This window comes from Pongo abelii, chromosome 5 (assembly GCF_028885655.2).
Source record: "Pongo abelii isolate AG06213 chromosome 5, NHGRI_mPonAbe1-v2.0_pri, whole genome shotgun sequence".
Classification (NCBI taxonomy): Eukaryota; Metazoa; Chordata; class Mammalia; order Primates; family Hominidae; genus Pongo; species Pongo abelii.
In genome coordinates, this window is record NC_071990.2 from 142,452,184 (window position 1) to 142,596,362 (window position 144,179).

The following is a 144,179-nucleotide window of genomic DNA, read 5'->3' on the forward strand; positions in this document are numbered from 1 at the left end:
CCACTTACTTTCATTGATTATATTGATACAGTTGTAATATATACATGAAATAGGTGAACTTTGGCTTTGCCAATGGGATAATTCTACTAATTTCAGACAAGATTTTAATACCATTATTTTACATTAATATTTTACTTTCAAGATTATATCTGCTGAGAGTGATTATACTATAAGTGAAAGAATAATCATTATTAACAGCACTTTTGAGGTTTGGACTTCATCTTGTGACATCTTCCCTCCTTGTAATTATAGTTTTCTTGTCTAAAATTCTGACTAAAAGTAGTAACCACTAAGATAAAGCAGAATTAACTTCTTCTTGAGCTTCAGATAAATGATTCACTGTAATTTCCAGATTTTAAGAATTGAAGAAGTATCCTGCAGTTCTTGATGACACCTAAGGACACAATCTTGCCTTATTTATTAATCCCAATACCTGACTACTCATAAGACTTTCCTGGATCTAATATATATATATTAATTATGGTAATAACTATATCAGTTCTTTTTATAGGAGTTCAAGAGCCTTGCACATGAAGCTCTTTTCATTCTAGGAGGTTGCTCACTCTCTGTTTTCTTGTGAGATGTAAGATCTGTATTATAAATTTTAGTGGTTGATGAGAATTCAGTATATGTAGTGTCACAATAAAATGGCATAAAAATAAAAGTTAAAGAAACTTGGTTTCTTCTATCATTATTTTTCTATGTTACCTTTAACAAAATTCTCTAGACTTTTTTGAGCTTTGAGATATCTTGCCTTCTTGTCATTGTGGCTAGTGAATGGTCTTCTAGGTTTCTACCTGAGCTTTCTATGCATCAGTCTGGTTACTATGCAGATGTGGTGCTATTTCGGTCATGACACATACAAAATTACTTGAAGAAACTAGAAGACCTAGCTGGAAAAAAAAACAGTAATTATTAACTTATGGGTTTCCAGACTTTATGCCACTCATTGCCTATTTCTTCCAGCAATATTTTCCACATTTAGAAGAGAGAAATATAATCTTTCATTAACACAAGTTCATAGGTGTAACACTCTCCCTGACACAAAAGAAAGATCAATAAGAGAAAAGCAAGCAGAAGGATATAAATATGTGTGCTTCCCATCACACTGGAGAAAAGTAACTGTCTCTAAAAGTAACTCTCTCAAACCAGTGGTTTAGGAGCTTTGTTTAAATATTTTAAAAAACAGCAGTACATTTTATAGCAGAGAAAAGAGAAAGATGAGAACAGCTTCAAGCTCCCAAAGACAGGAAAATTATGAGAGGGTACTAAAGTTTGCTTCATTATTACTCTGGCTTGGTTGGCACCATTTCTGAGCTGATAAAATCCCTACACCCTCTTCAGTAAAAGTAAAATTTGCATCCTGCCTTTAAAGCAGAAAGGGGATAGGATAGAGAGAGGTTGTGTTTTCTTTCTTTCTTTCTTTATTGCTTCTTAATCGCCTTTGGCTAAAAAGATTTACATTAAAGAGACACAATTGGGTAAAATATTTTGGTTTCCTTCATTTCTAAACATATTTTCTCTTATCAAGTCTAAACAATTATAATCCTCATTAAAAATAATTTCAATCCTAAAATCCACATTTCATTATATATCTACAGATTAAAAAAAAAGTTTTATGTTTTACCATTTAGAATAGGAAAAAAATGGATAACTTTGACACAGGATTTTTCTCAGTCACTTTACAAGTTGGGGACCTCTGGCCAGTGATGTCCCTGCCCAGGCCTCACTCAGCCACGCTACCTGCCTAAGAGATAGCCCACCTACTCAGCTCACTTTGCCTGTGCCTGGCTTGCACACTGGCTCAGCCCGTGGCTTGCCAGGTGTACCCCAGCCTGCCCATGTTATGGATCATGCCCATATTTGGCAGTTCCCAAGTTCTTGTCCCACATCCAAGAAGAATGAGGATACATTGCCAATTGAAGGGTTAGGAGGACAGAGAAGAATTTTATTAAGTAACAAAACACATCTCAGCAGAGAAGGGACATGATGGTGATCAACCACCCAGAGTCAGGTGGTTTATCTCCCAGTGTGGCTGAGTCCAGGGCTTTTATGGGCTCAGAAGGAGTGTGTGCTGACTGGTTTGTGAGTATGCAAAAAAGGTTAAAACAAAGGCACCACTCAAAGGTGGGCATGACAGTGTAAAAAACCAATTAGGGAAGCGTAGGTATATGTAAAATAGGTGAGGGGTGAGAATTAACCAGAGGAAAGCAAGCTAAATGGGAAGAAGGTTTCTCAATCAGGTCCATGGATTTGACTTATAGCTTGGCTTTTAGGCTTTAAACTGTCCTTGGCTTGGAGGTGGAGTTTCACTGGGGAGTTTCACCCTTATCTACCTAGGCATTTGACTGCCTCCTGCCCCTATCAACTATGCTAATTCACTTCACCAAATTTGACATTAAATAATACAATTTATTTCTCCATCCATAATGTCCTACTAATTTTGTCATTTTTAAAACGTACTTTTAACATACATGACTTCTTATATATGTGAACAGATATTAACACAGGTATATTATAAATCATTCAGATAGAGACCTCAGCCAAACCTATAGATTAAACTCCTCTAAAGTGAATTTAAAAGCCATTGCATGTAGTAAATATGGTTAAATGTCACTAAGTTAAAATTAAGAATAACTCTATCAAATTATGTTTTGAGAAAGTGAAAAGAGAAATTACAGTCATGAAGAAGATTTTTTCCCTTGTAAAGCAAATAAAAAATTAATGTGAAGAATGCATGAATATAAAATGTTGGTGCAAAAATAAAAGGAAAATAATACTACGTAAAAAAGAGAAAACAATATTGAGTTAACAAAAAGTCAATGGTTCTCATTAGTAACCAAAGGTATTTAAATTATGTGATTTACACAAATAAAAAGTCTGACAATACTAAGTACTGGGAAGAATTAAGAACTTTCTTTTTTTTAAGCAAATAAAAAATTAATGTGAAGAATGCATGAATATAAAATGTTGGTGCAAAAATAAAAGGAAAATAATACTACGTAAAAAAGAGAAAATAATATTGGGTTAACAAAAAGTCAATGGTTCTCATTAGTAACCAAAGGTATTTAAATTATGTGATTTACACAAATAAAAAGTCTGACAATACTAAGTACTGGGAAGAATTAAGAACTTTCTTTTTTTTTTCATTGAGTAAACATTTATTGATTGTCTACTACATCTCTAGGAACAAATGAATGAATGAATGTGTGAGTAAATGAGCAACCTGGCAACCTAAGGCCATCTGCTTGGGAGTATTCTTTTTGTTAAATTTATTCTGTAGTTGATTGCCTTACCTGTTTTGGATAGGCTAGGCACTACATATCTAATTGCTATTGCTGTGAATTCTAATTTTTGTTGTTGTTCAAGGCTTTGCCAGTTTCCTGGTTTTTTTTTTTTATTACACTTTAAGTTTTAGAGTACACGTGAACGATGTGCAGGTTAGTTACATATGTATACATGTGCCATGCTGGTGTGCTGCACCCATTAACTCGTCATTTAGCATTAGGTATATCTCCTAATGCTATCCCTCCACCCTCCCCCCATCCCACAAAAGTCCCCAGAGTGTGATGTTCCTCTTCCGTGTCCATGTGTTCTCATTGTTCAATTCCCACCTATGAATGAGAACAAGCGGTGTTTGGTTTTTTGTCTGTGCGATAATTTACTGAAAATGATGATTTCCAATTTCATCCATGTCCCTACAAAGGACATGAACTCATCATTTTTTATGGCTGCATAGTATTCCATGGTGTATATGTGCTACATTTTCTTAATCTAGTCTATCATTGTTGGACATTTGGGTTGGTTCCAAGTCTTTGCTATTGTGAGTAGTGCCGCAGTAAACATACGTGTGCATGTGTCTTTATAGCAGCATTATTTATAGTCCTTTGGGTATATACCCAGTAATGGGATGGCTGGGTCAAATGGTATTTCTAGTTCCAGATCCCTGAGGAATCGCCACACTGACTTCCACAATGGTTGAACTAGTTTACAGTCCCACCAACAGTGTAAAAGTGTTCCTATTTCTCCACATCCTCTCCAGCACCTGTTGTTTCCTGACTTTTTAATGATTGCCATTCTAACTGGTGTGAGATGGTATCTCATTGTGGTTTTGATTTGCATTTCTCTGATAGCCAGTGATGGTGAGCATTTTTTTCATGCGTCTTTTGGCTGCATAAATGTCTTCTTTTGAGAAGTGTCTGTTCATGTCCTTTGCCCACTTTTTGATGGGGTTGTTTGTTTTTTTCTTGTAAATTTGTTGGAGTTCGTTGTAGATTCTGGATATTAGCCCTTTGTCAGATGAGTAGGTTGCGAAAATTTTCTCCCATTTTGTAGGTTGCCTGTTCACTCTGATGGTTTCTTTTGCTGTGCAGAAGCTCTTTAGTTTAATTAGGTCCCATTTGTCAATTTTGGCTTTTGTTGCCATGGCTTTTGGTGGTTTAGACATGAAGTCCTTGCCCATGCCTATGTCCTGAATGGTAATGCCTAGGTTTTCTTCTAGGGTTTTTATGGTTTTTGGTCTAACGTTTAAGTCTTTAATCCACCTCGAATTAATTTTTGTATAAGGTGTAAGGGAGGGATCCAGTTTCAGCTTTCTCCATATGGCTAGCCAGTTTTCCCAGCACCATTTATTAAATAGGGAATCCTTTCCCCATTTCTTGTTTTTGTCAGGTTTGTCAAAGATCAGATAGTTGTAGGTATGCGGCATTATTTCTGAGGGCTCTGTTCTGTTCCCTCGATCTATATCTCTGTTTTGTTACCAGTACCATGCTGTTTTGGTTACTGTAGCCTTGTAGTATAGTTTGAAGTCAGGTAGCATGATGCCTCCAGCTTTGTTCTTTTGGCTTAGGATTGACTTGGCGATGTGGGCTCCTTTTTGGTTCCATATGAACTTTAAAGTAGTTTTTTCCAATTCTGTGAAGAAAGTCATTGGTAGCTTGATGGGGATGGCATTGAATCTATAAATTACCTTGGGCAGTATGGCCATTTTCATGATATTGATTCTTCCTACCCATGAGCATGGAATGTTCTTCCATTTGTTTGTATCCTCTTTTATTTCCTTGAGCAGTGGTTTGTAGTTCTCCTTGAAGAGGTCCTTCACATCCCTTGTAAGTTGGATTCCTAGGTCCTTCACATCCCTTGTAAGTTGGATTCCTAGGTATTTTATTCTTTTGGAAGCAATTGTGAATGGGAGTTCACTCATGAGTTGGCTCTCTGTTTGTCTGTTATTGGTGAATAAGAATGCTTGTGATTTTTGTACATTGATTTTGTATCCTGAGACTTTGCTGAAGTTGCTTATCAGCTTAAGGAGATTTTGGGCTGAGACAATGGGGTTTTCTATATATACAGTCATGTCATCTGCAAACAGGGACAACTTGACTTCCTCTTTTCCTAATTGAATACCCTTGATTTCCTTCTCCTGCCTAATTGCCCTGGCCAGAACTTCCAACACTATGATGAATAGGAGTGGTGAGAGAGGGCCCCCCGTCTTGTGCCAGTTTTCAAAGGGAATGCTTCCAGTTTTTTCCCATTCAGTATGATATTGGCTGTGGGTTTGTCATAGATAGCTCTTATTATTTTGAGATACGTCTCATCAATACCTAATTTATTGAGAGTTTTTAGCATGAAGGGTTGTTGAATTTTGTCAAAGGCCTTTTCTGCATCTATTGAAATAATCATGTGGTTTTTGTCTTTGGTTCTGTTTATATGCTGGATTACATTTATTGATTTGGGTATATTGACCCAGCCTTGCATCCCAGGGATGAAGCCCACTTGATCATAGTGGATAAGCTTTTTGATGTGCTGCTGGATTCGGTTTGCCAGTATTTTATTGAGGATTTTTGCATCAATGTTCATCAAGGATATTGGTCTAAAATTCTCTTTTTTGGTTGTGTCTCTGCCCGGCTTTGGTATCAGGATGATGCTGGCTTCATAAAATGAGTTAGGGAGGATTCCCTCTTTTTCTATTGATTGGAATAGTTTCAGAAGGAATGGTACCAGTTCCTTCTTATACCTCTGGTAGGATTCGCCTGTGAATCCATCTGGTCCTGGACTCTTTTTGGTTGGTAAGCTATTGATTATTGCCACATTTTCAGAGCCTGTTATTGGTCTATTCAGAGATTCAACTTCTTCCTGGTTTAGTCTTGGGAGGGTTTATGTGTCGAGGAATTTATCCATTTCTTCTAGATTTTCTAGTTTATTTGTGTAGAGGTGTTTGTAGTATTCTCTGATGGTAGTTTGCATTTCTGTGGCATCGGTGGTGATATCCCTTTTATCATTTTTTATTGCGTCTTTTGATTCTTCTCTCTTTTCTTCTGTATTAGTCTTGCTAGCGGTCTATCAATTTTGTTGATCCTTTCAAAAAACCAGCTCCTGGATTCATTAATTTTTTGAAGCGTTTTTTTGTGTCTCTATTTCCTTCAGTTCTGCTCTGATTTTAGTTATTTCTTGCCTTCTGCTAGCTTTTGAATGTGTTTGCTCTTGCTTCTCTAGTTCTTTTAATTGTGATGTTAGGGTGTCAATTTTAGATGTTTCCTGCTTTCTCTTGTGGGCATTTAGTGCTATAAATTTCCCTCTACACACTGCTTTGAATGTGTCCCAGAGATTCTGGTGTGTTGTGTCTTTGCTCTCGTTGGTTTCAAAGAACATCTTTATTTCTGCCTTCATTTCGTTATGTACCCAGTAGTCATTCAGGAGCAGGTTGTTCAGTTTCCATGTAGTTGAGTGGTTTTGAGTGAGTTTCTTAATCCTGAGTTCTAGTTTGATTGCACTGTGGTCTGAGAGACAGTTTGTTATAATTTCTGTTCTTTTACATTTGCTGAGGAGAGCTTTACTTCCAACTGTGTGTTCAATTTTGGAATAGGAGTGGTGTGGTGCTGAAAAAAATGTATATTCTGTTGATTTGGGGTGGAGAGTTCTGTAGATGTCTATTCGGTCTGCTTGGTGCAGAGCTGAGTTCAATTCCTGGGTATCCTTGCTAACTTTCTGTCTTGTTGATCTGTCTAATGTTGACAGTGGGGTGTTTAAGTCTCCCACTATTATTGTGTGGGAGTCTAAGTCTCTTTGTAGGTCACTCAGGACTTGCTTTATGAATCTGGGTGCTCTTGTGTTGGGTGCATATATATTTAGGATAGTTAGCTCTTCTTATTGAATTGATCCCTTTACCATTATGTAATGGCCTTCTTTGTCTCTTTTGATCTTTGTTGGTTTAAAGTCTGTTTTATCAGAGACTAGGATTGCAACCCCTGCCTTTTTTTGTTTTCCATTTGCTTGGTAGATCTTCCTCCATCCTTTTATTTTGAGCCTATGTGTGTCTCTGCACGTGAGATGGGTTTCCTGAATACAGCACACTGATGGGTCTTGAGTCTTTATCCAATTTGCCCGTCTGTGTCTTTTAATTGGAGCATTTCGTCCATTTACATTTAAAGTTAATATTGTTATGTGTGAATTTGATCCTGTCATTATGATGTTAGCTGGTTATTTTGCTCGTTAGTTGATGCAGTTTCTTCCTAGCCTCAATGGTCTTTACAATTTGGCATGATTTTGCTGTGGCTGGTACTGGTTGTTCCTTTCCATGTTTAGTGCTTCCTTCAGGAGCTCTTGTAGGGCAGGCCAGGTGGTGACAAAATCTCTCAGCATTCACTTGTCTGTAAAGGATTTTATTTCTCCTTCACTTATGAAGCTTAGTTTGGCTGGATATGAAATTCTGGGTTGAAAATTCTTTTCTTTAAGAATGTTGAATATCAGCCCCCACTCTCTTCTGGCTTGTGGAGTTTCTGCCGAGAGATCCGCTGTTAGTCTGATGGGCTTCCCTTTGTGGGTAACCAGACCTTTCTCTCTGGCTGCCCTTAACATTTTTTCCTTCATTTCAACTTTGGTGAATCTGACAATTATGTGTCTTGGAGTTGCTCTTCTCGAGGACTATCTTTGTGGGGTTCTCTGTATTTCCTGAATTTGAATGTTGGCCTGCCTCGCTAGGTTGGGGAAGTTCTCCTGGATAATATCCTGCAGAGTGTTTTCCAACTTGGTTCTATTCTCCCCATCACTTTCAGGTACACCAATCAGACGTAGATTTGGTCTTTTCACATAGTCCCATATTTCTTGGAGGCTTTGTTCATTTCTTTTTATTCTTTTTTCTTTAAACTTCCCTTCTCGCTTCATTTCATTCATTTCATCTTCCATCACTGATACCCTTTCCTCCAGTTGATCACATTGGCTCCTGAGGCTTCTGCATTCTTCACGTAGTTCTCAAGCCTTGGCTTTCAGCTCCATCAGCTCCTTTAAGCACTTCTCTGTATTGGGTATTCTAGTTATACATTTGTCTAAATTTTTTTCAAAGTTCTTAACTTCTTTGCCTTTGGTTTGAATTTCCTCCTGTAGCTCGGAGTAGTTTGATCATCTGAAGCCTTCCTCTCTCAACTTGTCAAAGTCATTCTCTGTCCAGCTTTGTTCTGTTGCTGCTGAGGAACTGCGTTCCTTTGGAAGAGGAGAGGTCCTCTGCTTTTTAGAGTTTCCAGTTTTTCTGCTCTGTTTTTTCCCCATCGTTGTGGTTTTATCTACTTTTGGTCTTTGATGATGATGATGTACGGATGGGTTTTTGGTGTAGATGTCCTTTCTGTTTGTTAGTTTTCCTTCTAACAGACAGGACCCTCAGCTGCAGGTCTGTTGGAGTTTGCTAGAGGTCCACTCCAGACTCTGTTTGCCTGGGTGACAGCAGTGGTGGCTGCAGAACAGCAGATTTTCATGAACCACGAATGCTGCCGTCTGATCGTTCCTCTGGAAGTTTTGTCTCAGAGGAGCACCCGGCCATGTGAGTCAGTCTGCCCCTAGTGGGGGGTGCCTCCCAGTTAGGCTGCTCAGGGGTCAGGGGTCAGGGACCCACTTGAGGAGGCAGTTTGCCCATTCTCAGAACTCCAGCTGTGTGTTGGGAGAACCACTGCTCTCTTCAAAGCTGTCATACAGGGACGTTGAAGTCTGCAGAGGTTACTGCTGTTTTTTTGTTTGTCTGTGCCATGCCCCCAGAGGTGGAGCCTACAGACGCAGGCAAGCCTCCTTGAGCTGTAGTGGCCTCCACCAAGTTCGAGCTTCCTGGCTGCTTTGTCTACCTAAGCAAGCCTGGGCAATGGCGGGCGCCCCTCCCCCAGCCTCGCTGCCACCTTGCAGTTTGATCTCAACTGCTGTGCTAGCAATCAGTGAGACTCTGGGGGGGTAGGACCCTCTGAGCCAGGTGCAGGATATAATCTCCTGGTGCGCCGTTTTTTAAGCCTGTCGGAAAAGTGCAGTATTAGGGTGTGAGTGACCTGATTTTCCAGGTGCCATCTGTCACCCCTTTCTTTGACTAGAAAAGGGAACTCCCTGACCCCTTGCACTTCCCAAGTGAGGCAATGCCTCGCCCTGCTTTGGTTCGTGCACGGTGCGCTGTACCCACTGTCTTGCACCCACTGTCTGGCACTCACTAGTGAGATGAACTCGGTACCTCAGATGGAAATGCAGAAATCACCCATCTTCTGCGTCGCTCACACTGGGTGCTGTAGACCGGAGCTCTTCCTATTCGACCATCTTGGGTGACCCCCCAAATTAACAACTTTCTATAAACTACTGCATACCACTATGAATTAGTTAACCCATACTGGAAAATAGATATCATTGTTTATTAATGTTAAATGAATGTATACCATCCTATGACTTGTCAGTCTCATATTGTGTTATTTCTTTAGAGAAATCAGAAGAATGTTCATGGCAAAAAGTGAAAATAAAAACCAAAACAGGCTGGGCATGGTGGCTGACACCTGTAATCCCAGCACTTTCGGAGGCCGAAGTGGGCAGATCATGAGGTCAGGAGATCGAGACCATCCTGGCTAACACGGTGAAACCCTGTCTGTACTAAAAATACAAAAAATTAGCCAGGCATGGTGGCAGGCACCTGTAGTCCCAGCTATTCAGGAGGCTGAGGCAGGAGAATGGCGTGAACCTGGGAGGCGGAACTTGTAGTGAGCTGAGATTGCGCCACTACACTCCAGCCTGGGCGACAGAGTGAGACTCAGTCTCAAAAAACAAAAACAAACAAAAAACGAACAAACAAGAGCCAAAAAACAAAAGGGGGAATGGAAAGTGACTCAAATGTATATCAATTATAAAATGTATAAATGAATTGTGTTGGATAAATGAATTGTGTGATAACACAAAACTGAAACGCAATGGAAATAAAATAAATAAATCATAGGTACAGATATCAACATATATGAATAAAGAAACAATTTTGAACAATTTTTTTTCCAAAAGAATCCCTATAGTATAGGGCCATTTATATAAATGTTAAAGCAGTCAACACTAAGTAATATATTATTAGCAATAGACACCTAGGAGATAAAACCATCAGAAAAAGCAATGGATAGAATAAGATAAAATTCAGAATATTGATATCTCTAGTGAGAAGGAAAGGAATGTAATTGAAGGTGAGCACAGAGGGTTGGTAATGTTCTAGTTCTCAAGTGGTGACCAAGTGAGTCTTCATTTCATTACAATTCTCTGAAATGTATATAGAGTAAATGTTCTTTGATGTATGAGCTTTCAAATAAAATGTTTAAGAATAAAACACATGAAAAATAATAATATAACAGATATAGGATAAAAGCTACAGCAATTTAAATTCCAGAAAATCATCTCTCATACATAAAACAAACTGGATTTCAGTCACATCATTCATTATGGATGTATCAAAATATTTCAAAGAATATATTCCAAATAAGTGAAACATTTATCAAAGGGTTTTAAAAAATAACTGATAAAACTTTACAATTACAACAATTTTCTAAATTTTTCACATTGTTTTCTATCACAATAACTTTTAAGTCATTCTAAGGTAGACATTGGTCTTACAGTGAAAACACACACACACTATATAATATTTATCAGAAATAAGAGAAAGTTTTAAAATCTCAGGATAAAATATTCTTTTTATATACATTTTTAGTATTTGGACACTGACAAAACATATAAAGAAGTCACAAAGTAGGAGAAATGGCATTTTTGTTTTAATATGATCCTATAAAAATAATGTCGAGATACAGCTTATGTAAACAAAAATGTTAATTGTACTCAACTGTTGTTGTTTAATGGCAGAGCATTTTAAATCCAAGTTCGCAGTTGGTAATTGTTTTTATGCAATGTCAACTGACTTAAATTAACATCAGAATTACATAGTATATACCCAAAAATTAGATAAGAATTGACTATCTTTTTGAGGTGAAATGTTTTGCATGAAAATCACAACAGTAAAATCTGTGGAAATGTTACATTTCAATGGTTTTTTTTTTAAAGTTTAAGCTTTTATTTTTAATTATTAGAGAATTGTTCAGAAGGGAATAAAGTTATTACAATTAATTCTTTAAAGAGCATATTTTGCTTAGCAGTTGACAAAAATATGTAGATGTAGAACGTTAACTTGCAGGCAATTGGAAAAATATTGATTTTAATAATATGTCATTTCTAATGATAAGAAAATCACATTAAATTACCACATTGTATTATACAAGATTAGCAGGCATAGTATGTAAAAAAATGACTACATGACAATTTTCAATATAATAAGTAATCTATTTCTGACCTTATTTCTCATCAGAGATTGAGAATTCTCTAGGGAAAACTCATCAGATCGGTTAGTTGCATGAGTGCTCTGGACATTAATGAGCATTTATGGTCCATTGAAAGTATAATTGGTTGGGCGCTGTGGCTCATGCCTGTAATCCCAACACTTTGGAAGGCCAAGGCAGGCAGATCACGAGGTCAAGACATGGAGACCATCCTGGCCAACATGGTGAAACCCCTTCTGTACTAAAAATACAAAAATTAGCTGGGCATGGAGGCACGCACCTGCAGTCCCAGCTACTTGGGAGGCTGAGGCAGGAGAATTGCTTGAACCCGGGAGGCAGAGGGTACAGTAAGCCGAGATCGCGCCTCTGTACTCCAGCCTGGTGACAGAGCAAGACTCCGTCTCAAAAAAAAAAAGAAAAAAGAAAAAGTAAAGAAAGTATAACTGTTATTAGATAAAAAAAATAAGGAAAGGGGAACAAGGTTTTTCTACATTATAAAAGTAAATAAGAGCTGGATGTGGTAGCTAACACCTGTATCCAGCACTTTAGTAGGCCAAGACAGGAGGATCTCTTGAGCCCAGGAATTCAGGCCAGCCTGGGCAACATATAGAGCCCCTTATAATCCCAACTGTTAATATTTAGGAGGCTGAGTTAAGGGGATCAGTTGAACCCAGGAGTTTGAGGCTTCAGTGAGTTATGACTGTGCCACTGCACTCCGGCCTGGGTGACAGAGAGAGACTCTGTCTCAAAAAAAAAAAAGTAAATAATATTTAACATCAAATTTATTCATCTTTTCCTCTACTTCAAGAATACATTCAGCCTTCATCTTAACTATTGATATTTTTCAATCACAAACAGAAATCCAAGTACATTAATATTATTATAGTGGTAATACATTTATGTATATAACATTTTGTCTCCAAGGAAATTAAACTTATTTTTTAACCTACACTCTTGCTTTAAAAAAGAAAACACAAAAAGTACAAAACAATAACTTTTAAGGAGGAATGTAAAAATTCCTGCATACGGCATCTTTGTCTGAAGTGAAGACGCAGTTTCAATTTACAAAATAATCCATGTATGTTACCATGTCCCTGAATATACCTCCTCCATTACTGCTAGATCCCAACATTTCTGGATTTGTTAATGGTGATACATTGGTGCTTCAGGCTCTCATTGTATTTTTTCAGATGAAAATTCAATATTAATTATTTTTCTTGCCAACACAGTGCTGATTTTTTCTTGAAACTCCTAAATGGAGATAAAGGTAAATGAATGTTGAATAAAATTGAGAAGGAGGCACAAAGAATCTTTTTCTTCTTCTGAATCCAGTCAGGTTTCTTACTTCACGGAGAGTGAACATGCATCTGCAGGATATACTTCACTAAGTGACACAAAAAATATTAACTGCTATTTCTAGCCTACATATAGTGAGGGGATGTAATTTCAAGGGCATTTTCCATAGAAATGATAATAGAGTTTTCAGATGAGTAAAATATGTGGGTGGCAATATCATGGCTGGAGTTTCGGTAATTGGGAAATCACAGAGAATTATTGAAAATCTATCTCTGGATAAAAAGAAAATACAGACAGCTGAATCTGAAAGAGAGAAAGAGAGGATTTATCTCAATTATGCGAATGGAATACAAGGAAAATCTTTGTACTTTAAAAAATCTCAATATAATGCTACATGCAAAGCATTTATTTTGGTACAAATAAATATAAATTTTTATAAATTATTTGAATAGATTTTTCAATAGTAAACATTGAAACAAATGCATGTAAGCAATGTATGGATATCTCTTTAGCATGCATGTCTGTGGCAAGCAGCTACTATGGCCCTTTCCCAAATGTTATGATTTCCTAAAATATGTAGTGCTGATGAGAAAGCCTCCAGGGAGTGCTGAGCAGATACTTCAGATTTGGGTCATAGTTTTTTTTCCCCTGAACTTCCAGGACTAGAATAACAGATTCCAACACATCATCCAACTCATTGATCAGCAATTAAAATATAGATTGAATCAGTTCTGTTGGTCTATAGCTAACTACCCTGACAACTAAACAGTGGGAGTTGAAGAAATGCAGCATTGTTATTAATGTTATTATTGTTTTCACTGCAATATATCATAGTTACATCTGCTTAAAATAGCAGGGGAAAATATTAGCCATCTTTAATAGGATTGACAATGCTGCAAATAGGAAATTAGTTAACTAGGTTTCAAGGAGAAATATTAACAATCACTTGTAACTGTTGTAAACAAAGATACTTGGGAAATCTAAAGTAGTGAAACATCATTTCCATGCAAAAGAAACAAAAAGACGAGCCTACTTGTCCTTTAGAGTGCAGGAAATAAGCTATATCAATACCATTCTTTTTTTCTCAACAGATTCACTCTGTCTGCCAGGCTGGAGGGCAATGGCACAATCACGGCTACCACAGCCTAGACCTCCCAGGCTCTACTGCCCTTCTCACTCAGCTGGGACTACAGACATGTATCACTGTGCCTGGCTGATTAAAAAAAATCTATCGGCCGGGCGCCGTGGCTCACGCCTGTAATCCCAGCACTTTGGGAGGTCGAGGCGAGCGGATCACAAGGTCAGGAGATCAAGACCATCCTGGTCTAACTTGGTGAAACCCCGTCTCTACTAAAAATACAAAAAATTAGCCAGGCGTGGTGGCGGGCACCTGTGGTCCCAGCTACTTGGGAGGCTGAGGCAGGAGAATGGTGTGAACCCGGGAGGCAGACCTTGCAGTGAGTGGAGATCGTGCCACTGCACTCCAGTCTGGGCGACAGAGCCAGACTCCGTCTCAAAAAAAAAAAAAAAAAAAAAAAAGGAAAAAAAAATCTATCGTGGAGATGGGGCCTCCCTATGTTTCCTAGGCAGGTTTGGAACTCCTGAAGAGCAGAAAAATATAGATAATTTTCTATGTCCATTCTTCTTCATTTATTCTAAGCCTGAGCTTTTACATACTTTGAAATCTAAGAGTCAATTTTCTTTAATGTACTTTGGAAAGAGGGAGTTATCATATGTGTGCTCTTCAGTCATCCATATTGTCACAGGATCCGTAGGCTGTCACTTTTCCAGCTGGAAACCTCTGTGGCCGATGGCACATTTACCTGAGTTTTGCTCGGGCCTGCTGGGCTTGTTCTGCCAACTTGGCCTGGCATTGTGGTGAGGAGCACCACCAGCCTGAATCCCATGCCTGCCAAAGGTGAGCCAGGCACAGAGCAGTGAGGGGTGTGTGAGTGACCACGAGGCCCAACCCCAGTGCTCAGCCTGGTGTGCGAGCTGCAGCGGGGCAGACAGTTCCAGGCGCCAGCACAGGAGCTGGCTCCATGCGAGGCTGTGGCTGGGCCAGGCATACCACAAGTGGCTTCCACTGCAGGCACCAAGGACCATGGTGGCACCCAGAAGCTTGGAGATGACAGTAACCACAGAGTCCCAAAGAGGGTGTCACAGCCCTGGCTCGAGGATCCCCTAGGTCTGGGATCCCTGAAGGGCCGCAGCTCTTCTCTCCTTCTCATCACCCATAACAACTGAGTAGAAGAAGGACATGTTTCAGCCCTGTTTGTGTTACAGCTCTTTCAGTCCTGTCATTTGGCAGGTCCCAAGTTCTCATCCCATATCCAAGAAGAATGAGGTATGCGGACAACTGGAGGGCGAGCAAGGTGGAGAGGAGCCTCACTGAGTGACAGAACAGCTCTCAGGAGACCCAAAGTGGGTAGCTCCTTTCCTCAGGCAGGTCATCCTGACAAGTGTTCAGCCCTCAGTGGAGAGGATACTCACAGTAACTAACTTCCTACCACAGGCAGGTCATTCTGACGTCTGTCCAGTTCTCAGTGGAGAGGAGGCCTGCAATGGGTAGCTCCTTTCCGTAGGCAGGTCATTCCAAGGAGTGGCCAGCTCTCAGTGGAGAGGAGACCCACAGTGGGTAACTCCTTTCTCCAGGCAGATCATCCCTACATCTGTGTTAGTCTGGCTAGGTCTGGGGTTTTTATGGGCTCAGAGGGGAGGAACTCCATGCTCATTGGTCTGTGGGTGGCCATGAGTGGGACCAGAAAAAGCATCATAAGTTCTCACTCCTGCTGTGGACTCCACTGGAAACTGATAGCCCAAGCCCCAGGCTTCAGGCCATCCCTGGCTTGAAGGTGAGGCTTCACCAGACACCTGCCCCTTCCTGCCCGGGAGTCTGTCTGCCTCATGCCCATCAGCAGGTAGTCCATGGTGCCCAGGCTATTCATTTTGAAGGACTCCTGCAGGCCCATGCTGAGCTGCCATCAGCCACCACTCAGCCTCCCTCTTGTGCTCAGTGCCCAAAGTCTGGAGGGGGGAGAAGTGACAGGGGGCTGGCTTGTCAGTACTGCACTGAGTGCTCACATACCCAGCCAGGTGATGACAAGCATGGGTTTAACCTCAACTTTGCTCCAAAATCAGAGCAGGCACTGGGAGCAGGGAGAGGCCAAGCAGCAGGAGCAAGCACTTCTGAGGCTGAAGGGGCGGGGGGGCCTCCTGGGTCCCCAAGAGTGTGGGTTGCCCTGGTCCATAGCCATGGCTGAGTGGGTGCAGCTGTGCCTGGGACTGTGTGGCTCCTGCCCTGCCAACTTGAAATGGGGTGGGGCTCCTGCCTGTTCCCAGGTCCCCTGGACTCCCTGGAGCCCTGGCCACCCCTTCCCTGCTGCAGCCGGTGTCATTGCAGCAGTTGCAGTGGGCCACTGCTGCCATCAATATCACAATTACTCTTCATATTATCTCTCAGCTTTGTTCAAGGGAGGGATATATCATTACTTTTGCATTCTTTTGGACAACAGACCTTCTTGTGTGAGAGGCTATCTCTGTGTTATTTAGTCTACAATAATAGTATGGCCTAATCAAAAGTGTGCTTTGCTGCTCTAAGTCCTGGTTCCTTCCAATATTTTCTGTAAGGAGTGAGAAGATAAATTTAAGTATTATTGTTGGTTGGCTGAGAAGTGACATTTGCATCTACCACAACAGCGACAATAACAATAACAACAACTATCCACATACAAGCAGACACAAATATGCACACACATTCACTTAGACACACAGACCCTCTGAGAACATTGACAAAACAAAACAAAACCCAAAACTAATGAAATCTAAATCTATTGGATGGAAGAGAAATTTGGTCTAATTTAATCAAAATCTCAAAGTCAGCACAGTTGCCTTGGCCAGGGAGGGGAGAGCATTACATCATCATGCACAGCAGAGCTATTCATGGATGACCTCTTATGTTTCATATTCAGTTCTTGGTCTTATTGTGGACCCACTGGAAAGCCACACATACCTGGAAGATTACTCCATAACTTGGAGCAATAGAAAAATTAAAAGTCAAGCTTATCTTTATTTTTAGGCCATACAATTTACATATATTAATTGTATAATGCAGTGCTGTAAAAGCAAGGAAAAATGTTCTTTCCATCACAGAGGAGAGAAAAATGAACTCTTCCTAAGAGACATGTTTCAAAAATTCCATCTAGGCCTTGAAAAAGGGTTAGAAATTGAGAAGAATATATCATAGGGAAAATGATGAATCAATGCCAAGAGATATGATACAGATGGCACCTTTCAGAAGTATCAAGGCATCTGGAGTAGATGGAATGAAAGTTTAGAGGCAGGGAGTGGTAACAGCACCAATGAGAGATGATGTTGCAGACACAGATTGTGACCTCCTACAAAAATACGTTTTCTCTTTTAATTCTTATAATTGGTATGGTTGAAAAATAAACATTAGCCATAGCTTTAAAATAATTGAGTCAGAGAGTTTGGTATGTTTTTGCAAATGACTCGATGTGAACATAACTACAGTTTTCTTGCTCTTTAAAAATTACTGATCATTAACAATAGGCTCCCATTTTTTACTTATTATTCCTTCATTTGTTCACTTTCTTTAAATTCTCATTTCGAAGAAATGGGGAAACAATTTACTGAGCTGAAGTTAAATTCCATAACAGATGACCTCAAAGGAATTAGTCTTATTACACAAAATTGCTTTGGGTAAAATGGTGCAAAGGTCTCATTCATTTCGATGAGCTGCTGCTTATTAAAAATAAAATGCATTTATAATATAAACAATCTCCTTTTTAACAAGGGATGCTGTTATATTTAAAATTTCAAGAAATTATAACACTTATTTGGAAGTTACATTCACTATTCTTAAACAATCCTAGGTTCTATTTTACTTTAAATTCAAATGTTATTGTGAATATTATTTATGAAATTCTATTTTACATATAGTGAAGAGGCTTGATAAATTAACTGAAAATTACACCACAGATTTTTAGAAACAAATTGTCCTAAGCAGTGTCAAACCAAGGGTGGAGGGGCAGGACCAACAGAACAGTTTTACTCTGCTCGTGGGAAATAAGGGAGTGTGTTTTAGGAACAAAATTTAAAACAGCAATAAAACTGACTAAAATTGGTCTGCATTATATTAACCTCATGCACTGACAATTCCAAATATTGTCAGTGACTAAACATTACTCCCTGAAAATCTTTTGTTGCTCTGTTAATATATTTGCTATGATTACTGCATACACACAAACACACACACACATAATATTAAGTATTTTATATATATATATATATATATAAAGTTCAAGAAGAAGAGAAGAGGAGAAATGGAAGGTAGAGAATACTCAAAGAAATAATGATGGAGAATTTATAAAAATTGAAGAAACCTATTAATCTTCAAATTGTAAAGACCCATAACATACTAAATAGAGAAGATTGTGCAAGGGTTGACACATATAGACAGCATAGTGAAATGTAAGAACATCAAAGACAAAGAGAAATTTCTAAATTTCTAGAGAGATCAAAACAGAATAACTTCAATGGGAAATGTGATTTAAAAATCAGAATTCTCAGTTGCAACAATAACTGCAAGAAAGCATAGATTTACCAATTTTATATTGCATGGAGTAAATTATAAATTTTGTATCCAGAAAGAATAACATTTAAGTGTAAAATAGAAATATTTTTAGTTGTGATACCACACATGGAAAATTTCATGAAAAGGTTTGAATGTTTGACTCTGTTACATAGAGCGTTAAACAGTGAGATTTCTCATACAATTATGCAAAAAACAATACATAAACATATCCATAATGATATTTTCCTAACATTTATTATTTATTATGTGCAAAGGACAGGCAGAACACTTTCATATATATTACATATTTAAACCTCACCACAACCCTATGAGATCAGCATTATTATCATCCCCAATCCACAGACACCCAATTTGGAAATGAAATTCTAGTTTACATCAATATAGATTAGAATGAAAGAGGATGAAGAAAAATAAACTGTTATTTGAAATTTTGTGAAGGTACACACTGGCCTGGTCATAAAATAAGCTATTGTTCAGTTTTAGAAAACAATAAGAATATTAAGGATAAGTAGAGATCACAACTTTTTTTTAAAAAAGTACAGAATAACTTTTAAATCAACAGGAGAAAATTTGATCTGCCACTGGAAATTAGCAAAGGATAAACTCAAGAAAAAAGTGAAAGACAATAGTTTTAAGTTAGGAGAACTATGTCTTAATATCAAGCTGATTGCAGTTATTTTAAATGGGTTAGCCTCATTAGTCGAAAGACAGATATGTGCAAATTGGCAGCCCCTCCCTGAAAAAATTCAGCAATATATTTTCTATATGGCATACTTAAAAATAATGAGGCAGGAATATTGAAAATAAAATAATGGAAAAAGTTATACCATGTATGTATTAACTGGCAAGTACTAGAATAGCAAAATAACATGAGATAAAATCAATTTAAAGTAAAAACTATCAATACAAATTGAATTTGCATACTGCAAATGTAACAGTAGATCAATTCTTATAACAATGACATTATAAGAAAAGCTTAATACAGCCTTGAAATAGACAAAGACAAGAAGTAAAAAAGGAAGAAATAGATAAATCAACAATTGAAGTTATAAATTTTTATGTCGTTGAAAATTGATAAATTAAATTTAGAGAAAACAAAATGAGATATGAATAAAGTAATTAACAATCTTGATATATACAACTTTATACATCATAGAATCTACATTATTTTTAAGCATATGTGTAATATTTGCCCCCTAAAACACATCATATTCTAGCTTCCAAGAGAATCGTCAGTAAGTTCCAAAGAATCAATTTCATGTTTTCTAACCACATATGGGAACTCAGAAATTAATAATCAAACTACTACTAAAAACTCTATCGAAAAACTACAAAACATAACACTGAATACATGAGAAATAGGTAAAAGAGGGGTTAAACCATGGAAGAGAGCGATGAGAGTCAGACTCCGCTTTTGGACAATGGCAAGTTATAAGGAGAATACCAGTCCCTCGTAAATGGGCTTCTGTTTGGGGCAAAATCTCTGTCTTGGGTGAAGGAAACACAAGAAATGATCAAAAATCATGTTACAGAATCTAGGCATAGGATAAACCTTGCACACTGGTTCCCACATAAGAAAGCGGGTTCCGGGAATCACAGCCACATGGTAATCTCAGTATTCCAGACCCTTCTGTTCTCGAGAGGCTCTGAATCCTGGGTCTCATTAGCTGCAAAATCACTTGTGGAGACTTGCTAGAGAACAGGAGTCAACAGGTATCAAATTTCAAAGAGTGAAAATGTGTCCTCTGAATTGATCTGGGAATCAGAGTATTCCTCATAGTGCAAAACCCTCAGTAGACTCACATGTGACAAGTGAGGAAAAGCAAAGGCCAAGGCTACATCAGTGATGCAATATCTATCCTGCAGTCACAAAAGGTAGATTTACACAAGGAAGAAGAAAGAATCAGTGCGCACTGAGGCATATTCACTCTTCTTTATAAGCAATAGCAAAGAGAAAAAAAGGAGAACACTAAATTCAACGAACATTTTTATCTATTATTAATTTGCCCTACAATTTTGCTGTGCTTTCAAGTTTCATGGCAATCAATGAAATAACTCCTTCTTGATTTAGTGCAAGCCAAAGGTGCAGCAGTCCTGCAGCATATGTGCGGAGAGGCTCTTGTTCTTAGATCTCCACTGGTGTCAGGCAAAAGTACCTTTTTCACTTTTCAATTGGTGGCTCCAGCATTAAAGGATAAAGGAAATAAGAATTTTCAGTAAGAGTATCTACGTCGTAAGGCACCATGCAAAATAAAGTGTAGTATTCACTAAATAGTTATTAAAGAAATAAGACCTTTTTTCCTAGAGAGGTAATGAGTAAAGAAGTAATAACTGTGCCAATTATTACAGCCACATAACAACTTAACCCCAAAATTAGCAGTTTAAGACAACAATTTTATTTTGCTCAGAATTTTCTGGGTCAGGGATTTTGAAACAGTTCAGCTAAGTATTCTTGAATTCTTTCATGGAGTTTCAGCCTGATGTTGATTATGATCAAATTATCTAAAGGGTGATTTGGTTTTGTATCCAATCGGGCCTATTCTCAGGGTTGGCAGTTGATGCTGGTTATTGGCTAGGTGTGTTGGCTGATATTTCTACATGTGGCTTCTTCAGGGTGGTAGTACCAGAACAGTAAGAATTGTTACATGGTGGTGGCCTCACCAAAAATAGGTGTCCCAGAGAACCAGGAGAATGCTGCATCACTCTTTATAACCTACTTTCAGAAGTCACATAGTGTCACTTCCATCATCATTTATGGGTCAAAGCAGTCACAGGTCCACCAGATTCAAGGAGGAAAACAAACAAACAAAAAAACCCACTTCTTAATGGTAGGAGATGTGTAGATATTTGATTTTTAGACATGTTTTAAAACTTTCAACATGACTAATACCTTATTTGGCAATAAAGATTATTCTAAATGCAATGTCTACAGACTTAATTCTTAAAATGAAATATAGAGGTGTTAAATGAGTGAATATTCCACTATTAATATGAAAATGTCTAATAGCCAAAGACCACATTTGCTTTTAATTATACTTTTTGCCACACTATAAAATAGGTATGAAATCAAGAGAAATTTTTATTTGATTCAGGGAACACCAGAAAAAATGTGTATACTAAAGTTTCATGTTTTCCTACCTAAAATATGAAGTTTAAACATTTATAGAAAATTAATCATGTAATTACCTGCTATGTAGACTCAGCTTTAAATGATTGTTAATTTTTGCTTAAAAGGTCAACGTACCCCAATAGGAAAATAAATCTAATTAGTCAGTGTGTAAAAATCAATTATCCGTATGAAAATATCTTCAATTATAGTAGTAATTATGGAAAGTTTTTATATCCAAGGCAATGATAAACAATGGAAGAAATACTACATATTAAATAAAAATTCAATATGTGTTACTTTTTAAATGTGACATTTAGAATGTTATTAGTTAAATAATAGAGGTTGACGTAAAATGTCTGCTATCCCAAAGGAAATGCCGAGGGATACCTCCCTGCTACCCGATGCATTGCAAAAGAGGACAGCATGCTCTTTAGTGCTGTTATTTCCTCTATTCTGAAAAAAAAAAAGGAAAACACCTTGGATTGATTCTAGGTGACAATTTCTATTAGTCATTGTTTACAAACTATAAAAGAAAAAAATTACTTACAGATTCATGTAATTTCATTGTATTTGCCATACAAGTTCATCTGTTTATTAAATGCTCTATGAACACACAGAGCTTTCTTTTCATTCATAATTGATTAAATTTGTTATGTAGAGACAGATTATTTCTGAAATTATTACTGGCGTTTCATAAAGCTCTATATGAGCTTTCACATTTCTTTAAAAAAAAATCTATACTTCTTTATGCCAGTTCAGTCTTTAGAGGAAAACAGTAAGGGTTCAAGAGTTATTATTTCTCTCTTGTTTGTCTAAAGACTCCAGGACTTTTTTGAAAATGAATGGAGTCATAAACCATATCTTTGTCCTCACTTTTTAGCATTTCTCCCTCAATATCTAATATGCCTTGAAGTGAAGATGCTACTTCTGTAAACAGAATATGGAATTCTTTTGTGAGTAGTGTTTTTGTTCTGTGTAGTACTAGTGATAGAAACACTTGGTTTGAAGCCAAAAGATACTATTTTAGGCTTAGTATAATTTTCCAGCTGTTGTTGAGGAAAGCATGTTATACTTCCCCACCCATTACACTGACATACTCATCTATACATTTATATTTTGCTGCTTTTTCAAATCAGTGATGCAGCTGCCACAATATGCCTCCTCCTTCCAGCAGGTGGTAGATTATTCTCTGTATAAAATGACATCATTCCCTATCTTGCAGAAAACATGCCCTCTGAGCTGAGGAAAGGGCAGAACCACTGTGAAAAACAAAATTTAGAGGAATTTATCACATTGTATTTAGTGAAACCATATTATATATTTTAGAGAATTAACAACTAAAGGCAATACAATCAAATTATTAATGGCATTTGAGGAAGAAACAGTAAAATATAAACAAAGATTTCAATAATTTAAGTAGGAGTAACACTTTGCCTTCTTTAGAATCAACACTAAGGGAAACATAATTAGTTTGTGTGGTCCTACTGCTATTCTACTTCTTCCCCGACAGAAAGACAAACACTTATGTTATACTTAAGATAATTTCTGAGCTTATGAGGCTATATTTAGCTGACGATTTGGTTATATGCTTTACTAAGCAATACCATAACAAACATTTTCATTACAGCTACAATGGCTCAAAACATTTTTGCTCCCAAACAGAAACCTATTTAATAGTCAATAAAAAGGGCTTTTGGCCGACATTCAATTTTAAAATGAAAAAGGCGTATTTCATATTTGTTTTCTAATGAAGATAGAGTAGGAAATGATGTATAAAAAACACAGAACCAATTGGGCTATCCAGTAGTTTACTTTAGAGATGAGAGTCTATAAAAGAGCAGGTGATACCATAATATTTACCATTTTTAATAGATATTTTAAATTATCTGACATAGATATTCAGCATATTTTTCATTATCTTTGAAGGAAATAAAAATATTTTACACCAAAATATATTTTTTTGAAATATTTTAAAATGGCTCCCTCTTAGTCATCCTGACAGAAGTAGCTTTGGAAAGGTGTCTTAAGCGGGAAAATTGTGTATCTATAAAGATTCTCCATTAATCCATCCATACCCCCTCCCCTTTCTATCTCTTTCCTCAGACCCAGGAGAGATTGAGAGTATCACACTTTTTAAAGTCTGAAAAGAAACATTTACCATCTAGTCTCTCTGAGGGAGGTTTCATCCAAGTAACAAAGCCACCTTTGCTAGCCAAGCTTCTCTCTTTCTCTCTCAACCTGTCTTGCCACTAAACCCGATTTACCTTTTTCTGGCCATACTCTGAGTCTGCATTTTTTACTGTGGCCTCAGGATGATACATAAGTTCCTGTAATTCATTGGGAAGTTGGGTTTTCATTCTGACGGCTCCTGTGTATTCTTGTTAAATAAATTTGTATGCCTTTTTTTCCTATTAATCAATCTGCCTTGTGTCAGTGATTTTCAGAAAACCTTTAAGGGGCCAAGAGCCCATGACCCCCACATATTGTACATATTTTATGCACAAATATACATAAACAAAACCATGTTGATGTACACGAAACAGTATTTTCCTTTCTACGTATGTTCATTACTTAGTTATTGTAAACCAGAAAGTATCTAGGATAGGTCTCTGTCAATTTAGAAGTTTATTTTGCCAAGGTTTAGGATATGCCTGGAAGAAAAGAACACAGAATCACAGAAACAGTCTGTGGTCTGTGCTTTTCTCCAAAGAAGAACTTCAGGGTTTGAATATTTAAAGATGAAAAGTGGACTGGAGGGAAAGAGGTGAAACTATCTTTGCAAAAATTATAAGAGAAAATTATGACAGGAAAAGAGACCTGACCTACCTGACTCCCTGTTGATTCTAACTTCCAGGCTGTCCTGGTTCATTCCTGAGAGTAGGCCAAACTAACTGTGGGAGGAACTAATTTTGCCATTGAAAGTATTGGCAAAAACTACAATTACCTTTGCACCAACCTAATAGTTTACAGTTTAACTTTGAAACAAAGACAATAACAACCCGTTCCCAAAATGAACCCCCTTCCTGCTTGGGGACTAGACTGCCTTTGCAGAAGTAATAAATTAGCCACAAGTTGAGAAATTATGGTTTAGAAGTCATGCAACTGGAGGCTACAAGATTCTGAATGTCCCCAAATTGTTCCTGGGGATAAACTCATTATTGTAAAACTTGAGATCAGAGCTTGAGATGTTTTGTAGACACTGTACTTGATGAATCAGCTGGCACCACCCAGATGGATAAACTGGGTCAGCTGGTGTTGTGCCCCCTTCTCCACCCGGGGAACTGACTCAGTGCAAGACATCTTTGACATCCTGGAAGTTCATCTTAGACCCAACCTATCAGCACTCACCACTTTCCAACCCCCTCCCCACCAAATTATCCTTAAAAATCTGCATCCCTGAGTTTTTGGGGCAACTGATTTGAGTAATATTAAAATTCTAGTCTGCTGTACAGCCAGCTCTGCATGAATTAAACTCTTTCTCTATTGCAATCCCCCTGTCTTGATAAATCTACTCTGTCTAGGCAGCCGGCAAGGAAAACCAGTCGGGAGGTTACAGAGGGAGGATATGGTAATCCACATATTTCAAGGGAAAAGGAGCAGGTAGGGGAATAGTCAGTTATGTATTCATCTCACACATTTTAGATAAGATAAGGTGAACATAGAGTAGCTACCTTTGGAGATGTTTAACCTTTTATTTGTACCTATCTGCCTAGAAACAAAAGAAAAGGCAGTTTCTTGCATGACTCAGCTTTCAGCTTAATTATTTTCTTTTGGCATAAGGAATCGGGGCCCCGAGTTTTTATTTTTCACTCACATTTCCTTTAAATGTCATAAAAGAATACAGTAAGGAATCAATAGTTCTAATCTCTACTTTGTTAATGTTTATCAGTTCACCTTTTTTGTAAGGGAAAAATATGTTGTATCATTTATGTGGGTTATAGAAGAAGCTGGACTTTAAACACATTGAGTAATTATAGCTTGTATATATTACTTCATAGACAATAAAGTATACCTGGGTTATGAAGAAACTTAAAGTTTTGAGGTGAAAGAGATAAGTTCAATTCATCCTACAAATTAAATGTCTGTGTCAATAAGTAGCTTGGGAAAGGATTGGCAAGCCCTCTAAAGCAAAGAAACAAATTCTTCATTGTGAAGGACTACCTATTACCAGAGTGGATAGTGTGGTTTGTGCTAGAAAGCTATTGACTTATTTATTATATCCTTCCTGGAAGACAATACAAGGTGTCATGAGGAAAGTGTTTCCAATATTGAATACTTTTCTGTCCTAACAAGATGAGCCCAAGAAGGTGGAGATAATAGATGGCAGTTATGTACTGTAGGGAGAAACCTTTTTTAATGACTTAGCACAAAGTAGTCCCCAGTGAATCTCTTAAATGAACACAGAACGAAGAAGCTATGTACCACATTTTTAGAAAATAAAAAAGTAACACCTCTCTCTGCTAAGCCAATAATTAGCATGTGAAGTCAATGTTTATATTGCTTTCAAACTTCCAGAAATGCTGTGGAAAGATTAAGCTCAGAATTAGATAACATTAGGTAGCAAATTGATAACAGATACTGTATGTTTTTAGAAGTGATGCTTACGTTGTGTGCAGAAATGTTTAAAAATGTTTTTACATTATAAATTTTATTCTAGTAGCTAATGTAACATAGTCATACAAAAATAAGAATTATAAGAACCTTCCATGATTCTACCAACCAGATATAACCCTTATTATCACAGTAGCATATATCCTTCCAGTCTTTTTTCTGAACATATGTTGCTGGAATCTCAAATTATTGGGATCCATAACATTTTATATTTTTCCCCAATAATGCAATAAGTAGATAATTTAAACAAACCCAACTCTCATCCCTACTTATACACAACTCACATACTTCTTTGTTGCTGAATAGCACTTCCAACATTAGCATTTTGGACTGATTTTATACTTTTCAGGTACCTTTAGTTACTAGACTGTTATAACTGAGAAATAATTATTTGAATTCAATATTGATCCAAAGCTTTGGTATTTGTCTTTCAACATAGGCAGATCAATGACTCCAGTCCCTTAGTGTAGAGAAAGGTCAGTCTTGTACTGAAAAGCTTCTTAATTTTTCCTTTTCTATTTGTTCCTCAGGGTTTGTCACCATGGAGTGATAAAGGTGTCAGGTCCCAATTGTCAGTTCATTGTTGGCTATGTGGATTTAGAATACATGGTACTTAGCAATTTTTGAACCTAGCTGTGTGCTTCAGGCACAATTCTGAAACAATAGGACAAGTTTTGCAAAGCTATACATACACAAACACAGCCTTAATTTTTTATAAAAATGGGACTTACTATACAAATTCTTTGTAACTATTTTTAACATGTATTATATCATAACATTGTTCTATATTGAGCACCATTAATAAAACTTTCATCTTTTCTACATTACAATGATAACACATACTTCTCTTAACAACTGAAATGACATACAAATATTCCTTGATTTACAATGAGGTTATATCTAGATAAACCGGTTGTATGTTGAAAATATTGTTAAGTCAAAAATGCATTTAATGCACCTAACCTTTAAAACATCATAGGGCAGCCTAGCCTACCTTAAATGTGCCCAGAACACTTACATTAGCCTACAGGTGGGCAAAGTCATCTAACACAAAATCCCTTTTACAATATCTCTTGTAATTTATTGAATACTGTACTGGAAGTTGTAAACAGAATGGTCGTTTCAGTTGTTTACCCTTGTGATTGCACAGCTGACTGGGAGCTGTAGCTCACTGCTGCTGCCCGGCATCCTGGGACTGTATCCTGCAGATAGTGAGAGAAGAGAGCAGCATTCAAAGTATGATTTCTACTAAATATGTACTGCTTTCACATCATCATAAAGTTAAACAATTGTATGTCGAACCATAGTAAGTCAGGGACCATCTGTATTGCAAAATGCATAAAAGCCATGCTAGTTATCGTTCTCTACTTCTCTTTCTCGTCTCATTGAGATAACCAATGCTAATAGCCTAAAATGCTCACTTTCAATCCTTTTTTGTTGTTCATGAATATATATATACAAGCATATATATTTACATATATTATGTCCACTATTTTCTTTGTTATTAAAGTAGAATCATATGATATACACACACTTTTGCAACTTTCTTTTCCCCTGAAAAAGTGACTCCCCATCAGTTGGAAGAGAAAGATTTAACAGCTTTCCAAAACAATTGTCTATAAATACAGATACATGTAGACAAATACAATTTTATTTAAATTAGGTTTTTTTTCATGGATGCACCCGTTTCCTTCCCTCTCTTCTCTCAGGCAGCCTGTGCCAAACAAAACAAAACAAAACCCTCAGGTATATAAATCTTTTCTTTTTTCACATAATCTTCCATACGTTTTTTCCCTCTTTCACTCACACACCTGCATAAGTGTATAAAATACAGCAATTGATAACTCGAAACACTCTTTTCTGCATATTACCTTTAAAAAAATCAACAGTAAGTCTTCGAATGGTGATTGAAAAGACTCAGTTCAAATATACAGCTTCTCCTCAGATCCTTGGGGCCATACCAAGATGGAACACATTTATGGGGCCAATATAAATCTTTCTCCAAGGTGTCCATTAACCCTCGGATCTCTGAAGAGTAAACAATCAGCAGACTCAATTCAGACTCTGCTCCAAGGCTTTCCAGATTGTCCCCTAAAGCCTCCAGGTTACCAAGATCTTGTATTTCTCAAACAGTGTTTCTCAAACATTTGCTTCAAATCCCTTTATATTCTTGTTATTCAGGACCAAAATACTTTTATTTTTGTGGGCAATATCTCTGAATATTGATCACATTAGATATGAAAACTAAGAAACTTTGAAAATATTTGTTCACATTTAAAACAAAAATAATAAATGTATTACATGTAAACATACTACATTTTGAAAAATATTAAGTAAATTAATGCATAATAAGACTATATGCTATACACAGGTGTTGAATGTGGCTATGGAAAGTTTTATAAAAATGACAGATGAATAACAACTCCTTTTCTGTTCATACACCTACATTAACTTTTTTTTTAAATGTAAAGGTGTATTCTGTATTACAATTATACCTGGATAGAAAACATCAGCCTTGACTATTATGGAAAGAAAATAGAGATGACTAAGACTCCAAATATTTGATGAACTACCTGTTGTCATCAAAACGTTCTGAGAGAAATATAAAGTTGTCCCATCACAAGCACATACATGCTATGCATTACAACAGGACCTGTGTTGCAAACTCTTTGTGGCCTCTCCTCAGACATACGTTCATAAATTAGATGGTTCTGGCTCCTTTACATGTGTTTCACTTAGAAAACTTGCCACTTCTTTTTGAAGAGTACCTAACAACTATGAACCTATCTACTCCCTCACTGGAAGCTTCTTCCCATAGTAAAAAAGGTGATTTGTTTCCTTAGCTTTGACTCATGTTAACTCTGTGACCATCTACCTTTGAGTGAAGGCTGGAGAGAATGAGTAAGTGAGTGAGTGAGTGAGTGTTTGTGTGTGTGTTTTATAGGGAGATTGCTGGCAAGGAGCTCCTCCTAGAGGTTAGGGAATGCATCTCCCAGTATGTGAAGTTACAATTGTTTTAAGAAGCTAAATACAATGTCAAGTGTGCATATGCTCTGTTAGTATAGATGTCTATATAGGAAACCAAATTTTTTTTCTATGTGTGTAAAAATTTTGTCTTCAGAAGTTGTGTCTTCAAACATTTGGGGTCTGTAAGAAAGTCACAGTAAATAAAAGTCATCTTGATCAACTGTGCCACTTTATAAGTAAGAAAAATAATAACAATCATTTGAAATCTATTGGCTATCAGAATTTTTGAAATCTTGGACATATATCCCCCAAGCACAATGTTCCACCTTTGCATTTTCAGTGGCGAAAAATTTTAAATTGAAGTTTCTTAACTAGAACTTATGACAGAGATATTTAATAAATAAATTAAGATTTAAAGAATTCTTACAAAGACAGTATAGAGAGTTCCAGTATATCTCATGCTCAGTTTCTCCTATTAACAACTGAAATTAAAATAGTACATTTGTCATAGTTATTGAACCAATATTGATACAATGTTATTAACTAAAGTTCATTTTAGATTACTTTTTTAGATTCCCTTGGTTTTCCTGGTTTTTTTTTCATATAAATTATTTATTAACAGACAAGGCCCACATGCCAATTTCTTCTTGGACACACCCACAGCAGGGCCACCGCAGCCAGTGGTCTTGGCGTGCTTGCCTCAGACATGAAGGCCCCAGAAGTGGCACAGCCCTCTATGGGACTGAATCTTCTTCAGTCACTCCAGATCTTCACGGACCTTGTTTTCCAGACCATTGGCCAGGACCTGGCTATATTTTCCATCCTTTACATCTGTCTGTTTAAGGACCAGTCTGGGATCTTGTACTGGTGTAGATTTTGTATAATGGTGATCACAGGTTCCACCTCATCCTCAGTGAGTTCTCCTGCCCTCTTGGTGATGTCAATGTCTGCTTTCCTCAACACCATGTGAGCATATCTTCAACCCACACCCTTAATGGCAGTGATGACAAAGGCTATTTTCCACCGCCCATTGATGTTAGTGTTGAGTACTCGCAAAATATGCTGGAACTTCTCAAGGATCACTACGGATATGGCAGAAACACAAGTGGAGGTGTGGAGGCCACCTGTGGAATAGCTAAATTTTCCTTAACGTCCTGTTTCTGTCCTAAAATCCCATCTAGCATACCACATTACAATTAGTTGTCCTGTGTCCTATGTCTTGTTTGTGATAGTTTCTCAGATGTTCCTTGTTTTTGATGACTAACAGTTTTCAGGGTTACTGCTCAGATATTTGGATATTTGGTAGAATATCCCTTAGCAGAGATTTGTCTGAACGCTCTCTTGTGGTTAGAATACACTAGATGTTCTGGGCAGTACTATAGAGTTTTATTTGGCCTCAGCATAGTAATCACGTCAGAGTTCCTGGCTCATGGCCAAGTTTCCCAAGCGATGGTCTTCAAGTAGAATATGTTTAGCAAAAGGTGATCAGGAAGTTCAGAGTTTCTAAGTGCTCAAGGGTGCTTTAGAACATGTACATTTTCAGGAAGTTTCTGGACCCACATAAATATTGTATTTGTTCCTAGTTCCTAGGAGGCTATTTAATAATATGTATATGGAAGGACAATCACCAAGAAAGTTAACCCAATACCCTACAAAGATAAAGTGGCTTTACTGATAGGATGCACATTCAACCCAATTTGACAGGGACATTTTCAAATTCTAGCTGTTGTCCCATTGTCATTTTTAATAGCCTCTGCTCTTAACTTAAAAATGTTGTAGGTTATATACTACGTTTCATCATGGATTCATTTCCTACTGCTGCTGTAACAAATTGTCACAAACACAATGACAGAACACAGTTTTTTTTTATTGTACAGTTTGGAGATCAGAAGGTAAAAGTCAGGTTTAACAGGCTGAAATCCTGATATATGCAGGACATCAGGAGACTCTGTGGAGAACCCATTCGCTTGCATTTTCTCCCTTCTATTGGCTGTGGCACTCATGCAAGGTAAGATATTTACAGGTTTGAGGTATTAGGGTGTGGAAATCTTTGGAGTATCATTATTCTGATTACCATACACTGTAGTAACAAAGAGCAAGTAAAAAGTTAAAAAAAATCAGTTTTGAGCCATGAAGCATGTGGGTTTTGGGTATGAGACTTAACTCTGAGAATGCATTTAAATGTAACTCATTACCCCTCCATGAATTTTTATCATTCATTTGCTGTTCAGATATAAAAAGATAAATTCTAATAATGTACGATAACTTTTGGTGATAAAATGCTGTGAGAAGGCAAATAGCATAAATTTATGACTGTGTTTGTTTATTAGCTACACCCCCCTCTCCTAACATTGCAATATGGACCAAGCAAAAGCAGGTGAGTTTATGTGGCAAAATCATAAAATTTCCAAACAGAGTTTCTTGAGAGTTTCAAGGTCTCAATATTACGTTATTGGTTTTCTGCCTTACTCATTCTGTGACATCCTAATAAATTAGACAACTTCATAGAGTCATTGCTTAAAGACAGCTTGGTGAATTTGTTTGGAGTGACTAAACAGAGAAAGAGTTGCCTGTAGATGTGGCAGTGCAGACAGTGGTAGTGGACAAACAAGTAATACAGTAAAATGGAATCCTTCTAAACATTTGACTTTTAAAACTAGTAGTTGATTTCTAACACATTGCCAAGGACATTTCTAATAAGTGTAACTCAATTATTTCCATGCACATTTTAGATAAAAATAATTCAGTATCCTTCATGGTTAGATATTTATTCATCCATAGCTGAAGGCTGCTTTAATCTGTGATAGCATAAAAATAGCCACAAATATTTTGACGCTTCTTCTAATGAGAGATGAGGTCTGTGAGTCCTCCCTTGAGTTGGGGCTAGGCTCTGACTGTTTTAAATAATGTAGTATAGTGAAAATGATGCTATAGCGGTTTTGACTGCAGATTTTAAGAGGATGAGCAGCTTCATTCCTTTTGGTGCATTGACCAACCATGTCAAGGTCTGACTGACCTGAGTCCTCCATGCTGCGAGGAAGCCCTAGCTAATATTAAGGTCATATAGAACAAGGGGAAGAGAGAGGGAGAGAGACAGAGAGAGGGAGGGGGGTGGGGAGGAGGGAGGGAGAGAGAGAGAGAGAGAGAGACAGAGAGAGATACCTTGCTAGCTCTCAGCTCTTTCTGTTTACTCCAGACATGCAAGTCATTGCAGTATCCCGGTTGGGATGTTTTTGTGGATCAGAGATGAACTATCTTTGCTGAGCCCAACTCAAATTTCTGAGCCAAAAATTGAAAAAATAAGAAAACGATTGCTGTTCCATACAAAACTTAGATTTCAGTGTGTTATATTTTACAGCAGTCATTAATAACTGCATACTCAAAGTGTACACCTTCATTCTTAAACAACTTGGGGGAAATCTCCCTATTAACTGTTTTCTATCCACCCTTCAAATTTTGGAGTTCCTTCAGTTGGCTCATACATGGTTTGTAATGCCTGGCTGATCTCTTTCAATGGATACTTTGCTTAGAGTATCTGCTTAATTATTCATTCCAGGTTAAACCCAGACTTAAAATTTGTGTTATGTTTTACACTTTCTGTATATGCCAAAGGCTGACTCTTGTACATGTAAACTGACCTCTTGATCCCAGAAGTCTAACTGTGAGTTAAGTAGAGACAACCACTGATGCATTTGGGATAGAAAATTTTGATTTTTATTATGGCAACCTGACCTAAGGGGCCATTAAAAAAAAAATCTTAGAACTTTTATCATTTATTTAACGCTTGCTTTACAGAGTACATAGCATATTTAAATTTGAAAAAAAAGTTTTCATATTTCTATTGTTTTCAGAGTATTAAAATACACAAAAAATTACCATGTGCCAACTACTTTTCTAACCACTTGAGTTATAATAGTGAGCAAAAAAGGGCAAAGATCCTGCTCTCATCAAATTTTACTTTTAGTGGTGAGAAAGAGAAAATGTACATATAAACAAACAACAAATATGTAAGTGATATGTCTGGCCATTTGGTCCTTTATGGTAGCCACTGGACACATATAGCTATTTAAATTTAAATAAAATTTAGTTGTAAATTCAATTTAAAAACTTCAGTTCCTCAGGCACACTAGCCAACTTTCAAGAGCCCAGAAGTCTACTATATTGCACAGTATGGATTACAGAAACTTTCCATCATCACAGAAAGTTCTTTTGGTTGGACTAGAAAAGTAATGCAGGATAAGGATAAGTGCTCCCAATAATTTCAAATTCAAGAGGAACAAAAATATTTCTGAGTGTCTTTTTAGAGCATTATATAGATCTCTTTATGTGCCTCATAAATATCATAGTTCTCAAGAGATGATTAATTTTTCTTAGTTGAAAGAAGAAGGTGAATTTGTTGTTCTTCAGTAGTCATTAAGGGCACAGTTTAGAATTTCTTCATTTTTCTTTTTTAAATCCCTTTACAAGAAGGGAGAGGTAGTATATTAATGATAGTCTTTGCTACTTCTGCTGTGGTTTGAATTACAGAAAATGTTTACAGATGCTATGAAAGAGCTCTGGATGATTAATGAATATTAATCATATTTAGATTAATGAATATTTATTGTAAGAAAGAATGTTACAGTAACAAATCAAATAATACTGAAGACTAAACTTTTGCCATATTAGGATTCAAATTTGACTTTCAAGGAAAACATAATTCATACAATATTTATTTCAGGAGATAGAATTTTAATTTAGTTAAATATTATTGAACAAAATATATCAAACTTCTGCCTCTGGCTAATTGGATTTTGATTGCTTTTTAGTTATCATCTTCTGTCTTTGGTTCATCAAAAAGGTCTATATCTGCACTCAAATTTTAGTGAAATAATTGTTACACATACATATTTCTAAGTTATGATCATGTTATATTACCATTTAAATATATTTTAGGTGAAATGTTAATGAAGTGGAAAGGCTTACCACTGTGTCAGAGAATAAAAAAATTTAACATGTAATACTACGTTAGAGATTAGAGAGAACAAAAATATATTGATGAGAAAAATTTAACACTATTAGTGATAGAAAGCTATACCAAACTTTGAATAAAAAGGAACTTCTTCAATCATCAGATAAAAGTAGCTACAAAAATCTCCCAGTAAATAACTTATTTGATGTTAAATCAGAAACAATACATTATTGTTCAGGTTTTTTTTTTTTTTTTTGAGACGGAGTCTCGCTCTGTCGCCCAGGCTGGAGTGCAGTGGCCCGATCTCGGCTCACTGAAAGCTCTGCCTCCCAGGTTCATGCCATTCTCCTGCCTCAGCCTCCCAAGTAGCTGGGACTACAGGCGCTCACCACCACGCCTGGCTAATTTTTTGTATTTTTAGTAGAGATGGGGTTTCACTGTGTTAGCCAGGATGGTCTCTTATCTCCTGACCTTGTGATCCGCCCACCTTGGCCTCCCAAAGTGCTGGGATTACAGGTGTGAGTCACCATGCCCAGCCCTAATGTTCAGTTTTATAACATTTATTCTACGTATTATGAGAGGTCTTAGCATTTTTATTTTCACAAAGAAAAGAGAGAGGCGCAGGCAGGGCATAATGGCTCATGCCTATAATCCTAGCAGTTTGGGAGGGTGAGGTGGGAGGATCACGTGAGGCCAAGAGTTCAAGACCAGCCTGGGCACATAGTGGGACCCCATCTGTACAAAAAGAAGAAGGGAATAAAGAACAAGAAAAAAGAGGTGTAAGGGTTAGAAAGGAAGCAAAACAGCTATTATTATTCACAAATAATATGCAATGTGATTATTAAGTTCAATACAAATAGTCACCAGGATTTCTGTTCAACAACAAGAACATCTATTTTTGGAAGTTTCATTTATGATGGAAATAATATTATGGGATAGTTATGAGTAAAAGTAAGAAAGAAAGAAAAAAAGAAAAAATGATACATGTAAGTTTTATGAAAAATATTTAAAAATGTTGAAAGATATTTAGAAAGTTCCAAATATGTGAAAGAAAATGCTATGCTCATAGACAGTCATCTCCCATAAAGGTATATATTGTCCTAAACTACTTTACAGAGTCAACGGAATTCCAATAAAAAAAGCAAAAAACTTGTACAAACAAGGACACACATTACAAAATGGAGGAGAGAAGCTACAAGAATAGTTAAGGCATACTTAAAAAGAATAAGATTGGCTGGGGAGGGGAGCATTTTCTATGTGGGAAGATATATTACAAAATCTTAATAGTTAAGAGTATCTGTTTTGCCTCAGCAATAAACAAACACAGCAATGAAAAGGATGGAGAGAGGAGAAACAGACCTAACCATACAGAGATTAAAAACTAAAACTTTTAGATTCAGGGGGACATGTGTGGTTTTGTCATATAGGTAAACTTGTGTTACAGGGGTTTGTTGTACCGATTATTTCATCAAGTAGGTACTAAGTGTAGCACCTAACAGTTCTTTTTTTTCTGATGCTCTCTCTCCTCCCACCCTCCAACCTCTGATCGGCCCCAGTGTGTGTTGTTCCCCTCTATGTGTCCATATTTTCTCATCACTTATCTCCCACTTAGAGGTGAGAACATGTGGTTTTCTGTTCCTGAATTAGTTTGTTAAGGAAAATGAAGTCCAGCTCCATCCACGTTTCTGTAAAGGACATGATCTTATTCTTTGTAATGGCTGCATAGTATTCCATGGTGTATACGTACCACATTTGCATTATTCAAGCTGCCGTTGATGGACATTTAGGTAGATTCCATGTCTTTGTTATTGAGAATAGTGCTGCAATAAACATGCCTGTGCATGTGTCTTCAAGGTAGAATGATTTCTATTCCTTTGGGTATATACCCAGTAATGGGATTGCTGGGTTAAATGGTATTTCTGGTTTTAGCTCTTTGAGGAATTGTCACACTGCTTTCCACAATGGTTGAACTAATTTACACTCCCACCAACAGTGTATAAGTGTTTCCTTTTCTCCCCAACATCGCCAGGATCTGTTATTTTTTGACTTCTTATTTATAGTTATCCTGACTGGTGTGAGATTGTATGTCATTGTGATTTTGATTTGCATTTCTCTAATTATCAGTGATATTGAGCTTTTTGATTGCATATATATCTTCTTTAGGAAAATGTCTGTTCATGTCCTTTGATCACTTTTTCAGGGGATTGTTTGTTTAATTTTTTTTCTTATAAATGTGTTTAAGTTCTTCATAATTGCTGGATATTAGATCTTTGTCAGATGCATAGTTTGCAAATATTTTCTCCCATTCTGTAGGTTGTCTATTCACCCTCATACAGAATTCTGATAGATTACTGATGTGATAATGTTTATTAGTCAGAATATTTGGAACACCTCAACAAATAAGCTCTGAATATTAGTTATCCACATGAAAAAAATGAAATATTATACCTATGCCTAAAATCAAACCCAGAAGAATTTTAGAACAAAATTCTTATTCTCTAAGATAGGAATTAATTTCTTAAACAAAGCACAAAAATCATGTCTTCAAAGGAGAAGTTTAATGAATTTTTCAAGTATAACAAAAATAAGACATAATCATCAAAATAACTATAAAGTAAAAGACAAGCTACACCCTAGCAGAAGATGTTTGCAACATATAGCACAGGAAAAGAATTATTATTCAAACTACATAAATAATTCCTTCATGCCAATAAGAAAAAACATATAGAAACCACATAGAAAAAACAATTGGCAAATATGTAAATGGAAAGAGGAAACATGGACATATTTTTATCTTATTTCTTCATAGGAAAATATAAATTAAACCTATAATGAGATGTCATTGTAAAGGACTGGGTTGGCAAAAATTAAAATAAACTAATAATACAAATATTGTCATGGATACAAAATAGCAGGAACTTTAATAAATTGCTGGTAGTTTTTAAAATTATTATAAATACTCTGTAAAACCATTTGACAATATATAATAAAGTGGAATACATGCATATAGTAAGACAAAATAATTTTATTTTTAACTGCGTACTTAAGACAATCTGAATATCCACAGTATAATAGACAAACGTGTTGATATATATACAGTGGTATATTATATATGAAAATAAATGAACTTCGGTTACATATATCACCATAGATAACACTTCAAAAAAAGAATGGGTGAAAAAACATGTCTAGAGAAGTATTCATGCTGTGATTTCATATATATAATTTAAAAAAGGTTATTCATATATTTTTTAGAGATAATATAGATGGACAGGTAATATGTATGTTTTCTTGCTATTTTTAATCTTTGTAAAAATATGTAGTATGTAAAGAAAATATGTATGTTATTTTTACTAGAATTGAGGTGAATTTCATATTTGTTAATTGCTTGCCCAATACCCGGTACAAGACTTCTTGATAATCATAATTATAAAGCTAGATATTATTGTTTTAAATAGCTATTGCCTTAGCATCTAAGACATACCAAAATGGTGAATTTTCTTTGGTTTGAAATATAGGACAAAGAGAAATTCCAGAGAGATAGGCTATTATTTGGGAGCATCTTTTTACTGAAGAAGTTGGCTGTTTTGGGGGCAAAATACTGAGTGCTTTCAACAGCTTCCTAGGGCTAGGGATCCACTGGTGATGGAGATTTTGGAAATCATCCTCTGCCTTGGGTTGAGGCTCCCAAAAGGTGCCCTCACATAAGGTAAGAAAGAATAAAACCAAGAATAACCCTGCAAGCACTACCATCTGGGTTGCACCCTCTGGATGCCACAGTAGCACTAGCATGGAAGTGTCTCAAACCACTATAACCCAGGAACCAAATAGAGACACACAACATTCTCTCTGGTAGAAGAAAACATAATTCTATATCTGACATTACTGCAACAAATAACTTTGTAAATACAAAGACAAGGTGCAGTAGGGGATAAATGAGAACTAGTTTGAAAAATAAAAAGACTGCAAAAGCATATCTACAGGGATACCTGAGAACAAATACGCTTACTATTTTTAAACACACAAAAGCCCAATGTAAAAATTTTATAATGAAAAAGGAGACAATATATTTGGAAAAACATGTTAGAACTGAAAAATAATTTAGAACACAATGAACATATTTAAGAGTAGATTAAACAAAATTAAATAAGTAATTGGTACCTGGAAGGACAGACAGAAAGAATTATCTAAAATGAAATATTAAATGAAAAAATAGATGAAAATACAGAAGAAAGTATATAATATCTTTAAGATACAGGGAGAAAGACTGGCATACAATTTAATACAAATCACAGTAGGAGTGAAAGGAGAGAGGAAACCAAAGACACTATATTAGGAATAGTAGCTAAGATTTTTCTAAAACCAATAGGACATCAGATTCAAGGAAGCTGTCAAATCCAAAATAGGACAAAAATTATTGTACACTACTACACTGCATAGCAGACACACAGAAAAAATCTTAATGTAGCTATAGTGAAAGAAAAACATATTTTGTAAAGAGCAGTTAGTCCAATAGTTAACTTCTTGACAGCAACAATGGAAGCCAAAGACCGGGAAATAATGTTTTCAACTGGGGCAGAAAATAATCACAAAACATAATGAGATATCACTACCTATCCATTACATAACTAAATTTTAAAAGACAGAAGGAATCAAATATCAGTGAGGATATAAAGCAACTAGAACTCTCATACACAGTTCATGGGAATGTAAAATGGTACTTAGAAAACAGTTTAACAGTTTCTTGTAAAGTTAAACTTATATATAATTTCTTGTACATAAAACTTACTTGGATTTCTCAGTGTTTCTGAAAAGAAACCTAGCCTCCTGAGACATAGAAACAGAAACTTACATGGTAGAAAGTTAAGATCGTTTGCTTTGGCTTCCCCTAGAAACATTTTTTACATACTGTAAGGATTAGATTTATTTGTTCCCCTTATGACAGAGATAATTTGTCTGATTCAAAAAGATAAAGACATATTTTCCTTAAAGTCAAATGTTTACATCCAGGGATAGGCCCCTAGCTTAACTGTTAGCACACCACAGAGACTGGTAAGTAATCTTCCTAGATATTTGTATTTCAAGAAGGAATTTGGCTTCAGACATTGAACACATTTCTAGTTCTTAAAAGTTAAGATGTTTTGGTCTATCTGGCCCTAAGAGAGACTGCATTTACATACTAAAGCACTGGAGTAATGAGAAGACTTTTGCAGAGACCAGAGGGATAACCTTCTCCTGTGTAAACAGAGAGAAGTCATTTTATTCTTATTCCACACCTATGAAGCATCTAGCCACTTGTGTAGGAAAAATTTCCATGGGCTCTTGTTGTGTTGCCTCAGGGATAAGCCTATAGAAAGGCAAGGAAGGACAATATACTTATTAATCACTGTGAAGAAATTAATAAGAGATGTTTTTCTGATTCAGAACACTTTGTGTGCCCATTGAGGATGAAATTAATAAAGATGAGTGTTAAAAACCCAATAATCATATAACTCAAGAATTCTATTCATAGCTGTTTTTCCAAAATAAATGAACACTTGTGTTCTACAAGGACTTCTGAATAAATGTTCACAGCAGCTATGTTCAAAATGGCCAAAAACTTCTAACAAACCAAATGCCAACACAGGTGAATGTATAAGCAAATTATGGTATATCTGTATGATGGAATACCAAGAAATAAAAAAGAATAAATCAGTGATATACACAATGGTATGGATAGATATCATGAACATTGAGCTGAGCAGAAGACAGATACTATAGAGTACGTTCTGGGTAACTATTTTTATGTAAAGCTTTTTTTTTTTTTTTTAATCTAATCTTCAGTGAGAAACAGATCAGCAATTACCTGGAACTAGGAGTGGAAGGTGAGGATTTACTGGGAAGAGGAACAAGAAAACATGTAGGGTGAAGGAAGTTTTTGATATCTTTACTCTTTTGGTGGTTTCATGGACATAACATTGGGCAAAATTCATTGAAGTGTACGTGTAAAATGGAAACATGTATTGCATGTAAATTCTACCTCAGTATAGTTGACTTTAAAATTCTGTAAGGGTTGTCATAGGGTAGACGTGTGCTAAGGTCCTTATTATTCTGGAAGAAAGTTATTGCTTCACAGTAGTTTTTATTTGGTTTTGATTAATGGATTTTATTTTTAGAGCAGTTTTAAATTTACAGAAAAATTGAATAGAAAGTATGGAGTTCTCCTTACACCTTCCCCACAATTTTCCTGATTATTAATATCTCTCATTAGCGGGTGTTTGTATAATCAGTGAACAAATGTTGATCCATTACATTAACTAAAGGTCATAGTTTGCATGAGAGTTTCACTCTTTGTGTTGCACAGTTCGAAGGGTTTTGACAAACATACAATGTCATGTGTCTATGGTTACAGTAGTACACAGGATAGTTTCACTACCCTAAAATTTACCTGTACTCTGCTAATGTTTTCCTCTGTCCCTTCCTGCAAATCTCTGGCAACCACAGGTCTCTAAAATTTGGCCTTCTCCAGAATGTCACAAACTTAGAATTATACAGCAGGTACTTTTCAGATTGGCTTCTTGTATTTAAAAATATGCATTAGAAGTTTCTCCATATATCTTCATGACTTTATAGCTTATTAACTCATTTCTTTTTAGTGCTAAACTATATTCCATTGCGTTGGTGTGCCACTTTTTTTTATTCACTCACCTGTTGGAAGATATCTTGATGGCTTCAAATTTTGACAATTATGAATGAAACTGCTATTCCCTGTTATGTGCAGGTTTTTGTGAAGACATAATATTCAATTCATTTGGGTTAATATTGAGGAGAACGATTGCTTGATTATATAATAAAAGTATGTTTAGTTTTGTAAGAAACTGCAAACTGTTTTCCAAAGTAGCTGTGCCATTTTTCAATCCCACTAGCAATGAAGGAGATATCCTGTTGCTTCACGTCTTCAGCAGCATTTGGTCTTTTGAGTGTTTTGAATTTTGGCCATTCTAATAGGTAGGTAGTGATATCTCATTGTTTTAATTTTAAATTTTCTAGTGACAATGATGTTGAGTATCTTCACGTGCTTATTTACCCCATATGCCTTCTTTGGTACAGTGACTGAACAATAGCTTTTTTATCACTTGATGTCAGAAGTTATAAGTTCTAGGCTAACCAATAAAATAACTAAAATAGAGTATATAACTGATAGAAAAAAGTGGAATGATTAAATAGTATACACTTAATTCAAAATATTACAACAAAAAAGAGTAAAATGAAAAAAGAATACAGAAGCAAATAGAAAAAGCAGAATAATTTTTGAAACAAATTCAAAGATTATCAATAAGTTCAACAAATATGAAGTTATTAACTAATCCAATTAAAAGTCAAAAGAAAGCAGAACAAATGACAATGATATTCTTTCAGCAAGAGACAATATAAAATATAAGATTAGCAATAACATTAAAGTAGATGATGGAGGAAGATATGTAAGTAAATAGTCATCTAAATAAATCTATTGTAATTATACTTAAAATCACAAATCATTATTAATTTAAAAAACCCTTTGTAATAAGATTTTTTTTCAGTCCATCAAGGAGAAATATAGACTTATAAACTCCTTTTTGTTTTCAGATAGGGTCTTGCTCTGTTGCCCAGATTGAAGTCAGTGGCATGACCACGGTTGACTGCAGCTTTGACTTCCCAGGCTCAAGTGATCCTCCCCACCTTAGCCTCCCAAGTAGCTGGAACTACAGGCATGTGCAATCTCGCCTGGCTAATTTTTTGACTTTTTGTAGAGATGGAGTCTTGCTATGTTGCCAGACTTGGTCATGAACTCCTGGGCTCAAGTGATCCTCCCAGCTTGGCCTCCCAAAGTGCTGGGATTACAGCCATCAGCCACTGTTCCTGGCCCACATACTCTTAATAACATAACCTCAAACTAGATAAAGCACAAGCTGAAGGACCTAAAAAGAGAACAAGTTTGCTACAATAATGGAAAAATTAAGAAAAATACCACAGGAACTGAAAAACATAAAAAATCAGAAAGGTTATAGAATGTTAAAAGCAACAATTAGTAGTGTTACTAATTTACCCCAATTGATAAATTCTTAAAACAGAAACAAAACAAAGATGCCTATTACTTAGTGATATACGCAATGATATGGACAGATATCATGAGCATTGAGCTGAGCAGAAGACAGACAAACTATGCTTGTTCAGTATTGTACTGAGAATATTAGACATTCTAATAAATCAACAACAATACATATAGGGAATAAAAGATTAAAATAAATGTAGTTTGTCTAACAAAACACCATAAACTAGATGGCTTGTAAACAACAGAAATGTACTTCTTTTTTTTTGTTTGTTTGTTTTTCATGAGATGGGGTCTGGCTCTGTCACCCAGGCTGGAGTGTAGTGGGCGCCATCTTGACTCAGTGCAACCTCCACCTCCCAGGTCCAAGCAATTCTCCTCCCTCAGCCTCCTGAGTAGCTTGGATTACAGATGTGCACCACCATGCCTGGCTAATTTTGTGTGTGTGTGTGTGTGTGTGTGTGTATTTTTAGTAGAGATGGGGTTTCACCATGTTGGCCAGGCTGGTCTCAAACTCCTGACCTCAGGTGATCCGCCCACCTCGACCTCCCAAACTGCTGGGATTACAGGCGTGAGCCACCGCGCCTGGCAGAAATTTGCTTCTTAACAGATCTGGAGGCTAAGAAGTCCAAGCTCAAGGCACCAGTGGATTCAGTGTCTGCTGAGGGCTTAGTTCCTCATACATGGTGACTTCGTGGACATGTCCTCATGGTGGTAGGGATGAGGGTCTCTCTGGGTCTTCTTTCATAAAAACGTTAATCTCACTCAGGAGTGTTGTGGCCTCATAGTCTAATCACTGCCCCAAAGCCCTACATTCTACTACCTTCACCTTGGGGATTAGAATTTCAACATATGAATTTTGAGGTAACAAAAACATTTAGACCATAATGCATATATATATATATGTGTGCGTGTGTGTGTGTTTGTATTGAAGAACCAGTTTTGTGTGTGTGAGTGTGTGTGTGTTTACGTACGTGAATTCTCTCCAAGGCCTTTGTAGATTCAATATAAATCCAGTTAAAATTCTAACAAATAGGTATGTCTGATGTCATTTTTATAAAGCTGCTTTGAAAGTTAAGAAATGCAAATCTCCAAGAATTGCCAACAGACTCAAAGGAGAAGAAAATGGAAAAATTAGTTTACAGTCCCACCGACAGTGTAAAAGTGTTCCCAGTTCTCCACATCCTCTCCAGCACCTGTTGTTTCCTGACTTGTTAATGATCACCATTCTAACCGGTGTGAGATGGTATCTCATTGTGGTTTTGATTTGCATTTCTCTGATGGCCAGTGATGATGAACATTTTTTCATGTGTCTGTTGGCTGCATAAATGTCTTCTTTTGAGAAGTGTCTGTTCATATCCTTTGCCCATTTTTTGATGGGGTTGTTTGTTTTTTTCTTGTAAATTTGTTTGAGTTCATTGTAGATTCTGGGTATTAGCCCTTTGTCAGATGCGTAGGTTGCAAAACTGTTCTCCCATTCTGTAGGTTGCCTGTTCACTCTGATGGTGGTTTCTTTTGCTGTGCAGAGCTCTTTAGTTTAATTAGATCCCATTTGTCAATTTTGGCTTTTGTTGCCATTGCTTTTGGTGTTTTAGTCATGAAGTCCTTGCCCATGCCTATGTCCTGAATGCGATTCTTCAGGAATCTAGAACTAGAAATACCATTTGACCCAGCCATCCCATTACTGGGTATATGCCCAAAGGATTATAAATCATGCTGCTGTAAAGACACATGCACACGTATGTTTATTGTGGCACTATTCACAATAGCAAAGACTTGGAACCAATCCAAATGTCCAACAATGATAGACTGGATTAAGAAAATGTAGCACATATACACCATGGAATACTATGCAGCCATAAAAAATGATGAGTTCATGTCCTTTGTAGGGACATGGATGAAGCTGGAAACCATCATTCTCAGCAAACTATCGCAAGGACAAAAAATCAAACACCACATGTTCTCACTCATAGGTGGGAATTGAACAATGAGAACACATGGACACAGGAAGGGGAACATCACACACCAGGGCCTGTCATGGGGTGGGAGGAGTGGGGAAGGATAGCATTAGGAGATATACCTGATGCTAAATGACGAGTTAATGGGCACAGCACACCAACATGGCACATGTATACATATGTAACAAACCTGCATGTTGTGCACGTGTACCCTAAACTTAAAGTATAATAATAATAATAATAATAAAAAGAAAATGGAAAAATTTACTCTACTGGATGCCAATATTTACTAAATATCTATAATAATTAAGATGGTTTATACAGGTACAGGAATAGACAAATACATGAATGGAATATAAAAAGAGATATAAGAACACAAAATGAGACTGAATATGAATGGAGAGAAAGACAGTGCTTTCAATAAATGTTGCTGGGAAGAAAATGGCTACTAATGTGGAAAAAAAAAATGGCTACATATTGGAAAAAGAAAAGACCAAGTCCTTTACCATACATTACACACAAAATCACAGATGAAGTACAGATTCAAATGTAAAAGGCAAAGCAATCAATGTTATATGTGATGATTAATATTAAGTATCAACCTGATTGGATTGAAGGATGCAAAGTATTTTTCCTGGGTGTGTCTGTGAGGTGTTGCCAAAGGAGATAAATATTGGAGTCAGTGGACTGGGAGAGGCAGACCCACCCTCAGTGTGGGTGGGCACCCTTGAATCGACAGCCAGTGTGGCTAGGTTAAAGCCAACTTGCTGAGTCTTCCGATCATCATCTTTCTCTTGTGCTGGATGCTTCCTGCCCCTGAATATGGAACTCCAACTTCTTCAGCTTCTGGACTCTTGGACATACACCAGTGATTTGCCAGGGGCTTTCGGGCCTTCAACCACAGACTGAAGGCTGCACTGTCAGCTTCCCTACTTTTGAGGTTTTGGGACTCATGCTGGCTTTCTTGTTGCACAACTTGCAGACAGGTTATTGTGGGACTTCACTTTATGATCATGTGAATCAATACTCCTTAATAAACTCCCTTTCATATATACATCTATCCTATTAGTTTTGCCCCTCCAAAGAACCCTAATACAATATACACATTAAAATAAGACCAAATGTTAATGAGCACATAGTAAGGATTTATTAAACAACACACAAAAAGAAAGCTATACATGTAGCATCTACTCTGTGTATATGTATATACACACAGGATATATGTGTGTGTCCACTCTGTATGTATATATATACACACAGAAAAAAAATCATATATTTGTATAGAGGATAAAATTTACAATATTTTTAAATGGCTGCATTGTTTGAAAGAGTCAAAACTGAAAAAAGTGAAAAAGCATGGCATATTCAAATATAGATTATCATACAGTCACTAAAATGAAAAACAGGCAAGATGTCTAATATATTTTTCAATGATAACATTGAGCAAAAGAAGCCAATCTACATAAATGTGCACACTTCATTTTTAACAACGGATAATCATCTAATAAAACTACAAAGAAATACAAGAAAGTAATGATAACACAAACCTTTGTAATAAAGCCTGATTCCATTTTTCAGGTTTGATTGCTGAGAGCATTGAAACTCCCGCCTCTCTGTCTTTCCATCTTGCCCTGTATCTGAGCAAGCCAATAATAAAGTTCACATGCTCACTCCCTTAGTGCCAGGGAAGTTCCAACCACACAAGGCTGAAGCTCTGTACAGTGTGAGGACTCTCATCCTAGCCCCATCACCTAACTACAATAAAAGACAAAGCAGTCACTTGTCCTTACTCTCTCTAACTTTACAGACCTGTTTGAGAGCCTCCTCTGCTCTCCCAGGAAAGCCTCACTATGAGTAATAAACCCCTCTTTTTGCCATGTGGGATCATCAGTCTCAAAATCTGAACCATATATTGGTTGGAGGTTTGCTCCTACTGCACACTCTTACGTGCTGTAGCCCTCAAATTGCCTTTATAATGGTTATCTCTGGGAGCTGGGGAGGAGAATGCTATCAGGCAAGAGCACACTGGACTCTAATTGGGGTACACGAATGCTTCTTTTCCAACATTGATAAAATTTGCATTTATGCTTTATATTGTTATATGTATGCTTTATTCTTCACAATTAATACAAGAAAGATAATGCAAAGGGATAACAAACACGACACCTGAGATAGTTGTTACTCATCACAGCAAGGCAGATGGCTACCACTGAAGAAAGGGACACACAAGTCTTGGAAATTACATTTCATAAGCTCGCTGGTACGTCCACTGGTGTATGATGATGATGAAAATGATTATGATTATTAGAAGAATACATGAGTATTATGCATAGTATTAAATATTTTAGAACAAAACTTTGTTTTTAAGAATGAAGCAAGATGTTTTGTTACAAAGCATAAAAAGCTTATAAGGAAGTAACTGGGGATTTTGGGGAGTAAAACTGAAGGTACGATTTGGACACCATAATAACATTTGTGATTTTACGTTTTTTTCTATATACTACAGAAGAAATAATATTTGAATGGAAGTTGCACATCATTTTTGCTATCATTTCTAACAGAGTAAACATGTTTAGTATGCTCATTTATTACTACCACAGAGAAAGGGACAACTAGTTATCTCAAGTTCTAGGAGGGTGAGACGGGAATACTCATTTTCCAGGATGAGGTTATAATTTGACACCGAGGAAAGCTGAGTTTGACACTGAGAAACCTTTTCTCTAATCAGAGATATCTAGAAAGTGAGTAATATAATTAGAATTAGATTATGAAAAATGTTTATTCATAAGCTTCTGGTTTGTGAACTTTTCTTTTGGTTCTGTGTTATGTAAGAGCCAGACAGAAACACAATGCTTTTTGTTCCCTCATAGTAGTCTTTATCTCTTTATCCCCTGTATTACATTTCTATTTTATTTGGTAAAGCTTTTATTTGAATTATTGTTTCTATTTTAGTAAAAGAAAAAGGTAATGTAACAAAAATTATGATTGGTGTTCAAATTTTAGATTCAATTTTACTCTCATAAATTTAAATTCTCCTGTGTGCTTCTTTATTAGTTTGCACATTTGAAAATGTGAAAGCTTTCCAGACTATGTTTTAGTGTAAGAATATCTTTTAGAAACAATGTGTGCTTTCATAATTCCTTTCAGAGAGAGCAAAATATAAATACATAAATCACAGAAACTAAACTTATACAGGCTGCATGTAAAGAGCCAAATCAAAAAATTGTGTCACGATAATATTCCAAGCAATTAATTTGTGTTTTTTTCTTAATATTTAACCACCCCCTCCCCATTAAGTTAGTTGAAAGTAGAAGTTTCCAGAGGACAACCCCTCTTCTGGCTTTTGTTTTAGATACATGAGATTTATGGGGCAGAGTTGGCTAAGAAAAAGAGGTACACGTAGATTAGTGACTTTGGTGTTGGGGTTTTAAAGCAGTAATTGAGATTTCCACAAAACCAGCAAGGAAGTTTTGGTTTCAAATTAAATAAAGACTGTGATCCATGCTCCACCCCCTGCCTGATCACTGGAATTGGAGACAAGATTTCAGATGAGAATGATTAGATAACACTATCAAATAGGAAGACAGGCTCTTGGGCACCAAGACTTCCAATCAGGGAAAAGATTACAAAGGCTAAGCTTTTCCTGCCTTCCTGGGCCAAGCTGAGTTAGGTTAACATGCCTATTTGCAGTTACCCACCTGGGCCAAAGACCAAGCCTCCTGGAATACCCTCCTTTGATTTGGAGCCTTGCCCACTCTGTACATCAAACTCTTGGGTAGTGTGGGAGTAAAATCGACATTCCTGCCAAACTAATGGGAAAATAGTGTCTTTAATTCAAGTTGAATACTATTTTTGAAATATAATGGGCTGGGCACAGTGGCTTACTCCTGTAATCTCAACACTTTTGGAGGTAGAGTGGGGAGGATCACTTGAGGCCAGGGTTTCAAACCAGCCTGGACAACAAAGAGAGACCCTGTCTCTATAAAAAATTTAAAAATAAGCCAAGCATGCTAACACAAGTTATAGTCCCAGCTACTTGGGAGGCTGAGACAGGAGGATCCCTTGAACCCAGGAGCTTGAGGTTAAAGTGAGCTGCTCATACCTGGGGATAGAGTGAGACCCTGTCTCGAAAGAAATAAGAGAGAGGGAGAAAGAAAGAAAATGTATCACTTCTTGCACACCTGAGTATGTGCACCTAGAATTATGTGTGTATACTTAGAATTATGTTTATTTTGCTGAATCATGGTCTTCTATTTGGTCTTCTAATAATTTTTTTTTTCAAAGATGTTATATATTCATTTGTCTTTTCCTAATTTTATTTAAATAAAGCAAGACTCACTTGATATTCATATAATGTTACAAAAAAGGCTTGTTAGAAACAGTAAATTGGCATCATGGATAGAATTGTTGCACTATTTTTTTCATGTCTTTTATTAAACTCAGTGAATTCAGTCTGTTTCAGACACTGCCTGCAGCTTTTTGGAAAAAAAGACACATGTTTTCATGCATTTTATATAATTTACATTCAGCAAAGATTTAAAAAGTAATTGAGTACAGGTTCATGAAGAAGTTTATATATAAAAAAAGAGTAGACAGAGAAAGTGGTTCCTGCTAGTAATTTAGAGAAAATCATGTGAATTATGTCTTTAGAACAAAATTTAATGAAATTGTGCTAAGATATGGTTTATCTAAAGTATTCTGCATAATTTTAAGCCCATGAATACATAAACACAATTATGATTCCAAGTTAAAATGTTCTAGTGTCAAACATGGTACTGCTGCCAAAATATTAACAGAAAACAGAATATTTGGCACATAGAACCTATCGGTATTTTTGAATAATGCTAAAAATTATGGGAAATAGACAATATTTTTCATCATGTAGTAATGTTGGTATTCAGTTTTTGAAATAACAGAAATACAAAATGAAAATGAGTTATCATAAGCTTTCTCTGCTGAAGTTTTAGTGAAAATTATACTGAAAGAGTTCTCCATATTATAAATACTCCAGAAGCCTCAGCTTTTAACACACCAATGAACTCTGAACTGAAATGTCTGGCACAAAGACCTTGACTTTTAGAAGAGTCCTTAGTATATGAATTTTACTGACTTACATTTAAAACATCGACCTCATACTTCTTTTTCTTTTTCAGGATTGAGTTTATAATTGCAACAGATGAAACAACTTAGAAAAGTAGAGGTAGCTGGCTTTTCGCTAGAAGCATGCATTCTAACAACAGCCAGCAATGAAGAGCCATAACTGAAAAACAGACATGAAGGATGAGAACAAAGAAAAAGCACTGATACAGAATTACAAATGCACAGCAACATTTGTAATTTAAAGTTTAAGGAAATAATTTCACACTCTGCCATAGCATACATTAACATCTTACCTTGTAATCAAGCAGAAATAAATTACCTTAATAACTCTAACTCGTCATGTAGAAAATTTTAGAAAAATTTGATATTTCCAGGAAAATGACATATAAATCTCCAAATTTGAATTAAATAGCTTACATATTCCTCTAATTCTTGAGAATCATATATTTTTTGAGTCAAATGTGCTATGAGAATCTAAGTATATGGGGATGTTGTTTTTGACTTGCATTCAGTTCTTATGTCTCTCATGATAGGAACTAAGAAAGGTTCCTATATGTTTCATGTTCAATGCTTTTTACTTTTGTTTCGGCATTTAAAGATCAAGAAGAAAGAACATAACTTGACAAAAAGAATGATGCTGGAGAATGGTCTAGACTCATTCACTAGACCATTTATTCACTTTCATTAAAATACATTCTATCATTAAATATATATATGTTTTATGGAACATTATTTAAAATATCAGGAATATATGGACACTTCTGTCCATCTTGAAGGATGTTTAACAAGTCATGTGGTAAACTGAATGCCTTCCCCAAACTGTCCGCACCATGATCCCTTGAATCTGTGAATATATTAGGTTACATGACAAAAGGGATGTGCAAATATAATTAAGTTTATGAACCTTAAATAGGGAGATGATCCTGGATTGTTCTGGGGGCACCATATAACCACATAAGCCCTAAAAAGGAGAGAACATTCCCTGGCTGTTATAAGAGAGGAATGGCATTAGAATTCAGAGAGATTCAAACCATGAGAAAGACTTGCTATTTTGAAGATGCAGGGACAGCATGATGAAGAACACAAGTGGCATTAATTTGCTGACAAAGGCTCCTGGTGGACAGCGGGACCTCAGCCCTGCAACTCGAAGAAAATGAATACTGCCAACAACCTAAGCAGCTTGGAAGCAGACTCTCCCAGAGCCTTTAGATAAGAGCCCCGCCCCGCTGACACTGATTTTGGCCTTATGAGACCCAAAATAGAGAAACTAGCTGAACACATCTCAACTTCTGACCTACAGAGCTATGAGAAAAATGAATGCAGATTGTCTTAAGTCACTAAATGTGTGGTAATCTGTCATAGCAGCAAAACAAATATAAGCCATTACACATTTACATTTTTTTTTAAAGACAGTCACATTTCAGTGATGTGGTTACTTAAACTGTGTGGAATACTCAATAAGGCCAGAAAAATTACTTGTTCTTCAGACTGTGGTACCCAAGGTATATAGTTTTTCACCGTGACCCTGTATTGATTCTGTTTCTACAAATGAGAACAGAAATATTCACCATAAAAAAATCTCATAAAGAAACTCAATGACAGATAAAAAGGAAAGACAATCATAAGTTAATTTTACTTAGCATGCTATGAGGTTAATGTCTAGAGACCTTGTAATGATACAACTCCATATCAATACTGTCAGTAGTAGTTACATACATTATAATCAAATGATATCAGATAGAAGAAAATAGTTTAGTTAAAAGATATTTGAAAATAATGGGAAATGTGAATCCAGAATAACTAAATATTAAAACAAATTTATTGACAAAATCATTCTATTTTAGAATACATGTGGCTAAAATGTATATACCTCCTGAATTTCCAAAGATAGGTGTTTATTTATCTGTCTCTTTCTGCTCCTCACAAACACATGCAACACACAATCCACTCCATTTGTGTTTTATTTTTCTTCAGAATTGTGTCAAAAAAACTTTACACATACATGGAAAAAATAGGCATTAAACTGAAATTGATAAATCAGTTTATTTCCTGCAGAAAAAAAATCATAGATCATGGAGTAAGACAATTTTCTTTTCATTTCCTTTCTCATTCTATTCTAGATGAGGTTTAAAGAAAATATTGGATAAGTTATATCATCTATTGAATATTTCAGATCCTTCAATCCTATCCATGTATATTAAAGTAGGGGATTGCACCGTGTATTGTGTGAGTGTTTCCATGTTCTTTTCTCATGTAGTTGATCACCACAAATCAAGTACTGTGCTCTTTTCATTCTGCTAGGTTTTGTGCTCATAACAGTATTGTATAATAGTTGTTACAGCCCTCTTTCCTTCAGATAAAAGAAAAGTTTTGTAAAATTTAGAAATTTGTCAAAGACCCTTAATTAATCAGTGGTGGAACTCATATTTGAATCCAGAATCATCTTATTTCAGAATATATGCCTTTTCATCTATGAGTAGGTATATGTCTCATAGGAGAGTCTTAAATAAGCAAAATTAAATTATCCTTTTCCAATAAAATCCTAAAGTTTTTATAGTAAAGCAAGCTGTTTTATGCAATCAATTCTAATCAACTGATTAGCAAAGTATAGAGAAAACATTACCTGGTGTCATTCATGGTAAACAAGTTATGATGCATTTCCTAAAATCCTGAAAAATAAAATAATCTCATTAGTGTGTTTAAGGCATTTTAAATCCCAGTGATATAAATCCATTTTGTATAATTTCAATTAAGACATTACAAGTTCTCAATAAATAAACATTAATGAGTGTACATAACAAATATTCTCATCAATTCAGTTTATTACTTTTATATGTATTAAGATAAAAGTGTAAACACTTATTCTTAATGAACTTAATGAACCTTTTAAAAAATCTGTGTAGATTTCTTATGTGTGTGTAAAACCTTATGAACCAGTTGTTGATATGCTAGAAATAAAATATAATTAAGTAATGAATTATATTAATATATAAAATATTTCCACATCTAGAGTTAGCAGTGTAACTTAAAATTTGTTTTTCCACCAAAAGGGACCAGCAAGAAGCTTACAGCAAAACAAGATAGTAGGGTGTCCTGGAAGCCAAGAGAAAAATAGATCAAAGAGTGAGATGTGGTCAATATTTCAAATGTCATCAACATAGTGAATAATATAAAGACCAAGGAAGAGCCATTGTATTGAGCTACATGGAGCTCATTGGTGACTCTGACAGTTTCAGTTGTAGGGTAGATTTGAAAACCATAATAGAGAAAAGTTATGAGAGAATGGACAAAGAGGGATGAATAGGATATAGTTAAGTACGGGCAAGACCCTGGAATTTTTCTTGTAAGATACTACAGAATAATTGGTCAGTGTATGGAAAAGGCAGGATGAAGAAACTTTGTTTTTCTAAATAAATTAATAATTTAAAATGTATTAGAAAAATACTATGTTAAAAGCTATGGTGATTTTTAATTTTTATATTGTTTATATTTTTAGTAAAATATTTCCAATTTTATGTACTTTATTTTATTTTATACTTTGAGGCAGGGTCTCTCTATGTTGCCCAGGCTACGGTCTGAGCAGAACAATCATGGCTCATTGCAGCCTTGACCTTCTGGGCTCAAGTGATCCTACTACCGCACCCTCCCAAGTATTTGGGACTATAGTTGTGCACCACCAGGCTCAGCTAATTTTTAATTTTTTGTAGATATGGGATCTCACTGTGTTGCTCTGGTTGGTCTTGAAATACTGGGCTAAAGTTATCCTTCTCTCTTGGACTCCCAAAATACCAGGATTACAGGCATGAAACACTGTACCCAGCCCTCCAATTTTATGTACTTTAAGTGCAAGTGCATTTTACATTTTAGTTTTTTACACCACTGTCAGGAGAAAAACTATGTAAAAAGTCTTGATTGAATCAACATCATAATTGACTTTGCTCAATTAAAAGTAAATAATTTTAGAAAAACTATTTATAATAAAAAGTATTTTTATTTTCTTTTTTATCTAAACATTGCTTCAGGGGGTGCAGGCCCCAAGCCTTGGTGGCTTACACATAGTGTTGGGCCTGTGGGTTCCCAGAAGTCAAGAATTGAGGTTTGGAAGGCTCAGCCTAGATTTCAGAGGTTGAATGGAAATGCCTGGATGTCCAGGCAAAATTCTGCTTCCAGAGCAGAGCCCTCATTGAATATATCTGCTAAGGCAGTGCAGAACGGATATGTGGGGTCAGAGCTCCCACCAAGAGTTCCCAGTGGGGCACTGCTTAGTGGAGCTGTAAGAAGAGGTCCACTGTCTTCCAGACCGCAGAATTGTAGATCCACCAACAGCTCGAACTGTGTCCCTAGAAAAGCTACAGACACTCAACATTAGCCTGTGAAAGCAGCAGGAAGAAAGCTGTATCCTGTAAAGTCACAGGGGTGGAGCTGCCCAAGACCATAAGAAACCACTTCTGACATCATTGTGATGTGGATGTGAGACATAGAGTCAAAGGAGATCATTTTGGAGCTTTAAGATTTGACTGCCCCACTGGATTTTGGACTTGCATGGGGTCTGAATCCTCTTTGTTTTGGCCAATCTCTCTTATTTGGAATGGGTGTATTTATCCGATACCTATACCTCTGTTATATCTTGCAAGTAACTAACTTGCTTTTGATTTTACAGGCTCATAGCCAGAAGGGACTTGTCTTGTCTCAGATGAGACTTTGGACGTCAGACTTTTGAGTTAATGCTGAAATGAGTTAAGACTTTAGGGGACTGTTGGGAATGCATGATTTTGTTTCAAAATGTGAGGACATGAGATTTGGCAGGGGCCAGATGCATAATTCTATAGTTTGACTCTGTGTCTCCATCCAAATCTCATCTACAATGTAATTTTCATAATCCCCACTTTTCAAGGGAGGGAGCAGGTGGGAAGTGATTGGATCATTGGGGCATTTTCTGCCTTACTGTTCTCATAACAATAAGTTCTCACAAGATCTGATGGTTTTATAGGGTTCTTGCTCACTCCCTCTTACCTGCTATCATGTAAGCCATGACTCTTCACCTTCTGCCAAGATTATAAGTCTCCTGAGGCCTCCCCAGCCATGCAGAATTGTGAATCAATTAAATTACTTTTCTTTTTAAATTACCCAGTCTCAGTTGTCTTTATATCAGCATGAGAATGGACTGATACACTACTGTGCTTGCGTAACTTTGAAGTTGCCTTCCCAGTGGAATTAAATTATTGTTCAGGTCAGGGTACCAGAAAATGTAATCTGAAAATCTAGAAATTCCGGAAGTCTTCTAGGAGGTTAGATGGATTCTAGCTTTGAGTACCTGTCTCACATATGATTATAGCGTGAGTGTTTGAGGTAGGGTGTGGGAAGAGCTCACTAGAAAAGAAGAATTCCAGAAAATGATAAACTGAATTATTAGGAGTATCACTTACTGGTATGTTGTAACTAACAAAAATCTAAAGGATGAGTGTTGTGGCACCAGGTGATAGTGAGCTACAGCAAAAGAAAAAGAAAGGAAGAAAAATCTCTAAGAAATGAGACAATCTGGGGATCAGTAGATCACACCAAAAATGTAGGATTCTGTGTGATATATGCTATATTTACAGAAGATTCAAACTTTGATGGCATTACTACAGGACTTCAAGTCTCGCCTACAATGTTTACACTGCCTCCTACCATATTTTAACATGCTTTCTTAGATAATTATGTATCTCATATATATATATATGTATATACACATACACACACACACACATATATATATATATAGTTGATCTTCTGTATTCATGAGTTCTGCATCTGTGGATTCAACAACTAAACATGGCATTAGCATTGTATTAGTTACATGTAATCTATAGAAGACTTAAAGTGTACATGAGATTGTCCATAGGTTATATGCAAATATCACACCATTTTCATATCAGGGACTTCAGCATCTGAGAATCTGGGTACCTACAAGGAGTCCTAAAATCAATCTCCCATAAAAACTGAGGGATCAAGGTATATATTTGATATAAATACATATACACACACACATATATAAGTATATAATTTTAATCCTATTATACAACATACAATTACATTGCTGATTATATCAACTCTAAATCTTAAGAGGCATTTTACAGCTTGCATACATTATCTTACACAAGTTCATAGGTATTAATTCCAGTTCCATACATATTTCATTGTATTTTGATCAAGAGAAGGCATTGTGACAGCAAATAGGGAACAGAAATAGCATTGATAGCCATTATCCCAACCAGCTTACTTTCTAATTGAGAGACAAACTTAGTCCACAGTGATTGTAATACTAGGAAGAATATGATAAATGTTATGAAAAACATGATAACATTTTTTAGTCAAAGTGATAAAATAAAGGAGATGGTACGTTATCTGAATGTTGAAAGAAAGATTTCAGAGTGTTAATGTGAGAAAAGACAACAAAGTAAAGAATATGATAAGAAAAAGTTCAGAAGTAGGAAAGCACAATACATTTGTGAAATATTTAGAGTTTGGCTGGAGCATTGGTTGGAAAGGAGTAAGGAATAAAGTTAAAATTGTAGGGTAGGATCATACTGTGGATCAGCTTTAATGTCAAGGTGATTCACTGTGTAATGTTTCTCTAAGTACCAGTAGATAAAGTAAGTTTATTTGAAGCATGTTAATCAAAATTTACATTTGCTCAAATGTTCACTGAAGAGAAATGTACTCTATATTTTTGTAGTGTATATGTCAATTCTTATTACTTGGTATGTCCTAACATGTTATATGCCAGATTTATCTTATTTCCAAGTTCAGAAGTACATCTATTTAAAGTAGAGTGTTTTATCTCTTGATTAGCTAGGATGACATTTTGATCACAAGATTTTTTTTCTCTCTTTTTTTGTATCATGGATTGTATTCATTAAGATTTTACCAGGAGAAAGAAAGAATGTAGTAAACAGAGTAAAATCAATTATAACTCAATTCAGCTCTTGAAATTTTCTAGAATACTTGTACAACATAAAAATCATAACCCTAGAGATTTCTTCTTCTTAGAGTATATATATTAACTTGAGCTGTTCCGCTACAGCTTTCTTATAATAGCTCTTCCACCCACGATAGTCCTTATTAAGACTAAGATCTGAAATACTGTAGGCTTAATTCTCCTTCAAATCATGGAAAAACATTTTCTCTTTACATTTACAGAGCACTCAACTGAATTCTGTATATTTTATTTCCTTTTGACGCATAACTCCAAAAGAAAGGAAGAAAGATGTCCCATGCTTTCCATAAAAGAATGACTCAGAGTTAAAGCTGTCTTCTAAGTAATATTACATAAGTAATTTTTTCAAAAATATATTACTTAAAATATTAGTCCATCTGTTTGAAAAATTTAAGGCAATAATTTTAACACATAGGAAATTAGTATTTATCTATAAAAATATTGTATGCAAAATTGAACCAATGCTGAAATAGAATAATAAATCAACATCCCTGAAAATAAATGAATTGCTAATCCAAATGCCCACTTCCTTCTTCTCCTTACCTCAGAGATTTCTGAACAAGATAGATGTGTTTCAGGTTAGCATTACTAGACCTTTAAGATATTTCTTCTGAATTGTACACAAGATGCTTCAGAGAACACGAAGAGAAATTCCCCCTTATCATTTTTAACAACCTTATTGAAGTGACATGCAATAAACCACAACGACTTAAATCATACAATTTAATAAATTGTGACATTTGTTTATACCCTGAAACAGTCACTATAATCAAGATATTGAGCAAATTTATCTCACCACAAGTTTCTGCTGTCATTTTGTAATTCTTTCTTGCATCTCTTTCCTAGATTCTTTCTGCAAATATTGATCTGTTTTCTGTCAATACAGATTTGTTTGTATTTCATGGAATTTTAAGTAAATAGAATTACGCAGTAAGTATTCTTTTGGGGGTCTAACTTCAATTCTGGATCATTATTCTGATAGTCATCCATGTCGTAGCCTGTATCAACAGCTATTTAATTCTATTGCTGAGTAGTGTCCTAAATGTGAGGATATACTACAATTCGGTTTGGTTTTGTCTTAAATTCATAGATAGTCATTTTGCGTTGTCTCCAGTTTGGAGCTTTTATGAATAAAGTTTCTATGGATAAGTGTTTTACACAATTACCCTATAAGGGTTTTTGTTTATTTATTTATTTATTATTATTATTTTTTGAGATGGAGTCTCGCTGTTGTAGCCCGGGCTGGAGTGCAATGGCGTGATCTTGGCTCACTGCAACCTCTGCCTCCCGGGTTCTAGCAATTCTCCTCCCTCAGCCTTCTGAGTAGCTGAGATTACAGGCACCCGCTGCCATGCCCAGCTGATTTTTGTATTTTCAGTAGAGACGGGGTTTCACCCTGTTGGCCAGGCTGGTCTCAAGCTCCTGACTTCAGGTGATCCACCCACCTTGGCCTCCCAAAGTGCTGGGATTACAGGCGTGAGCCACCGCACCTGGCCTATTTTTTTTTTTATTTTTATACCTGTAATTTATAGATGAGGAATTGAGTCTTACATATGTAACAGGTCAATTCTTCATCTATCAGTTAACTAAAACTATTCAATTAATAAAGAAGGAATAGTGATTCAAAATCATGTCTAACTTCAAGAAACATCCTTTACTATTCATCTTCATTGAACCAGTGAAAATAAATTATCAAATGTACCTTATATTGTGAAATGTTTAGTCAGGTCATGATACTGCTGGGAACAGAAGGACATCATTTCAACTGTGGTTATTCTTAACTTCTGAGACAGATTAATTTTTCACAGCTCCCAAGATTCCAGTTATTAAATATAGAATGCAAAATATGTCAGCATTATGGTTTAAATTAAATTTTAAAGTGCAAGAAACTGTACCAAATAAATATATCATGAAGTACCATCATTTAGTCTCAACATTAATGGCATATTTGGGGTGAATAAAACAAAAATGACCAAAAGAAGTTTACATTGTCACTATGTGAGAGTAGAGGAATAAAGGCAAAAGGCAGTCTTAGAAGAAACTAAGATTTTGCATGTTTCTATATAAACATTTCCAATGATTTCAGGCTGCAGATATTAATGTGACCATAATAGATGTGTTTCTCATATATATTTTTCCTAGCAATATGTTACATTTCAGATAAATTTCCTGTTTAGGAGTGTGAAATATTATGCAATTATTGGAAGAATAACAAAAGTGTGAATGTATACATTGAGTCTTGTTTTGTTTTACAGTTTATTCTTATACTTTTTGTTATATGTTGTTTGCAGATACTTTATTCCCTGGGAAGTACACAAAATGGAGTTATGGATGTCTATCTGGGATAGTGTATTTGCCTTTTAGAACGATAGGTTTGGTCACATTAAAGTAAAATTCATCAAGCCTGTTTAGAAAAGCCAAGAAGAGAACCCTGGAGACCTTTTAGTCACAACTAAGGATGTGATATGGATAAAAGGATATAAAGAAAGGTACAAAATAGAATTCTTTCCTTAAGATTAAGCCTCGTTATAATCAGGTATCATAAGCAAGTGTTTCAAACCAAGAATCAGACTTTCTATCTAAGAATGTGAGGGATTAGCAATCCTTGGAAATCAAAGTGGAAGAAAGGTGAACATTAGTGAAGTCTGACAATAGGGCTTAGATACTGGACTGAAGTAATGAAAGACCATTTGGAGAATGGGAGTGAAGTCAGAAACTCTGGCACTGAGAAGAAGAGGCTGCACAAGAAAAGGTCCAGAAACTAGAGAAGTGCCAAAGGATATATGGATGTCATTTCAATGAATCGAAAGTACGTGGTAGAAACTCAGTTTCAAGAATATTTTGGAATAAGGCAAGGACACAAGACTTGGGGACTCAAGATCTAAGTGCGGCTAGCAGTCAACTGTTGATTAAGTGACCCCAAATCATATATTATCTGGCTAAAAAGAGAGACAATCCTTAGGAGTCAGGTCCAATAATTTCTAAATTTTTAAGAAAAAATCAATTGTGACAATCTTGAAGCACAAATACTGCAGAGACAAGGGTTTAATCTGTCCATTATGTCCATTATGTGCATAGTTCTAACCAAGATAAAAGGTATCTCTGGTATCCCCATGCTCAATTATTCACAGATTCAGGTTGAATTAATGAAACTCTATACAGATCTAGGGTTCTGATCTTGTATAAAATCTGCTCTATTAACTGAGATTCTCAGTGCCATATTTGAAATTATTGGAATGTCACATATGCAAGAATCACATTGTTCACATGAATAGAAATATCCATGAAAAACCTCTGCATTTTATAAAATAACTAAATAATAAAAAGAAATAGAAGCAAAGCTAGAAGATTTCTATTCTAGGTAAGAAAATCATATCTGAGAGTATGGCAGGATTACTTTTTTTTTCCTAAGCAATGCTCAAGGAAGAGAAAAATGGGTAAAGAGGCCAATATTTATTACATGCTTTTTATGAGCCATAAATACACAATTATCTCAACTGTTTCTCACAAAAGCCACAGTGCATATTACCACCATATTACGTATGAGTATCCTGAAGAAGATATTAAGTATTTCATCACATGGGTGACAAAAAAATACAGTTCAATTTTAAAATGCATTTATATCTTTCTAAAATTTGACTGCTTTAAAATATATCGGACTGCTTGCTTAATTATAAAATCGACTCTAACTGGATCATAGCCATTTCTATAACTAAGATCACAGAGCATATAATAATAACTATGAATATGTCTCTGAATAATCAGATGCAGAATGTACTCCCATATTTAGTAATATGTTTATGCATCTTTCATTTAGTGCTAATAGTTTCCTTACTAAATAGTTCTTTGCTTGGTTTCTTAGTAGTGGTTTTAAATACACTCTAATTTCCTCTGATTAAATATGAAGCTCCTTTATAGTAAGACCATAGGCAATTTATTAGTAGTTTACACAGCACAAGAAATACATTTTTAATTATATTCTATTGGATGCATCCCAGTTTCCCTTTTTCAATATTCTTTACTCCTTTTCCTATTTGTGTCATTTCTCTTAATCTTTTCAGACAGTTAGTATAATAGAATTTTGTATCAATTGACATATATTGCTTATGATTAAGTAATATTAACATTAGTTATACATTTCTATATCTTCTGATAATCATGAATTCATTTTGCTATACATATTTATGGACAAAAACTTCATGTTACACATTCTTCTTGATAACAAACATGACCAAACTCCTGGATATAATTCAAGCAGTCTTATTTTACTTGATAGATTCCTGGTTTTTTAAAATATGATTTTTGGACAACTTTCATCAGAAAACCTAAAGGGCTTGTTAAAAATGGACACTTCTCACTCCTATCCTAGACTGACTGAATTAGAATAAGTCGGAGCAGAACACAAGTCTGCAGTTTTAAAATGATATGGAGGAATTATTCTGTACCCAAAAGCTTAGAGCAAATAATCTGGTAAAAGCCCCTTAAGGTACTGACCCTTCCTGAAGTCAGAAACTTCTCTGAAGAAGTTTATGTAAGTGGTCATGTTGGAGAAGCCACATGGCAAGGGACTGTAAGCAAGTTCTCAGAGCTGAGTAGCCTCTACTTAAGAAACTAAAACCTTCAGTTCTGCAGCCACAAGTAAATGGATTTTGCCAACAAACTGATGGGGCTTGGAAGTGGATCTTTACTCCATCAACATCTAATGAGGCTTCTGCTGACACCTAGATTGCACCCTAGTGACATTCTAAAATAGAGGATAGTTAAGCCCAGATAAGCCATGCCTGACTTTTGAATGGTAAAAACTGTGACATGATAAATGTGCATTGTGTTAAGCCATTAAATATGCTTAAAAATGCAAACATAGAAAATGAATAGAAACATGTATAGCTAACCACATACGTTGTCACACTGAATACAATACTCCTATAACGTAGACACATTTAATATCTATACTGTGGAGGAAAAATAATTTTTAAATAAAATATTATATCCATGGTCATATAGCCAATAAGTAGGAGAAGTAATATTTAGTAACATTTGATCCAAAAGTGCATAAGTCTGGGACCCATTCTCATATAAGACCATTAGGAGACCAAAAGATCAATATAATATGAGACACTTATGGGTGAAGATTTCCTAAAATCACTAATATCCTTCCTAAAAATTCTAAAAATTTTATGCTTCTGTATCAGCAGGCCAATGAAGCGTGTATTTGTAGATTTAAATAAGCACGAATACATATTACAATGAGAAATTAACATCTACGTCTGTCATCAACTTGCTGGTAGGCAAGCAACTATAAGTGGCTTTTCTAATCTGTGTTGAGATCAACGCTGTGTAGGAGTAAATCCAGGCTCTTGCAAAGTGCAGAGTATGTCCATCAGGTAAAACAGCAATGGATACTAGCTAGTAGTTATTTTCTAGGCCCATGTCTTAGTTCCAATAAGGCAAACCTGTCTGAGTAAAGTAGAAACTCAGCAGGTAGATTGGGATCTACTGGCCCCCAAACATCTTGCCAAGCTATGTAGGCTGACAAGTGCTAGCCTAGAAGTCATGCAGAGTAAGTTCTCATTATGGAAATACCCGAATGAGACTTAGGGACTTGCAGTTTGTGGACTTGTAGGGCCCCTTGGCTCAAAATCACCCTCTACCCTCAACCCTACATACAGGTCCTTTAGGTACTCTAGGTAATAAACTCTGATCCATGGACCAAATCTCACTCAACACTTGTTTTTGGATGGCTCATGAGTTAAGACAATTTTTAAATTTTTTTTCTTATTTCTTTTTTTTTCTGAGACTCTGTGATATGGTTTGGCTGTGTGTCCCCACCCAAATCTCATCTCAAATTGTAATCCCCACTTGTTGGAGGGGGGTCCTGGTGGGAAATGACTGGATCATGGGAGTGGATTTCTCCCTTGCTGTTCTTGTGATAGTGAGTTCTCACAAGAGCTGATGCTTTTAAAGTGTGGCACCTCCCCCCTTGTGCGCTCTCTCTCTCTCTCCTGCCAGCATGAAGATGAAGGTCTTGCTTCCCCTTCATCTTCTGCCATGTTGTGAGTTTCTTGAGGGTTCCCCAGCCATGCAGATCTGTGAGTCAGTTAAATCTTTTTTCTTCATGAATTACCCAATCCCAGGTAGTTCTTTATAGCAGTGTGAAAATAAACTAATACACTCTGTCAACCAGGCTACAGTGCAGTGGCATGATCATGGCTTACTGCAGTCTCAACCACCCTGGCTCAAGCAATCCTCCCAACTCAGCTTCCTGAGTAGCTGAAACTACAGGCATATACCAGCATGCCTGGCTAATTTTTAAATTTTTTATAAAAACGGGGTTTCATGATCACGATATTGCCTTGGCTGGTCTCGAACTCCTGGACTCAAGTGATACTCCGTCCTTGGCCTCCTAAGGTGCTGGAATTAGAGGCATGAACCATGGCAACTGGCAAATATTTAAAATAGTTTTTTATAATAAAAAAGAATATTATCTTATGACATGAAAATTATATTACATTCAAATTTCAGTGTCCACAAATAAAATTTTGTTGGAACACAACCACACTTAATTTGTTTATCCACTGTGTATGGCTATTTTCCTGCTACAATCACTGTGTTGAGTAGTTCTGAGAAATCTGATGGTCCTCAAAACTGCAAATATTTGCTATGTGTCCTTTTCCAGAAAAAAAATTGTTGACTCTTATTCTAGATCATCTCTGGTCAGAGACTGGGGCCAAACTGTATTTGTAGACTTAGTTTTCATTTGTTTAGGAATCGAAAGGGGTATAGTCAAGAGGCTAAAATCCTTTTTACTTCTCGTTTGGAGGAATTAAGGTAGAGAGGTAAATACACCAATTATAACTTACACGTTTAACAAAATATGCAATTTTAAAGTATTCGGGAAACTCTCCCTCTAAAACACACACACAGACACACATATACACACATGCAACACACATGCACAAAGAAGTGAAAAACTAATACATATTCTAATAGTGAGTTCAAGTGAGAATAATGTTAGCTCATGAATATAAATTATGTTGAATTTATGTGATCAGTAAATTGACATTACCGTATTTACTATGTTTTCATGGAAAATACTCTAAACCTGAAAAAATTATTCTGAATAATTAATACATCCTTAGAAAAAACACATGTGAATATTCTGTACAAATGACTTCCTCCATTAGGTTTGAAGAATACAAATTTTCCACCATTGGGGGAAGAAATAGAATCATACTAATATTTGAATGTCTATACATCTCCATCTTTAGTGGTATTTAGAAAAAGTCATTTGTGTTCAAATATTCCCAATGGTAGTTTTTGCTAACTAGTGAAAGATTGCTTAAGAAAATCATAAACATTATACATGACTATATATGTTTATCTATCTAAAAACTCAACCAAAATGCAACCAAAAATTAGTATGTTCAAAAGACACCAAAAATTTCCTAAATGAACATTTCTTGCTGTTAACATAGGTCTACAAGCTTTTGTAATTTTCCAAGTGACATTTTTATAGATTTAAAAAATTATTGTTGGTCTCTCTCAGTCCTTTAAAACAAATATTTGTTGTCTGTCATGGAACTGAGTCATGGAATTTTTAACATATTTTTTCCAACCTCCCCAAACAACATTGACTCTTAAAAATATACCGAAGTATATCTGTAATTATAAAAATTTGATACTAACATAAGGCCTAAAATGCATTTTTTAAAATGATTATTTTTACTGAGACAAAAGGAACTTAAAATTCAAAATGAAATAAAAATGAACTTAAATTAAAATTGTTGAAGATATTTTGATAATTTAAAATGATTTTAGTAAAAAATTAAGCGGAGGTTGATTTCCTATGTTGATATCCCAAGTAAAGTAAATTTTGTGTCACCGCACACAAAAGAAAAAAAGATTTTGCTTTGTCTCTCAAACAAATCCTCCATACACTACGAATGTTCCTGAAAGACAAAGAGGTTCATTACTTAAGAAGAAATAGCTAGTCTTGAAGAATTGGCTTGTGGTAGATGAGCTTCTGGGAGTTTGTGAAGATAATTCTAACATGAATAGTAATGAGTTTAGATATGGTATTTGCTGACTACAGTGAGAATACAGAGAAAATCAAGGAAGGTTCCAACATCATCAAAGCTCTATGGATTCATGATTTGAACTTCCAATTATCTCTTTTATTTAAGGGCAAAGCCAAATTGTGCAAATTATAATCCATATTCATTACTGTTCTCTAGGAAAATGATTGAAATCCCAGCCTCCTCTTTTGAATGACTTCCTTTTGTCACAGAGATATTCTCCTGGAAAAGTCATGTCTTACTAGAAGACAGTAATTCACATAATGTCCTCACACACATAAGAAGATCAGATTTGGCCCTGGGAAAATTATAGTTGTTTTGCTGGAGAAAATATTCCGCCTTATTGAGTTAACTTACATTTAGAAAATGGTAACAACAATGAACCAATTGGGTGGTTGAGGCTTCAGAAACCACTTTTGCTATGCAGATATTAAAATTTGGGGTAAATATTCACATAGCATGGTCACTGTTATCCAGAAGGCATAAGAACACTTAAATGTGCGAGATATAAGTTTATTCCTTAGGATTTGTCTTCTGCCTTTGTGCATACATTAATACTGGTAAAGTAAGGTGAAGCATTGCTTATATAATCATTTAAAAATGTTATAGATACTGTTTCGAGCTTCAGTTCATTTAATTAGACAAATTTTTTCATTTACTCAAGTGAACATTACAATCTCAATTCCAGTCTCTATGTTTTAAATATACAATGGCACTATGTGCCAAATGGTTTTGAATCATGTTCTAGATACATGATAATTTTATTCTAGTGACCTAAGCAATTCTAACTATTTTGCAGTGTAGTAGAGTAAAGGCTTTGGATTCAATACCATTTTTCAAGGGAAGTAAGAAAATCTGCTTTGCATTTAAGACTATGATGTAATGTCTCACATTTGCAGATTATTTAAAATGAAAAACAGGTTTTCACCACTTGGAAGCTTATATTTTCAGTGGTATTCATGACAGGCAAAGCATATTTGAGGCAAAAGTATATACATATATATATATATATATATATATATGTAACTTTCAACTGGTGGGCCTGATCAGAGCAGGTGACATTAAATAATTAACAAGTTCTCTTTCCTAACCACAAACCATGCTTTAATTAATATCATTCCTTAAAATAAGGGGTTGTTTACCAATGCTGCCTCTGCAAGCTGATTGCTGCTCACAAAAAAACCTCTGAGACATGACTATGCCCAAGGGATTGCTTTCACTTCATTGTTTATAATAACTACAAACAAAGAGCTGCAAAAGCTCATCTCGCCATGAGGCATCCTGACAATCTGCCAGTTTAGTCACCAATAATAATGAGACTGGCACCAGCAATAAACTCAGTGCTAATCTAATGAGGGCCTGTTTCATTCCCCCATTGATATTACAGCAGCTGCTAAGCACCCGATGTTTAGGACATACAAACAAGAGGTGTGTCTCCAACTAGTTGAAAGATAATTACCCCCACAATATGGCCTTGATAGCACACACAAGCAGCAGTGCCATCTTATTTTTCTGCAACATTTCCTAGAGATAGAATATCTTGTCAAGAGTACAAAACTAATGAGGTCATCTGCCTATGCGAAGCTTGAAAAAGGCTCAATTAGTTGTTATTGTTGCTGGTGGGGTTTTGTTGTCACTGTTTTGCTTTTTTTTTTCCTCCAGTCATCCATGCAGATAAGAACATACATGTGATTTACGAACTTGTGTATATAAGGACCATGTGATGTCACTTCCTTCACTTAGTTCCTGGGGTGAATGCAATTATGAACAGATGGGCAAATGACATGATTCCACTGCTAATGAACTTCCCTACTGAGGAAGAGGACAGTGCATTACCCTTTTGTACTTCAGACTCTTAATTATCACTTTTTTTTTCCAGTGTGAATATTACACATGCAAACATCTTTGAATTTAAGTCATGTTGATGGAGCATTATGGACATCATTAACTGCCTCTGTTCTGGTTGGGAAGCAACAAATGCTTCTGAATGCTGCAGAATAAGACATCTAGTATGGGCGGAATTGTCGCACTGGATTCTAAATTCATCGCCTGTAAGTGAGGAGATATCTTGGTAAACATGTCATTTCTTTGTTAAGGAACAAATGTCAGAAAAATCCTTTCATTCTCTATGTTTTACAAGAGAAGGAAGGGGAAAAATGTAACTAAAAGCATTCTGCTCAAGGTGGGGACATTTTGTGCATGCTTCAGTGCATATGTTAGAAGCTAACTGATCCTTTAATTTAGCCATAGTTATAATCAAGTACAGTTATCATTAGAAATTATTCATAATGCACTTACAATTTTTTAAAACAGGTCTAAAATCTTTCCTGACAAGATATCATAATTACCCTGTCAGTAGGCCAAGAGAATTGGGTCATTTCCATAGTATTCAAAGAGGGGTGTTATGAAACCTGGGCCACATCCTTATCCTACATATCTAAAGGATAGAGGGTTCTATAAACATGTATCTATTAATGAACATTCCTCATATACCTAAGCAAATCAGATTTATGGGCCTATTTTAGACACTCTAGATAATACATCAATTTAGGAAATGGCTTGGTTTGCCTGTGTTAAATTCAAGCTCAAATCTAAAGCTTTGAGTATTTGAAGCCCTGGGATGAAATTCTGTGGTCTTGAATATTAATGACATACTACATCTTATGTTCCTCAGATTTAGGATTGACATTTATCAAATACAAATACAGAACACTCAATTACATTTGAATTTCAGGTACAAATATTTTTTAGTATAAGTGTGTTTCATGCAAAATTTTGGACATACATATACCAACTTTATATCTGAAATTCATATTTAATTTAGTGGCCCGTACTTTATCTGGGAGCCTTACCCAGAATAAAAAGAGTATGTTTCCTTTTTCAGGTTGGTTGTCTAATTTTTAGTGTTAGCATCACCTAGAATTAAAGAGAAATATCATTATTCCTTAATTGTTTAGCATCAGTCATTTATTTTGGGATTTTGTAGGTTTCTAGATTACTCTACTTAACTCACCACATTTTCTTAATTTGAGCTGATTATTAGCAATTCCTCAATTGGAGAAGATAAAAATAAAATGAACAAGAAAATTTCTTTGTGGGGACAATGTAGAAAATGAAGTCTAGTTTGCTGCAGATACAGAAGAATGAATACTGGGAGGTGAATCATGAGTTCTGATGTCACCATACTCATTTATTGTGCGTCCTTAGACAAATCAATGAACTTCTCTGAGACCTTTCTTGTTAATAAAATAAAATAAAATAGGTTAATTTAAAACATTTTAAGATTTTAATGATTTTAAAATATTATTTTTTAATTATAGTAAATCCACCCAAAAGATATTTTGTCCCATTTGGCCTTAAAGATGGCAGAAAAACATAAGCTGTTTGCCTCATCTCAAATTGTTTAAATCAGACAATAAAAAAATTATTGTACATTTTTTCCTGTTATATGCTATGGAACTGATAATATAAGCCATTGTGTTCTTTTTCCATTTCTGTAATAACAAAGTACAGTGGGCCCTGTGTGTCTGAAGGTTTCCCATCCATAGATTCAACCAACTACGGATCAAAAATATTTGGAAAAAAAAAAACACCAAAAAAACAACAATTCAACAATAAAACCAATACAATTTAAAAAGTAATACAGTATAACGACTATTTACATAGCATTGAAATGGCACTAGATATTACCGGTAATCTAGAGAAGATTTAAAGTATACCAGAGAATGTGAGTAGGTTATACGCAACTACTAAGCATTTTACATAAAGACATAAGCATTTATTGATTTTGGCATCCACAGGGATCCTGGAATCAATCCCCCATGGATACCAAGGGACAACTGTACCACAAATTTAGTGACTTGAGACAACACACATTTATTATCTGATACTTCCAGAAGTCAGAATTTTGAAATGGCTTTCACTGGGCTAACATCAAGGCTTTTGAAGAGCTTAGTTCCTTCTGGAGGTTCTAGGGAAAAATCTACTCCCTTGCCTTTTCTGGCTTTTAGTTGCTGCCTGCATCCCTTGACTCATGACTGCTCCCTTCATCATCAAATCTGGCTGGGTGGCGTCTTCACATCTCTCTCTGACTCTTGATTCCCCTGCCTTTCTCATACAGGGACCCCCTGATTACCTTAGGCCTACCTGGCTAATCCAGGATAATTTTCCCATTTCAAAACTCTTAATCACATCTTCAAAGTCTCTTTTGCTGTAGAAGGTAACATATTAACTGGCTTTGGAAATCAGGGTATAGTAATCTCGGAGGGCCATTATGCTACATATCACAGGCATTTATTCACAGATTCAGTCAAAACATCCATTATTCATTTCATTTATAGTTACTAAACACCAAGGGTTTTTCAGACAATGGACTTGCTTACAAAGAGACATAGATAATACATAGAATTTGTGCCCTAAAGAATCTCAATGGAAGAGAATGGCAGAGAAGCTGACAATTAAATTATGGACAATTAGGGCTAGAAGTCATGTGATGACATTGGAAGACACCTAACTCATTCTGAAAGACGGAATGTTGAAAGAAATACTATCAGAAGGTGGGACTATCTAAGATAAGTTATGGAGGGTAACAGTGGGCTTGGGCAGGAGATTCACTAAAAGAGAACAGCATGAGCAAAGGCAAAGTCACAAGTAGGTTTCTTAAAGATAATAGTAATTAGATACAGGCATATACACTGTGGAGAGGTCAGTGGTGATCAATGAAACAGAAGCTGAAATCAAAGCCCTAGATCATAGAGGGCTTTATGTATGTTAAGGAGAAGGCACTGCAAGCACTGAAACAATTCAACCGGAGAAGTACATGATCAAGTGTGCCTTTAAGGAAAATGAGTATTGTGTGAGAGTGAGTCAGCCTTATCTACTAGGATACCAGTAATATAAATATTTCTGTGGAACACATATGAGATTGACACTATTTTAGGCAGTGGTAATAAGTATGGAGAGAAGAAGATGTATTTCAGTGAGACAGGCACAATTGTATTTCAGGAGCAACAGAGTATAAAGATTAAAAACCTTGTCGAAAAGCTTTTCCATACTTTTTTGGTTAAGTAAAAAGAGTTTCCATTTGTGAAAATATAGAATACAGAAGGAATATATTGTGATGTAAAGATGATAAGTTTAGTTTTTATTAGTTTAAAATTAGGGTGCTAAGAAAATTATGAGTTGAGTTGTTTGGTAGACAATTAAATTTATAGTGTCTAATGCTCTTTGTAAAAGTCAGTGTTAGAAATATAGATTTGAAATTTACCTAACTACAGATGGTAGAAGCCATGACAATAGATGAACTATTCCAGGAAACTAAGAGTAAAAAAGTCAAGAAAAATGAATAGAGGGATATGATGAAAACTATCTAAAGGACAGACAGAGTCCATAAAACAGATTGAAAAAGACAAGCCAGCTGGTTAGAGGAAAAATAAATCGAGACTAAGTCATGAAAGCTGCAGTAGGAGGGAGTTTTAAGGACCATACAGTGATCAAATCAAGTATAATAAAAGCTAATAAATATTTAATGTGATTTAGAAAGTAGAGGCCGTTGTTGACCTTGCCAAAAATAAGACCTTATTTATAATAAACAGATAATAAAGTTGAGGAGATGATATAAAGGATGTTACATGCACACACGTGCATACTCACATGCGCAAAATATATAATCACATGTAGTTGGGTTAGCCTATAAATGAAGTGACCACTTACTTCTTCCTCTTCTGACACCTTTGCCTGATCTTCCACTTTCAGCACTGTGTTGCATTTATCAAGTGGCTCAATGGACACAGATTTAAATGAGCTGTTTTCTCTTTTTCCCTGTCATTTCACATTATGGTAAATTATTTCCTCATTTCTGAAAATCATAGATGTATCTGCTACTGGGAAAAGCATGAAAAACATAATGCACTTGCTACTTTCAAAAATATTCCTTTTAGTTAAAAACACTTAAGACAAGACATGAAGCTTCAGTGAGAATTTTTTTATTATTTTTTGACCCAAGGATTTTCTAAAACTAAAACGTTAGAATTTTTTCTATGCTTTTTAAGTTTTTAATTCTTTTATTTCATTAGGTTTTTGGGGAACAGGTGGTGTTTGGTTATATGCATAAGTTCTTTGGTGGTGATTTCTGAGATTTTGGTGCACCCATCACCTGAGCAGTGTACACTGTACCCAATGTGCAGCCTTTTATCTCTTGTCACCCCCACCCTCTCCCCCGAGTCCCCAAAGTCCAATGTATCATTCTTATGCCTTTGCAACCTCATAGCTTATCTCCCACATATGACCGAGAACATACGATGTTTGATTTTCTGTTCCTGAGTTACTTCACTTAGACTAATAGTCTCCAATTCCATGCAGGTTGCTGTGAATGTCATTATTTTGTTCCTTCTTATGGGTGAGTATATATAGATATATATATATACACACCATGGAATACATATATATATATGTATACACACATTTTCTTATCTGCTCATTGATTGATGGACATTTGGGCTGGTTCCATATCTTTGGAATTGCAAATTGTGCTGCTATAAACATGTGTGTGCAAGTATCTTTTTTGTATAATGACTTCTTTTCCTCTGGGTAGATACCTAGTGGTGGGATTGCTGGATCAAACTGTAGATATACTTTTAGTTCTTTAAGGAATCTCTACAGTGTTTTCCATAGTGTCTGTGCTAGTTTGCATTCCCATCAATAGTGTAAAAGCATTCCCTTTTCACCACATCCACGTCAACATCTATTATTTTTTGATTTTTTGATGATGACCATTCTTGCAGGAGTGAGGTAGCATCGCATTGTGGTTTTGATTTGCATTTCCCTGGTAATTAGTAATATTGAGCATTTTTCCATGTGCTCATTGGCCATTTGTTTATCTTTTTTTGAGAATTGTCTATGCATGTCCTTAGCATTTTTCTTTCTTTTCTTTTCTTTTTTTTTTTTTTTTTTTTTAAACAGAGCCTTGCTCTGTTACCCAGGCTGGAGTGCAGTGGCGCAATCTCGGCTCACTGCAACCTCTGCTCCAGGGTTCAAGCCATTCTCCTGCCTTAGTCTCCTTAGTAGCTGGGATTACAGGTGCATGCCACCACACCCACTCAGCCCACTTTTTGATGGGATTGCATGTTTTTTCTTGCTGATTTTTTTGAGTTCTTTGTAGATTCCGGATATTAGTCCTTTGTCGGATATACAGATTGTGAAAATTTTCTCCCACTCTCTGGGTTGTCTGTTAACTCTGCTGATTATTTCTTTCACTGCACAGAAACTTTTTAGTTTTGTTAAGTCCCATCTACTTATTTTTGTTTTGTTGCATTTGCTTTTGGGTTTTTGGTCATGAAGTCTTTGCCTAAGACAATGTCTAGAAGGATTTTTCCGATATTATCTTCTGGAATCTTTATGGTTTCCAGTCTTAGATTTGGGTCTTTAATCCATCTTGAGTTGATTTTTGTATAATGTGAGAGATGAGAATCCAAAATCATTCTTCTACATGTGGCTTGCCAATTGTCCCAGAACTATTTGTTGAATAGCGTGTCCCTTCCCCACTTTATGTTTTTGTTGGCTTTGTTGATGATCAGTTGGCTGTATTTGGCTTTATTTCTAGGTTCTCTATTCTGTTCCATTGGTCTATGTGCCTATTTTTACACCAGTATCATGGTGTTTTGGTGAATATGGCCTTATACTATAGTTTGCAGTTGAGTAACTTGATGGATCCAGATTTGTTTCTTTTGCTGAGTATTGCTTTGGCTATGTGGGCTCTTTTTGGTTCCATATGAATTTTAGGATTTTTTTTCTAGTTTTTTGAAGAATGATAGTGGTATTTTGATGGGAATTGCATTGAATTTGTAGGTTGTTTTTGGCAGTATGGTCGTTTTCACAATATTGATTCTACCCATCCATGAGCATGGGATGTATTTCTATTTTTTGTGTCATCTATGATTTTTTTTCAGCAATGTTTTCTAGTTTTCCTTGCAGAGGTCTTTCACGTCCTTGGTTAGATATATTCCTAAGTATTTTATTTTATTTTTTATTTTTGCAGCTATTGTGGAAGGGACTGAGTTCTTGTTTTGATTCTCAGCTTGGCTGCTATTGGTGTATAGCAGAGCTACTGATTTGTGCGCATTAATTTTGTGTCCTGAAACTTTGCTGAATTCATTTACCAGTTCTAGGAGCTTTTTGGATTAGTCTTTAGGGTTTTCTAGGGTTAGCAAGGTTTGAGCCTAAGTTCCAAACCTGAGGACTCTAGAAAATTGGATTATATCATCAGCAAACAGAGACAGTTTGACTTCCTCTTCACTGATTTGGATGCTTTCTTGTCTGATTGCTCTGATTAGGACTTCCAGTACTATGTTGAATAGAAGCGGTAAAAGTGGAGATCTTTGTCTTGTTCCACTTCTCAAGGTGAATGCTTTAAACTTTCCCCTGCTCAGTATAATTCTATGCTAAAACAAAACTATGCTAATATTATTCTCTCCTCTTTAGAATGAAAAGTTTAAAAATAAGAAGTCATCATTTTTAAAGAAGAAATAAAGAAGATCCTCAACAGCATCTAGATCTATTTGCTTTAGAGTCAGAAAAATTCTAATGTTGTAATTTTCCTCAAGATATTTGCTGTGTGAGCATTGCCATTGAGGATTTTTTCACTGATAGAGGTAAAAGACATTCTGTATTTTTAAGACAGTTGTTCAAATTTCTATTAAAAAAGCAAAAAGAATATAGGAGAGACACAAAATTTATAAAATTTTCAATTGACAGTCTATATTTTAAAATAAGAATGGGAAGTCATGATTGAGACTTAATGCATTTTTAAGCTTTTAAATCATAACAGAAAAATGTCAAATGGGATGTGAAAATTGTCAAACTTTGTTTCTGAAAAAATCATTTACATAGTCTTCGTGATAACATTACATATAGTTCTCTTTCCTTTCTTTTTAAATATAAGCCTCATTAAAAGTAAATCCAACATTCGAACTCTGGAATAGCATCATAATATGTAAATTGATTAAAAAAATTTTCATCTCACAGATATAATACTTCTTTTTGGCAAATGCAACTTTCAATGTTATAAAATATTCATTCAATTCTCATAATTTACTATGAGATAGGCATAAATATTATACCTAATGTGAATGCAAGGGATGTAATAGGCTTCTCGAATGGAGGAAATGAAGCATGGGAAACTGAAGTAATTTGCCCCAAGTGACACATGTGTTCATTGCTCTACGCAGGACCACAATGGTAAGATTTCTGGAAACGCTCTCTCTTACTCTGATTCCTGAATTGAATTTTGTATCGTCTGGTGTCTTAGTTTAATTTATTTGTTTATTTGGATTCAAATTGGTGAGATTCTAGATATGAAGTAGACTTTTTGTGTATGTATGTGTGCGAGTGTGTGAGGAATGGAGGTGGTATGGAGGCGGGGCGGAATAGAATGGCAAATAGATTCTGGTGGAACCTCTTTTGAGATAACTAGCTTGAGATAAATAGATGGTGCTTTTTCTTTTTCTTTTCTTTTCTTTTTTCTTTTTTTCTTTCTTTTTTTTTTTTTTGAGACAGAGTCTTGCTCTGTAGACAGGCTGGAGTGCAGGGCGCAATCTCGGCTCACTGCAAGATCTGCCTCCCGGGTTCACGCCGTTCTCCTGCCTCAGCCTCCCAAGTAGCTAGAACTACAGGCACCTGGCACCATGCCCGGCTGATTTCTTTGTATTTTTAGTAGAGACGGGGTATCACCATGTTAGCCAGGATGGTCTCGATCTCCTGACCTTGTGATCCACCCACCTTGGCCTCCCAAAGTCCTGGGATTACAGGCGTGAGCCACTGCACCTGGCCCCACTTTTTCTTGTTTAATCCAATTTTCTAGAGTCCTCAGCTTTGGAACTTAGGCTCAAGCCTTGCTAAGAAAAATCTTAATATTTCTCTCTTTTGGCATATATATATATTTTTTTCCGCCATCTTTCAGACACATTGGGAGGCATTTGCCTGTGACTTGCCATATGGCACAGATTTAGGCATCTCTTGGATACTGAAGTCAAATGTTACCTAAAAGTCTCCAAATATACCCCAAATTCTAAAGTACACTTAGGAACTATTAAGAGGATAACTTCCATTCAAATTAGACACAAACTCTAGATGTAATGAAATAAAATATTGATAAATTCAAATAAAAACTTTTCCATGGCCAAAAAATTACCAAATAAACAATAAAAATCAAATGATTATGAGACTGACGCGCTGCCTACTGCGCTAACGAGGAAAAGAGGAAGTCAAATTGTCCCTGTTTGCAGATGACATGATAGTATATCTAGAAAACCCCATTGTCTCAGCCCAAAATCTCCTTAAGCTGATAAGCAACTTCAGCAAAGTCTCAGGATACAAAATCAATGTACAAAAATCACAAGCATTCTTATACATCAATAACAGACAAACAGAGAGCCAAATCATGAGTGAACTCCCATTCACAATTGCTTCAAAGAGAATAAAATACCTAGGAATCCAACTTACAAGGGATGTGAAGGACCTCTTCAAGGAGAACTACAAACCACTGCTCAAGGAAATAAAAGAGGATACAAACAAATGGAAGAACATTCCATGCTCATGGGTAGGAAGAATCAATATCATGAAAATGGCCATCCTTCCCAAGGTAATTTACAGATTCAATGCCATCCCCATCAAGTTACCAATGACTTTCTTCACAGAATTGGAAAAAACTACTTTAAAGTTCATATGGAACCAAAAAAGAGCCCGCATCGCCAAGTCAATCCTAAGCCAAAAGAACAAAGCTGGAGGCATCACACTACCTGACTTCAAACTATACTACAAGGCTACAGTAACCAAAACAGCATGGTACTGGTACCAAAACAGAGATATAGATCAATGGAACAGAACAGAGCCCTCAGAAATAACGCCACATATCTACAACTATCTGATCTTTGACAAACCTGACAAAAACAAGAAATGGGGAAAGGATTCCCTATTTAATAAATGGTGCTGGGAAAACTGGCTAGCCATATGTAGAAAGCTGAAACTGGATCCCTTCCTTACACCTTATACAAAAATTAATTCAAGATGGATTAAAGACTTAAATGTTAGACCTAAAACCATAAAAACCCTAGAAGAAAACCTAGGCAATACCATTCAGGACATAGGCATGGGCAAGAACTTCATGTCTAAAACTCCAAAAGCAATGGCAACAAAAGCCAAAATTGACAAATGGGATCTAATTAAACTAAAGAGCTTCTGCACAGCAAAGGAAACTACCATCAGAGTGAACAGGCAACCTACAAAATGGGAGAAAATTTTCGCAACCTACTCATCTGACAAAGGGCTAATATCCAGAATCTACAATGAACTCCAACAAATTTACAAGAAAAAAACAAACAACCCCATCAAAAAGTGGGCAAAGGACATGAACAGACACTTCTCAAAAGAAGACATTTATGCAGCCAAAAAACACATGAAAAAATGCTCACCATCACTGGCCATCAGAGAAATGCAAATCAAAACCACAATGAGATACCATCTCACACCAGTTAGAATGGCAATCATTAAAAAGTCAGGAAACAACGGGTGCTGGAGAGGATGTGGAGAAATAGGAACACTTTTACACTGTTGGTGGGACTGTAAACTAGTTCAACCCTTGTGGAAGTCAGTGTGGCGATTCCTCAGGGATCTAGAACTAGAAATTCCATTCGACCCAGCCATCCCATTACTGGGTATATACCCAAAGGACTATAAATCATGCTGCTATAAAGACACATGCACACATATGTTTATTGCCGCATTATTCACAATAGCAAAGACTTGGAACCAACCCAAATGTCCAACAATGATAGACTGGATTAAGAAAATGTGGCACATATACACCATGGAATACTATGCAGCCATAAAAAATGATGAGTTCATGTCCTTTGTAGGGACATGGATGAAATTGGAAATCATCATTCTCAGTAAACTATCGCAAGAACAAAAAACCAAACACCGCATATTCTCACTCATAGGTGGGAATTGAACAATGAGAACACATGGACACAGGAAGGGGAACATCACACTCCGGGGACTGTTGTGGGGTGGGGGGAGGGGGGAGGGATAGCATTGGGAGATATACCTAATGCTAGATGACGAGTTGGTGGGTGCAGCGCACCAGCATGGCACATGTATACATATGTAACTTACCTGCACGTTGCGCACATGTACCATAGAGCCTAAAGTATAATAATAATAATAATAATAATAATAAAAATAAAAAAAAAGAAAAAAAAAAAAGAAAAAAATCAAAAAAAAAAAAAAGAAAGCATAAAAAAAAAAAGAAAAAAAAAATCAAATGATGACAAGGAGAAAATATTGCAGAGAAAAAAATTCTAAAAATGGAAGAATTTTAGGGCAAAAAGTCTAAACACCTGACAGAAAAAATGAATAGAAAATTTGTAAGAAAATCAGTATAAAAGTGATTCTCCAATGCCAGAAGAGATATTAGCTCTACTCATATGAGAGAAATACAAATTAAAATTACTCTCTGCTAGGGGGAAGTGGCTCACACCTGCAATCCCAACACTTTGGGAGGCTGAGGTGGGAGAATCACTTGAGCTCAGGAATTTGAGACCAGCCTCGGCAACATAGTGAGACCAGGTCTCTATAAAAAAATTTTAAAAATTAAAGAATCATCTGGGTGCATGGCACCTCACTGTAGTCCCAGCTACTGGAGAATAAAAAGTCAACGGTAAAACTAACTCAAAGAATAAAACACTTTAGTTAGGTAACACCATACAAATTAGTGTAGACAAATGATTACTGTAGACAGGGATCCTGAGGCAGGACCCCCAGAGGTCCAGGCTACAGGGAGCTATAATTGTGCCACTGCACTCCAACCTGAGTAACAGAGAGAAACTCTGTCTAAAAAACAAACAAGCAAACAAAACACCACACACACACACACACACACACACAACTAGATGTCATCATGTTGGCAAAAGTTAAAAAACGTTTTGTTGGTGAAGCTGTGGAGAATCAGGCATATTTTACAAATGGGAATGCAAATGGGAATACAAACAGGTCTTGTGAAGTAGAAATCAGAAATATCTAGCAAAGGTGCATTTATGTTTTATCTTTGACTCAACAATTCCACTACTAGAAATTTACTCTGATGAGTAAAGTATGAAAATACGAAGTATGAAAATACTTCTGCACAAGATTATTCATTGCACTGTTTTGTAGTTGCAAAATATTGCAAACAATGTAAATGCAAACATATAGGATACTGGTTAGTTGTGGTACATACACAATGAAGTACTGGATAGCTTTTATAAAAGAGCTCTTTGACTATAAAACGATTTCTCAGAATTTTTTAGTGAAAAAAAGCTAAGTGTAAATAATATTGACAACCTGTTATTTCTACATAAGAAAAAAGAAAATATATAAAATAATCAACCTACTTTTGAAAGAAAAAGCATAGGAAAGAGACGTTATAAACTCATGAGATTTGGAATAGGAATACGCTGGAAGGAATTAGGGGGCAATATGATTTTCTGAGTATACGTTTTCTGTACAGTTTTACTTTTGGAGCCACTTTAATATTTGACATAGATAAAAATAAATAAAAATTAAAAATTGGGGGCAAAAGGGCCTAAAATATAATATAAACAAGTTAAGCAAATTGTATTTCAAATATACATATGTATTTCAAATAAGTAAATACCTTCTTTTATCAGAAAATAAATGTTCAAGGAAGATGGGGCAGGAGCAAAAGACAAAGGAACCAGGCTGAAGGTGCTTCCACTGGCCAGATCTCAGACAATGTAAGCCTTAAAATAGATAATGAAATTAATGGATGCTATGGTTTGAGTGTTTGTGTACCACCCAAATTTACCTTGAAATACTAGCCCCAAGGGGGTGGTATTAAGTGGTGGGCCTTTGGAAAATGATTAGGTCATGAATGGCATTAATGTGCTTATAATAGAGGATCTAAAGAGACTCCTCACCTCTTGCAACATGTGAGGACACAGGAAGAAGGTGTCAGCTATGAACTAGAAAGTGAGTGCCCTCTAGACCTCAAATTTGCTGGCACCTTGATCTTGGACTTTCTAGCCTCCAGAACTGTAGGAAATAAATTTCTGTTGTTTATAAGTTACTCAGTCTAGAGGAGCCCGAAAGGATCAAGACAATGAATTATAACCCATTGAATGAAAACGAAATCTATGTGTCTTTAGTGATGTCAGTTACTAAGTATACAAGGGCTTAGGGCAGAAGGAAAAGTTCTTTATATACAGTATAATGCCAATTACTAAATGCAAAAGGAATGATGGAATTAAAAAATCACCATTTGAAAAATGTTATCAGAATAATTGATTCTGATACAGATAATAAATGGGAGTAAATTCGTGGGTAAGAATTTAATAAGGGAGAGGGTATTTATGTTATTTCAAAACATATCTCCTCAAATATTCATTAATACAAGAGAACTTTACCCTGCAGAAATCTGCTGACTTCACTTAATCAAGTAATAAGAGTTATTTCTAGTAATTGAACAAAGCAAAATCACTTGCGTAACCTTAACTTAATATAAAGGAAGCATCAGATAGATATAAATAGGGGGAAATTCTACAAAATAACTGTCCTGTAGTCTTTAAAATTTTCAAGGTCATAGATGGATGAAGAATGACTAAAGAACAGTTACAGATTTTAAAAATACTAAATAGATTAAAACTGAAGGCAACATGTGATTTGGGATTATATTATGGACTTTTTCGGTGAAAGACATTATTGAGACAATTAGCATTGAGGTCTGTAAATTACATCATGAAATTGCATCAATTATACAATTGAAGTACTTATAATTAAGCTATTATACAAATATAATAGCTAAATAAGTATGTATTTATCCTGTTAGAAAATATACACACGCATCATATCTGCAGCTTACTCTCAAATGGTTTAGAAAAATATAAAATGTCCTTGTAAAAAAGAAAATTCTTTTTTTTTTTTCAGAAGAAAGGAGAGAGGAGAGCAGCTCCTTGTGAGAGACAGAGAGAGAGACAGAGAGAGATGGACAGAGAGAGAGAGAGAGACAGACTGAGAGACATAGAGAGAGATAGAGAGAGAGACAGAGGGACAGAGAGACAGACAGACAGACACAAACACACACACGTCAGAACAGAAGAAAGGGGAGAGGAGAGCAGCTCCCTGTGAGAGAGAGAGAGAGAGACAGAGAGAGAGATAGATGGACAGAGATAGAAGGAGAGAGAGACAGATTGAGAGACACAGAGAGAGAAAGAGACAGAGAGAGAGATAGATGGACAGAGATAGAAGGAGAGAGAGACAGATTGAGAGACACAGAGAGAGACAGAGAGAGAGAGAGACAGAGGGACAGTGAGAGACAGAAAGACAGACAGACACACACACGTCCAAACAGAAGAAAGGAGAGAGGAGAGCAGCTCCTTGCGAGAGAGACAGAGAAAGAGAGAGAGACAGAGAGACAGACGGAGAGACACAGAGACAGAGAGAGAAAGGGGGAGGGGGAGAGGGAGGGATGGAGAGGGAGGGAAGGAGGGAGGGAGAGGGAAAGAGAGACAGAGAAAAAGAGAGAAAGAGAGCCAAAGAGGCATAAAAAGAAAATTCTAAGAGAAAATATGGTGTATGTTAATAATTGGAGAATATGGGTTAAAGGTATACAAGAGTTTTATGTGTTACTTTTGCAAGGTTTCTGTAAAATCATTTAAAATTAAAAATTTATAAAAAATGAAAATATGAAAGTTACAAAATATAAATATTTAACTCTTGACAGACAACTTTAAGGATAGACAACATGGCTGAAAGCTTATGAGCAAGTAAGTACTCTGGAGCCAAATTGACCTAGAGATAGAATACCAGCTCTAGCATTTATTTGTTGTAATATCTTGGGCAAGTTACTTCAAAGGTTTTGTCTCAGGTTCCTTATGTTTAAAATAGAAGTGTTTTACATGGGGGCCATTAGGAAGATTAATTGAATAGGTATATATATGTCACTCTCAGACAGAGGCTGGCACATAATGAATACTGTATAAATGCTTGCAAAATAAAATGAAATTTATTTATTTTGATATCTATCATGAAGCAAAGAACAAAATATTTATTATATGTAATATATATCTTCAATATGGTCCAAATAGGAACCAAAGTACATCTTGTTGAGAAATGAATTCCTTTTCAAGATAGTGCATGCTGCATTAATTTTAAAAACAGGAAAAAAACTAATGAGAACTAAGACAAAGTAAGTAATAGCACCTAAGACCCATAAAATGCCTTGGTTGAATCAGGACCCACCATTAGTGTAGTCCAAATTAAAAATTGGCATTCCTTAGTTTTATGAGTAGAATAAAATCTAAATACCAATCTATATTTGGACAATACTTTTAACAGTAAAAGTTAAGGAATGGAGTTCTGAGAAAGATAGATTAAAGTAGACAGACGAATTTTTTTCAGAGGTTAACAAATGAACATAAAACCACAATATATATTGAAAATACCATAAAACAGCTAAAAAAGAAGTTCTGAAAGATAAGCATGAAATCTGTGTATTATATTGTTTATTATGTATGTTTTGGAGGTGTTTAGTCTGGATGTAATTTGTTTATGGATGTTTAAAAACTTTGTATGCTTGTTTAGAAGCATACATATGCATGTATGTGTATGTATTTGTATGCTATTTCTGTGTTGCTTTTATATGGAATCAATAAAATGGTTAAATAGATGCCTAACATTCAAAGGAAACATAGGGAACATTAGCTGAAAAATGGGAAAGTTTAAGCAAAGATGAAAGGAATGCTTTTGTAACTTCATCACTTGAAAGGGAAAGAAGAAACAGGAAAGGTATGGAGTGGTTAGAAAGATTCTAGGGAAAGTGCCCAAAGACTGTATGCTGATCTCCAAAAGCCAGGAGACTAGGGCAAGAAGCAAGCACTGTGGATGGCAGCACATCTGCATTCAATCAATTCTTTTTTATAAAATGCTCTGTTTCTCCTCTCCTTCTGTGAAATCACCCTTCTAAGAGCCCTGAGGCAGTTGGAACATGTGTGCTTCCTCCTTACAAACTTCTGTTGGCATCAGGAGCTATGTTTCTGTTAATTTAACACAAAACATAAAGTATACATAGAAAAAGTTTACCTCTTTTTTTCTATTGTTTGGAATAATTTCAGAAGGAATGGTACCAGCTCGTCTTCATACCTCTGGTAGAATTTGGCTGTGAATCCGTCTGGTTCTGGGCTTTTTTTGGTTGATAGGCTATTAATTACTGCATCAATTTCAGTACTTGATATTGGCCTACTCAGGGATTCGACTTCTTCCTGGTTTAGTCTTGGGAGGGTGTATGTGTACAAGAATTTATCCATTTCTTCTAGATTTTCTAGTTTATTTGCTTAGAGGTGTTCATAGTAATCTCTGATGGTAGTTTGTATTTCTATGGGATCAGTGGTAATATCCCTTTTATCATTTTTTGTTGTGACTATTTGATTCTTCTCTTTTTTCTTCTTTATTAATCCAGCTAGTGGTCTATTTTGTTAATCTTTTCAAAAACCAGCTCCTGGATTCATTGACTTTTTTAAGGGTTTTTCGTGTGTCTATCTCCTTCAGTTCTGCTCTGATTTTAGTTATTTCTTGTCTTCTGCTAGTTTTTGAATTTGTTTGCTCTTACTTCTCTAGTTCTTTTAATTGTGATGTTAGGGTGTCAATTTTAGATCTTTCCCACTTTCTTCTGTGGGTATTTGGTGCTATAAATTTCCCTTTAAACACTGCTTTAGCTGTGTCCCAGAGATTCTGGTACATTGTGTCTTAGTTCTCATTGCTTTCAAATGACTTATTTATTTCTGCCCTAATTTTGTTACTTAGTAGTCATTCAGGAGCAGATTGTTCAGTTTCCATGCAGTTGTGTGGTTTTGAGAGTTTCTTAATCCTGAGTTATACTTTGATTGCACTGTTGTCTGAGAGACTGTTTGATACGATTTCCATTTTTTGCATTTGCTGAGGAGTGTTTTACTTCCAATTATGTGGTCAATTTTAGAATAAGTGCAATGTGGTGCTGAGAAGAACATATATTCTGCTGGTTTGGGGTGGAGAGTTCTGTAGATGTCTATTAGGTCTGCTTGGTCCAGAGCTGAGTGCAAGTCCTGAATATCCTTATTAATCTTCTGTTTTGTTGATCTGTCTAATATTGACAGTGGAGTGTCAAAATCTCCCACTATTATTGTATGGGAGTTTAAGTGTCTTTGAAGGTCTGTAAGAACTTGCTCTATGAATCTGGGTGCTCCTGTATTGGGTGCACACATATTTAGGATAGTTAGCTCTTCTTGTTGCATTGATCCCTTTACCACTGTGTAATGCCCTTCTTTCGTGGTTTTTTTTTAATCTTTGTTGGTTTAAAGTCTGTTTAATGAGACACTAGGATTGCAACTCCTGCTTTTTTTTTTTTTTGCTTTCCATTCACTTGGTAAATATTCCTCCACCCCTTTATTTTGAGCCTACATGTGTCTTTGCATGAGATGGGTCTCATGTAGACAGCACACCAATGGGTCTTGACTCTTTATCCAATTCGCCAGTCTGTGTATTTTAATTGGGGCTTTTAGCCCATTTACATTTAAGGTTAATATTGTTATGTGTGAATTTGAGCCTGTCATTATGCTGCTAGCTGGTTATTTTGCTCGTTAGTTGATGCAGTTTCTTCATAGTGTCAACGGTCTTTACAATTTGCTGTTTTTGCAGTGGCTGGTACCAGTTTTTCCTTTCCATATTTACTGCTTCCTTCAGGAGCCCTTTTAAGAAAGGCCTGGTGGTAACAAAATCAGCATTTGCTTGTCTGTAAAGAATTTTATTTTTCCTTCATTTATGAAGCTTAGTTTGGCTGGATATGAAATTCTGAGTTGAAAATTCTTTTCTTTAAGAATGTTGAATATTGGCCCCCACTGTCTTCTGGCTTGTAGGGTTTCTGCAGAGAGATCCACTGTTAGTCTGATGGGCTTGCCTTTGTGGGTAACCCAACCTTTCTCTCTGGCTGCCCTTAATATTTTTTCCTTCATTTCAACCTTGGAGAATCTGACAATTATGTATTTTGGGGTTGTTCTTCTTGAGGAGCCTCTTTGTGGTGTTCTCTGTATTCCCTAAATTTGAATGTTGGCCTGTATTGCTAGGTTGGGGAAGTTATCCTGGATAACATCCTGAAGAGTGTTTTCCAACTTGGTTCTGTTCTCCCTGTCAGTTTCAGGTACACCAATCAGACATAGGTTTGGTCTTTTCACATAGTCCCATATTTCTTGGAGGCTTTGTTCATCCCTTTTCATTCTTTTTTCTCCTATCTTGCCTTCACACTTTATTTCATTAAGTTGATCTTCAATCTCTGATATCCTTTCTTCTGCTTGATTGATTCAGCTATTGATACTTGTGAAACTGGAAGCACTCCCTTTGAAAACTGGCACAAGACAAGGATACCCTCTCTCATGACTCCTATTCAACATAGTATTAGAAGTTCTGGCCAGGGCAAACAGGCAAGAGAAAGAAAGAAAGAAAGGGTATTCAAATAGGAAGAGAGAAAATCAAATTGCCTCTGTTTGCAGATGACATAATTGTATATTTAGAAAACGCCATTGTCTCAGCCCAAAATGTCCTTAAGCTGACAGGCAACTTCAACAAAGTCTCAGGATACAAAATCAATGTGCAAAAATCACAAGCATTCCTGTACACCAATAATAGACAAACAGAGAGCCAAATTATGAGTAAACTCCCATTCACAATTGCTGCAAAGAGAATAAAATACCCAGGAATACAACTTACAATGGATGTGAAGGACCTCTTCAAGGAGAACTACAGATCACTGCTCAAGGAAATAAGAGAAGACACAAGCAAATGGGAAAACATTCCATGCTCGTGGATAGGAAGAATCAATATTGTGAAAACGGCAATCCTGCCCAATGTAACTTATAGATTCAATAATGTCCCCATCAAGCTACCATTGACTTTTTTCACAGAAGTAGAAAAAACTACTTTAAATTTCATATAAAATCAAAACAAAGCCCATATAGCCAAGATAATCCTAAGCAAAAAGGAGAAAGCTGGAGGCATCATGCTACCTGACTTCAAACTATACTACAAGGCTAAAGTCACCAAAACAGATATGTAGGCCAATGGAACAGAATGGAGGGCTCAGAAATAATGCCACACATCTAGAACCATCTGATCTTTGACAAATCTGACAAAAAACAAGCATTGGGGAAAGGATTCCCCATTTAATAAATGGTGTTGGGAAAACTGGCTAGCCTTATGCTGAAAACTGAAACTGGATCCCTTCCTTACACCTTATACAAAAATTAACTCAAGACAGATTAAAGACTTAAACATAAGACCTAAAACCATAAAAACCCCAGAAGAAAACCTAGGCAATACCATTCAGGACATAGGCATGGGCAAAGGCTTCATGACTAAAACACTAAAAGCAATGGCAACAAAAGGCAAAATTGAAAAATGAGATCTAATTAAACTAAAGAGTTTCTGCACAGCAAAAGAAACTATCATCAGAGTGAACAGGCAACCTACAGAATGAGAGAAAGTTTTTGCAATCTATCCATCTGACAAATGGCTAATATCCAGAATCTACAAGGAACTTAAGGAAATTTACAAGAAGAAAATGAACAACCCCATCAAAAAGTGGGTGAAGTATATGAACAGACACTTCTCAAAAGAAGACATTTATGCAGCCAACAAACATATGAAAAACAGCTCATCATCACTGATCATTAGAGAAATGCAAATCAAAACCACAATGAGATACCATCTCACACCAAGTAGAATGGTGATCTTTAAAAAGTCAGGAAACAACAGATGCTGGAGAGGATGTGGAGAAATGGGAACACTTTTACACTGTTGGTGGGAGTGTAAATTAGTTCAACCATTGTGGAAGACAGTGTGGCGATTCCTCAAGGATCCAGAATCAGAAAAACCATATGACCCAGCAATCCCATTACTGGGTATATACCCAAAGTATTATAAATCATTCTACTATAAAGACATATGCACAGGTATGTTTATTGCAGCACTATTCACAATAGCAGACTTGGAACCAATCCAAATGCCCATCAATGATAGACTAGATAAAGAAAATGTGGTACCTATACACCATGGAATACCATACAGCCATTAAAAAGGATGAGTTCATGTCCTTTGCAGACACATGGATGAAGCTGGAAACCATCATTCTCAGCCAACTAACACAGGAACAGAAAACCGAGCACTGCATGTTCTCACTCATAAGTGGGAGTTGAACAATGAGAACACAGGGTCACAGGGAGGGGAACATCACACACTGGGGCCTGTCGGGGGGGTGGGGGCTGGAGGAGGGATAACATTAGGAGAAATACCTAATGTAGATGACAGGTTGATGGGTGCAGCAAACCACCAAGGCACGGGTATACCTATGTAACAAACCTGCACATTCTGCACATGTATCCCAGAACTTAAAGTATATATATATAAAGTTTACCTCAACTTAGTTCAACGATTTAATAATATTGATCTGAAAATCTTGCCTTCAATTGCTGGATTTGAAATCTGCCCAAGTCACTAGTCTGTCTAGCTATATAACCGGTGGAAAAGGTGAAAACTGCAATAAAATCTATCTGATCTCATTCATGGTTTATGAGCCCTCTTTTACAAACCTTACACTTCGTATTTTTTTTTCTCTTCACCTGTTTGTTTTTTTTTTTGGTGGGGGATCGAGTCTTGCTCTGTTGCCCAGGCTGGAGTGCAGTGGCACAATCTCAGCTCACTACACCCTCTGCCTTCCGGGTGCAAGAGATTCTCTTGCCTCAGCCACCTGAGTAGCTGAGATTACAGGTGTGCACCACCACACCCGGCTAATTTTTCTATTTTTAGCAGAGACAGAGTTTCACCATGTTGGCCAGGCTGGTCTCATACTCCTAACCTCAGGAGATCTGCCTGCCTTGGCCTCCCAAAGTGCTGGGATTACAGGCGTGACTCATTGCACCCAGCTTTCCCACCCGGTTTTATTTGAAAGTTTGACTTTTTTTTTTTTTGAGATAGAGTCTCGCTCTGTTGCCCAGGCTGAAGTGCAGTGGTGCGATCTCGAATCACTGCAACCTCTGCCTCCCAGGTTCACGTGATTCTCCTGCCTCAGCCTCCTGAGTAGCTGGGATTACAGATGCCTGCCACCACGCCTGGCTAATTTTTGTATTTTTGGTAGAGACGGGGTTTCACCATTTTGGACAGGCTGGTCTTGAACTCCTGACCTCGTGATCCACCCTCCTCAGCCTCCTAAAGTGCTAGGATTACAGGCATAAGCCACAGCGCCTGGCTGAAAGTTTTGACTTTTGAAACTTAGACCATGTTGAAATTTTTTTTCTCATATCTCCTATATTTCGTCATTCCTGTATTTCAAGTGTGGACATGGCATTGAAGATGCTAAAATAATAAACTCTTTTTAAAGTAAAGGTTTTCTTTAACTTTCCTCTTGAATTTTTGTAAGTCAGTTTATGATAGCCCCTATCTAAAACAAAAAATTTCTATTTTCATTAAAGTCATTGGTTCTAGAAATGATTGCAGGGCTTTATCCTTATCATTTCTAATCTCTGTGTTCCTATACATAGGGTTAATTTTTTTTCTTTTTTATTTGTCTTGCTTGAGATTTAATTAGCATACTTGTTCTATTTCTCCCACTATCTGTTAAACTGTTTTGCTAGTTTTGTATTCATAATTTCCTCATGACATCCCTTCTCTGATATCTTATCACTAGCTCTGAGTTTACAAGATGATTCCTCCTTGATTTATCTCTATCTGATTTTATTTTGTATTTGTTGCAAAGTTCCCCGAAATATAGACAGTCGTTTACAATATTTATATAAATATTTTGTTTGTTCCTTATGACACAATTTCATCTATGCAATGAATATTCTTGAGCACTATCCCTCATTCTGGTGTTCCAAATAATGGTAGGTGCTTGTGATACAAAAATTGAGAATATACTCCAGGATTGTTCTCCAAAAGAAAGTGAAAACATGTGATGAGTGTTATTTTAGGGGTTTTAGCAAGAAATGCATGTGCAACAAAGAAAGAACACTCTACTGTGTCTTTAAGCATAAAATTTAGTAAGGTATTTACAGACAATGCCAGAAAAATAGAGGAATAATATTTCATGAGATGAGGATATTACGAACAAAAATGCAGATGTGTGATAGATAAAATTTGGGCATTTATTGCACATTTATAATAGGTGAAGCTCTGGTCATGGAAGACATTGTCCAGACTGAGGTTAGTGTAGAAAGAAGAACAGTGAAGCCTGAGGCAGTGATCTCTGAAATAGAAAGAGAATCATGATAGTCAGATACAAGAGAATTTTCTGAGAGATGACAGGAAAACAGAACCCAATGAATCAGTGAGGTGAAGAAATAAAGGGCTAAAGTATGTTTATTGAACCTGACAATTCTGAGGTTATTTATGTGATCATCAGGATGATTTTTAGTGGAGTAAAGGGAGCATAAACCAGATTACTGGGATTAGGAAGTAAAAAAAGTAGAGGCAGAGATCTTTCAAGAGGCTTAGATTTGATAGAGTAAAGAAATTGGGAGAGTGCTATAGGGGAATAAAAAATCAAGAGAGAGAAATTGTTAATATTAGCAATACTTGAACATGTTTCTGGATGGAAGAAAATTTGCCGGAAAGGTGAGTGTTTGAATATTACAACTGCTGCTGCTACTAGTAATATTATAAGAATTACAAGAGAATTCGCAATTCCATTTGAGAGGACATTAAGCAAAGATATGAGAGGGAGGAGCATTTTCTTAAATCAAGTTATCTAGCATTTGCTAACATATTGCATATGTGCATGTTTATAGGAAACTTCTGGAACAATGTCTAAACCCAAACAATGACGAATAGTAGAACATCCAGACATCATAATTGGCAAAAGAGGAAGTGTCTTGGCAAGAAAGCCCTACTTGCAATGTCAATTATTATTTATTCCAACAATTTCAGACACTGAAATTTTGTTTCAGAGATCAGGGCCCTCCTAATCCTGCATTACTTTAGCCACCTAACTTCCACTGAATAACTTTCTTTTGTAATCAAGCCAATTTATTTATTTCAACTATTTCCTTCTGCATCCCTACATTAATTTTTATTCTTCATCCTTATATCTTTATCTTTGCTTCTCATATTCTTCCTTCACTCTTTCTTGAAATCCCTCTCTTCTTTTGCCAGCAAGTTCTGCAGTATTTCTAAATAAATTCAACTCTATTGTAGTAAGTAATTAGAAATGTGTTATATGTAGTCACTCTTCCTAATTGTCTTGTTTTCAATTTGTGGATGGAAGAGTATTTGTCCTTTGAGCAGCGAGAGAATCTTAAGCCTCTTTTTTTTGCAGGACTTGTAAAAGTACATAGCTGAAAGCTAGAGATATACTCCTCATTTAATAAGCTGCTTTTTAATTGAAAACACAATATTGATATTATATAAATGGTCACCACCTATTTTGCCTGCTATTAAAATGAAGTATTTCTTGTTTACTCCTTATTATATTGCTCACTCTCTGATTTTCATCATCTTCACTCAAATGATACCTTTTCAGTGTCATTTCCCTTGACCACTTTATATGTAATCACAACATCTATGCACATATTGCTACGCTCCTATCCCCTCCAAATTTTCTTCCTAAAGTATAAAATCATTTATTTATTTTTTATATTCTATATCCTGAATTATACTGTTAATTACATGAATGCCAAGATTTTAATTGGTTTTATTTAGTGATGTATCTTCAAACACCCAGAATGAAGCCTAACATGTAAAAGAAATTCAATAAATATAAACATACCCAGAAATTTATGGTTAATCTTATTACCAACCTTTCTTTCTTCCTTTGCAGCTCTACATTCTCTTTTTCTTATTTTTGTCCTCTAAATTCAATATTTTCACAAGTGGCCTGCATTAGTCCATTCTCATGCTGCTACTAAAGACATACCCGAGACTGGATAATTTATAAAGGAAAGACGTTGCATTGACTCACAATTCAGCATGGCTGGGGAGGCCTCAGGCAACTTACAATCATGACAGAAGGGGAAGCAAACAGGTCCTTCCTCACATGGCAGCTGCAAGACGTGCCAAGCAAAAGGGGGGAGAGCCCTTTATAAAACCATCAGATCTCATGAGAACTCACTCATTGTCACGACAACAGCATGAGGGTAACCATCTCCATGATTAAATTACCTCCCACTGGGTCCCTCCCAGGACACATGGGGATTATGGGAGCTACAATTCAAGATGAGACTTGGGTAGAGACGCAGCTAAACCATATGATGGCCAAACTACCACCTCAGTTTAATATATTTATATAAAATGCTATTGTTCTTAAGTATCTCACCAATGCCTGAAAAGATATTTGTGATGCTCTATTAATTCAAACAGGTAGTATAAGAGAAGTTTAAACTAGAAATAAAGTGGAAACACACTTTTTGGAAACTCTTCTCTTAATGAGACTTGAAGTAAGTTAGGAAACAGCCTTAATTCCTTAGAGCCACTCTGGTTCCATTTAATGTATTACAAGTTCAGTGGTTAAATAGTACCTTAGTGGAGGGAAGCTGAAACAACTTTTTTAGTCTAATGGCAAGAGCTAATTTATTTTTTCTTTCTTTAAAGCTGTGAACAAAGTAGGTCAGAGTGATGGATTAGAGCCAAACATAGTACCTTGGCTTGTCATAAAGGGAAAGTTCTGGTCCAGAATTATACAGAATCTGTACTTGTAGTGCTAAATTTGTGACTATGTAGAGTTAGTGACAAGACTTGTGGGAAAGGAGAAATAAAAAGAAATAAGAAATGAGTCCCTTAGAAAATCTAATCTGAAAAGAAAATGACTTTTCTAGAGTTTATAAATTAGGAGTTCTCTGATGCCTAAAAGTCACACATTCTTCATTCACTGAGCATGCTACAAGTTAGCATGAGCTCCTGCCCTGTCTAGAGCTTGCACAGATATGCACCAAGCTTGTCATAATGGAGAAGTATCTTTGACTTGCATTAACCTCAATGGATCTTGATTCATTGTCCGAGAAAACTGATAGTGTAGCATTCTGGATTGATGTCTAAAATAGATGCCGGCACACTGCCATGACTAGCTCTGTCTTTTGTTTGACTGGTTTCAGACAGATTCCAATAGGTTGTCGAGGAATAGACACGATGAGTCTTGAGACCTGGTTCTGCCAAGGAACAGGAAACCAGAACTCACGGGAGGCTGACTTTGAATTCCCCCACTTGAGCAATAAACACTCAGGAATGTGTTGAGATTGTTTTGTACCAGTAATTTCACTTGGTGAGCAGGCAGGCACATAGCCAGCTGCAGAAAAATCCAGCATAATGAAAAAGAACCAGGAGAGTATGAAAACTCTCTAAGTTTGGCAAATATTATTTCTCAGATCTGGTGGAAACTTTTTCTAAGAAGGCATTATCTGCAGCTGTGTACCTCCTTTAGGGCTTTGGGAATTTGGTAGGCTCACATGACTGGGAGTATGCCACCAATGTTTCTCCTTGTAGCTGTCTTGGTTGACAGAGGTTTCTATATCTTCTGTCACTAAATAAAATTTAAAAAAATTATTTCACCCTGCAAGTTGACATCGCTGCATCAGTCAGTTCCTACCTTATTGTAACAGGCCCTTTCACTCCAGATCACACAGCAAATTAAAGGTGAAGTCAAATATATAGGTGCAATTTAGTTTTATTAAACTCCAAACTACTTGTCCACACTACATTCCTTCCTATTCCTGTCATCTTCTCTGAATCCCAAAACAAACAAATCATTAAAAACAAAACTAAGTTAAACTAAAATTTAAATAATTGTAACTTAAAAAGGAAGCACACAAGATATTTAATATTTTTTGGACTTATGTTTTGAGGCATAAACACCAGCCAAGGCTAAATAAATGGAAGACCTATTAAAACTTATGTGATCCTGGTGAGGCAAAACGTTCCTCCCCCAGGCCCATTTCTGCTCATGGGAGGATTGAAGCATGAGCATCCACAGATCTCTTGAGCTCCTACTGCAGCTCCCTCTGTCCTCTCATCTTTGTCACTGCTTTTAGCAGTGAAATGTCAAGAAATCCATTTTTTGACAATGATGCAATTAAATTTAATTGATAAAAGTAAGATAAAAAAGCCACACTGTTTGGAAATTTAACACCTCATTTTATAACATCTATTAAGATATAATTCTTGCAGCATAAAACTTGGCTTTTAAAATGTATTAAAAACTAAATTTTAAATAATGAATATATCTCAAAGAGATCACAAGCATAAGTAAAGCATGTTTTAAACTGAATGATAATAAAATCGCAACATTTAAAAACTGGGGCAATACTGATGAAATATTTAGAGAAAAATTTATAATCTTAAAGACTTTTAGTAGAGAGAAAGAAATGTTTACTATCAGCTATCAAGTTTTCACCTTAAGAAGCTAGAGGAGGGGGGAGGAGCCAAGATGGCTGAATAGGAACAGCTCCAGTCTACAGCTCCCAGCGTGAGCAACACAGAAGACGGGTAATTTCTGCATTCTTATCTGAGGTACCGTGTTCATCTCACTAGGGAGTGCCAGACAGTGGGCGCAGGTCAGTGGGTGAGCACACCGTGCACCAGCCGAAGCAGGGGGGAGGCATTGCCTCACTCCGGAAGCGCAAGGGGTCAGGGAGTTCCCTTTCCAGGGGTAACAGACAGACGGCACCTGGAAAATCGGGCCACTCCCACCCGAATACTGTGCTTTTCCGACGGGCTTAGGAAACGGTGCCCCAGGAGATTATAGCCCGCACCTGGCTCAGAGGGTCGTATGCCCACGGAGTCTCGCTGATTGCTAGCACAGCAGTCTGAGATCAAACTGCAAGTCGGCAGCGAGGCTGGGGGAGGGGCGCCTGCCATTGCCCAGGCTCGCTTAGGTAAACAAAGCAGCCGGGAAGCTTGAACTGGGTGGAGCCCACCACAGCTCAAGGAGGCCTGCCTGCCTCTGTAGGCTCCACCTCTGGGGGCAGGGCACAGACAAACAAAAAGACAGCAGTAACCTCTGCAGACTTAAATGTCCTTGTCTGACAGCTTTGAGGAGAGCAGTGGTTCTCCCAGCACGCAGCTGGAGATCTGAGAACGGGCAGACTGCCTCCTCAAGTGGGTCCCTGACCCCTGACCCCTGAGCAGCCTAACTGGGAGGCACCCCCCAGCAGGGGCAGACTGACACCTCACACGGCCGGCCAGGTACTCCAACAGACCTGCAGCTGAGGGTCCTCTCTGTTAGAAGGAAAACTAACAGAAAGGACATCCATACGAAAAACCCATCTGTACATCACCATCATCAAAGACCAAAAGTAAATAAAACCACAAAGATGGGGAAAAAACAGAGCAGAAAAACTGGAAACTCTAAAAAGCAGAGTACCTCTCCTCCTCCAAAGGAACACAGTTCCTCACCAGCAACCGAACAAAGCTGGACGGAGAATGACTTTGAAGAGCTGAGAGAAGAAGGCTTCAGACTATCAAATTACTCCGAGCTACTGGAGGATATTCAAGCCAAAGGCAAAGAAGTTGAAAACTTTGAAAAAAATTTAGAAGAATGTATAACTAGAATAACCAATACAGAGAAGTGCTTAAAGGAGCTGATGGAGCTGAAAACCAAGGCTCGAGAACTACGTGAAGAATGCAGAAGCCTCAGGAGCCAATGCGATCAAATGGAAGAAAGGGTATCAGCCCTGGAAGATGAAATGAATGAAATGAAGTGAGAAGGGAAGTTTAGAGAAAAAAGAATAAAAAGAAACAAACAAAGCCTCCAAGAAATGTGGGACTATGTGAAAAGACCAAATCTACGTCTGACTGGTGTACCTGAAAGTGACGGGGAGAATGGAAACAAGTTGGAAAACACTTTGCAGGATATTATCCAGGAGAACTTCCCCAATCTAGCAAGGCAGGCCAACATTCAGATTCAGGAAATACAGAGAACGCCACAAAGATACTCCTCGAGAAGAGCAACTCCAAGACACATAATTGTCAGATTCACCAAAGTTGAAATGAAGGAAAAAATGTTAAGGGCAGCCAGAGAGAAAGGTCGGGTTACCATCAAAGGGAAGCCCATCAGACTAACAGCGGATCTCTCGGCAGAAACCCTACAAGCCAGAAGAGAGTGGGGGCCGATATTCAACGTTCTTCAAGAAAAGAATTTTCAACCCAGAATTTCATATCCAGCCAAACTAAGTTTCATAAGTGAAGGAGAAATAAAATACTTTACAGACAAGCAAATGCTGAGAGATTTTGTCACCACCAGGCCTGCCCTAAAAGAGCTCCTGAAGGAAGCGCTATACATGGAAAGGCACAACTGGTACCAGCCACTGCAAAATCATGCTAAAATGTAAAGACCATCGAGACTAGGAAGAGACTGCATCAACTAACGAGCAAAATAACCAGCTAACATCATAATGACAGGATCAAATTCACACATAACAATATTAACTTTAAATGTAAATGGACGAAATGCTCCAATTAAAAGGCACAGACTGGCAAATTGGATAAAGACTCAAGACCCATCAGTGTGCTGTATTCAGGAAACCCATCTCACGTGCAGAGACACACATAGGCTCAAAATAAAAGGATGGAGGAAGATCTACCAAGCAAATGGAAAACAAAAAAAGGCAGGGGTTGCAATCCTAGTCTCTGATAAAACAGACTTTAAACCAACAAAGATCAAAAGAGACAAAGAAGGCCATTACATAATGGTAAAGGGATTAATTCAACAAGAAGAGCTAACTATCCTAAACATATATGCCCCCAATACAGGAGCACCCAGATTCATAAAGCAAGTCCTGAGTGACCTACAAAGAGACTTAGACTCCCACACATTAATAATGGGAGACTTTAACACCCCACTGTCAACATTAGACAGATCAACAAGACAGAAAGTTACCAAGGATATCCAGGAATTTAACTCAGCTCTGCACCTAGCGGACCTAATAGACATCTACAGAACTCTCCACCCCAAATCAACAGAATATACATTTTTTTCAGCACCACACCACACCTATTCCAAAATTGACCACATGCTTGGAAGTAAAGCTCTCCTCAATAAATGTAAAAGAACAGAAATTATAACAAACTATCTCTCAGACCACAGTGCAATCAAGCTAGAACTCAGGATTAAGAATCTCACTCAAAACCGCTCAACTACATGGCAACTGAACAACCTGCTCCTGAATGACTACTGGGTACATAATGAAATGAAGGCAGAAATAAAGATGTTCTTTGAAACCAACGAAAACCAAGACACAACATACCAGAATCTCTGGGATGCATTCAAAGCAGTGTGTAGAGGGAAATTTATAGCACTAAATGCCCACAAGAGAAAGCAGGAAAGATCCAAAATTGACACCCTAACATCACAATTAAAAGAACTAGAAAAGCAAGAGCAAACACATTCAAAAGCTAGCAGAAGGCAAGAAATAACTGAAATCAGAGCAGAACTGAAGGAAATAGAGACACAAAAAACCGTTCAAAAAATTAATGAATTCAGGAGCTGGTTTTTTGAAAGGATCAACAAAATTGATAGACCGCTAGCAAGATTAATAAAGAAAAAAAGAGAGAAGAATCAAATAGATGCAATAAAAAATGATAAAAGGGATATCACCACCGATCCCACAGAAATACAAACTACCATCAGAGAATACTACAAACACCTCTACGCAAATAAACTAGAAAATCTAGAAGAAATGGATACATTCCTCAACACATACACCCTCCCAAGACTAAACCAGGAAGAAGTTGAATCTCTGAATAGACCAATAACAGGAGCTGAAATTGTGGCAATAATCAACAGCTTACCAACCAAAAAAAGTCCAGGACCAGATGGGTTCACAGCCGAATTCTACCACAGGTACAAGGAGGAGCTGGTACCATTCCTTCTGAAACTATTCCAATCAATAGAAAAAGAGGGAATCCTCCCTAACTCATTTTATGAGGCCAGCATCATCCTGATACCAAAGGCTGGCAGAGACACAACAAAAAAAGAGAATTTTAGACCAATATCCTTGATGAACATTGATGCAAAAATCCTCAATAAAATACTGGCAAACAGAATCCAGCAGCACATCAAAAAGCTTATCCACCATGATCAAGTGGGCTTCATCCCTGGGATGCAAGGCTTGTTCAATATACGCAAATCAGTAAATGTAATCCAGCATATAAACAGAACCAAAGACAAAAACCACATGATTATCTCAATAGATGCAGAAAAGGCCTTTGACAAAATTCAACAACCTTCATGCTAAAAACTCTCAATAAATTACGTATTGATGGGAAGTATCTCAAAATAATAAGAGCTATCTATGTCAAACCAAGTATCTCAAAATAATAAGAGCTATCTATGACAAACCCACAGCCAATATCATACTGAATGAGCAAAAACTGGAAGCATTCCCTTTAAAAACTGGCACAAGACAGGGATGCCCTCTCTCACCACTTCTATTCAACATAGTGTTGGAAGTTCTGGCCAGGGCAATTAGGCAGGAGAAGGAAATCAAGGGTATTCAATTAGGAAAAGAGGAAGTCAAATTGTCCCTGTTTGCAGATGACATGATTGTATATCTAGAAAACCCCATTGTCTCAGCCCAAAATCTCCTTAAGCTGATAAGCAACTTCAGCAAAGTCTCAGGATACAAAATCAATGTACAAAAATCACAAGCATTCTTATACATCAATTACAGACAAACAGAGAGCCAAATCATGAGTGAACTCCCATTCACAATTGCTTCCAAGAGAATAAAATACCTAGGAATCCAACTTACAAGGGATGTGAAGGACCTCTTCAAGGAGAACTACAAACCACTTCTCAATGAAATAAAAGAGGATACAAAGAAATGGAAGAACATTCCATGCTCATGGGTAGGAAGAATCAATATCGTGAAAATGGCCATCCTTCCCAAGGTACCAATGCCATCCCCATCAAGCTACCAATGACTTTCTTCACAGAATTGGAAAAAACTACTTTAAAGTTCATATGGAACCAAAAAAGAGCCCGCATCGCCAAGTCAATCCTAAGCCAAAAGAACAAAGCTGGAGGCATCACACTACCTGACTTCAAACTATACTACAAGGCTACAGTAACCAAAACAGCATGGTACTGGTACCAAAACAGAGATATAGATCAATGGAACAGAACAGAGCCGTCAGAAATAATGCCACATATCTACAACTATCTGATCTTTGACAAACCTGACAAAAACAAGAAATGGGGAAAGGATTCCCTATTTAATAAATGGTGCTGGGAAAACTGGCTAGCCATATGTAGAAAGCTGAAACTGGATCCCTTCCTTACACCTTATACAAAAATCAATTCAAGATGGATTAAAGACTTAAATGTTAGACCTAAAACCATAAAAACCCTAGAAGAAAACCTAGGCAATACCATTCAGGACATAGGCATGGGCAAGGACTTCATGTCTAAAACACCAAAAGCAATGGCAACAAAAGCCAAAATTGACAAATGGGATCTAATTAAACTAAAGAGCTTCTGCACAGCAAAAGAAACTACCACCAGAGTGAACAGGCAACCTACAAAATGGGAGAAAATTTTTGCAACCTACTCATCTGACAAAGGGCTAATATCCAGAATCTACAATGAACTCCAACAAATTTACAAGAAAAAAAAAAAACCCATCAAAAAGTGGGCAAAGGACGTGAACAGACACTTCTCAAAAGAAGACATTTATGCAGCCAAAAAACACATGAAAAAATGCTCACCATCACTGGCCATCAGAGAAATGCAAATCAAAACCACAATGAGATACCATCTCACACCAGTTAGAATGGCAATCATTAAAAAGTCAGGAAACAACAGGTGCTGGAGAGGATGTGGAGAAATGGGAACACTTTTACACTGTTGGTGGGACTGTAAACTAGTTCAACCCTTGTAGAAGTCAGTGTGGCAATTCCTCAGGGATCTAGAACTAGAAATTCCATTCGACCCAGCCATCCCATTACTGGGTATATACCCAAAGGACTATAAATCATGCTGCTATAAAGACACATGCACATGTATGTTTATTGCGGCATTATTCACAATAGCAAAGACTTGGAACCAACCCAAATGTCCAACAATGATAGACTGGATTAAGAAAATGTGGCACATATACACCATGGAATACTATGCAGCCATAAAAAATGATGAGTTCATGTCCTTTGTAGAGACATGGATGAAACTGGAAATCATCTTTCTCAGTAAACTATCGCAAGAACAAAAAACCAAACACCGCATATTCTCACTCATAGGTGGGAATTGAACAATGAGAACACATGGACACAGGAAGGGGAACATCACACTTCGGGGACTGTTGTGGGGTGGGGGGAGGGGGGAGGGATAGCATTGGGAGATATACCTAATGCTAGATGACGAGTTAGTGGGTGCAGCGCACCAGCATGGCACATGTATACATATGTAACTTACCTGCACATTGCGCACATGTACCATAAAACCTAAAGTATAATAATAATAATAATAATAATAATAAACAAGTGGGAAATTATAAAAAACAACAACAACAACAAAAAAAGAAGCTAGAGGAAAAAAAGCAAATTAAACTCACATAAGCATAAAAGTACAAATAATGAATCTAAGAGCAGAAATCAATAACGTAGGTCAGAAAAACAATAGTCTAAGTTAACAAAGCTAAAAGTTGTTTTAATGAAAAGATTAATAAAATAGAAAAGTACCTTGATATACTGATTTGGAAAAAAGAGAGACAGAATACAAATTAACAATATCATAAATAAAAGATTTACTACAAAACATACTATAGGTATTAATAAACACAAGATTTTTTTTAACATGTCAACAAATCATGTCAACAAAATCAGCAATTGTGATGTTGTATGAACTCCCCAAAAAACACAACTTACTGGAACTGACACAAGAAAAAATTTTTTAAGAAAACTATGTAACTGTATATCTGTTAAAGAAATGACTTTACTATAAGTCATTATAAAATGTCCCACAAAAAATTCTAAGCCCTGGTGGTTTTCCTGGTAAATTCTATCAAACATTAGGAAAACTAATATCAATCATACACAAAACACTTCCAGAAAGCAGACGATAGAATAAACTTCAAAATTTATTTTATGTTGTCTGCATTATTCTGATACAAAAAAAATAGAAGCGTTACAATAAAGGTACAGAAAAATAATTATTATGGATACAAATGCAGAAACTTTTCATAACATATCAGCAAATTGAATTCATCAATATATAAAAAGAAGATAAAATAAGGTAAGATGATAAGGTAGTATAATTCATTGCATGACTAGAATGACAGAGAACAAAAACATACAATCTTTTCAATAGGTGCAAAAAATTCACTTGGCAAAGTTCAACATTTCCTAATGAAAAGTACAAATAAAAGAGTACTCCCTGAATTTGATAAAGGGTATCTATAAAAAACAAAACAAAACAAAAAACTAATGCTAACATCTTACTTAATGGTAAAGTATGGTACGGTTTCCTTCAAAGATTGGGAGTAAGACAAGTATAGTCACTCAACTTTTATTCAACAGGGTACTGGAAGTTCTAGCCCACACTATAGGGCAAGGGGAAGAAATTAAGAGACTGAAAAGACAAAAATAAACTGTCATTTTCACAGCTGATATATCATATATGATAACTAGAAACTCATAAGGAATCTTCATAAAATTACTAGAACTAATAAATAAATTAAACAAAATTATTGAATACCAGGTAATGTCCTCATCCCTACATGTAAGAATTGACTCTTCCCTTGGGGTGCCATAACTTTCATGGCCTCTGTGACATTCAGTACCCTTTTTTCCTATATGTCTTTCCTCTTCTATGAACTCTTTGAAGTGAGCATCTATGTTTTATTAGGCTTTGCTTTTCTGGGACTTGGCATAATTTCTCCCTCAGGGAGACACTTAATAAATGTTTATTTTAAGAACAAATGGGTAAGTTAATCTGCCACTTAACTGTGCCTGATGCCTTTGCAAGTAATTTTTACAATTACACTTTGAGTAGAGTTAAAAACAAAAAATTTCAACAAATGTAGTATAAACATCCGATTGTCATTATTAATAATTCATGAATTAGGCATCATCCCATCTAAATAAAATGTGGTCTGTTGGGCATGTCAGAAAAGTTGGTTTTTGAAGGTAGGTTGAGGAGGAACAAGGAAACAGAATAATAGCAAAAAAATGGATTGGTTAACATTAGCTTGCTTCGGTGACTTTCCTCGCAAGGGATAAAGCAGAGGGGACTTCCTTTTCATGTTGGTTCAGGTTGAGTACGCCCTTTCTGATTGGTTGCTGGGAATCTCCTGATTTTAGGAAAAAAAAAAAAAAAAAAAAAAAAAAGGTCTTTCTGGGGATTTTCCTGCTTGCTTGCTTGCTTGCTTGCTTGCTTGCTTGCTTTCTTTTTTCTTTCTTTCTTTTTTCTTTCTTCTTTTTTTATACTTTAAGTCCTGGGATACATGTGCAGAGCATACAGGTTTGTTACGTAGGTATACACGTGCCATGGTAAAGTTATAGTTTGATTGCATGGCACTTAGCTTAAGCAACTTGATTTTGATTTGGTCTACTGATGCCTAGTATAGTAGCTCAGTTCACAACAATGACTTCTTATAATTTTATTGAACAGTTTGTGTTATTACCTCAATTTTTTGAAGAAGATCTTGAAGCTAAAAATGGATTTTCAGCTAAAAGTTCATCAATTAGCTTGGAATTAACAAAATGAAAGCTTCCTAATTAAGGCAACAACTTTCTACTATAAGTTGTTGCCTAAATCAATAGATTGTTCTGTTGTCTTTTATATTATAAACTGCTGCCTAAATCAATAGATTGCCTTGTTGTACTTTGGAAATTAGTTTACTTCTGTTTTTAGTTTGAAATGAAATAAATTTTCTTTGAAAAAAAAAAAGGAGGAAACCTGAGTAATGAATAGGCAGCTTCTCCATCAGCAGACCCAGCTTTGTTTCTTGCTAGGTTCGTTATTCCTTATAGGTCATCGTGTCCACAAATAACCTGATAAGTTTTTCTATTCTCCACATACCTGGGAACATACCATGAGATTTCACTACAAATATTTGTTTTAAATTAGTCCACTAACCTCCTTAAAGCTCATTATTTTTAATACAATTCTAATATAAGCTTTAAACTCCATAATATTGTTGCCAATTTTCTTCTTTTATTACTGATATAGGAAGAGATCCCTTTTATACCTTATTTGAATATTTGTTTTATTTAAAGGCAACAGAATGTGAACTTGCAACCTCTTCCTCATTCTCTTCTACTCTGTGGATTCCCCTGCTTTTTGCAAGAAGTAGTTCGATAAATCATGCCGTGGAACTATATCAGATATTCTCTCCACATAGTTATTTAGTTACTCTGTTCTGCCTTTAGACTATCTTAGAACACATTTCTGAATAATTCCTAATTAGTTATTTTTATAGACATATTAGATATTTTCTTTGGGCAGAAATATTGTAGGAAATTAAAATACAGTTCAACCAGATTGTCTCTTTTAAATCATTTATTTTGTATGGCATCATCACCAATCCACATACACACACTTAAATAATTTTCAGATAATTTAGACCTTTTGCCTTCAGCATTACAGCTCCCCATAGATTACTGTCTAATTTCACAGATAGTTAAGCCACACACTGAATCCTGTGCACCTTTGGCGAAACAGAAATCAGTGGGTATCTAATAATTAGAGACTAAAGGGCTTCAACCCCAGCATTGATTCGTTTTCTTATTATTTCTCTGAGCCTGTGAAAGCATTTGATTTTTGTTTCTGGGTTACATTTGCTTATAGAAAATGGAGCTATCTTTCCCTTTATGAAAATAGACCCTATCCAATTCTGCAGGTTGCTTGGTGTATGCCTAAATGAGACAGAAACTTCACTCATAGCTCAGGCATTTTATTTAAACTTGTATTGTTTTTTCATATCATAGTAACCAACATGTATTTTATGTTTCCCCTATTGCTGCATTCAACAGTCAAAAGTCTTTAAAACTATACGTGTTTAGGATCTTAGCACAGTGGTGGTATTGAAGGCCATTAAAGCATTCAAAAAAATATGCTTAGCAATGGGAACATTGGGCTGAGAAATAGAGACAAGTAGGATTCTCTCACCTTGTATGAAATAATCTAAATTGCCTATTAGGGCCAGAGAAAGAGATTTCTGCTGTAAATTTCACTTGTCTCTCCATTGATCAGGAATAAAATTCATTAAATGTCAGTAATTTTTACTAGAATTTGATTTGTTTTTGGCTTTTTAGTGACTAGCCTTCCAGGTTTTCCTTTTTTTTCTCCAGGTTTTCACTTTAGTACTTTTTGTCAATCAATGTCAAGAAAAATAACTAAATAGGAAAAAAATAAGGTGACAAAAGAATAGAATAATAACAAAAAATAAACATATTCAGTATTACAGGGGATGGACAGCAATAATTGATATGGCGATACAAATTGGTAAATAAGAGTTAAGTTAGACAAAAAAAGTCATTTTTAAAAGGCATTTGAGGTGCGGAGTTAGGACATAAAATATGGAGAAGATGAGAGGAGGAGATGACAGATTTTACCTCTGAAAATTGGCATACACTCATGCACTGCAGAAGGACATTGCAGTCAAAGACTAACCGCATATATCACAGTGGTCCCAGAAGATTACAATACTGTATTTTTACTTTATCTTTCCTATGTTTAGATATTAATTATATCTAAATGATAGACAAATATGTACTAATGTGTTCCATTGCCTGCAGTGTTCAGTATAGCAATATGCTGTACATGTTTGTCGCATGTTATAAAAATAAGCAATACCGTCTATTCTAGGTATGTAGTAGGCTGTATGTACCTCCTAGTATGTTTGTGTAAGTATACTGTATGATGTTTGCAAGGTGATGAAATTGCCTAACGACACATTTCTCATATGTATCCTTGCTGTTAAGTGACATGTGACTGTATTTTAAGTTAAGGGATGCATGGATATATTTGTGAACTCAGAAGGTTATGAGCAGAGTGGATGAGGATTCCTTGAGGGAAGAAGAGTCAGTGATGGAAGCAAAATGAAAGAGAGAATCACTTAATACATGTGATGAAGAAATACCAGCTCTAGTTTACAAGACAAATTGTGTTGCCTCTCTGGGGAAAGAGCAGCTGCTCCTTCCTCTTTTAAATTTGGCTTATATAGTACTTTGTATAGCAAATTTAATTTATAGCATTGCTAACATTACTTTGTGGGGATGAGTTCTTCTGACATACTCTAAATGATGAGCTCTCTTCTTGATAAGATTTAACATTTGCTTATCTAACTAACATAAAGATTGTTGTCCATTTAAAGTAAATGCAAGTTGGGACTTGAACATTGGCCAATAAACAAATTTACCACCACCAACTCCACACTTCTTCAAAAAGCTTAATATATCCAGTTTCCAGCTCAGTATTAACAATGGAAAATTTTAAATTAAATACTGGTATAAAACATAAATCATGTGTGCTATTTTTAAAAAGATTATCTTTGGTGCTGGAGTATTTGGATACCATGTTTAGAAATAGGACTGTTGTGCTTTCTGGTTATACATTGAAGAAGATGAGTTTTTTGGAAATCAATATTCAAACTTAGAGCTTATCCTGTCCTAAAAAAAGAAACAAACATAAGAATAAATGACCATCTTCTTTCAGAAACTTAGTCTTGCTAACGTTAATGAAGGCATTAATTCTCTATAAAGTAAATAAATTTACAATGTGAAATGGGGGCTTTTCTCTCAAATATGTTAAGATTCTCTTAATACACTGTTCATCTGTGATACCTTTATTCCAGATTATGCCAGAATTATGTCTTCAGTAGTGAATTCATATATAAAATAATTTGCACACACAATTGTTCCAGACCTGGATAAAATGAGTGATGATGATTTTATGAACCCCTTCACCTTTTCCATCACCTTAATACCTTGTGTCTTCCTGATGAGTACTTCACTTTCCAGACTTATGTCACTACCTTGCACACCTGGGTAAGGTGATTAATCATATGAACATAACTAGAAACAGAAGGACAGATATAGGTATATCTTGGGTATGGCTGTGTGTGTATGTATGTACATATATGTGTATATATGTATACACACACATGCACACACACATATGTGTATACATACACATGTATACACAAATACACATATGTATTTACATGTAAATATACATGTGTGTATATACAAATAGATATGTATATATACAGATATACATATATGTATGTACATACACATACAGCTATTCCCAAGATATAGCTATTTCTATTTCTCTCCTTCTCACAAAGAGAAACAATTATGCTGTGTTCAACACTTTCAGTCTAAATTATGCAAAATGTTTAAAGAAAGATAAAGACTTGCAAAGTTTAAATTTACTGGGTAGATAGCAGTTACATTTTAACAACTATCTCCAGGGTAGGAATCCATTGACATAATTATAATAACCCTAAATCAAAGGCCAATGGCTGTTTTTGTTACCATTAGACTTTTCTCAGATTCAGCTCCTTGGACTCTTCCAGAACCCTTACTATAGTTGTGGAAATCTCTTAAGACCTAAATACATATTAATGGCTATTCTTTAGGATGTATCAGAGTCACTATGTGAGTAAAATCTGCTCTTAATCAGGAAAGGCTCTGCTTTTTCAGGAAAGTTTGATAATTGCCTAGGATAAATGCAAGTAATTTGGAGGGAGAGGTGGAATAGCATGGGCAAAGGCACAGAGATTAAAGAAAGAGGAACCAGGAAAACAAAACAAGCAAGTTTGTCAAGTCAGATAGATTGTGTATCAGGGAAGAAATATACTACTATTTGAATTTGAAGGAGGGAGGTGGAAGAGAGACGTTGAAGAAATCTTGAAATCCCTTAACAAGGATTTGACCTCTTTACCATTTCAAGGCACCTTATGTGCTTGTGGTGCACTATTTGTAAATGTTATAATCACCCTTAGATAGATGCCAATGGAAAGATCTACTGGCAAGAAAGGGAGGAAAGAACAGCTATTTTTAAATCATTATTTCTATTCTGAAAATTTGGTTGACCTTTCTTCCTGCTATGAATGCTTACATAGTTTTATATAACAATTGTATTTATAGCAAAATGGGATGATAAAACATAGCTTATGATTTGTTATAATAAAAAGAGCTGTGAGTCCTACTGTTTATGTAGGACAAGTGCTGTGGCACGGACATTGCCTGCTGTGGCAGTGACATTGGAAGAAAGCAATGCAATGGGGCAAAAACATAACAAAACTATTCAGAGCCTCTACAGCCTTTTATAATGAGATGTTGTTGCATAAACAAGGAAATAAGGGGACAGGAGAGGTTGTCTCATATTCTATTATAAATATTGATGGTAGTTTGTGATGAGTGGTAGGGCATATGGCAAAAAGATAAAATAGGAAATGAAATCAGCTTTAATTTCAACAGGCCAGACCTCTGGAATTAAATATCAAAAGATAAGATTCCAGTTGGGCGAATGCTTTTGGATTTTGTTTATAAAGAAAGAAAAGCCTTTTAAAATGTGAAGACAAGCAGCTTAACACTTTTTTCGTCTAACTTCCCTCCTTATAAATTGTGACTGTGGAGATTTGAGTCCTATTATTCTATAAATATAGGAATTATGATTATATGTGTAATTATGAGTTTGTAAAATTTTACTGACACTTCAGAAACCACTGTTTCAATCAAAATATGTGTTAAAGATTGCAATGAAATGAACATTGAACATGAAAACTAATTTGCAATACCTTGCATTACCCAACACATAGACTGTAATTTTATATATATTATTTTATTGCTATGATTGTTATCAATGTATAGCTGGGACATTTGACTTAATTAAATCAATGTTCTAATTATGAACACAAAGCAAGTGAGTAGCATGTTGAGTCTGATATCCCTTCAACATCACTATACCATTCAGAATGAATTTATAGTAAGAATCCAGAATGGATTTTATCAAATTCAGAGAGATAAAGAGACAGCTAAAGGATGAAGGGCTATATGAGAATGTCAGTTAACTTTAGAGATAGTAGAGAAAAAATACAGTGAAACAGTTATAATCAGCTAAGGGCTGCCATGTTAGTACTTAAAATATATTGAGCAAATTAAGCTTCTGTTTGAGTTGTTTTCAAGTCAATAATCACTGTGCTGTTGTTCTCCATACAAACAGCTCAGTTACACTCAGCAAGCTTAACATGTGGAAAGATTGACAAATGGTAACAGTAGCAGTCAATCAAAGGCAAAGCTGTCAAATAAAGAAGGAATTGTTTCCAAAATCAGAATATCAAAAAGACAAGGCTCTCAGAGAAAGGAGATTACTGACCATGGCAACACCCACACAAATATTTTATTGTATTTGCTTTCCAACTTCATAAGATTTTAATGAGCTGTGGAAAAACAATAGGTTTAGATTACACTATATTGAAGCTACCTTCAGCAGCTGTCTCTGGCCTTGAATGGCATTTAATTTCACAATAAAATATTTCAAAGAATATGAGCACATGCATGAAACTGCTGATTTTGAAAATGCCAATCAAACTAGCATATGTCATTTTTTTAATGCCTATGAAACGTATTTATCTAAGTAGTATAGGGAAAACAATTTTTTTTCAGGCAATCAGAGCTCCTTTATGAGAAACATAAGCTGTAAAAAAACAGTCAATAATTGGGAATGCTAAAAGTATTTTTATGGCAGCATGTTTCCCGAAACTAATTTAAAAAGCAAATAATATTAATAAAAACATTGTGTCATTTTATTCTGCTGTATCCTATCTGACAAATAACATAGTAAATGTTTTTAGAATTAAAAAAATGAGAAAGTAAAATATCCTGCCCCATTTTTGGAAACAGACCAATGACTTTCCTTGTTAAAAGCACATTTATTTACATGAATCTTATTAAATGTCCTCCGGCCCAGTTCTAAAATAACCACTGTCATGATTATATTTCTTTCTTTTTTTTTTTTCATTATACTTTAAGTTCTAGGGTACATGTGCACAACGTGCAGGTTTGTTACATATGTATACATGTGCCATGTTGGTGTGCTGCACCCATTAACTCATCATTTACATTAAGTATATCTCCTAATGCTATCCCTCTCTGGTCCCCCCATCCCATGACAAGCCCTGTTGTGTGATGTTCCCCTTCCTGTGTCCAGGTGTTCTCGTTGTTCAATTCCCACCTATGAGTGAGAATATGCGGTGTTTGGTTTTTTGTCCTTGTGATAGTTCGCTGATAATGATGGTTTCCAGCTTCATCTATGTCCCTACAAAGGACATGAACTCATCTTTTTTTATGGCTGCATAGTATTCCATGGTGTATATGTACCACATTTTCTTAATCCAGTCTATCATTGATGGACACTTGGGATGGTTCCAAGTCTGTGCTATTGTGAATAGTGCCACAATAAACATATGTGTGCATGTGTCTTTATAGCAGCATGATTTATAGTCCTTTGGGTATATACCCAGTAATGGGATGGCTGGGTCAAATGGTATTTGTAGTTCTAGATCTTTGAGGAATCGCTACACTGTCTTCCACAATGGTTGAACTAGTTTACAGTCCCACCAACAGTGTAAAAGTGTTTCTATTTCTCTACATCCTCTCCAGCACCTGTTGTTTCCTGACTTTTTAATGATCTCCAGTCTGGTGTGAGATGGTATCTCATTGTGGTTTTGATTTGCATTTCTCTGATGGCCAGTGATGATGAGCATTTTTTTCATGTGTCTGTTGATTGCATAAATGTCTTCTTTTGAGAAATGTCTGTTCATATCCTTTGCCCACTTTTTGAAGGGGTTGTTTGTTTTTTTCTTGTAGATTTGTTTGAGTTCTCTGTAGATTCTGGATATTAGCCCTTTGTCAGACGAGTAGATTGCAAAAATGTTCTCCCATACTGTAGGTTGCCTGTTCACTCTGATGGTAGTTGCTTTTGCTGTGCAGAAACTCTTTAGTTTAATTAGATCCCATTTGTCAATTTTAGCTTTTGTTGCCATTACTTTTGGTGTTTTAGACATGAAGTTCTTGCCCATGCCTATGTCCTGAATGGTATTGCCTAGGATTTCTTCTAGAGTTTTTATGGTTTTAGGTCTAATATTTAAGTCTTTAATCCATCTTGAATAGATTATATTTCTAATATGCTAAAGAACAACATTTAGTTCCTGTTTTAGAAAGAGAGAATACTGCAGTTTTGAGTTAATTCCATTAGTCTACATTAACAAAATAAAAAGATTATTAAGTATAGTATTTATATATATATTTTAATATATGTTATAATGGCTTCCATAATTTCAGGAAGATATAAACATAATTATAAAGTTAGATTGAGTATTTGTGCTGTTTTACAATACCTATCTTTTCAGAATCATCAAGGTTGTTAATGAATTTTTGAAGTTTAAATAATGAAATACATTTATAGCCATATTCCTTAAAGATCTTTCTAAATCATTGGAACAATAAAAATCAGTTAATTTTGACAAACTTTAAGGAGTATTGATTCTTATGGAAGAAAGAAACATGAATATCTTAAGGGAAACAAACATATTTTTGCATGAAAACTCAGTATCTTAAGGGACAAGAGGAGGACTAATTAATTTGGGGTTTATTATGTACTTAGATGAGATTCTATGCCAACTTATTTACCCAATTTGTTTCACGTAATAGTTGCAAACACCCTACTAGATCAGAATATTTTTTCTGTTTTTCAGATGAAGAAACTGAGGTGCAAATAGATAAGGTTGCTTGTTCAAGGTCCAACAGCTAAAAAGCACTAGAGTTCATGCTTACTTAATCTTAGTTCATTCTGACTCCAATTTCTGTTTTCTTCCTAGTACACTATAGTATATTTCTCACCTTAAAAATTTTGTAGGCATCTGGCAAATTTGGAAGCTGCATCACTTTTTTCACCATATAAAAGTGATAAAAGTTCCTTGGTCAGAAATACAATTTTTTTCATGTAACAGTTCATGTAATTCTAATTATTTCTTTTTCTCATAATTTTCACAAAAAACAAGGCAAATATATCACACAAGGTATTTTATTAAGAACGAGGAAACATTCTAGAAAAGTTAAAAAGTAATCCATTTCACTTCCAAAAAAATACTAGAAAGATGTTAAATACAAATAAAAGGAGAGATACAGTAAAGATAAGCAAAGAAGTCATGAAATTAACAACGATACAAACCACAACTATAAAAATATAAATTATGGATTAATGCAAAGCTAGTTCTTTGAAAATATTATTAAAATTCTAAAACTTTAGTCTAACTGATGATAATAAGGCAAAAGACAGAATTTATTGATACTAGAAATAAGGAATATCAGTTCAGATAATAAAATAAAGGAATGATATATTTTTATATTAATAGATTAGGTAATATAGATGAAATTGTCAGATTATTTGAAAGATACAAAATATCAAAGCTCCCTCAAGACCAACTAGATAAACTAACAGCCCAGTATCTATTCAGAAAGTGGAATGTGTAGATAAAAACCTCTCCACAGGAAAAACTCAAAGTCCAGGTAGCTTTCTTTTAGAAATTTATCTAATATCTAAGGAGGAAATAATATCAATTCTATAGAATATTTCCTAGCAAATATAAGAAAAAAGAATCTTCCCACTCATTTTATGAAGCCAGCATTGCATTGATGCAACAACTAGACAAAACTTAACAGGAAAAAAATATACACCAACCATATTTCTCATCAACATAAATGCAAAATCCCCTAACACAATATTAACAAATTGAATCTGGCAATACAGAAAAAGAATGATATGTCATGATGAAGTGGAATTTACTTCAGGAATGCAAGTTTAGTTTAATACCTAAAAACAATTAATCAAATAACCATATTCAGAGGATAGATTAAAAAAAGAAAAGCCATACTATCATCTCAATAAAGACATTCAACAAAATTTAGCACTTATTCTTGATAAAAACGAAATAGGAGAAACTTTTCTCAACCCGATAAAGTAAAGTTGTAAAAAAATCTTGTGCTAACATCATATGTATGGTGAAAGATTCAATCATTTACTCCTAAATCTGGGAAGGAGGTAGGGAGGTCAACTCACATCACTTCCATTCCAAACTATACTGGAAACCCAAACAAGTACCATAATGCAAGAAAAAGAAATACAAAAGAAAGATATAGATTGGAAAAAATAAATCATTATTTGTTTGCAAATGGCATGACAGACTCTGTAAAATTACAAGGAAGATTATAAAAATGTGAATAAAAATAGGTGAATTTAAGAAGATTGCACAATAGAAGGTGCATACCCAAAAATAAATCTATGTAACAGCAACACACAATTTCAAATAGAGACAGAACATATTAACATTCACAACAGCATCACAATTGCATCAAAAATGTAAAATACTAAGTCATAAATTTAATGAAATACGTATAAACATGTATACTGAAACATGCAAAATGTTACGTAGAGAAATCAATGAAGATTTAAATTAAAGGACTGATACACAATGTTCATGGATCAGAAGACTCAGTATATCTGAGATGTCAACTATCAAGTCAAAGGAATCCAAATCCCCATTAGGCTTTTTGTGTGTGTGATAGAAATTGAGTGGCTGATTCTAAAAACAGAAATTATAATATATATTCAAGTTTTATCTGTAATATATATTTTATATATATATACACATACATATATATATATATAGAACCTTCATCTAGAATATATACCTAACAACACATACATAACTTAACTAGAAATAGATCATGACTCCAAATATAAAATAAAAAGCTATAAAATTATTAAGCTCTAGAAGAAAATGCAGTGGGAAATCTAGTAACTGTGGGTAGGCAAATATGATTTAAATTGGACCCAACACGTAAGAGAAAAAATGGACAAATACAACTTCATAAAAATTAAAAAGTTTTTTCTTCAAAATATATGTTTAAAAATAAACTGCAAACTCATAGTCTAGAAGATTATCGCAAAACTTGTAAGACAAAAGGTATGTATCCAGAATCTATAAATAAATCTTGTAAATTTACAGGAAACCAAACAACCTCATTGAAAAATAAACAGACAATTTGAACAGAGACTTTACTAAAGAAGATATGCTGATGACCAATGAGCACATAAAAAGACATATAATATCATTAATCACTGGAAAACACAAATTGAAACTATAATGATACACTGTTACACATACTCTTAGAATGGCTAAAATTAGAAAGACTGACAATACCAAGTGTTGGTGAAAAAGTAGAGTAATTTTAACTCATGCACTGTCAGTGAGAATGTAAAATATTACAAACACTTGGTAAAACATTTTGGAAATTTCTTATACAGTTAAAATATATTTTTCATATAACCAGTAGTTTCACTGCCAGGTATTTATTAAAGAGGAATAAAAACAAAAAAAGTCCCCAAATATTTAAGGCTGCTTAATGCATAGTAGCTTCACACTGGAAAGAAACTTAATAGTCGACAATTTATGAAAATTGTGGTATATTTAAACTGTGCTATATCTGTGTTGAGCAACAATACCCAGAATTAAAAATAATTACCTACTGATACATGCAGTGACATGGATTAATAACAGGAGCAATATACTAAAACAAATAAATGATATAGAAAACATGAGATATTTTATGTTTACATTTACATAAATGTCTAGGAAATGCAAAACTAGCAGATCATTTGCTGTCAGAGTCTGGGACGTTAGGAAAGAGAATTGACTGTGAAAGGGCATGAGGTTACTTTTTAGAATGTTGGAGGTGTCTTATGCCATAATTTGATGGTGGTCACATGACTACAAATATATCTCATCAAATTTTACACTTAAAATTTGGGTGGATTTTATGGCATTTATATTATATCCTAATAAAACTTATCTAATATAAAAGTATGTTAGCCAAGGTCACATATTTTGTAAATGGTAGAAGCAGTTCTTAAACCCAGATATGCTGCCTCTGAGTAAACTATGATATATATTTCTGAAAGTTAGTACTACTATCAAATACAAAGGAGTCCACTGAACACGGTGAACATGGGCTCTTCCAGTTGAGAGGAAAAAAGTGAATTGAAAGTATCATTTTTCTCATGATTCTCATTACAATTAATATTGTGCTATAATAATAAAAGAGGTACATACCACATAGATATGATAGGATTTATGTGAATGGGGACATTTATGGGTTAAATTGTGTCCCCCACCAAATTTAAATGTTAAAATCCTAACCTCTAGTGCCTCACAATGTGGACTTATTTGAAAATAAGTCATTGCTGAAGTAATTAGTTAAGATGAGGTCATACTCATGTAAGGTAGGTCCATAATTTCATAGAACTGGTATCCTTAAACAAATGAAACATTTGGAGACAGATCTGCACACAGGGAGGACACCATGTGAAGACGAAGGCAAAGATTAAAGTAATGCAGAGGCCAGGGCATGCAAAAGATTGCCAGTGACCTCCAGAATCTAGGAGAGAAGCATGGAACAGATTCTCCCTCACAAACTTTAGAAGACACCAACCCGGCTAACACCTTGGTTTTGGACTTCTAGTCTCCAAAATTGTGAGACAATAAATTTCTATGTTTAAGACACCGAATTTGTGGCATTTTGTTATAGCAAACCTAGCAGACTAATAGGGATGCATGAAGTTATGCAGTGCATAACCTGCACTGATATAAGTGGTCTCCCAGCAGGTTGCCAAGGCTTAGGTCTAGGTCATATACACGAAACTCAGTAAACCCTTAATGCTTTTTCAAAGTTAATTTATTTTGAAAATGAGAATAAATGTGTAGCTCAGACTATATCTTGAATAATACTTTTGTATTATAAAAACATTGTTCATCTTGAATTGTAGATCTTTCTTAAAGGATGAAATTTATTTTATTCTTTTTTTCCTCCATCACTGACATTATTATGCCTGTGAAAAATAACCAACTCTGATGTCATTTAGCATGATTTTCCGATAGTATCAATTTCAAAAGTTTCAATTTACTCACTAAAAAGTTTTGTTAATCAAGGACATGGTTCATACAATTATGAATATTGGAGTTACTGGGAGAACTCCAGATGTTGTTATCAATTTTTCTAATTCATATTTTTGGCATACAGCTTTAAGATAAAACATTAACGTATCAATAGTAGTTTATTATAATTGTTATTGCTTACTCTTAACTACATACTTAGATGCTTAGTTAGTTAAATTTGTTTATTCAGCCAAGAAATTTCACTACATACAAATCTGATTTTCTCTACTTACATAGAATATATTTGCTTGTGTGTAGATATGAAGCAGCTTTGTTAATTTTGATTTTGACTATTTTTATAAGCATCTGTGTAAATCAGGAGATGAATTGGGTAGGATGTTAATCTGAGTATAACACCAAGTTTGGCGCAAGGGAGCAAAGTAACGGATGAGTGACGATCAAGGTGACTAATGAAAGCTATGGAGAACTAAAAACTCTGGTGGATACAATGGCCCAGCAGAAGTCACTGAAGATTAACAATTAAGTTGCCCAGAGAATCTCTGGTTTGGGTAAGCCAGAAGCATAAAAACAGATCTGATCTGTAGTTTGGGACCTACTCATTCAATGAAGGTGGACAATATTACCATTGCCAATTCTTTCATATATATTTGTTAGTAACCATTTAATTGAACAGATAATATTGTAAACCTGCAAGAAGAAATCTTAGTTTTAAATAGACTAGAATATAAGATGGAAGGTAGAACAAAGATATGGAAACATGCTTTAAAATGCTTTTGTTTATATATGAAAATGACATTACTCCCTTTCAGCCCAAATTAATTTTAGAGGAAATATATATAGCACATCATAATTCCATCTCAAGTCATTTTTTTGTTGTTGGCCATTGGGATAGTGAAACAACTTAGTTACTAGGTAACACAGAATAAGTCTTTGAGATAAAAATAAAGTCAATAGTTCTACTACTAATAAACCTTGGCTTCATTAGTTCTACTCAAACCATAGGTTACAGAATGGAAAAGATACTAGATAACAATTGAAAATGTAATAAGTATTATATCTTACAAGTAAGAATTGTTTTACAGGCTAATTGCTAATTCTATAGCTTTTAATACCCAAGGAACTATAATGAAGATCTTTAAATTGCCATATCCTTAAGCTGAGATTAGAACTGTTCAAAGGAATACTTTCATGTCTATGTCAAGTCCAATTTTCTCCAACATTCTTTATCTCCCTATGTTAGATTCAACTGGTGTATTCCTTTAATCTATACAGACAATGCATTTATAAAACTTACTTGACCTTAAATCATATAGTTCTCAGTTGCAAATGTTAATGCTTCCACATATGTTAAAATCCTCTTCTTATCCAGGCTGTAAGGCTCAAAAGCAGACCCTGTACTACACTTCTTTTGTCTCCTCTGCCAGTTTCAGTTCATTCCCAGGCATATCATAAGTATGCTGCAGTAATATAAATGCAGAAATTGGCACCATATGGGCTGATAAATTCTCACAAATTGAACTTACCCAGGTAAAGTGTTTCCAGGTTAAGAAACAAAACATTACCAGCACCCTCAGAAACATTCTCACAACCCTATCAAGTCGAGACTCAATCCCCAAGGAAAATCAATATCTTAACATCTAATGGGGTTTATTGTGTACTTTTTGGAAATGGAATTATACAAGATAGAGTCTTTAAATTTGACTTATCTCTTTCATTATCATTGTAAGAATTGCCTGTATGTTACGTGTAGTTTTAGACTGCTCTTTCTCATTAATGTATAATACAAAATATTTTAGCTCTTCATTTTACTGTTGATGGGATTTTCATTAATTTCTAGTTGGGGACTATTATACTAAATGTAGAGCTAAAATGTAGTGATTTGTTCATTGCTGTTTGATTACACTGCTCTGAAGTCACTCAGTTCTAAGATCTGAAAAACAAATGACAAATTGGTCATATTACATGCGCCAATATCTATTTTACTTTTAAATAAGCGCTTTTTAATATTGGGAAAGTATATTTTGAAAATATTAAAATGGAGTATGTGGGCTGCTTTCTCAAACAGCCACTTTTATTTAGTCCAAATTTTCAAGTTATCTATTAAAACCTAGTCTTGCATCTTAGATTAAAATATATTGTATTAAAATATAATAAAATATATTAGATTAAAATATATTAAAATGTAATAGATTAAATATATATTAAAATATATATATTCTTGCTAAGAAGCTGCCATGTCATATGGAAATTCATATGTTGAAATTCTATCCTCCAATGTAACAGAATTAAGAGGAGAGAGGTAATTAGACCATGGGAGTAGAACCCTTCACAAATGGCATTATTGGCTTTGTAAAGGAGACCACATTTAGCTAGCTCCTTCTATCATGTGAGGATCAAGCAGCACAAAGTCACCATCTATAAGGAACAGGTCCTCACCAGACACCCATTTGCTGATAAACTGATCTTGGAATTCCCAGCCTCCAGAATTATGAGAAATAAATGTTTATTGTTGATGCAATTTATGGTATTTTTATTATAACAATCTGAACAAACGAACCTAGAGGCATTTGAGGATTAGTATAGATGTTCCCACTTGACAGCATTCAGAAATAAAACAAGCCTACAGAAAGAATAAACCAACATGCGCCCTATCCCATTCCCACACACCACCCAGTCTACTCCCCATAAAAATCTCAGCATGACTATTGTGAAAAAATATGTGTATGTCTACATATACATATAAACAGACATATATGAACATATGTGTGTATGTCTACATTTTTAATAGACCTTTTCTAAAGAAGTTTTAGATTCACGGCAAAAAAGAGCAAGAAGTACAGAGTACCACATATGGCCTGACCCTCCACCCCCATCCATGCCCACTGTCAACATCCCTCACCAGAATGGTAGGTTTATTACAATCAATGAATCTACATTGACAAATTATCTGCCCAAGTCCACAGTTTACATTAGTGGTGTTTACTCTTGGTGTTATAAATTCTATGGGTTTGGACAAATTTATAACTACATATATCTACTTCTACAGTATCACACAAAATAGTTTCACCACCCTACAATTCTCTGTGCTTTACCTGTTTTTCCCTCCCTACCAGCTCCTGACAACCATGGATCTTTTTACCGTCTCCATAGTTTTGCCTTTTCCAGAATGTCACATAGGTAAGATTCTACAGTATGTAGCCTTTTCAGATTGGCTTCTTTGGCTTAGTAATATTCATTCAAGGTTGTTCCATGTCTTTTCATGACTTGATAGCTCATTTGTTTTTAGCACTGAATAATATTCCATGGTCAGAATGTAACACAGTTTAGTTATTTATTCACACGCTGAAGGATTTCTTGTTTGCCTCTGAGAATTTGGAATAATGAAAAAGGTGCCATAAACATCCGTGTGTAGGTTTTTGTATAAACATAATTTTTCAACTACTTTGGATAAATAGCAATGAGCTCAATTGTTGAATCATATGGTTAGAGTATATTTAGATTTTTAAGAAACTGCCAAACTGTCTTGTAAGGTGACTGTACTATTTTGTATTCCCACCAGCAATGAATGAGAATTTCTATTGCTACACATCCTTGTCAGCATTTGATGCTGTCAGTGTTGCAGACTTTGGTCATTGCAATAGATGTGTAGTGGTATCTCATTGTTCTAATTTGGATTTCTCGGATGACGTGTGATCTGGAGTATCTTTTCACATGCTTATTTGCCATCTGTATATCTTCTTTGGTGAGGTATCTGTTAAGGTCGTTAGCTCATTTTAAAATAATTTTTTAAAATTATTATTATTGTTGAATTTTCACGGTTCTTTGTATATTTTGGATAACAGTTCTTTATCAGTTATGTTCATTGTAAATACGTCATCCTAGTCTGTATCGTATCTTCTCATTTCCTGACAATGCCTTTTGCAGAACAGAAGTTTAGAAGCTTGTAATTTTAATGACGTTCAGCTCCTTTATTTTTTCATAAATCGTGCCTTTGGTGTTGTATTTAAGAAATCATAGACATCCCCAAAGTAATCTTGATTTTCTCCTATATTATCTTCTAGGAATTTCACAGTTTTGAATTTTGCATTTAGGTCTGTGATGGTACTGCTAAAGTCAACTACCATTTGAGGTAGGTGCTAAGAAGGGTATAAATTCTGTGTCTAGATACTTTATTTTTCTTCACGTGGATGTCTAGTTGTTTGAAGCATTGTTTGCTGAAAAGACTATTTTTTTCATTGTAGTGCCCTTGCTCCTTTGTAAATATAATCATTCAGTTGATTATATTTGTGTGGATCCATTTCTGGGCTCCCTATTGTGTTTTATTTATCAATTTGTCTACTGTTTGTTTGTTTTTACCAATAACACACTGTCTTGATCACTAGGACAGTGATAAGTAAGACAGTGTCACTCCTCTGACTTTGTTCTTCTCCTTCAATATTGTGTTAATTATTCTGTGTATTTTCCCTCTCCATACAAGCTGTAGAATCAGTTTGTCAATAACCACAAAACAACTTACTGGGATTCTGATTGGGATTATGTTGAATCTATAGGTCAAGTTGGGAAGAACTGACATCTTAACAATATTGAGTTTCTCTATCCATAATCCTGGAATATCTCTCCCTTTATTTAGTTCTTCTTTGACTACTTGCATTGAGGTTTTATAATTTCCTTTACACAGATCTTGTACATACACTGATTTATTTTTGAGTGTTTAACCCGCCTTACATATCTGGAAAAGTCCCACTTAATCCTGGTGCATAATTTTTTTTTTCTGTTGTTAGATTTCATTTGCTAATATTTTGTTGTTGATTTTTATGTCTAAGTTCATGAAAGATATTGGTTTACAGTTTTCTTTTATTGTAATATCTTTACTTGGTCATTTCTTGGGTAACACCATCCTCGTAGAATGTGTCTGAAAGTGTTTACCTTTGCTATATTTTCTGGAGAAGGTTGTAAAGAATTGAAAGCATTTCTTCCTTAAATATTTGATAGACTCACTACCTGGTTCTGGTGTACATCTGGTAGTTTGTGTCTTTCAGGCAAATGTTCCATTTAATATAAACTGTTAAACTTGCGGATATAGCTCTATTCGTCGTAGCTCTATATTTTTCATAAGATTAGCACAGATGAGCCTTTTAATTTTTTTAATTGACATGGACTCTCTCTCTGTCTCTCCCCTCCTTACTTCTCTTTTGATTTCCACTGCAACTTTATTTTCTTTTTCTGTTGATTCATGTTTTATTTTATCTTCTTTATCTTTCTTTCTCTAGTTTTTCTAAGATTAAATTATTTTTTAGATTTTTAATGTATATTTAATCCTATAAATTTCCTAGTTAGCAATGCTTTCAGTATATTTTCATTTTCAATTAGTTTAATTAAAACCTTCTCTTGAGATTTGTTTAGCCAATTTTTGTAGCAGCTTGTTTTTTAATCTATACGTAATTGCAGATTTCTTCAAGCTATCTGTTTTTTATTTCTAGTTTAATTTTGTTTTTGTCTGAGAATATACTTTATATGATTTGTTTTTATTTTTAATTTGTAAAGTATGTTTCCTGGCTAGAAATGTGATCTATCTTGGTAAATGTTCCATTTGAGCTAGAGAATGTGTATTCTGCTATTGCTGGATGGTGTATTCTATAAATGTCAGTTAAGTCAAGTATATTGATGGTGCTATTCAGGTCAACTTTATTTTTCCTGACATTCTGTCTGCTTGGTAAATAAATTACTGGCAGAGAGATGTTGAAGTTTCCAACTATAATAAAGAATTTGTCTATTTTTCCTTGAAATTCTATTAGTTTTTTTTGCCCATGTATTTTGAGACACTACTGTTAAATTCATATATATTTAGAGCTGTTATGTATTTTTAAAAAACTACAACTTTTATTATTGTGTTACATTCCTGTTTATCCCTGATAATTTTCTTTGTTCCAAAGTTTGTCTTGTCTGAAATTAATACAGCGACTTCAGCTTTTCTTTAGGTAGCATTAATATAGCATATATTTCTCCATCTCTTTTTTTAAACTGTCTTTATATTTAAAATACGTTTCTTGTAGCCAACATATAGTTTGGGTTTTGAAATCAATTCTGACAATCTGTCTTTTAATTGATGTCTTTAGGCCATTCATATTTAATGTGATTACTAACATAGATTGAATAATATCTATCAGGTTCATGTTTTCTATTTATTTAATTTATTTTTTGTTTCTTCTCCCTTTATCCTTATTTTCTACCCTTTCTGACTTAATTTAAGCTTTTATAAGATTCTATTTTATGTCCTTTCTTTGTATGCTTCACCTTTTAAACAGTTTTCAATAATTGTTATGGAATTTACAATATACATTTCCTACTAACCTAACTATACCTTCAAATAATATTATGTACCTTGTTGGGTAAAGTGGCATTGTTCTCATTCATTTCACTTATTCATATGTTATATTCATCAAATATATTATTATTAACATAGCTTTCAACAAACAGATGTCTTTTAAATCAATTACAAATGAGAAAAAGAAAATACTTCATTTTGTCTGTATTTATTTCTTCTCTAAAATTCTCCCTTTAGAGAGAATAAATAATATTCAAATATCTTACCTATATCATTTTCCTTCTGCCTGAAGAACTTGTTTTAGATTCTTGCAGGAGAGTTCCTCCTAATGAAATTCTTCTGTTTTTGTTTGTCTGAGAAAGTATTTATTCTCCACTTTTGACAGATAATTTCGTTGAATATAAAATTCTAAATTGGTGGCTTTTTTCTTCTTTCAATCACATAAATATTTCTCACTCCATTTACTACTGCCTTTCATAGTATCTGATGAGAAGTTCACTGAAATTCCTATCTGTGTTTTTCTATAGGAACTAACGTTGTGCCCCTTCCCACTTTATGACTTCTTCCTTTGGTTTTTGTTTTCTACAGTTTGAATATGATATACCTAGTTCTGGTTTATTCATTTTGTTTTTATTTATTCTGTTTTGTTTTGTTTTCTTTAGGGGGAGTTAGTTACAGTGTTTGGTGTTCTCTGTTCTTTGTATCTTTCGTTAATATTGAAAAATTCTCAGTCATTGTTACTCTATTTCTTCTGCTCTCTTCTATCTCATTTTTCTGGTAATCTCATGTAACGTGTATATTACATCTTTTGAGATTGCCGCACAGCTCTTAGATGTTCTGTCCTGCTTTTGCCTTCTTTTTCCTCATTGCATTTCAGTTTGAGAAATTCCTTTTGACCTATGTTCAGGTTCACTGATTCTTTTCTTGGCCACATCAACTCTACTAATGAGCCCGTAAAAGGCACACTTCACTTATGTTAAATTGTTTTTTAACTTCTTGTATTTCTTTTGATTTTTTCTTAGAGTTCCATTCTCTATTCTTGCATTAACCATATGTATTTCATGTTGCCTACTGTTTTTCCCTTAGAGCACTTAACATGTTAATCATGGCTGTTTTAAATTTCAGTAATTACAACATCTGTGTCATACCTGAATCTGATTCTAATCTTTTCATTGTCTCTCCAAACTGCTTTTTCTTGTATTTTGGTGTCTTCTAACTTTTTGTTTAAAGACTAATGTGGTGTCTGTATTAGAAACTGATGTGCCTATGCCTTTAGTGTGAAGATTTATGTTAACGTGCATAGGAGCCAGACTGTATTTAATGTTTGTTGTATCCTTAGGTACCAGGGGTTTCAAATTCCTCTAGTGTACTTATTTTTGTCTCCATGCTTAATTCTTGGCATCCTTATATATTCCTCCTCTCAGAGAATTTGAGTCTTGTAACTCTGTTAGCTATAATGATGCTGAAGTTTTGATTGTATGCTGGTCAAGTATGGAGCATTCAATAATTTTCCAATTAAATCTTAGTTTTTCAGTGTCCTGTGTCTCTGAGATGTGCTTAATTTTTGAATAATGTTTGCATATGCTGTATAGAGATGAATAAGTTTCTTCTTTTTCCATGTAGTTTTTTTTTTAAATTTTATTATTATTATACTTTAAGTTTTAGGGTACATGTGCACAACGTGCAGGTTTGTTACATATGTACACATGTGCCATGTTGATGTCCTGCATCCATTAACTCTTCATTTAGCATTAGGTATATCTCCTAATGCTATCTCTCCCCCCTCCCCCGACCCCACAACAGTCCTGGGAGTGTGATGTTCCCCTTCCTGTGTCCATGTGTTCTCATTGTTCAGTTCCCACCTATGAGTGAGAACATGCGGTGTTTGGTTTTTTGTCCTTGTGATAGTTTACTGAGAATGATGGTTTCCAGTTTCATCCATGTCCCTACAAACGACATGAACTCATCATTTTTATGGCTGCACAGTATTCCATGGTGTATATATAGTTTTTTAGTACCATTGACTGAAAAATATCCTTTTTCCCTTGAATTTCCTTGCCGATTTTGGCAAAACTGAATTTACCTTATATGTGTGGGTGTATTTCATTTCTTTCAAATTTTTCATTGATTTATGCCTATATTTATGGCAGTACCATGCTGACTTAATTAGTGAGGATTTATAATGTCTTAAAATCACATAGTACACTGAAAGCTCAACAACAAACCTTCACATGTACTCCCTGAATCTAAAACAAAAGTTGAAAAAACAAAACAAAAAACAAAACAGGTAGTACATGTTATCTGATTTTGTTTGTTTTCTTGTTAAAATATGTTATGATTTCTACATAAATTTCTAAATTATTTGTAATTCTTAAAACGCTTAGTGGGATTTTTATTAGGATCATATTAAATTTGTACACCAACTTGGGGAGAACATCTTAGCTGTATTAGTTTTCAGTGGTATATCTATGTTTTGGTGTATCAATTTTTTTAGACCTTATTTTCTCTCAGTGATATCTGGTAATTTTCATTGTATAGATATTTATATATTTTAACGAAGTTTTTCTAAGCATTTGTTTTGATGTATTGTGAATGAAATTGTTTTTAAACCTTATTATCAGGAAGTATGTTACAAGTATATAAAAATACAATTTATTTTTATATAACAAACCTACATCCTGAGAGCAGTGACCTTGCCAAATTCACTTCTAATAAATTTTAGTTGGTTCTTTAGGATTGTCCTCATAGGTAACAACCATGTGATTTCCAAATAAAGGGATCTTTGAGACATTGGACATTACAACATACTAATTATTGGAGTCAATGTCGAAGAAAGAAAATGATCTAAAATCCATGAAATCCACATCACACCTGTCTTCTGCCTCTCAAGGAATCAAAAGAGATATTTAGCCTATGATTTTGTACCCAGTCTTACTGCCCTCTCTCACACAAATCTTGTTGAAAACATCATCTAAAAAATGTTTTATTTAATGAAAAGATCCAAGTTCTAATTTTGTTATCTCAAATCAGCAGTATTTCTCTTGTTTTCTCGAATGTTTGTTGTTTCAGCATATTATATTAATATATCAATTCATTATTTGGACAATTTTAGTGATGAGAGCATGTGGCTTCCCAGTGGAGCTCTCTATTGAGGTAGTCTTACTCTTGAAGACCAGGGGAACTAACTAGTGGGCAAACTTAAAATCCAGTTTTTAATTGCCTATAAATAGAAATTTTGGCCATTGAAAAATATATTTGTTGTTCCTATTGAAACATATATAATAATCCCTTATTTGTTTACTTTTGCATACCTTAGCATACATACTATTATTGTGTACACATTTCTCAAAAAGAGTATCCCATCGGAAAATTCAGGCATGGTCTTTTTAAAAAGTAGGATTTTCTAAGTGACAATAACATTTAGAAATTTTAAAATCCCTTGGGATATACTTTTGTATATCATTATGGATTTCATTATGAGTTATAAAAATCCAAAATTCTAGAGAGATTTAATGTGTTCAGGAGTTTAAATTTCTTTTATTGCAGATAGTTACATTTGCATAAAAGTTAAGTAAAGCAATTTCAGTTCTGTTGAACAAAGGGAGGAAAAATCCATGGTGAATAACCTGTGATGATAGTCTTTTCTACAATTTTGACTTTATCTTTGCTCCTCAGGAAAAGGAGCTTAACAGCTTTTTGTCATAACAGAAATCAAACACTAAGCACTTCTTTTCATATATAGCAAATGATAAAGGAAAGCCCATAGAAGATTTAGCTGTAAGAAGACTGATACCTGTTCACTTAGTGTTGTTTTGGGTATATTATTCTATTTTGCTAAGATTAATCTCCCAACCTGTGTAACCATTGTGCCGACTATTTATTTGATAAAAGATGGTATAGTTTGTGAACCTGAATTTATTCTTCCTTTTTTATATCCTTATTACGGTCAACATATTAAATAATACAAATGTGTACATGAATATATATTCAACATTCTAGTGGGAATTATACATAAATAAGAGAAAAACATATTTGCCTTGGGAAGGAGACAAGATTTTAGGTGGCAAAAGATATTGAATGTTTATGCTGGATATGGTTCTAATAATCAACTTGTCCCTTCGATTCTCCAGTCTTTTTACCTCTATTGAGAGTTGTGTTTATGTCTCCTTGACAGACAACACAATGTAGGGGAATTAAGTGAAAGGAATCAAGTTCTTTCTGATATCTAAATAATATCCTATTCTCTTAAACATACCAGAATATCACTAGTGAATATGTTACCATACTTTCCCACCAGTAAAACACCTGTGTCATCAACTAGAATCCCAGGAGAGAAAAAGGTGCTATACACTGCATTTTAGTATATTTTACAACCTGTTTCTAATCTGCCATAAAATGTGTGACCATGTGTTTTCATCTTTTAAAACAATTTAAACATTAATTTGTGCAGTAGCAATAGAAAAAAAATAAGACAATTTCAACAGACTGATTGTGTAGGTCTAATTACCAAAGCATTACAAATCCTGTGAAAATGCATACTGGTCTTATTTATGAAACAAAGGGCTCATATTCTCAGAGGGCTTTCTAGTGATTAGTACCTCTCCTCAGTCTCTATTTTGAGAAAAAAAAAACAAACAAAAAAGGCAGACTGAGGTAAAATCGGTATAATGGGCTTATTTTCACCCATGGTCCTTTCTCTTCCTCACTGTAATCTTGACGAGCCTTTTAGAAACATTTGATCCCAATTTCCTAATAAGCAAGTAGAAAGGCTTAAGCTTGATGTGTCTAACAATAACCCAATGCAAAAATTACATTCCATAGGTTTTATTTTCATTAGATACTGTACCTTCTTTTACAATTTTCATGTCAGTGTTTTCCTAAATATTTAATTTTTTTAGGTTTTTTTCCAAGTAGAATTTATGAAATAAAACGTAATACTTTTTTTCCATATGGAACAGTCAGAGAGAACATAGACACACATTAGACAATAGACATGGGCATGGGAGAAAAGAAAACAACAGTTATTCTTCAACCATAGATTTGCTTGTCATTTCTTTCAAAAATTTTTCTTTCCTTTAGAGAAATCTAATTTTATGCATGAAAGCATATTCCCAATTTCAAGAGAGGATGATGGTATCATAATCTGACCTACCCAAGAATTTACAGTTTCCTCCACATTTCCTCACCTGCTAAGGTAATCAGCATATGTTTCTCTCTACTTCCCAATCAGTTGATTAAATTATTGAACAGTATTTGACCTATATTAGGTAGCATTACATTCATTTGGGATCTTGTAATGTGATTTTGTATAATTATTGTTCATTTCAGCAATTCATTGTCTTTTTTCACAGAATTTGTGTCTATCTTAATTTGCATCTCACTATTTAAGTGAAATTAAAGTCTCTCTAATACATGTCACACTGACTTGAAAATCCATATTCTTTAAATACAAAACACATTTCTCTACTAATGTCTAAACTTATTATTTTCCCCACCATCCTACACTACTTAAAAGGAGCCCAACATGGGCAGGATTAAAATAGTTTTCATTATCATAAAGAAGCCACCACATATAGGAAACCGTCTAAATAGCCCATGAGTAGGGTCTGAAGGTAGAAAAAGGAGATATTGTGCAGGTGAGAAATGCCTAGTTGTGTAGTTGGGTAAACTCTTAGGAAAGTGGTGAGCTGTGGGTCAGCTGCAGGGCATGGCATGGGATTCTGCCTTCCTACTGGGGTCTCTATAAAGTCATGGGCATAACTCAGGGAAGAGGCAGGTCTGAATATTTCTGAGAAACAAGAGCTTCCCTTATTAATCTGGCGAAGCCACAGCTGACCCTCTAGGGGCTTAAAGTTTATTTGCTTCACTTCCAGAGTCTGAAAGTTTATAGAAGCATATCCCTAGAGTTTTACTATCCTCGTCTTCTGCTTTACACATGATATATTAGACATCAGTGTGTTCCTTGTACCACTTTGTCTATAATGTTTCCAGTTTTCTTAGGAAAGTTACACGGGGTTTTGGAAGCTTAGAAAATATAACTTCCCTTCCATGCTTCTGTCCATAGAGGCATAACAAATTTATAAAATATGAAACATGTCATTTCTAAAATATTCCTAACCTGCTTCCTGGTGTCTTTGACTGATGAGACGGTTCAACCGAAGCTGAAAACACTTGACATATTTTTATGCCAAATTTATAATAAAATGATATTTTTCTAAGAATTAATGTATCTCAGCTGGTAGAATTGATTAGTATTCATAAGCATTTTCATTGGCACTGCTAACAAAGATAATTAATATGCTTTCAACAGATGCCACTTGTGATGCCAATGAGTGAATAAGGACTTTCCTTTTTATTCTAGACATACAGAATAAGTGCCAAAAAGTGCTTTTGTACCTTTGTGCCTTTGCTTGCCAAATAGATCAGAACTGTTTTTTTAACTGTCTCCACACCAAATTTAACAAACTTTCAGTAAAAAATTTCTTGTTGGGTAAGGGTGGAGTTCTGATTATGATGTGAGAAAATAATCATGTTGCACAGTTTAAGAAAATACAAATTATTTACACATAGAAAAGTAAAATGCCTTGATGATAAGAAAAACATTGGTTTAAAAAACCCTCAAATTTCTAGCTTCTTTAAAAAGCCATCACTCTGTTTTTAAACACTCAATTCTTAGAGGTATTTATTGGCTCAGAACACTCAATGTACCCTCAGGTAGACAACAACAAAAAATAAATTTAGACACAAAAAGTAGTAGATTTCCATGGTGGTGTTTTCCAATGTATTCTTTTATTTGTGAGCTGCCCCACTTCAATCTGTATCATAATCATAAACCCAATTTCTTATTGGCTTCCTCAATGCCACCCAATCCCATGTTCACTTTGGTGAATGATAGAGTAGTGGGCCCATCACCAAAGGTGGTCTAGGTCCAGTCATTTATGCAGATCCTAGACCCTTGTCATGGTTTACAATTGAGAGGCACATATGTAATTCAACCTGGGATAAAGAAAGCCCCTCCCTGGGATTATCAGATTTAGAATCCAAAACATTGAGCTACTCTGCATTAAGTGAAATTGTGAATGTAAAGTTCTGGAGTTATCTAGAATTCTTGCCAAGTGAACTAGAAAGAGAAAACCGATGCAGCTGATAGTGTCACCTGCAACTAAGAGTACTTATTAATACAACAATTTGCAAAGATTGCTGATAGGAAGAGGCGAGGAAAAGCAAGTCCTAAAATATTTGATTCCAAGTTTTTGATAGTTTGTATAGTTTATTTAAATATCGTACCTCTGACTCATATCTATATTGTATTTTTTCATTTTTTTAATCTTAAGCTTGGTGAAGTTATGCTTCCATCACTTGAAACTAAATTAGCATTGAAAACACAACAAACTGAAAATATTGCTGATAAATATCCCAAGTTACCAAAAGCTTTCCTAGAGTATATTTTTAAGTGTTTTTCAAAATCCTTAAGCCCACCATTATCACCACTCCTTCCTCAACACCCACACATACCAGAACATTTCATCTTTTGGATCATTTTTGTTTTTAATTGATTTGATGGAAGAGATAAGGTGGAGTCAAATTGTACAAAGTCAATTCTGAAGTTTCTTAACCATTATTGAAAACAAATGATACCTTTAAAATAGAATATGGCTAAAGTAACGTGAGGTTCAACTATAACTCTGCTGTAATTGTACAGTGTCTGAAATTTTTAAACTAGTATCATTTAATAACTCATTTGCTGTTATTTATAAATACTTACTAACCATTTATTATGAGTCAAGCACTCTCTTATGTGTTTTGATTATAGAAGTGATTAAAACAATTAAAAAGTTCTTTTTAAATGGAGCTTACATTTTAGCATAATCCTAACTTAAATGGACTTCAAACTACTTTTAATATTTTTAATTAGTACAATAAAGTTTGAAGGAAACAGAATATATAGTTAGTAAATGGCATGAAATTTTATTTCTTTTCATCAGTAGTTTTGTGAATACTTTACCAGATGTCATGGTAGATTTGAAAATACTTTCAAAAAGGTTTCAATCTGTTGAGACTCAAAAATAATTTATAAATTATTTTTTATTAATTATTTAACATTTAAACATTTTCTATTAATTATAATTACTTTCTATGAATCATAGTACAAAACCCAGATCAAGCTAATATCATGACATCATCTTGCATAAAGAAAACAGGACTTTAGTTGATTTCTAATAACATTATCATCCATAAGATAATATGAATATACACAATTAGGCATTTTAATTATTCTAGATACGACATTTTTAAAGTGAGTAGCGTATAGTAAGTTGTGAAAAGTTAGCAGGTACTTATTTTTAATCTTATTTGTATTAATACTTTTTAAAATGAGAAATGTACCTTCAGAATGGCCTTATTGATAAAATTATCCTCCTTTTGACATGTTCTTAATTGGTATTATAGCTAATATCTTAAACTTACCTTGGAAGTACACATACTTTTAATTATCTTTAAATAATGTGGGATCTTGAAAGAAAGAAAATGAAAATAAACCTTTTTTTTTTTTGTGGTGGAGTCTCACTCTGTCACCCAGGCTGGAGATCAGTGGTGAGATCTCGGCTTGCTGCAACCTCTGCCTCCCAGGTTCAAGCTATTCTGCCTCAGCCTCCCAAGTAGCTGGGATTCCAGGTGCCCACTACCATGCCCAGCTAATTTTTGTATTTTTAGTAGAGATGGGTTTTCACCATATTGGCCAGGCTGGTCTTGCCCTCACAGGGCAGAGAGTGTAAAGGCAAAGGATGCTTCCTTCAACCTCTTATAAGGTCACTAATCCCATTCATGAGAGTGGAGCCCTTATAACTTTATCATCTCCTAAAAGTCTCCCCTCTAAATACATCATATTGAAGTTTAAATTTCACCATATGAATTTGTGGAGACACATGCAGGCCACAGAATAGAGTATTTGAAATTATAAAATTCAGACTTTTCTTATCTTTTTTGATCTTTAGGCTGTTTTTTATCCTCAAAATACCATGGTTATATAAACACGGTATTGTATGTGCAATAGACTGTTTGAAGAAAGTTTAAATGTCTTGTGGTTTTATAAAATTTATTGATCAGAGAGGAAAACCAATTATTTTTGATATTGTATTTTTGAAGGTAATGTTATAATAGTTGCTTTGTAGTAGTTTTATTTTTCCAGAACAGCAATGAAAGCTATCTGTTTATAAGCTGGTTACCATACTCCCATTTCTATATTTATATATTGTATTCTACACATTTTAAAAGAAGACATAACTGACTAAAGCACAATTAACTTGGAGAATAGGAGCCTCAGTAGCCATATTTGAGTATTGTCAAAAGATACAGCATCCTATAGATCTTCTTTCTTATGTTTGAAATACCTATGATCACATGTATTCGTTAGTGCTTTTCAAACCTGACTGATATTCACTATTCTAGAAAGATAATATTACCTTTCTTTTGTTTTCTGTTTCTAATTTGAATGTCTACATCATGTTTCTAGAAAGTTTGATTTGGTTGCTCTAGAACATAGCTCACAAATTGGAAAATAATTCATGCTCATTAGGAACACATTGACTTGAATCAACTTGTCAAGTCAGTTTAATGACATCAACTGCTATGATAGTTCCTGCCAGCATGTTTTAAATTGAGAACAAATAATCATACTATGAGGCAACAATCTCTGTTGACTGATCATACATAAACAGAGATTAGTGTTAATATAAAATAAAACTTCAATGTATGCCTTCTGAGACATTGAATAGGTCCAAGGTAATCTTAATGCTGCCTATTAATTAAGAATAAATAGTAAATAGTATAGTATAAGTTTAGAAATGCTGTTTTATTCTCTGTAGTATATCCCTACTTCTTCTGATAATATTCCATTTTGAATAGGAAAAGAATGAAACTAGGTAACTATTCAGAACTTCTGCTCTTCAGATCAACATGAAGTAACAGGGACTGGAATTACCTTCCAACATGAAAAAACTAAGAAAACAGAGAAATTATATGAAACAACCTTTGTCAATACATTGGCTATGAAACAACTAAGAACAATGATCTATGGGAGATATAAGACAAAAGATATAGGCTCTATGACTGTCCCAGCTTACTGCCTGGATAAAATTTTCAAACCCTAGAGCAACGAGGGGGACGCCAGACAGTGCTCTGAAGTCCCCTGGGACAAGAAGACAGAGCTGAGATAAAGAGGAAATCAAGGTGGCTAGAGTTCCCCGAGAACCAGAAAAGAGAGTGCTACATAGGCAGAGCATTTCAGAGATCATGAGTCCTAATTTCGTATTCCACTGAGTACTGATGAGCCAGCTCATGCATATGAAGAAACTACCTGAGTTGGGATAGAGAACCACTCAAAGTAATTACAGGGGAAAAATCCCCAGAACTCATACAAATATGTAGAGATAAAAATTACATTTTCTGCGATTGAAAAAATCACTTATAGAATTACCAAAACATTAATTATTGCTGAATAAAGAGTAGTCAACTTAAAGAGATGGGAAAAAAATCTACTCAAAATGAAACACATTAAAAAAATGACTAAAATATTGACAGAGCAACAGTAAACTATGGGACAACTTCAAGTAATAATTGGAGTATACTCCAAGTACACTCATATTTGGAATCCATGAAAGAGAAGAAATAAATAAATGTTTGAAAAATTAATGGACAAAAATGTTCCAAATTTCATAAAAACTACAATCTCACACATCTAAGAAATTCAATAAATTTTAATCACAAGAAACATGAAGAAAAATACACAAAGTCATATCATAGTCATAACATTCAAATTATAAACTAGTCATCTTGAAAAAAATCTTAAGAACAGCAAAGACACCTTATATACACAGAGAAGCAAAGATAAAGATGACAGCTGATTTGTCATCAGAGAGAATAAAAGTCAGATTTCAGTGATGAAATATCTGCAAGGTGCTAAAAGAAAAAAACAAACATTATTAAACAAAACAAGAATTACTCACCTAATATCACCTAATAATAATAGCTTTCAAAATGAAGGTAAAAGAAACACTAATCAGACAGAAAATCTAAAGAATTGATAGCTATCAGATCTGCACTACAAGAAATATTAAACGAAGACCTTCAAGCATAAGAAAAACGGTACCAGAAAAAATCTGAATTTGTATACAGAAAAGAAGACCACTAGAATTGGTAACTACAGGAATAAATATATAAGCTTTTTCCCTAATATTTGAGATATTTAAAAGATAATTGGCTGTTTAGATGGAAATAAAAACAACATTATATAGGGCTTATCACATATTCTGAAGCAAGATGCAAAACAACAGCACAAAGGCCAAGAAGAGAAAATTGAATTATACTGTTGTGAGATATATTATGCCTGCCACGGAACATAGACTATGATAAATTAAAGACCAATAATATACAAACTAAAGTTTGTTTCAATATAACCATTAATATAAAACAATGAAGTGTTACAACTAATAGATCAGAAACAGAAGAAAAATGGAATCATAATAAGATTAGAAAAGAAGTAGAAAAAAGGAAAAAAGAACAAATACAGATTGAACAAATTGAAAACGAATAGCAAAATGACAGACTTAAATTCAATTATATAAAATAACATTAAATATAGGTGGCATATGCACACAAATTAAAAGGCAGAGAGTGTCAGAATGTGTAACAAAGAAAATCCTAACTATATACTCCCTTCTAGAAATATCCACTTAAAATATAAAGACAAATAGCTTATAAGTGGAAGAATGGGAAAAGATATTTTATGTTAGCAGTAATCAAAAGGAAGCTAGAGTGGCTATATCAAAATTAGACAAATTAGGTTTCGAAATGAAGAAATTATCAGAGATAAGGTCATTTTATAATAATAAAAGTGGTCAATTAGCCTAGAGGGCATAATTTAAATTTTTAACACACATGAGAGAAGTCCAATATACTTAAAGCTAAAAATCGTAGAACTGCAATAAGAAACAGATAAATCCATAATATTGGTTGGAGATGCTATCATCCTGGTCTCAATAATTGAAAGAACAAGTAGACAGAAAATAAGTAAGCATATAGATGATTTGAACAATGCTATTGTGTCCCATCCGGGTCGCCAAAATGTGTCCAAAATTGGTTCCTTCCAGTGGGTTCTTGGTCTCGCTGACTTCAAGAATGAAGCCGCAGACCCTTGCAGTGAGTGTTACAGGTCGTTCTTAAAGATGGTGTGTCCGAAGTTTGTTCCTTCAGATGTTCAGGTGTGTCTGGAGTTTCTTCCTCCAGTTGGTTCGTGGTCTCGCTGACTTCAGGAGTGAAGCTGCAGACCTCCTCAGTGAGTGTTACAGCTCTTAAAAGTGGCATGTCTAGAGTTGTTTGTTCCTCCTGGTGGGTTCGTGGTCTCGCTGACCTCAGGAGTGAAGCCACAGACCTTCACAGTGAGTGTTACAGTTCATAAAGGTAGTGCAGACCCAAAGAGTGTGCAGCAGCAAGATTTATTGTGAAGAGCAAAAGAACAAAGCTTCCACAGCGTGGAAGGGGACCCGAGTGGGTTGCAGCTCCTGGCTCAGCTGGCCAGCTTTTATTCCCTTATTAGGCCCCGCCCATGTCCTGCTGATTGGCCCATCATGCATTTACAAATCTTTAGCTAGACACAGAGCGCTGATTGGTGCGTTTTTACAGAGTTCTCATTGGTGCGTTTACAAACCTTTAGCTAGACACAGAGCGCTGATTGGTGCATTTACAAACCTTTAGCTAGACACAGAGCACTGATTGGTGCATTTACAAATCTTTAGCTAGACACAGAGCACTGATTGGTGTGTTTACAATCCTTTAGCTAGACAGAAAAGTTATCCAAGTCCCCACCCGACCCAGGAGCCCAGCTGGCTTCACCTCTCACTATCAACAACTTGATTTGTTAAAATTTTCAGAACACTCCACCAACAACACCAGAATACATATTAAGTATGGATACACTTTATCAGGAATGGAATTCAGCTTTTTGAAAGTCATTGTTGAGAGAATAGAAAGATGAACTACAGACAAATGAAATATTTGCAAGGCATATATTTGACAAAAGACATGTATCCAAAGATATAAAGAACGCTGTAAATTCAACAATTGCTAACAACACAGTAAAACATGGACAAAAGATTTAAACATACGCTTGACCAAAAAAGATAAACAGATAGCAAAAAGCACATGAAAAAATGGTCAACATAAAACCAAATACTTTTCCTTTGCAAGTAAGTGGATGAACAAATTGTGACTTTTCATAAATGGAATAATATTCACTAATAAAATGTAATGAAAAATGAATATCTACATTAACATGGATTAATTTCAGCCTAATTATGTTGATTCAAATAAGCCAGAATATAGTGTATTATTCCATTTATATGTTCAGTAAGTAAAACCCTAACTGGTATATATTTGGTGGTAATATAAAGATCAGTGATAGCATATAGGCTGGGATATCCCTTGGGCATGGAGAGGAATAGGAAGGATGGATTACAATGCAGCACAAGGAAACTTTGAGAGGAGCTAGAAATATTCATCATCTTCATTATGGAAGTGATTTCACTGATGTATATACATAAGTCAAAGCCAAACAGTAGACTTTAAAAATGTATGATTTATTGTGTGTCAATTATACCTAAGCAAAGCTGATTTTAAAAATTGGCTTGGAAAACTCATGACTTAAAATCAGCACAGTAAACAAGAAAATAAATATCTTCTTTTCTCTCTTCTTTCTTGTAAGACTCTTACCCAACAATGAAACAAATCCTGGGACCTTAAGATAGCTCTCAGCACAGTTTTATGCTCAGATCAATTTTGCTCAAACTGCCTTCCAGCTACAAAGGACCTGCTGCTTTGAAAACTTATCTTCCCCAGTCTTTTCTCCTACTGCAAATATCCTCATGAACAAGAAAATTATATTTGGTTGATGAAAGATGTTATCCTTATATCGAATAGGAAGTTTTGGATTTTAAAAGAAACACAATTGTGTGTGTGTATTTGTATGTGTGTATGAGTGTGAATAAACTGTATATTTACTTTGGTTTGTAGTTTATGTGTGCATTTATTTGCTTTTTACGATCACAGTATAGAAAAGGAACTTGTACCTGGCTTTGAAAGAAACATAACTTTTAATGAGAGCTTGACACCCTTAAAATTCTTTGACTGGAAGGCAGCAGCTAAGAGTAAATTTTTTAAACCCATTAGTAATTAGGGTGAATGTCTGTATTGTTATCTCATTCCCTTTGTCACTGTTTCCTGTTACAAAGTACACTTATAGTTAAGGAGCTATCTTTGAAACTTTTGTTTATATAGACACATTCAAAGTAAGTTCGGAAAAATGAATTACCTATCTTTACTTATCTTTGAAATTTTTGTTTATATAGACATATTCAAAGTAAGTCAGCAAAATCAATCGCCAATCAGAAAATACTGCTCATAATCTACCAAAAATGTAAAAACAATCAAACATTGTTTAAATAACTTTTAATTTTAAGCATTTAATTTTATATTGACTTGCAGTTGTAATTTTTTGGCTTAAGAAGACTCCAAATCTTAACAGAAATGAACTGGTTAATGTTACCAATTTAAGACTATCACATTAATGCGTTGATTGCATTAAGAGAAAAATATCACCATTTAATTATTTTTGAATTATATCTAAAAGGTGATTATATAACTGTATGTCCGTTGTGTGATATATGTATGTGCATGCCTATCTATATTTTTCTCTTTTTTTTGAGACAGGTTTCCCTTGGTCACCCAAGCTGGATTCCAGTGGCATGATCATAGCTCACTGCAGCCTTGATGTTCCAGGCTCAAGTGATCCTCCCACCTCAGCCTCCTGAGTAGCTGGGACTACAGGTGTGTATCACCACGCCTGGATAATTTTAGTATTTTTTTTGTAAAGACAGGGTCTCTGTATGTTGCCCAGGCTGGTCTTGAACCCCTGGGCTCGAGTCATCTCCCTGCCTTGGCCTCCCAAAGCATTGGGATTGCAGGCATGAGCTACAGTGCTAGACTCCTTTTTTAAATATTATATTTTCCTGTTATTTTTGTCCATAACTTCACTTTCAAATCACTTTCTAGTTTACCTATAATTGACAGAATAAAATATAGCTTTTTTTTTTTTTGTCTTTTGGGAGAAATTTCCTGTGCTTCTCAGGACTTCCCATATGACAGAAAAGTCCGCTTATTTTGTATATAGAATTTTTAAAATAAGAAAAAAAACAAGCAGTGATAATATTAATACAGTATAGTGACCCTGCTTATGGCTGAATTTTAAAATATGAATTCAGAGAAGTTGTGAAATGAGGTCACTGCCCATGAGCCCAGGGTATTTTATGTGCTCTTTCGGCAGCAGTGGGGAGATTGCTTAGGTAACTTTCCTTCCCAGTGTTCTTGCTTTCTAAGATCCTTATTAAATATGCTATTAAAGCCCTACTTTGTAGCTTTCATTTTTACTGTCTTAATGGTTTCTTTTGTTAAACAGAAGTTCTTGATTTTAATGTGTTCCAATAAATGTGGGTTTCCTTAGAATTGTGACTTTTGCATTCTTCAAGAAAATTATTTTCCTACTCCAAGATATATTCTCATATATTTACAGTGTTTCACAGTTCATTATAATATTTGCTATAGGTTTCCACAGATGCATTTTATCAGATTAAAGAGTTTTCTAGTATTCCTAATTTTCTAATTAGATTATTATAAATGCCTACTTACAAATTGTTGTTGAATTTTATCACCCTTTGATACAATTTAAGATCATTATATAACTTTTAAAAATTTATTTTAATTTGATGAATTACATGTTGGTATTATAATATTAAAGCCAAACTGCAATCATGAAATAAACCAAAATTGGTTATTTAGTATTATATTTTTGTATATTACCAGGTTTTTTTTTTTTTTTTTTTTTTTTTTTTTTTTGCTTAAGAAGATTCTAAAACTTACTAGAAATGACTGGTTAATGTTATCAATTTAAGATAATCACATTTAATGAATTAACTGCGTTAAAAGAAAAATAACCATTTAATTATTTTTGAATTCCATCTAAAAGATGATTATGTAACTTTATGCCTACTGTGTAATATATGTCACTCTATTCTTGTCATATAAAATTCACTTTAACATATATATAGTCGTTATAGTTATTACACAAACTCTATGAGGAAATGTTACTTTTTTTTTTGAGAGGGCGTCTCACTCTGTTGCCCAGTGGCGTGATCTCGGCTCACTGCAAGCTCTGCCTCCCAGGTTCATGCCATTCTCCTGCCTCAGCCTCCCAAGTAGCTGGGACTACAGGCGCCCGCCACCACACCCGGCTAAGTTTTTGTATTTTTAGTACAGACGGGTTTCACCATGTGAGCCAGGATGGTCTGGAGCTCGTGACCTCGTGATCCGCCCACCTCGGCCTCCCAAAGTGCTGGGATTACAGGTGCAAGCCACCGCGCCCAGCAAGAAATGCTACTTTTATACCCATTTTGCAGATGAAGAAAATGAGGAATGGGGAAATTTAAAAACAAGCAAAATATCTTCCAGCTAAAAATAGAGGTTGTTGGATTTTGGACATTTCATTACTAAGTATAAAAGGCTGTGTTTCTAACGGCACTCCACCCCAACCACACATCCCAGAAATGATCTATATTCTTAGCTTGGTGTATCTCTCATGATTCAATCAGGAAACAGAAACCACATCAATTATTTTACAGATATAATTTAATGTAAGTGTTGCTAACTGGACATAAAGCATTAAGTGAACAAGTGAAAGGGATGGAAATGAATGAAACATAAATGCACGGAGAAGAGACCTTCAGAGCTGAAGCTCAGACTTCTGAGAAGAGCTACTCTTCGGCTGGCATAGGGTCTCTAAGCTTAGACAAAGTTCTCTACCAGTCTATGAACCAGATGTCCTAAGTGTTGTGTGCAGGAGGGATCAGGGGAGAAGCCAGCTAGTGCGGCAAAATTCAAAATATGAATTCTCTTGTTCATATTAAATGTAATACAAAGCTTTGGGGGAGGGAGGGTGTTCTGCTTTATCCTGTCATGTTGTGGTTCACCTATTTTCAAAATACAGCTTCAAACTTGCTTGGTGTCATATAAGCAATGTGGTAAAGAGAGAATGGGTGGAGAAGATATACCCACTGTGAGTCCATACCACACACATCAATTCTGCTCATATTTCTTGTGTGAGAAATGTCCCCATAACCCCACCTAGTTGCACAGAGACTGGAAAAATAATTTGCTCAACAAAATAAAAAAGAAAATTGATTTTGTGATTCTTTGAATTTCAATTAATTCTCTGAAACAGCATGTTAGAAAGTGGTAATTACTATTGAAATCAGAAAAAGAAGAGCAGGATGAGGGGAACAGGGCTTGAGGAGGTGATTCTGACACTATACAGACCTCACCGATAAGGGGAAATTTGAAGAGACAGGTGAGGGAAGTAAAGTGATACAGATGTTAGCAATACAGATTTTTTGTTTGTTTATTTGTTTTTTGAGATGGAGTCTTGCTCTGTCACCCAGGCTGGCATGCGGTGATGTAACCTCAGCTCACTGCAACTTCTGCTTTCCAAGTTCAAGCAATTCTCCCACCTCAGACTCCCCAGTAGCTGGGACTACAGGCACGTACTACCACTCCAGGCTAATTTTTGTATTTTTAGTAGAGATGAGGTTTCACCATGTTGGCCAGGAAGGTCTCCAACTCCTGACCTCAGGTGAACTGCCCACCTTGGCCTCCCAAAGTGCTGGAATTACAGGCATGAGCCACTGTACCCAGCTGCGATACAGATATTTATGTGGGAAAAGGGCTTTCTTCCACCAGAGGAAGTTGGCAGTGTAAGATTCTTAGGTACAGAGAGTGACTTGATAATATTTGAGACACAACAAGGAGGTCAAGTGGCTGGAGTAGAGTCATTTAGAGCAGTGAGAGATCAGTCAGAGTGGCAGCATGGGGGCAGATCATGAAAGGGTTTAGCTTTTATTCCAAGATCATCTGTCTTATATTTTCAAAGCATTACTCTGGCTGCTGTATTGAGATAACTAGCAAGAGGTGCAAGGGTCAAATTAGCAAGGCTAGTTAAGGGGTATTGCAGAAATTCACAAGAGAAGGTGGTGGCTCACACCAATTAAAATTGAGTAGATTCTATGCTGAAGGTAGAACCAAAGTTATTTACTCATCATAAATGGGGCACAGAGGAGAGAAGCAAAGGTGACTAAAATTTTAGACTCAGCAATCCAAAAAAATGATGTAAAGATGTGTGTGAGTTAACTTTGTAGAAGAAAATTAAGGGTACCCCGAAAGATCACTATTGTTATTTGTAGTTACTCCCTGTTCCCAACCCCAGCCCAATAAATCATTAATCTACTTCCTGTGTCTGTAACTTTGCCTTTTCTGAAAGTTTTACATAAGTGGAATCATACAACGTGTCCTTTTTATCTAATGTATTTTACTTAACAAGTTTTTGAGATTTTTCTATGCCGTAGCATGTATCAGTAGTACACTTCAGAATTGTATTTTATTGTTTATCCATTTGCTTATCCATTCATCAATTGATGGCTATTTAAAATGTTTCTACCTTTAATTATTATGCATAATGCTACCATAGACATTTGTGTAGAAGTCTTTGGGTGGATATGTTTTCATTTTTCTTCTGTAACATCAGAGTGGAATTACAGGTTGTATGTTAAATTTATGCTTAAGAAATTGCCAAATTGTGTACCAAATTATCTGTAACATTTTACATTACTACTAGTATTCTTTAAGAGTTCTAGTTTCTCCACGTCCTCTCTAACACTGAAATCGTCTTTCTTATTATAGTCTTTCTACTAGATATGAAGTAGAATCTTACTGTGGTTTTTGTTTGTTTCTTTTTTGTTCTTTTTTGGTTTTTTAGAGACAAGGTCTTGCTCTGTCGCCCAGGCTGAAGTGCAGTTCAGCTTACTGAAGCCTTGATCTCCCTGGCTCAAGTAATCCTCTGGAGTAGCTGGGACTACAAGTATGCACCACCAACCCGGCTAATTTTTGAAGTTGTTTTTTTTTTTCTTTGTAGAGACACACCATGTTGTCTAGGCTGGTCTTAAACTCTGGGGCTCAAGTGATCTGCCCTCCTCAGCCTCCCAAAGTGCTGAGATTACAGGCATTAGCAACCACACCCAGCCCTTACTGTGGTTTAAATTTGCATTACCTTAATTACTATGACTTGAGCATCTTTTAATGTATTAGCCCTTTATATATCTTTCATGAAATAACTATTGAAATCTTTTTCTATTTTTAATTGGGTTATTTGCCTTCAGATTATTGATTAGGAAGAATATTTTATGTATTCTGGGGACAAGTCCTTTATAATATGTTTTGTCAATATTTGCTATCATTCTATGGCCTATAATTTCATTTTCCTATTGATGTCCTTTGATGTGCAAGTATTTTTAATTTTGGTGAAGTCCAATTTATCAGCTTTTCCTCTTATGGATTAGGCTTTTGGTACTGCAACTAAGAAATATTTTCCTAACTGGAAGTCACAAAGATTTTCTCTGGTTTTATTCTAAAACTTTCATAGTTTTATGTGTAGGTCTATAATCCATTTTGAATTAACTTTTCTATATGGTGTAAGTTAGGGGTTGAAATTCTCCCTTTTGCAGGTGATTTTCCAGTTGCTTTGCTACCATTTTATGAACATACTATTTTTTCCCCAATAAGTTGTCTTGACATCTCTGTTGAAAATCAATGGACTATAAATGTAAAGGTTTATATCAGGATTCTCAATCTTGTTTCATTGATCTATATCTCACTTGTCATGTGTACCAAGCTATCTTGATTGCTATAGATTTATAGTAAGTTTTGAAATTAAGATGTAGAAGTCAGCCAGAGAACTTTGTTCTTCATTTTCAAGATTGTTTTGGCTACTCTATGCCTGCTAAAGTGAGACAGAGATTATATTGAATCCATAGATACATTTGGGAAGAAGTTGTTATTTTGTGCTGAAAGAGTAATTGTGCCCATTCACTCATGGTTGCTTGTAAATTACTGAGATCTGAGTTAACATATATTAAATTCTTAGAGGGTAAGGCTCATTCCAGAAACTGGATACCAATAGCAGCTGATACTTCCTAGAGTGAAGCATATTGCTTCCTGCTTTACAGAATTTATCAATTTTTCTCTGAGTTGATTCATAACTTCCCTGAAGACTGCATAACCTCCTTCATATGTCCAGAGGGGGACAGCTTGATACTCTCCATCATATTTTGAAATTAAGGTACCATCTCTAACTCTCTGATGATTTTCAAATACTATGTAAAATACTAAGAGGTTTCCTTGAAGCTAAAAGGATTTTATTTTCCTTTTCTTCGTTTTCTGTTTAAAAATCATATAGTCATGTGACTCATAATAAAGTTTTGGTCAATGATTAACTGCATATATGACCATGGTCCAATAAGATTATATGTTTAGATACATGCATACTTAACATTGTGTTACAGTTGCCTACAGTCTTCAGCACAATAAAATGCTATGCAGGCTTACAGCCAGGGAGCAATAGCCTAGGCTACCAAATAGCCTAGGTATGTAGTAGGCTAGATGGTAGGCTATACCACCTAGGTTTTGTCATTATACTCATTGATGTTTATACATTGAATAAATCACCTAAGGATGCATTTATTAGTATGTATCCCTGTCATTAAGTGATGCATGACTGTATTTAAGCAACTAGTTTTTTTAATATGATTGCTTCTTTTTAAATATATCTTCTTCCTAAGCCATGACTATTTTCCATAAGAAACAATCTGTTTACACATTCATTCAGTGAAATCTCTCCTAACTCCAAATAATTTGTATGTTTAATACATAAAAGAATGAATCAACACAAATAATTTTGTTTTTACAGAGTCAAAGATCAAGATGGAAAAAAGACATTATTCATTTTATCTTTCTGTTTAAAGACCAAAACAGTGTAGACAGGTAAGGATTCCTTTAGTTTTGAAAGGCCTCCAGAAAAGAAAATATTATTACTTTGTTAAAAATAACAGAATAAAAAATATTTTTCATTAAAATAGTGTGGGATTTTAACAATTTTATTTCTATATTGAACAATATTTTTAAACTGTATTTAATAGTGTACATGTGGGTCAGCACAAATTTTCTCCCTCCACCTAAAAAAAAAAGAGAAATGGTCAAAATCATATAATTTTTAAAAACCCAACAAAACTATTCATCTGTTCTAAGATCAAAAAGACTTTTACTGGACAGGCAATAGAGAAGCTCTGTTTTCTAACAATTATATTTTTCCAACCATGTGGATGAAGTAATAGGGAAGATGCTGTTTCAATTTCTCCATCTCCTTTGGAAGTGGTTCTTGAGTAGGAAAAAAAAATAAAGGAGTAGTACAGATAATTTACTGACTGGAACTTTCTTCCTGAGGAATATCAGACATTCCCCTCCATCTCCTGAGTGATTTCATATAAATTCAATTTGAGAGTTAATAAAGAAACACAATAGAATGTGGGTTAGCCAGGTTCTTCTAGAAAGTTTTCTCTTCTAGTTGTACTACTTGACAAGTAGTTTAATAAAGTTTATTCCAAACTACAAAATTTTCAATCTCATATCAAAAATTCTTATTTTTAGCTAAATAATTATTTAGATGGTGACTAATCTAATTCAAACTGCTTTTCCTAAGTTAATAATATACGGAGAATAGTAAAAATAATCACTATAACAACAGATTATTTTTATAAGTATATATCTATTTTATAAATATTGGAGGGTTGTGGTTTATAGTCAGAAACGTGACTGAAGATATGATTTTGGTTCATATGATTTGGTTCATGGAGGTGTTGATTTATCCATGCTCTGTGGTCAAAGTCTGGCTTTATTTAGCACATCGAGATGTACCATTTGAAATGCCCGCATCCATTGTAGAACTGAATAGTAGGAGATTCAAGCCTTACTTAGATTCTACATTATATCTTTCATATTTCTTACTAAAAGTTGCTTTCTAGGACATCCAACTATGAATGACCTTTATAATGCGTACTCCAGGAAGGAATAATCTCATAGGCAATGTTTATACAATTTATAGTAATATTTCAACCAACAGACCCCTCTGAGTATGTTGGTATAATTTGGCTATTACAGCTTAGCCAGCTTTTTTCTCTTCAACACTTTATTTGTAAGAACTGTAACTACTGTACTTACAAAAGTCATACCCTTTCTCCCCTCAAAACATGCCCTCTTTATCTATTTTAGGTTTCTTTTCACAAGAAAGCAAGAAACTGTAAATTGCAAAACAGTATCTCTTCTCCTTAGAAGAGTTAGGTCCTGGGCAAAAATAAATAAACAAACTAATAAAATTCTCAAATTTAAAACATTTTAATACCTGCTCGACAGTATTGGGAAATTTTCTTAATCTAAAAAAAAAGAAAAAACACAAGAAATTCAAGTTGGAATAAGTGTGAAGAAAAGTTACAAACTCTGCTCTGTATCATTATAAGCAATATTAACTTTGTTATTGGATAAAGGATTTTGCCAAATTAGAAGGAAATTTAAAAATATTTTGTCCTTCAATTTTGGCACGTCTCTGAAAATAAAGTCATATTTTGAACAACAATCATCTTGGCCAACTATTACTAATAGAGGGAGTATTCACAATGGGAAAATGTACAGGCTTGATTGAGATTCAGATTATTGTGGGGAAAGTGAAGAAAACCTAATATGACATTACATGACTTTGGTACCAAAATCTTATCCTTCCATCTAAACTTTTGAAATTTAGTGAGATTTAATAATACAATCACCATAGCTAATCAAGATCAATGATTAGTTAGATGATCAAGATCATCTAGGGCATTGTAGCTCTAGACTAAATTACTTAGGTTTGGGAAAACATAATGCAGGGGGAAGCAGATAGGGCTAGTTCAAACCCTATGCATAGAGTTGGGTTTCTAATAGGTGGTGGAGACTGAAAGATGAGAGGAGTTAAATTAGTCATTTGAGGTACTTTGGTGGAGAAGGAATTCAGAGTGGAGGAACCAGATTCAGATTGAGAATATTTACATAAATTGAACTCATTGTAAAAAGTTGGACTTTATAAAGATATCTCCTTTTGATCTAGAAAATGTGACATTTTACATGTGTATTTAAGTTTGTCTCCATGTGTTTTAGTCAGTTTAGGCTGCTATAACAAAATACCGTAGACGGGGTGGCTTATAAAAAACAAAAATTTATTTCTCACAGTTCTGAAGGCTAGATGTCAGAAATCAAGGTGTCAGTATGGTTAAGTTCTGGTAAAGGCTGTCTTCCAGATTCCAGACTGCTATCTTGTTATATCTTCACAAGACAGAAAAAGAGTAAGAAGGCTCATTGAGGTCTCTTTGAGAAGGTCACTAATCTCATTCATGAGGGCTCCGCCCTCATGACCTAATTAGCTCCCAAAGGCCTCATGCCCTCCTACTGTAACCTTGAGTGTTAGGATTTCAACATATGAATTTTGAGGGACACAAACTTTCAGACCATAACATCCTGTTTTAGTCCCACAGTATACAGTAAAGAATATCATATATGCTATTATCGTCTTGTGTTCTGGTCTTTATTAAATTTAAATAATTGAGATGAGTAACCTGACCCATCTTCTTCTGATGGCATCTGTGGAAAGGGAGCATTTCCTTTCAGGTGACATATCTAGAAGTTCTAGGTAGTGATTAGAGCAAAATGAGTAGAGATCCTTAGGAGACCTGGCAGAAATGATGATTTAGTAGTCATTACATTTGATATTCTTGTATGTCATTGGGGTGTGTATGAAAAGAATAAAGCATGTGCTCAGATCTAGGTTGAAAGCAAGTTTCTTATACAGTGTTTAAAATCCTGTGCTTTAAGTAAAATTACTTCCATTTTATATCTAAGCAAATGAGTTTCACCAAACTTAAGAAACTGACAAGATACAACTATAAAAGTTGCTGTCAGAACTCAAAACCTCTTTGAGTATTAACTTTGTTCTCAAAGCTATATTTTCATAACTGTAATAATGGCCATTTGTCTTTAGAGGCTGAATTCACTTTATATATTTTTGCTTAGTTTGTTAATTTTGTTAAAATGAAAGTAAAACCATGTTATTAAACAGAATATTTTAAAATTTAAGAAAACATAGAATGTAGTAACACCGAGACTGGTGGATATTACACTTCTATACCTGGGGATAAAATTTCAGTCATTTTGGTAGATGCAGGGATCTGCTAACCAGATAATCTGTAAAGAAGGACCTGCTGCCCCAGCTGCTGGGAGTGCTGTCAGGCTTTGGCTATTAGCACCTTGAAGAATTGTCTCAGCTTCGTAAAGCTTCCTTGCCCACATCCATGGCCTTCTGAGGAAGCTCACTTCTGGTGACCAATTCAGGTGTAGGTTTGGAGGCCCAGTTACTTGGTTTGACCCGGGACAACCCTGAAGGCCACTTTAGGTTCTGTTCTTCTCATGGAGTTGACAGAGGCTTTCAGACAACATTACAAACTAACTTCTCTCTCTTCTCAATCCCGCTTCTTCTTCTTTCATAGCAAAGGTGTTGATCTTAATGGCCTCCCTCAAAAATATCCTGAACACTAAATTTGGCTTCCAGACTGTTTCCTGGGTTTTCCAAACAGTGAAAGTTTTTGATTGGAGTATCCCCGGAAAGCAGGTGAAAAGATGTTGTCTTGGAGCTGGATCAGCAGGACCTTGGCTGGCAATGAGGAACTCATTATGGTGGTAGGTCAAGAACAGTTACCCTTGGCATAAAGTATTTCTACAATTGTTCAAATTTTAATGGTTAATTAGGATTATATAATGGTGGAAAATAGCTATCTCACTAGATAATTCGCATATTTGAAAAACATAGAGAAAATAGAAATTATAAGAACAATGGAACTTGTTGGCTCTTGCCAATATTGCTAAACTAAACTGGAGATCTAGAAAAAATAATGAAATTCCGAGATGAGTCAGAGGCAGTTGACATTCAGCATGTAATATATTTCCCTTGCTTGAAAACACCTGGGGACCTCTATGTATGCATCTACATATGAATCTCTCCGAATCTGTCTCCACTTTCTCTCTTGGTTGCTAAATCTATACTTAGGGTTAAATTGTAGCAAAACTCAGCTGGAGATATTCAGGGCCTGAGAAGAAAGGAAAGGGAATATACCACTAAGGAGCTGCTTGACATAAAAGCACGCCCCAGCAGTAGTTGAGGGAAAATATATGCGACTGCCTTCTAAAAGGATTTGAAAAAGAGAGACAACAACATGAATTTGGAAAGGGCATGTTTACTGATTCAGATTCATTCTTTTGAGATTCAGGATTCATCACCTAAAAACAACTCACCCCCAGAAAAAAAGTAAACTTATTATTAGTAGGTCTGATAAATATGTAAAAATGATGATTTATGCTCAATGAAGGCATATTGCTTCCAATGTCATGTTAGTTGATGAAAGAAGGGATTAAAAGACTCAGAAGAGTTATTATGCAAGAGGTATATACTGTAAG

The 144,179-nt window shown here is 35.3% G+C and overlaps 1 long non-coding RNA gene and 1 pseudogene across 1 annotated transcript; both read right to left on the reverse strand.

Annotated features, from left to right (window-relative positions):
• Nucleotides 1-27,280: 27,280 nt before the first annotated feature.
• Nucleotides 27,281-115,496, reverse strand: LOC134761619 (uncharacterized). Its single transcript, XR_010140532.1, has 5 exons — nucleotides 115,432-115,496; nucleotides 113,634-113,796; nucleotides 51,892-51,937; nucleotides 28,096-28,252; nucleotides 27,281-27,426 (listed from the first exon to the last, which is right to left on the reverse strand). It is a non-coding gene; the product is annotated as an uncharacterized LOC134761619 (long non-coding RNA).
• LOC129059832 (small ribosomal subunit protein uS13-like) lies at nucleotides 29,760-32,220 on the reverse strand (annotated as a pseudogene).
• Nucleotides 115,497-144,179: the final 28,683 nt, after the last annotated feature.